The sequence below is a fragment of the Ziziphus jujuba genome, chromosome 5 (genome assembly GCF_031755915.1).
Source record: "Ziziphus jujuba cultivar Dongzao chromosome 5, ASM3175591v1".
NCBI classification, from domain to species: Eukaryota; Viridiplantae; Streptophyta; class Magnoliopsida; order Rosales; family Rhamnaceae; genus Ziziphus; species Ziziphus jujuba.
This window is the reverse complement of record NC_083383.1, coordinates 3,461,919-3,570,539: the sequence shown is the minus strand read 5'-3', so window position 1 is coordinate 3,570,539 and position 108,621 is coordinate 3,461,919. Positions and strand designations below refer to the sequence as shown.

The 108,621-nt window shown below is 35.6% G+C and overlaps 17 protein-coding genes and 1 pseudogene across 34 annotated transcripts in view; 8 read left to right on the top strand and 10 right to left on the bottom strand.

Moving 5' to 3' along the window:
• Positions 1-5,132: 5,132 nt before the first annotated feature.
• LOC107433730 (uncharacterized) lies at positions 5,133-7,776 on the bottom strand. The gene is made up of 3 exons (XM_048476113.2): positions 7,129-7,776; positions 5,787-5,848; positions 5,133-5,578 (listed from the first exon to the last, which is right to left on the bottom strand). The coding sequence occupies exons 1-3, from the start codon at positions 7,223-7,225 to the stop codon at positions 5,396-5,398; spliced, it is 342 nt and encodes a 113-aa protein (XP_048332070.2). The 5' UTR covers positions 7,226-7,776; the 3' UTR covers positions 5,133-5,395.
• A 4,560-nt stretch (positions 7,777-12,336) lies between these two features.
• LOC107420574 (protein sym1) lies at positions 12,337-17,378 on the bottom strand. Of its 3 annotated transcripts, none has more exons than XM_060817640.1 (6): positions 16,918-17,378; positions 16,173-16,398; positions 15,305-15,429; positions 14,982-15,170; positions 12,749-12,904; positions 12,337-12,622 (listed from the first exon to the last, which is right to left on the bottom strand). In XM_060817640.1, the coding sequence occupies exons 1-4, from the start codon at positions 17,293-17,295 to the stop codon at positions 15,087-15,089; spliced, it is 813 nt and encodes a 270-aa protein (XP_060673623.1). In that variant the 5' UTR covers positions 17,296-17,378; the 3' UTR covers positions 12,337-12,622; positions 12,749-12,904; positions 14,982-15,086. The 3 variants fall into 3 exon arrangements, with proteins under 3 accessions (XP_060673623.1, XP_060673622.1, XP_048331002.2); XM_060817639.1 differs by having other exon boundaries at positions 12,337-12,600; XM_048475045.2 differs by lacking the exons at positions 12,337-12,622; positions 12,749-12,904 and adding an exon at positions 14,689-14,825.
• A 761-nt stretch (positions 17,379-18,139) lies between these two features.
• LOC107433723 (transcription initiation factor TFIID subunit 4b) lies at positions 18,140-24,722 on the top strand. Of its 5 annotated transcripts, none has more exons than XM_060817638.1 (14): positions 18,140-18,590; positions 18,820-18,925; positions 19,105-19,616; positions 19,736-19,834; positions 19,915-20,928; positions 21,093-21,217; positions 21,357-21,444; positions 21,533-21,668; positions 21,805-21,860; positions 21,938-21,994; positions 22,077-22,217; positions 22,363-22,428; positions 22,519-22,783; positions 24,362-24,722. In XM_060817638.1, exons 1-14 carry the CDS (start codon positions 18,549-18,551, stop codon positions 24,523-24,525), a joined length of 2,871 nt encoding a protein of 956 aa, XP_060673621.1. In that variant the 5' UTR covers positions 18,140-18,548; the 3' UTR covers positions 24,526-24,722. The 5 variants fall into 5 exon arrangements, with proteins under 5 accessions (XP_060673621.1, XP_015885051.1, XP_015885052.1 ...); XM_016029565.4 differs by having other exon boundaries at positions 18,142-18,590; positions 19,117-19,616; positions 22,513-22,783; XM_016029566.4 differs by having other exon boundaries at positions 18,142-18,590; positions 19,071-19,616; positions 22,513-22,783.
• A 2,858-nt stretch (positions 24,723-27,580) lies between these two features.
• Positions 27,581-32,085, top strand: LOC107433733 (casein kinase II subunit alpha-2). The gene is made up of 10 exons (XM_016029582.4): positions 27,581-27,820; positions 28,336-28,465; positions 28,649-28,843; positions 29,150-29,307; positions 30,000-30,090; positions 30,209-30,274; positions 30,793-30,875; positions 31,218-31,281; positions 31,385-31,453; positions 31,814-32,085. The coding sequence occupies exons 1-10, from the start codon at positions 27,735-27,737 to the stop codon at positions 31,871-31,873; spliced, it is 1,002 nt and encodes a 333-aa protein (XP_015885068.1). The 5' UTR covers positions 27,581-27,734; the 3' UTR covers positions 31,874-32,085.
• A 416-nt stretch (positions 32,086-32,501) lies between these two features.
• On the bottom strand, positions 32,502-33,685 carry LOC107433735 (uncharacterized protein At2g23090). Of its 2 annotated transcripts, XM_016045075.4 has the most exons (4): positions 33,551-33,685; positions 33,240-33,436; positions 32,926-32,966; positions 32,502-32,788 (listed from the first exon to the last, which is right to left on the bottom strand). In XM_016045075.4, the coding sequence occupies exons 2-4, from the start codon at positions 33,310-33,312 to the stop codon at positions 32,669-32,671; spliced, it is 234 nt and encodes a 77-aa protein (XP_015900561.1). In that variant the 5' UTR covers positions 33,313-33,436; positions 33,551-33,685; the 3' UTR covers positions 32,502-32,668. The 2 variants fall into 2 exon arrangements, with proteins under 2 accessions (XP_015900561.1, XP_015900560.1); XM_016045074.4 differs by having other exon boundaries at positions 33,240-33,644.
• Positions 33,686-40,820: 7,135 nt separating this feature from the next.
• LOC107433712 (acyl-CoA-binding domain-containing protein 3) lies at positions 40,821-44,110 on the top strand. Its single transcript, XM_048466638.2, has 5 exons — positions 40,821-41,993; positions 42,935-43,040; positions 43,155-43,240; positions 43,347-43,413; positions 43,867-44,110. Exons 1-5 carry the CDS (start codon positions 41,152-41,154, stop codon positions 43,876-43,878), a joined length of 1,113 nt encoding a protein of 370 aa, XP_048322595.1. The 5' UTR covers positions 40,821-41,151; the 3' UTR covers positions 43,879-44,110.
• An 886-nt stretch (positions 44,111-44,996) lies between these two features.
• LOC107433713 (glycine-rich cell wall structural protein 1.0) lies at positions 44,997-46,062 on the bottom strand. The gene is made up of 2 exons (XM_016045046.4): positions 45,911-46,062; positions 44,997-45,766 (listed from the first exon to the last, which is right to left on the bottom strand). Exon 2 carries the CDS (start codon positions 45,740-45,742, stop codon positions 45,188-45,190), a length of 555 nt encoding a protein of 184 aa, XP_015900532.1. The 5' UTR covers positions 45,743-45,766; positions 45,911-46,062; the 3' UTR covers positions 44,997-45,187.
• Positions 46,063-50,288: 4,226 nt separating this feature from the next.
• Positions 50,289-53,181, top strand: LOC107433726 (subtilisin-like protease SBT1.7). The gene has a single exon (XM_016045067.4). It carries the CDS (start codon positions 50,633-50,635, stop codon positions 52,949-52,951), a length of 2,319 nt encoding a protein of 772 aa, XP_015900553.3. The 5' UTR covers positions 50,289-50,632; the 3' UTR covers positions 52,952-53,181.
• Positions 53,182-53,851: 670 nt separating this feature from the next.
• LOC107433653 (protein arginine N-methyltransferase 2) lies at positions 53,852-55,895 on the bottom strand. Its single transcript, XM_016029545.4, has 3 exons — positions 55,543-55,895; positions 54,731-55,126; positions 53,852-54,310 (listed from the first exon to the last, which is right to left on the bottom strand). Exons 1-3 carry the CDS (start codon positions 55,814-55,816, stop codon positions 53,997-53,999), a joined length of 984 nt encoding a protein of 327 aa, XP_015885031.3. The 5' UTR covers positions 55,817-55,895; the 3' UTR covers positions 53,852-53,996.
• A 479-nt stretch (positions 55,896-56,374) lies between these two features.
• On the top strand, positions 56,375-64,817 carry LOC125420081 (subtilisin-like protease SBT1.7; annotated as a pseudogene).
• A 1,397-nt stretch (positions 64,818-66,214) lies between these two features.
• LOC107420568 (uncharacterized) lies at positions 66,215-69,387 on the top strand. Of its 6 annotated transcripts, none has more exons than XM_048466634.2 (6): positions 66,215-66,520; positions 66,645-66,721; positions 66,834-66,948; positions 67,048-67,714; positions 67,827-68,010; positions 68,858-69,387. In XM_048466634.2, exons 3-6 carry the CDS (start codon positions 66,863-66,865, stop codon positions 68,881-68,883), a joined length of 963 nt encoding a protein of 320 aa, XP_048322591.2. In that variant the 5' UTR covers positions 66,215-66,520; positions 66,645-66,721; positions 66,834-66,862; the 3' UTR covers positions 68,884-69,387. The 6 variants fall into 6 exon arrangements, with proteins under 6 accessions (XP_048322591.2, XP_048322590.2, XP_048322593.2 ...); XM_048466636.2 differs by having other exon boundaries at positions 66,217-66,520; positions 67,085-67,714; XM_048466633.2 differs by lacking the exon at positions 66,645-66,721 and having other exon boundaries at positions 66,216-66,520.
• Positions 69,388-69,585: 198 nt separating this feature from the next.
• Positions 69,586-74,014, bottom strand: LOC107420569 (cytochrome b5). Its single transcript, XM_016029560.4, has 6 exons — positions 73,767-74,014; positions 73,603-73,647; positions 72,010-72,042; positions 71,717-71,877; positions 70,213-70,263; positions 69,586-70,103 (listed from the first exon to the last, which is right to left on the bottom strand). Exons 1-6 carry the CDS (start codon positions 73,804-73,806, stop codon positions 69,759-69,761), a joined length of 675 nt encoding a protein of 224 aa, XP_015885046.3. The 5' UTR covers positions 73,807-74,014; the 3' UTR covers positions 69,586-69,758.
• Positions 74,015-74,844: 830 nt separating this feature from the next.
• LOC107433676 (3-oxo-Delta(4,5)-steroid 5-beta-reductase) lies at positions 74,845-76,502 on the top strand. Its single transcript, XM_016029543.4, has 2 exons — positions 74,845-75,096; positions 75,188-76,502. Exons 1-2 carry the CDS (start codon positions 75,058-75,060, stop codon positions 76,319-76,321), a joined length of 1,173 nt encoding a protein of 390 aa, XP_015885029.3. The 5' UTR covers positions 74,845-75,057; the 3' UTR covers positions 76,322-76,502.
• Positions 76,503-79,184: 2,682 nt separating this feature from the next.
• Positions 79,185-81,842, bottom strand: LOC107420561 (uncharacterized). The gene is made up of 2 exons (XM_016029550.4): positions 79,716-81,842; positions 79,185-79,455 (listed from the first exon to the last, which is right to left on the bottom strand). Exons 1-2 carry the CDS (start codon positions 81,550-81,552, stop codon positions 79,313-79,315), a joined length of 1,980 nt encoding a protein of 659 aa, XP_015885036.3. The 5' UTR covers positions 81,553-81,842; the 3' UTR covers positions 79,185-79,312.
• Positions 81,843-85,025: 3,183 nt separating this feature from the next.
• Positions 85,026-88,255, bottom strand: LOC107433741 (uncharacterized). Of its 3 annotated transcripts, XM_016029536.4 has the most exons (4): positions 87,394-88,255; positions 86,102-86,449; positions 85,342-86,003; positions 85,026-85,244 (listed from the first exon to the last, which is right to left on the bottom strand). In XM_016029536.4, exons 1-3 carry the CDS (start codon positions 87,850-87,852, stop codon positions 85,383-85,385), a joined length of 1,428 nt encoding a protein of 475 aa, XP_015885022.1. In that variant the 5' UTR covers positions 87,853-88,255; the 3' UTR covers positions 85,026-85,244; positions 85,342-85,382. The 3 variants fall into 3 exon arrangements, with proteins under 3 accessions (XP_015885022.1, XP_024930761.1, XP_015885023.1); XM_025074993.3 differs by having other exon boundaries at positions 85,026-86,003; positions 87,394-88,251; XM_016029537.4 differs by having other exon boundaries at positions 85,026-86,003; positions 87,421-88,245.
• A 7,410-nt stretch (positions 88,256-95,665) lies between these two features.
• On the top strand, positions 95,666-96,560 carry LOC107433683 (peamaclein). Its single transcript, XM_016044998.4, has 2 exons — positions 95,666-95,891; positions 96,080-96,560. The coding sequence occupies exons 1-2, from the start codon at positions 95,810-95,812 to the stop codon at positions 96,262-96,264; spliced, it is 267 nt and encodes an 88-aa protein (XP_015900484.1). The 5' UTR covers positions 95,666-95,809; the 3' UTR covers positions 96,265-96,560.
• A 734-nt stretch (positions 96,561-97,294) lies between these two features.
• Positions 97,295-103,175, bottom strand: LOC107420585 (aspartic proteinase 36-like). 3 transcript variants are annotated; one of them, XM_060817255.1, is made up of 12 exons: positions 102,694-103,172; positions 102,443-102,563; positions 101,599-102,026; positions 101,346-101,502; positions 100,441-100,523; positions 100,261-100,357; positions 100,015-100,084; positions 99,608-99,814; positions 98,830-98,951; positions 98,094-98,195; positions 97,921-98,018; positions 97,295-97,665 (listed from the first exon to the last, which is right to left on the bottom strand). In XM_060817255.1, exons 1-12 carry the CDS (start codon positions 102,969-102,971, stop codon positions 97,494-97,496), a joined length of 1,935 nt encoding a protein of 644 aa, XP_060673238.1. In that variant the 5' UTR covers positions 102,972-103,172; the 3' UTR covers positions 97,295-97,493. The 3 variants fall into 3 exon arrangements, with proteins under 3 accessions (XP_060673238.1, XP_060673239.1, XP_060673241.1); XM_060817256.1 differs by lacking the exon at positions 99,608-99,814 and having other exon boundaries at positions 102,694-103,175; XM_060817258.1 differs by lacking the exon at positions 97,295-97,665 and having other exon boundaries at positions 97,988-98,091; positions 98,154-98,195; positions 102,694-103,175.
• A 1,162-nt stretch (positions 103,176-104,337) lies between these two features.
• Positions 104,338-108,621, bottom strand: part of LOC107433696 (putative pumilio homolog 8, chloroplastic) — a 4,365-nt gene continuing 81 nt past the window's right edge. Inside the window, exons 1-5 of one of the 2 annotated variants that reach the window (XM_016045017.4) lie at positions 107,411-108,621; positions 107,088-107,250; positions 105,992-106,155; positions 105,638-105,896; positions 104,338-104,906 (exon numbers count right to left, since the gene is read on the bottom strand). The exon at positions 107,411-108,621 is cut by the window's right edge and continues 81 nt beyond it. In XM_016045017.4, the coding sequence (XP_015900503.3) occupies positions 104,772-104,906; positions 105,638-105,896; positions 105,992-106,155; positions 107,088-107,250; positions 107,411-108,387 (1,698 nt within the window). In that variant the 5' untranslated portion in view covers positions 108,388-108,621 and the 3' untranslated portion in view covers positions 104,338-104,771. The remainder of the gene's footprint in view (positions 104,907-105,637; positions 105,897-105,991; positions 106,156-107,087; positions 107,251-107,410) is intronic. The other variant, XM_016045018.4, reaches the window with a different exon arrangement.

Sequence of the window (108,621 nt, the reverse complement as noted above, 5' to 3'; positions counted from 1 at the left end):
TTCAAATAATTACATTAGTTAAGAAGCACCTAAAGCAGATTAATCATAATTAATCAAGTTTCATTTTTAGTGATTGATTGAGAAAAATGAAATAAATATGTCATCATTTTTCTGGAATTTTATTATTTTCGTAGGACATAAAATTGGTACTTTCTGCTTAATGAGTAGGAATTTATAATTATCAATGTTATGATAATAATATGTTATATATAAAACAGTAGAAGAGATTAAAAAAAGAAAAAAAAGGACGACAATCGAATCGACAGTGTAATTACAAATTATACATGCAGCAGCAAAGTCATGATAGAAAAAACATGATAAAATGATTATTCTCTAAAATAATAATAATAATAATAATAAACGTATATGAGTACAGATGGTTGATAATTATTATTTGAGGTGTTCGTGATTACGGCTTAATTAATCAAAACTAAAAAAACAATACAATCCATAAAAGAAGATTTTAGTGTTTCCTTCACTCAATGTCAACATTAATTAAGTATTTATAATAGATTTTATTTTTCTTTTCTTTTATGCCAAACAAACTATCATGGCATAAATAGAGCAGAAGATAAGATCAAATACTTTGCCACTCGTTAAAGGTTAAGATTTTTTTTCAGTTGCGGGTTTCTTTCTTTCTTTATTAGTTCTTTGGTGGAGGTGAAGGAGTTGTTGCTTTAGAGTCGTAGTTGATAAAACGCATGCTTTGGATTTATTTCTTTATTTCTTACTTTTCTGAATACATTTTAGCTTATTTACAAGATGTACAAAAAGACAATATGAAGAATGAAATTCACCAAAAAAAGACAACGAATATTGAATGCAGTCACCAACAATTAACTTGGCAACAAGTCATTAACATCATCAAATTATAATTAAAATTCCTAACAAACCTTGAATCTTTTAAAAGTGAAAACGACAATTCTTCATCCCTTTGAATTTTAGTAACTCCACTCTCTCCCTCTCTCTTTCTTTCTTTATGTTAATCTTAAGTCACAACTAATTACCCTTCTCATGCACAATTTTATTAAAGCCCACCAACTCCCTCTCTCCCACCCCAACTCCTACAATCCAAATTTTATCATAAATAGGAATTATTATATACATATTTATCTATGTTGAAAAAAAGCTTTGATGCCACTTCACTTAATTAATTAACTACGTATGTGGATAATCTAAAACATGTATTTAAGATGTATATTAGGTTTCATACAGAAAGCCCAATTATATTAGCTTAAGCTGCAAAACGACACTAGCTAACTTAATGGTTACTTCCACTTTCGCTATTCCTTGCGTGTTTCTAAGTTCTACCTCTTTATTTCAACCCACTCTAAATATATATTTCACTTCCACTCTAAACCTGATAGTCTTAGAGGAGGGGTGAGATTTAATTGATTTAATTGTGACTCTACTGCTGTATATCTTTGGCTGCACAATTTTTGAGGTTAAATACATGTTATTATTATTCATCAAATCAATCATATATCACATATATTATCATCATAATTTTTTTTTTTTTGTGGCTTTTTTTGGTTTTTTGCTGCCTTCCAAAGTAAGTTGTTAACATAGATATGCATATGTGAGGAGTTATCCGAATCAAATTATTGAGGAAACCAAACACATGGTTTATATATAGGACCACTAATTCTAAAAAGTCCTGGCTTCCTTGTTTGGCACTCAATTTGTGCTTTTCAATTCCTCAAATATATATTTCAGTTATCACTTCTTTGTAAGACTGCATTATCATAACTTATTAGAGACTATTTGAACAAGTAATTAACCTGTAAACCTGTTTCAAGTTTCAGAAAGTATATTGACACTAATTAACACAGATTCATATCAACGTCAAAGCTAATTAGCATTAATGACAAATTAGTCAAGGAGATTCAATAATTATTACGATAATTTATCAAGTAAATGATGTTAAATAAACGGAATATGAAAGAATTTTAAGTATTTGGAAGCACCACGATGATGATCATGAATAACAAAAAGCTATCGAAGAACTAACGATGGCACGTAATCATTTTAATTTCCCAAGAAAAAAAAAAAGATATGTAAGGGGAAAAATAATAATTACCTGAGAAAACAAGGCTAAAGAAAAAAAAAGACCCATGTATTTATCCATGCCGTACATTCTCAATCTGAAGCACCAAACCCGATTACTGTTTTATTGCAAAAACGCACATTAAAGGTGGAAGTTAAAAGGCCCCCACTTCTCTTCGTAAAGAGGGCAACAGTACATGGTTAATGATTTACATTTTGCAAGCTAATAGGGAATATTAAGAAAAAAGAAAAAGAAAAAAAGAAAAGCATCTCTTTCTAGGATGCTCCGTCCCCAAACCGTCCGACTCTGTTCCAGCCCCTCTATCTTTCCCCTGTTTTGTATGGGTCTTGTTCTTTATGGGTCCCAGTTTTCTGCTTCACAAGCCCTGTCTAATGTTTATATTATATGACCCTATTTCTTAAAGTGGTGGGCCATCAACAGGACTTGGACGGTGATCAATCCCATATTTGGATGATTGATCAAAACCCCAGTTTGGTACATATAAATATCATCATGCATGTTCTACTACATAACTTATTATATATTTACTTTCTTTTGGCTATGCATTATTTCAAGTAATTCTTGATGCAAATTTAATTTCGTTCTTGTTGTTGTACTTTGATAGCTTAACCCAACAGAATATCGGCATATACTGCGTAATTTGGGACTGACTATGGCTCTCACTTTCAGTTCCTTGACCAATATATCACCAAGAAAAGTGCTCAAAGGTGTCAGTGACAATCCACTAGACTCGTCCCCACCCCAAGGGGCTTGACGATCCACTAAACTCGACTAATTTTGATCCATAATTTTGTAGTCAAAAGATCTTCATCCAGAATTTGGGTTTCAAAATATTCCAATTCGCGACCATAAATAAAATGCATACCATGCAAAATAATTGATACTAATAAATGATAGAAGATCTCATTTAATAAATAAATAAATGATAAACCAGTTCAAGTTAAGTAGAAGTACATAGAGTTCAACCTAACTTACTATGAACCAAATTAATCAAGGACGTATCTTCCTCGTTTTTCTCTTGAAACCAAACACCAGAAAGTCTACCAACAAGAAAATGAAAAAAATGAGAAAAAAAAAAAAGAAAAAAAAAAGTTGAATGGGACAGCATCTATGTAGAAGCTGACATTTACTGCTACTTACAAAAAAGGGAAGTTTGTTAACAACTTAAGAAAGATGGCATTTTAAGTTAAAAGCACGGCTTTTATTAACAAATCATGAAAGTTAGGAGTTCGAAAGTGTCATTTACTTTGGAAATACTTCATATTATAATTGATGTTAAAGTGATCAAGTAATATTCTCTAACTTAAGTATGGTAGTCCCACTTCGAAAGCGACTTCAATGTCATAGCTCGGTCCCAATTGCTTTAATCAGTATGATGCTTCTTTTCCACTTGCAAAAACTTGAAAAAGAGGATGTGTGACAGTAGGACTAAAAGAAAGGCTGATCACTTCTCTTTTGTAAATCCTTGTCATGATTCCCAAAGTTGTTCCAAATGGGATTGGGAAAATGATAAAAGCTCTTGATGAAATTTGGGCTAAATGAGATATAGGGTGGTGGGTTTATACAGAATTTTTACAAGAGAGTGGATATTGGTGGGAAAGAAAGAATTAGCTTGAGAAGGAAGAGACTTAATTTATTTTCTGTTTTGGGTCAAGTCAATATGGTTGGTGGTGTACTTGTTCATGATTGCACCTATTTTGGGTCTCTCTGTTTATTATGAGTTTGGTCATCAACATCTTCCTGAAATCACTAATCCTTCTTTCCACTTCATATATCTCATGGTGACAGCATGATTACTTCTTTCCCATTTCTTTTGCATGTTTTCTGCTGGTTGTTCGGTAGGTGGCAATGGCAATCGTATCCTTATAAATTTCAGCCCAACCGCAATATTCAAGTGTTCTTTGTTATACGTCCAAAAAAAATAAAGAGAAAAAAATTATTCTTTGATAGAAAGGGCACTGTGCTATTATCTGTAAGGGGCTGTAAAGGTAGATGGTCTTCTACACTCATTTAATGGACCTTTTTTTTTTTTTTTTTTTTTTTCTTTCCAAAAAATGCTGGGCTTTCCAAGCTATGAAGATTCACAAATCACAACTAGGTGGATAGGGATCTTTGTATTGAAGAAAAATATATTATACCAAGCGAAATAAATGAAAATTATATAATATGATAATAAATTTTCTGGGCCATGAGGTTTATTTATTTATTTTATTTTATTTTTTCCCCTGATATATCAATTGACAAAATACACATTCGACTAAAAGAGGAGATTTGTCATGGAGGGTGTGTTGCAAGTAAGTAGCTACTTTTGTACAAGTGCAGTAGAGAAAGTTGGGAACAAATGTTAGGCATGAGGCAGAATTTTGTGCACACCTGTTACTCGAGGGAATTGGTGTACTGGTATCGACGTGATGGGACTTGGGAGTTGGAAGTGATATATTTATATAATGAAAATCTTTTACAAACCGTTTCCCAAATTCTGGCTAATGTAAATTTATTTACCAAAAAAAAAATTTTTTTCTGGCTGATGTATCACAACTAGAAATTTTGGTTTTTCATCATCACCAAATTAATTAAACAGCTGTTGTCCCAAAAATAACACAGCTAGGTAATAATAGGACACGAAAAAAATATGAATATAGAGGAGAGAAACAAAGGTTGGGGATAAGTCCAATCACCTTTAATTGTTCAAGAAAACTTTAGTAAACATTACTCAGCAAAACCATTTTTATCACCTTCGATTCTAAACTATTTTTATCAAATTTATTTTGAAACTCAAAACTTCAAGATAATTGTTCAAAATAATTTGATAAAAATGGTTTACAATCAAAATTTTGGAAAATAGTAAACATTTAGGGAAATTTGAACCTTATAAACAATTTTTGATCATATAAAACCCTCCGACAGTTTGATTTCAAAAGTCTAATTGCTACTTGGATCTCATATATATAAAGAAACGAATTTCAGCTGTGTTTTAGCATACCACAAAATAAAGTACGGAATTCAAGTGTTTTTTGTTATTTTATATATATATGTATATAAAATTTTATTGATCATCCCCACAGAAAAATCAACTTGCACAGAATACCTCTACTATTAATTTTTAAAGGATGGGACAAGGAATCCACATGGAAGTGACATGCACAAGTACATATATCATTCATACATGGTAATTTGATTGGCTGCATCAGCATAACATAATACATTAGAGGTTAAAACAACTTCAAACAAAATAGCAACATTCTTTCATACAAATAGATATACCCAGAAGCACAGATCTTGATGACCACGCTAAAGCATGCATATATTCCATACTCTTTTATCACTTTAGGGATGTCCTGGAGGTGAAGGCTTTGGAATGAATGGGATTATAGGACTGCCATGTTCGATTGGCCCAGGTTTAATAGAAGCTTTTGAACTTGGAACTGGATCAATGGGGTGGTAATCCTCTAGAGTTACAGTGTGAGCGTCTTTCATGATCTCCAGCGTGCTCGGATTATAGTCATTCTCCTGCAATTTCAGTGAAAAAAAAAAAAAAAAAAAAAAACGCATGGCAACATCATCAAAAAGTTCTCAAGAGAGTAACCGGAATAGAGATTATTATGTGCTATGATCTTTTGTAGGCTCCGAGCAAGCATATGTGGAGTTTTGACATAACGTTCTACTTGCATGAATAGGACTTCACGCCCCCAATGCCCTTCTTTAAGAATGCATGTACCTTAAGCTTCCTGCTTATTGCTTTCGTTGTTGTACCTTCACCATGGTAGCTAAAATGCAATTCTGCAATTACATACAACAAGCACATATGTTAGAAGATACTAATATATATATATTAACTCGGAAACTGTCGAAACATGAGAGATCAACTAAGAAAATATATATTCAATCTCAAAATTAGGGCATTCTAAAGTCATTTTAGCAAGAAACACTTGGCATTTCATATTAGGTGCATACTGAACAGAACAATTTTGATATTCACCACAGTACCTAATCGGCTAAAACCACTAGCCAAAATTATCATCACTGACATGATTTAAGAGCAAACCTACCGAGGAATGTATTGAGTTTATAAATGAGGATCAGAGGCAAACGCATCAACCTAAAGGACACAGAGAAAGTTCTAACTATAAAGAACAACAGCCTAAGAAATACACGATGATAGTTGCATAGCTTGCGAACACACTTCCACTAACGATCTCCAAATGAAAGTTGGCAATGAAGAACCGAAAGGTCAAAGCATATTGATGATTTAAGGTCAAAACATAAATATACCTTACATCCTCTCTCTTTTTTATTTTTTTTATTTTTTTACTAAGAATGGGACCAAAAGCATACGCGTTTAATAGAATAGATTAGAGTAGTAATGTAGTTAAAAAGAACCAGAAGAACCTCTGTTCCGAGGATAAAATTAACTGCTAATCAATTCCTTGCTATTTTTTTTTTTTATCCCCTTTATTTGCTGGCTTCTATCATTCTCTTGTTGGGTTACGGTTTCCAATTGTGCTTTAGAGATGTTGACTTGGAACCCAAAAAAAGATGGGGGGAAAAAAAAAAAGACAAAGATCAAAATCACACAGTTAAGTGGATAATGGACACTGACAGTAAGAACTCATTCCTAAATTGTGCATGCAACTGCCAATCAATCCAATTCAAGAAGATAATTTATTAGAGTTTGTAGTAAAAAAAAATATATAAAAAAAATAAAATATAGTCAGAAACAAACACCTCTATTCCAAGAATGAAACTGCTAATCAATCCAATTAAATAAGCGAATTCCAGTTTTTGCTTTTGGATAGTGTAACTACTTAAATTAATTTAGCTGGTACTTTGACATGCATGAACTTGGCCTATATTCTTCCTGGAGACCACAATGAAACTAGGCCAACGAGCAAGAAAGTTCAAACCCATCAAGAAGACCTCCTAATATAATGACACTGAATGAATATCTCCCATGACATCATTTTTTCCAGTAAAGTGAACTTTTTTAGCAACATAGAAACAGACACCTGCTCATACCAGAAATTGAAAAAAAAAAAAAAAAAAAAAACGAAAAGCATTACCAGGAACATAGAAGCCAGTTACGCTGCCAGTGAAGCTGACAAACAATAAAGTTGTTCCAACCGCCACGAGCGAGACCCATAACCCAGAAGCTTTCATAATGTCCAGCTATTACTATTCCACACAAAATGTACAACAATCTCAAAACTAGAAAACCCAGAATGAGAATGTCCTTACGAAAGAGTATTTTGATTCCACACTCTTTCAAAAGGTATCTCAAACCCCCTTTTTCAAGCCAGCAAATCAACCCATTGACAAAGCTTTTCACAGCAATATAATAGAGAAACAGGTGTTTCGTCAGCCAAAGATTTTCGATCAGAAAATCCGCAAAGATAAGGAGGAGGAGAAGATGGAGGGGCTAAATAATGTCTAGATGGGTTTGAATAATGAAAATAATTTGAGGGTAAGTAAATAATAAAAGAGCGCATGTGGGTTTGGCTGCCATACTGTGTATCTCATAACTATGAGAGAGTAGTTATTGTCTTTGCAAATGCTTGCAGGAAACACCGGGGAACGAAAAGAGAATTTAATGCCAAGAGTCGTCGTGGAATGTGAGCAGATTGTTGCTCAGTTGGCTTCTGTACTGCTTCGAATTTTGTTGTTTTCTCACACGCTCTTCCTAATTGCCTCTCAAGTTGCCAGAAATTATGCCCCTACTTTTCGCAAAAAAAAAAAAAAAAAAAAAAAAAAAAAAAACAAGAAGAATTTTATAAAATTAAGACTCTGAAATTCAATATTTACCAAAAAAAGAATCTGAAATACACTAATGAGCCTGAAGAACATGGTAAAGCCACTGTGGACCAACTTCAAGCCAGGTTTCAAGGGTACACAAACCAATAGCATAGTTAGCAATGGAATGAGCTACAGTATTGGTTTCTCTGTAGTTAAATGAGCAGACCAAAGACACAAGTAAGGGTTAATTTTAGTGTTTCACTTTTTTTAATGATCAACAAGCATCTACAGTTGGAATGACTTTATCTAAGGTGATAATTTTGCATTTTACTTTTGTTCAAAAAATCAATATCAATCAAAATATTCAAAATTTAAAATATTAAAATTTTTATAAAAAATTAAAAAATATCGAATATTAATAAAAAATAATAAAAATTTGTTTTAAAAAATAAAATTTTTTATTAAAATTTTAGAATTAATTTATTTAATTCATAAATTATTAAATTAATTATAAAACTTGCTAAAATATTGAATGGATGTTATATTCTTCTTAGTGAATTAATTTATAATAAACATTAATAACCATAGATGAATTATTATTAATAAAAATATATAAAAAATACATATATAATAAAATTATTTATTATCTAAAATATATAAAACGATTATTACAATTATACAGTACTTCATAAATATCATCTTAGTACTACATAGAATTTTTGGATGGTTGAAAATTATCGGTTTCTTTTTTATTTTGATTTTGAGATGTAAAATATGATAAATAATTATGAAAAAATATAACTCTCTGATAATTTTTCATATAATTATTAATATGCAAACTATATGGATCTTGCATTATTGGTTGACTTTTGCATAACTACTACTCTCTGATGGTTGAGTTTGAAATGGTACCCATGAGTTGCTACTTGATGATATTCCATAAATATCCATTGAATAAGGATTATGAAAATGACTTCCAACCCTCATATATACAAAATTTATAGAAATCGAATCTTTTTATTGTTATGACATCTCCATTATAGGATTTTTTTTTTATGTATATAGTATTTTCTAATAGCACCGAATCCTTGTTCTGTATCTCTACTCCCATGATCTTCATCTTATATTGCATATGTGTAATATTGTTCACCAATAAATGATATATTATCTTCTTCTTAAAAGAAAATACAAAATAAAACATGTTATAAGAAATATATTTTGAACAATTTTCTTCTTAAAAAATGTAAAAAAAAAATAATAATAATAAAAAATTGTGAATTGTCAGGAATTTTTTTTTATTTTTCAAACAAACATTATTATTTCACATGTATATATTTTATCATATATTTACCCACATTTATAAAAGAGATATTCAATAAGGTTTGTCAGGTTCAAAAATATAATTCACAATTTTTGTATTTTTGCTTTATCGATATTCAATGAGTAGAACTTATTCATGTTATTCAATTCAATTCATTCTATTTTGCTTATATCATTAAATGTATAAAAAGTAATTAAAGGGTAAAAAAATTATCAATGAAGTTAATTTAATAATTTTTTTTTTACTAAATATCAATAATATTTATGAATTTTTTTAAAAAAATTAAAAAATTTCAGGGATATTTTCAAAATTTCAATGGAAATTATAGATCTTTTAACCAAATGGTTAGGTATTTGATATGGATATTTTACGGAAATTTCCATAGAAATTATGTTGAAATTTCAAAAATTTCAATGAATATTATGTAAGTTTTATTCATTTCTATTTCGAATCTAAATTTTATTTCGACCACTTCAAAAAATGAAAATATCAAAGAAATATAGAATATTTTGAACCCTGTTCTTGCCTACTTCGTCTGCTTATTCTTCCTGTTATCTCTTATTTTTCTTTTTTTATTTTTCATTGCTAGAATCTTTTATGGGTATTGTTAAACATTTGAGTTTTGATAATTTGACTATATATATATATATATTGAAAAGGAAAAATGCATAAAATGTATATATTTTATTTGTTTTTTATGTTCATTAGGGTGAAACGGGAATTTTGGTTCCTGTATTTTAGTTGGATAATTGGGATTAGCTGGAACAAGAGCCTTGTTTCTGAACCATATCCCTGAATCTTTTATGTTCGCTAAAATCGCCACATCTTGGTATTTAAATGGTTATGTACTTATAGAGAACGTTATCTTTCTGTTTAAACCCTTCCCTGGTTCTTAGAAAAAAAAAAAAATAAATAAAATTTTCACAATTTCAACCAAAATGTTGTGCAATGCTCTAAATGTGATAATATAAGATTAGAAATAGACAATTCTCTACCACGGTTGAATAGATGTGCTTGCAATAATCAGAATAAGCAACTGACAGTCGTGAAACTGTCCTCATGGAATCATAAATCATCAGTGTAAAATAATAATAATTAAAAAAAAGGAATTAAACATTTAAAAAATGCACAGTTTTATGGAAACAATTTTATGGCGACCCCTCCACATCTTTTAGGTGGGCGGGCATCATACACGAATAACTGACAACTGGAAACATTATGTTATGGTGTTTGGTACTTTCTCTTAACTTTCGTTTTACAGTTTATATAACTAATTATTATAAAATAACAAAGCTTATTCGCTAACAACAATAACAAACAAACAGCGAATTCACTAAACCAAAAAAAAAAAAAAAAAAAAAAAGAAAGAGGAAGAAAAGAACAACAAAACAATTGCTTTTATATTTACGCCGCCCAAGAAACATGAATAATTTTTCTAGTTTAATATTTTTAATAACTACATAGACATCATTTCAAGGCCGAAATGGTTGAAAACATCTTTATAATATATCTCAGTAACGATTGCAAACAAAGAGGCGGACTTCAAGTTCGTTATAAACGGAAGGGTAACTTTGCCCCTTTTACTTCTTTATTATTTTGGTTAACTCTTGTTTATTTATGTTCATTATTTTAGTTGTGTCGTTACGCTTTGCTTCTTAAGCGTATTGAAAGCATCTCCGTCCAACATATAAAAAAAATAATAATAAATAAAAATAAAAAATAAAAAACGAATAAGAACAGAAAATTAAAAAACAGATAAAATAGACGGACCGTAGAAAGTGTTTCCACGCCTCTGTCATTTAGTCTGCCAAACAGCTAGAAATAGTAATAGCGGGATGCTTTAAAAGGCAGAAAACATTGTTACTATAAAACAACTGTCAAAGCTCATAGAGTTAATAAAAGGAAATATATTATTACCGCATACTAAAATATATATATATATATATATATAAAAAGCCAAGTTATTCACCCAAAAAAAAGAAAAAAACGCCAAGTCGTATATCACATATAAGTTTATTCCATAGGGAAATAAAAGCATGGACATAAAAGATGGATCATACAGAACTGGCAGGCAGTGTATATCTACATGCTGCTGAACTTCATATGGAAAAGAAGATCATCTTAAATATGGAACCCTCCTTTTCTCTTTTTATTCCTTTTACCAAGCAGAATTTATTTTCCAAACATAGAAGACAGGGCCCAGAACCATAATTTCCATTAAGAGACATGACTAAAAGTTACGACAAAGTGATGGAGCACTCCTTGCCCAACCAAAGTAATTCCAAAACCAGCTGCTTTTGGTTTTCTTGGTATGCATATCTGGTTCACTTTTGTTCAGCATCTCCCACATAATACGCACATCCTCGTACTCACAGGCCCTCACATCGTGCCGCAGCTTGAGTAGCCCTGGTCAATTTCCATAACATGTTCAGTTGACTCAAGAGTCTCTAATAATATTTGCATGGTAGCAGTAAAGAGTTAAAAAGTACATAACAAAAGGATTGGATTGTTATGTATGACCAATTACACAGTTCATTACTGACGATTAGAAGCTTACAGTTTGAAACTGACCAAAAAAAACCACCTTTGAATCAGTCCAATCAACCAAATACTCAGCAAGAATCAATTTCTCAATTTGGACAAAGAGAGAACAATCGATTCACTAGAATAAAATACTTGTAAAGAAAGGCGGGATATTAATAGACAAGAGTCTCCGTTTATGCTATTTTAGACCAATTGTATAGATGAGGTGTAAACTCCTGGTTTATGAGAACCTGAATATAAAACATTCTCATCCACTATTATGAGACCCAATATCTTCTTATGTCGAAACAAGATGAAAGATTTCAAGATACGGGTGATAATATAAAGTGGAAGTAAAAGGGTATTTATGAATCCAGCATTTAACTCTGCGGTAGAAAAACAATATCTTCTTATGTAGAAACAAGATGAAAGATGAAAGGATTCAAAATATGGGTGATAATATAAGGTGGAAGTAAAAGGCTACTTACGAATCCACCAGCGTTTAACTCCGCGCAAAAAAAAAAAAAAAAAAAAAAAAAAAAAAAAAAAAATGAAGCAGAGGAGGACGGCCAAAATGACCACCCCCTGCTGCTTGAGCATAAAAAATTAGCCATTAATCCTTTAACTGCTCAAAGATTCGCTTAAAGCAAATCAAGCCAGGAGAATTAAACCGATTCCAACGAACAAAATCAAATATAGCATATGAGAAATATTATAAACTAAAAAGAAAAGTGCTACAGATTGTTCCAGTTGCACAGTTTCTACAAGAAAAGCAGACAACTTTTCGTCATAGGTCCAATAATAATTGAAAGATTACAGACAACCCGCCCCGCCCACTAACTAACTTGTTAATGCAATAGCAATGATTGTGAAATCACCGAATCAAATTAAGAAAAACGAAGAAAAACTCCATCAGCAGGAAGGAACCAGGGCAATTTCCCATTGGATTCTCTACATCCTAATCAACACCCGCATTTAGACTGTATCAGATTGGTTAGTTAAGCTTTCAGGGAGCCAGAGAGTATCAAAATGATAATCCAAATCTGAAGAAGAATAATAGATTGTTGAGTCCGATAAATTGGATTTGGATGGCCAATTTTACTTACCGTTTTTACGAATTCCAAGTCGGCATGCAACGCCCTTCCAAACTCTTTGCACGGGAAACACCACCTTACGCCACCACTCCATTTCACGATAAATCTTCCACTGCTTTGGCTCCACGGAGAGAAACTTCAGCAGAAGGAAGTAGAAGGTCAAGAATCCTGCAATCAATCCCCACGTATTATTTTTCCTGCTTTATTTATTTACCCACAAAAAGAAAAAAGTTTCCTTCTTTATTTATTATTATTGTAATAATTTTTTCCCCAAAAAAAACAAAAGTCTGAAATAGAATTTAAAATAAAAAGGACCAAATGACTTTGATATCGAATCAGAATATTTGAGAAAATCGGAATAAAATAGGAAAGAAAACAGTGAAGATTAAAGCGGCAGGGCAACTAACTGGGCAATTCTCTCCTCTCCCTGGGAGAGAAAGGAGCTTCCCAGCCTCCTCGCACGCTGCCTGTGGGAGTTTCTCGTCCCTCAATTAACCGTTGCCTCACGTCCCCAGATGACGCGACTTCCTCTACCACCGCCACGTGTCGCTCTACCCATTCCGGCCGCGTCCGGATCCAATGCTAATGTCGCGTTGATTGCGACGTACTCTTCTTCTGCCTAAACCAAATCGATTCACTGGGGCCCTTACTTCACGTGTGCTAACCCTATTGGTCCTTTACCCTCTAAATTAAATACGACCCATGTGAACATATTATTATCTGTGGACCACACCATGCTCGAGCAAAGGAATCGAAGGTCCACGTGTTTAATTACCAGGACGTAGAGCAAAAGCCGTTGCGGCGCGTGACTAACATCGCTAAGAGGAAAGCCAAATAAGATATCGCGTGGTTTGAAACATGCACCCAAGCATACGAGAAGGGGGCATTCCTCAAAACTGTGGGGACGGATTTGCTCACAGAACAACAAAGAGCGTGGCGTTTTTTACCGGTTGGTCGGAATGAAAATGTGTCACCAGCATATCAGCTGAGGATGTCCCGTTCGTTAAGAGCCCAAGGACTTCACGTCCCACTATGAGGCCCCACAAAAAATTGATGAGCTACAGGTATACCAATCACGTACATGCTCTTGTAACTACTTTCTGTATTATTTTAAGTTCCAATTCCAGGCCATGACATCATGAGCAACTAAGCATGGATGCGTAGGTCATGTATGACTCGTCGGAATGCTGTGCGATTTATAATACCCAAAAAAAAAAAAAAAGAAAAAAAGGAAAAAGAAAAAAGGTCTTAAAACTACGAAATCCCTCTCACAAGCCTACATGGGACCCAGATAATATGATAGATTTTGTGAAAAAGCACCTGCTTCTTCGCTCTTGTAATAGATAAAATTAAATGATAATGAACTATCTATATTTTTACACGATTCTTTTATAAATTTCTTTCACTATGTGCAAAAATTATAATAATAAAAAATTTAAAAAAAACATACACACACATCAATCTTTTAAAATCTTACAAATAATTTTTGCTATATGTTAAAGTATTTATGAAAAGACCTATAAAAATAAATGAAGTATTTTTTTTTTTTTTTCCCTCGCTCTGCAGAGTAACACAACTATGCTATACGTTAAACAAATTTATGAAAGGACCCTATAAAAATAAGTGACGTAAGAATTTCTTTTTTCTTTCCCCTACCTCTGCAGAGTAACACAGCCTTTTTATTTTTATTTTTAAAAAAAAAAAGGAATATACAAACTACAAAATAAATTGTAAAATGATGCAATTTACACGCCAAGTGAAGGTTTGTTTTATAGCACTTACACTTTTGAGTTGAGTTCATAATCTACTCAACCAAACCGTAACCGTTTGGCCCTGATTATTGCAGAAAATTTATGGCGGGGCTAAGGCATGGCTGTATGGAGTGATGTATTGCTTTTATTAGACCTTGTAAAAGATATAAGCACAGATGATACAGGAGATCCACGCATGCATTTGGACCTTCAATTTCGAGTCATCTCTATTTGCTTGTTATTCTGCTTTCATTTTGTTCACATTTAACGTGTTGTAAGTTGTAACTGTTTATGTACAGGGAAGGGAATCGTCCAGAATTCAAGACTATGGAGATCTCCTAATTCAGGTGACAAGAAAGACGAAAGGAAATCATTTCACAGTACAACTCGTTTCAACAATATGGAGATCCCCTAAGTTCTGAGTTTGTAGAGTGATATGCACAATATTTTGTACACCTGATTCAACAATACAAAAACTTTCAAAGAATACTTACCTGAAACAATATATAATGAGGACCAAGAGTGCCCAACATCACGCTTTTCCTCTTGATTCTTGGAAAACAGAGAACAACTCAAACATGAATACGCCTGAAGTGAGACTAATCAGTGCTCACTCTCTGTAAGCTTGCCATGTACGTCAAATAAATGGTCCATACATATGAGCATGAACTGTTCACCAATGGCTGCCAGCAACATGAACCAAATATATGAGCTCAACAATTTTCAGATAAGTTTACAAATAAAGTTGTTAATTTAGATGAAATCAGTTGTGACAGATGTTTGTAGTTCAGTTGGAACCACCGAAGAGGGAACATACCTGAAGATGAACAGGTACAAATTTGTATGTCACGAAATCACAAACGGGCCAGTACATCAGACCACCAATCAATGTTGGGAGCAGGTCTCGTTTCAATCTGGCAACAATCTCACTGCCACTCTCACCTGTGTATTGCAACAAGATGGAAAATCAACCCATGAATAAGCAGCCAAATATTAGTTCAGCACAAGAAACCCATTTTATACTGCACATGTCTTAACTACCATTTGTAGCACAGCTGTTACCTGTACTTCAAACCATCTAATGAGGGGAAGATCTAGGTTTGAACCCCTTTAGGGCCCTTGTTTATGATAGTGAAACAATGTCTTGGCGTGTGGATGACAGATCCAAAACCAAACATAGAAGCAAACACAAATATTGGTTCTTTCTTGACGTCTGTTGTGTGTGCATAAGACTAAAAGGATCGAGGCATAAACTGAAATAGACTAAATGGGCAGAACGGTAAAGGACCCTTATAGAGCATGATAACTACCAATAGCCATAGATAATGACCACAACAGCCAGAGAATTGATAGTAACAACCAAGTAAAAGCTAAATTATAAATCCAAGACACACAATTGTCGAACAAATACTGCCTAAGAGGCTCAAGAAACAAGAACTGAACCAGAAGTCTGCTCATCTGAAGGAACTCCAGGATGGGTAGAATCGGACTCAACCCCCTTAAAACGTTCAACAAATCCATCATAAAAAACCTGTAAGTATACTCCTCGATGAACTATGAGCTACCCCACAGTTCATTGAAAGAGCATAATAGGTAAGTACCCACTAATGTGAAAGGGAGACACAGAATTACAATGACAGAATGTCCTAGCATTGTAATCATCATGATCCACAAGTTTGTCCTACCTTGTAAAGCTGCATTATAGGAGAAGAAACTACTAGCAACACAAGGTCCAAATAAAGCCTGCCCCATAAAAATTTTCTTCAACGTTGTCAGCACATCCCGCTTTGGCAAGACTTTGGACACAAAATTAAACCACATATGCTGTGATGGACCCAAAATTAGTAATCCATATGAAGCCATTCGTAGAGTCCTTATTGAATCAATAGAACCAGAAGTTGATGTGATCATCTAGCAGATACATTTAATAAAATCAGTCAGTTTATTGTAAGAAAAACAAAATTATTTGGGAAAAAAAAAAAAAAAAGCTACTAAGTTGGATTACAGATTATTATCCACTCTAACCACTTTCAAAGTGACATATCATCAAAAAACCAATTAAAGATTCTGATAAATATGAAAACATAAAATGCGACTTGATATTACATAATCATTGAACATATCTGGGAGAAAAAGAAAAAGAAAAAGTAGTGAAATAAGGACAAAGGCATCGGAACTCTTGAATATACTAGCTCAAGAATGAAGATACTTAATTGATTCGAAGGTCAGAAACTAAAAGGACCTAAGAACCCAAAAGCCCACAATGAGCAATTAAATAAATCCCATTAACCCATTAGCCATCTGTATGCCGTTAATCAATTTCTCAAAGAAAAAAGAGACCAAACAGTTTTACGCCGAGATGGAAATTGGAAACATAATAAGTTTGGGAAATATAACAAGAATCCTCTGTAAGAGGATCTATGGTGGTACCTGGGAAGTAATATCAGCGGCCGCGTAAATGAGCGAGGACGAGATACTTTTAGTTATAATCGGGCGTGATTGGAGCTTTCCCAAATACCATCCCACGAATCCAGTATTTGAATTAGAAGTCGAAGAAGGTGAAGATGTCGGCGAGGAAAACGAACGCTTAGGGAAATGAAATGTTGTACGAAGAGGATGAGAGAATTCGTAAGCCCTGCCTCCGTTCATTACGCGAGGAAATTGAGCGTAGGCTCTCCATTGTTGCAGCTGGTTCGAAAGCGACGGTGATTTGGCGAAGACACCGACACCGGCTATGCGTAATCGCCTCTCCGACAACAGAAGAACGCAGCGTTTTGTGGTATCTCTCATGGCGTTGCCGCTGCCCATTTCTTTCGGTTTTGCCGTCCTTGGGACCCCGTAGACCCTTCTTTTAGAATGGTTTATATGTAGAATCACCCTGAAGCACTGTTGCCCACGTCGCAGAGATTTTTTTTTTTTTTTTTTTTTGGTAAATTTTTTTTAAATAGTTCTTATTCTATTTTGCTTAAAATATGGTTTTTATTTAAAAAGAAATGTAAATTAAATATAATATATTTTTCTAAATACTATTTTCTTAATTAAAAATCTATAAAATTACTGATACTATTTATGATTTCGCATCCCTACTTTTGTAATAACATGAAATTAATCCGCTTTGTCCTTAGAGTTTATACCGGTATTAATATATTTATTAAATAATATATATAAAGATATTATTAATTAATATATTTATGTAATTTTAATAAAATAAAATTTTTAATTCAATAAATAAATAAATTAAAAAAATAAATCAATTAAATAGTATTTCATTATTTGATAAATAAATTAAATAAATATTTTGATAAATTTAATATTATTATACATTTTAATATAATTTGGACATCAAATGCTTAAAAAAAAAGTTATATCTTAATATATAATAATTATAGCAGTTTCAAAACCATTCCTATTTATAAAATTTAAATACATTTGTATATTATTCATCAAAAACTACAAAGCAAATGATGGAATGTTTACTCCTTCAAAATTTAAAAAAAAAATTTGATGAATATTTACATTGGATATTGATTTTCTTAAATTTTTGTGGGCTAACAAGCTATTTGAGGAAGGCTTAAATAATCCGTTACTTTCCCCTTTTTTTTTAATTATTATTATTATTTGTTTAGGGAAAAAAGAAAGTGAAAAATGGAATCGAGTCGAGTGCTTATATAAACGCCATAGGCTGAACTTAAAGACCTTCGTTCTTCAAGTTTATTTTTCCTACATTTTTGTTTTTCGCTGGCTTTATAAAAGCCAAGCTCGTTCTCGCTAGGGTTCCCGCTCCTCCTTTTCCACTCTCTCTACAATAATTCATGTATTCGTAATTTTAATTTTTTTTTAAAAAAAAAAATTACCGTTGAACTCGTCGAGATTGTTGTCAATATTGATTTGTACGTATAGACTCTGTTTCGCCGGAGAAGCAAGAACATCTCTTAGTTGATTCGCAACCGAGCAGTCACTGCAGCGAAGTGATAAATTACTTTCCGTTTCCGATCATCGCACTGTGAAAGAAAGACGCCGTGAAGCCACGACGCATTTATAAAACCTAGATTTGTGTAATTATGGATCCTTCGATCATGAAGAAGCTCCTCGAAGACGACGAGGTTTTTCCCAATTCTCTCTCCCCCTCTTTCTAATCTTTAGGGTTCAAGATTTTCCTTTGCTTTTTCTTTTCATGGGACTGAAATAAAGAAAGAATCCTAAGAGTTCAGGAATACGAGAGCTTGAGAGTTTGAATTCGAGCACACCAGAACCTACAAGAGTTTGAATTTGAAATATTGGACATTTTGTTAAATTAATTAATTAATTAATTTTATGTTTTTTCCTCTGAAGGACGAAAGCATGCATTCGGGGGCGGACGTGGAAGCCTTCCAAGCGGCCTTAAATAGAGATATCGGAGGAGATGCATCGGCTTCTCAGCCATCTGATTCAGACTCCGGTATCTTTCTTAACCGAAATTGGCTTTTGTTCTCCTTTTTTTTTTTTTTTTTTAATTTGTTTGACCGAAACTGCTTTCCAATTCAGTTGAATATCTGATCAAATTTCATTGGTGTGCTTAAATTGATAATGGTGAACTCGTTTAGTTGTACATGACGTGTATGGCTGATCACGCTGCAGTAATGTCTCTAGGGAGCAATAATGCTTCTAGCCATTCATTACCACCGCCGTTGCAAATGGCTAGCAGAGATGCAAATACCGACTCTCCAATTCAAAAAGACCAGAAAAGTACACAGCAGCAAGATAATTTCTCTGACAAGGACCTAAAGCAACAACATGGATCTATTACTGATAATCTTCAGCAACACAATAGTGCCCCCCAGGAGTCCAATCACTTTCCCTTTCCGCCGAAACAATCCCAAGGCGATCGTCAACAAGGGCAAATAGAACGAAATCCTATCCAGATTCCTCAAACAGCAGGTACGCAGATTACTGGAAAAACTCCAGACAGTGAATCGCAGTACTTGAAACTTCAGAAGATGAGTAATCAACAGGCAACTGTCTCTGAGCAGCCAAGCAACCCCACTAATCGCGGTAAACAGGTACCATTTGGGATGTTACTACCTGTCTTATTGCCCCAGCTTGATAAAGACAAAGGAATGCAACTTCAAATTCTATTTGGTAAACTGAAGGTGGGTTCAAGAAAGGATTTCTTTATTGACTGTTATTTGTTTTATCGGTATTGATTATTTCTGAATTGTTTTTACTGTGTTAATGAAATCTCATTTCTGAATTGTTTTTACTGTGTTAGAGTAATGAAATCTCCAAAGATGCTTTCGTTCGGCTCATTAGAGGTGTTGTGGGGGACCAGGTTCTCAAATTGGCGGTATTGAAAGTGCAATCACAGCAGGTCTGTATATATATATATATAATGCATTTGATATGGTTGTTAGGGATTTAAAGTCATAGTAATATGTTGAGCATGTATAGAAATTGCAGGCGAGTTCAAAACAGTACTCATCAGCATCTCAAACATCAGTGCGGCAACAGTCTCCAGGTATGCCAGCCGTTAGTGGAGGAGCCACACAATTCAGTGATCCTCGTTCATTTGCACACCTTCATCAGAAGGGTGCCAATTCTCCAGCAGAGGTCTCACAGAATCCCTCTGCAGCAGTTCAAGTGCAGACTGATTCAAGTCATCAAGTCCTAGAAAACAATGTTCAGATATCACGAGAGGCAGATCGCCAGTCTGATTCCCATGGAATACAAGTAAATCAAATGCCTTCTTCCAGTATGGTAGCTGCCAATCAGGAGAGGGAACGCTCTTCGGCTCCTATGCAGGGCCTTAACAAACAACAGCAACAACATTTGCACTATCCACAGACTTCCTTTTCCATGTATGGAGGTACTGCTGGCAGTTACCATCCTTTTTCTGGGACAAATGTCAATACTTCCACATTATCTATCAAACCACAACCACCGCATGATTCACAAATAAGACAAATCCCACAACATCAAAACATGAGTTCAGCTCAGGTGGGTGGAGAAGCACAGGGTGTCAACATCATGAGTGTGCCCAAATTGGAGAGGCAAAATTCTTTAAGTGATCCGAGTAGAATGCACAGTGGATCACTTTCTCACTTTGCAAGCAATCCAACTTTGCAACAGAATCCTGCTTCTTGGCAATCCTCATCAAACAAAGAGCAGACTGCTGGTTCTTTGTCATCAATGGCTTATGTAAAACATGAACCAATTGATCAGGCTACCGACCAGCAGCAAAAGCCCCTGTTGGCCAATCCACAGGGATTGCTTTCTGTTTCTGCCACTCAGGTTGAACAGGGAAATGCATCACCGGGAACTTCAAAGGATGAATCTTTAGAAAAGCAGCCTTCAAGGATGGGCTTTTCCACTTCTACAAATGTGGTTACTTCATCTTCTGGTGGCATGGTTCCCCCAAATTCAGTTTCTTCTTCCATGACCATGCAATTGGATTCTAATGTGCCAGTAATTTTACCTCCATCATGTTTCTCTACTTTAAGCTGCAAATTATTATTTATTTTCAAGATTCATTCATGTGACTTGTTTGCTAATTCTTTATATATATTGAGCGCATTCTTTTTTTTTTTTTTTTCCCCCTCCCCCCGGCCCCCCGCTCTCTATATTGTCAGGTAGGACCTCGGGTACCATCTGGAACCAATCCTGCTGGGATAAATAACAGAACACCTCCAAAGAAGCCTTCTGTCGGCCAAAAGAAACCGCTCGAAGCACTTGGTTCTTCACCACCACCGCCAAGGTGAAATCAACTTATTCACTTGTGTAATTGTATTTCTGTCTGCGGCTGATTTTAGTTTCTTCCCTATTGACAACATTCTGCTTACTTCCTTTACATTCTTTTGTTCCCTTCTCACATTTGGTTTCTGGGAGTCCTACAGTAAGAAGCAAAAAGTCTCTGGAACATTATTGGATCAAAGCATTGAACAACTTAATGATGTCACTGCTGTTAGTGGAGTTAATCTTAGGGTATGGTTTATTGCGATTTTCCTTAATTAGCTAAGTGAGTGAAGAATATGCAGCCTCAGAATCCTTTTGATATTCTGCAACCAAACAGGAAGAGGAAGAACAGCTATTTTCTGGGCCTAAGGAGGACAGTCGAGTTTCTGAAGCATCTCGGAAAGTTGTGCAAGAAGAAGAAGAAAGGTTGATTTTGCAAAGGACTCCCCTGCAGAAAAAATTGGCAGAGATCAGTTAAGTATCTATATGCCTTCTGTTTTATTTATAGCTCTACTTCCATATGTATATGCTTGTTGTTCCCGACTTCATGTCAGCAAAGGAAAAACCATCAACTGAACTTGTTGGCATTTGTACATTTGTGTGTGGCAGTGGCCAAATGCGGTTTGAAAAGCATAAGCAACGATGTAGAGCGGTGTTTGTCACTGGTGAGAAGTTAGCTGTATGAGTCTTCTTGATTTGATAAGCTTAAAATTGTTAACATTTATACTAACTGAATTATTAGTGTGTGGAGGAAAGGATGCGTGGATTAATAAACAATCTAATCAGATTGTCAAAGCAGGTTAGTGTTTTTATTTATTTTTCTTCCTGTGGAATTCAAATTTCTTTTTTATATATTCCTTTATTTGAGAGAATCTCTTTAGCGTGTTGATGTTGAGAAAACAAGACACCGGACTATTACCACCTCTGATACACGATTACAAATTACGACAATGAACCGGAAAGCTAGGGAAGAATGGGAGAAAAAACAGGCTGAGGCAGAAAAGCTCAGAAAACTAAATGAAGTGAGTGAGTCCTGTGCATATTAAGTATCTATTGCATGATGCTCATGTGGTGTAGCTTGCTCTTACAAACATAAATATTCATATATGATTCTGTTTATGTGAATGCCATTTTCGAGTTTTTAAGGTTCTATATTGCTACATGCAGCCTGAAGGTAATAATGCAGTTGATGGCGAAAAGGAGAAAGATGATGGTCGTTCTAAATCATTTAAGGTACACAGGAGATATTTTTCTATGGGCATCATATATATCTGTTTGTTAGACCAATAGTGAATGTATTTTCTCTCTTTTTCAAAGGGGCAGGCAAACAAAGAGGAAGATGACAAAATGAGGACCACCGCTGCAAATGTTGCTGCTCGAGCTGCTGTTGGAGGAGATGACATGCTGTCAAAATGGCAACTTATGGCTGAGCAAGCCCGGCAAAAACGTGAAGGAGGGACAGACGCAGCATCTGGATCCCAGCCAAATAAAGATGTGAACCGCAAGCCTATATCAACGTCCGGAAAAACTACGAAAGATAATCAAGAAACTGAAAAAAGCAGCAGCACAGCTCCTTTTTCTGCTCCTGGTATGTGCCATTAATCTTTGATGCTGATATTTTGTACTTTTGCCATATTTACTTTTGTACTACACATTCACATGAGCTATTCCATGCCCTTGTATTTGGTTTCCTTGCTTTATCACGGGAAATATGTAAATGGTTACAAAATGATTCTACAAATCATTATTTTATTGAGGATATGTTGGACGGGGTTAATTGCAAGTACCATGTAGTTGAGGATTCCATAAACCTGTACATGTTATGTGTGTCAAATGGTTCTACTTGTCATCTTTTGATGTCTAAAATAGAATTCTGTGGTAGAGAAATCTGCCGTAAAATTTTTATGGGAGAATTGTATTTTCTGGTGACTGGTTTCATTTCTGCAGTTGGTCAGTTCTTGCTGATTATAGCAGATATACCCTTTAACAAAACACTCCTTCGTGGAGTATTACCTTCCTCACTTTTCCTTTTATCCATATTGTTTGTTGGATTGTTTAGTTCTAATTGTTTTTAAATGCAAGTGGTTTGAGTTCTGTTTGTCATTTTGGCTTTTAGCATAAAAAATCTTAAATTAGTGGCTGTGATAATGGTGCAAGTAGTATTTTAATTTAATAGTTGTGTTTTTATTTTAGTTGATATAGGGATTTTATGTTTCATGAGCTTTATTATTATTATTATCATTGAGTTATCTTCAATTTGAATTAGGTTGTGTTTTATTGAGGATGCAAACAGTATACCGATTTGTTTTGTTTGACCTCTGATTTATAATTTGATTTATTCGGCATAAAATTAGTGATAAATTAGTGATAAATGTGTATGGAAAACGCTATTTGAGCTTTCATAAAGGATTCTATGGACTTTGAGTTTATTTTCCATTAGAATTAGATCATGCTAGTCTATTTCTTCAAAAAACAATTTTAAAAAAAATAATTCTTCAAAAAGGAACGTGTATGCAAAACGCTCTAGTTTTCTATTTCTTCAAAAAAATTTAAAAAAATAATAATAATTCTCTGGTCTTCTATTTGAATTAGGACTTCCTGCTTATAAATACGGTTGTTCGCTTTCTATTATTATCATCTGATAAGGTTCTGTATTTTCAATTAGAATTATATTATGATAAGTTTTCCTACTTAATTAGGACTTTTAGTCCTAGATTATGTTTGAGTTTCCTGGATTTAGGATATTTTGATAGTAAATATGGATTTTTCATTCAGAGTTAGATTACGCCTTCGTTTAAGGTTAGACTTCTCATCTTTTATTGATTTTGTTTATTGTTTATTTATTTATCTATTTCTTTTACTTCTTACTTTATCCTGATGGCGTTTGATTTAATTTTTGGTTCTCGTTTGCTTTATTTTATGATTGTTGCTTATTTTATATTATTTTATTCGCAACAAAATTAATCTGCAGAGGTGTTTTTTCAATTTTCAATTAAAGAGTTAGGTTTCGCTTTCTTGTTCATAAAACCAGACTGTTGGGTTATGTTTAATTTTACATTATTTTATTTTTACTTTTACGCTATCATGATGATTACAGTCTGATTTATTTTATGATTGTTGTTTTGATTTAGTTTTGTTTATCGCAAAAAATATTTAACTTGCGCAGGGGCAGTTAGAAAATTTGGAAGGAACCAAGTGATCGTGCCCCATACAAGGGTGGCACGAAGCATATCCATTAAGGATGTGATTGCAGTCCTGGAAAGGGAACCGCAGATGTCCAAGTCTACCCTTGTATATCGTTTGTATGAGAAAATTGCTACGGGTGAATGAAAATACTCCACCCAGAATGGGTCAAATTTCAATTTTACTAATTTGGCCGTTGTTTTCTTTTCTATTCCTTTCTTCTTTTTTTTCCTTCTTTTTTGTTTATTATTGTATAGGCAACTTTTGTTGATATATGTTGAGATTGTGATAGTTTTATGTGAATGACGCTCATGATCAATGCTTAGTTCTTTTTCTTTTCATCATGAACTATTGTTAATTTCCATGATCATCAATTCTTTTCATCATGAACTATTGTTAATTTATTGACAGAGTATAATTATATCAAAATTATATAGGACTTATATTATTATATGGGAACGGATGAAAAATCATTCTAAATTTTATTGATTACTTGGATTTTATTTAGTTTTGAATCAAAATTGGGTGGCAGTGAAGGGAAATTAAAAATAGAAATTATTTGCTTTTAAGAACCACGTTTTGTCTTGCTTGTCGTCCTTCACATCCAACCTGAAACATTGTAATAGAGGAATTTGGCAGAGAGAGATGATGGTGAAATCGGTGCTTTGGTGGAAGATCGTGGTGATGCCGGCTAGAGTTGCAAAGAGGAAGTCTTCTCTCACAATTTCGCTCCCTGCCAATTTCTCTCTTTCAATGTTCCAGACCCGTGAAGGAAACATCTTGATACAATTAGAGTTAAATATCTTCATTTTTAATTTTCCAGCCTTGAAACTCATTTTAAATCAAGCATTTCGATGGAGCCCAAAAAGCATATAATCGTCTTATATATTAGTTAATATTTATAGGCTTAAGATTTACATCCTCATCATTTTTTTTTTCCCTTTATATATATATATATAAATAGACTAGTTTTTTTTGTTAATCAATTGATTATTATTTTTTTCCAATTTGTAAATGTTAGTCAATTTGAAAATTAGGATAATTTGAAATAAATTGTAAATTGAAAATATGATGTGGTACATTTTAAATTCAGGAGTACAATCTATATCCATAATATCGTATACTAAATTGTAATTAATCCTTAATTTTTTGAGTTCATTTTAAATTATAATTAGATTATGTATAACTAAGGCTGTAAATAGTGTACTAATTTGTTTTGTTTGAGCTCTGATTCTTAATTTGATTTATTCAGTATGAAATTTTTAATTAATCACTTAGAGATAATAACTAGTTTGTGAAATGATATGTTTTTGGTTGAAATTTTAATATACCCTAAATATAATGAATAACTATAATTAAATATAAGCTAATAATATAATGAGATTTATCACTTAATTAATATATCTAGCATTATTCTTTTAATTTAATAGCTCATTTGAGTTTAAAATTTAAACCAGAAAGAATTCCATGGACTTTGAGGTTATATTCTATTAGAATTAGATTATGCTTTAGTTTTCTATTTTGATTAGGACTTCTTGCTTTAAACATAGGTTTGATGTAAAAAATGCAAAGAAAATTTTTAAATCACATAAATATTTGAAGTTCAATTTTTTTTTTAAAACAAAATATTTGAAATTTTAATTGCTTTGCATTTTCCAGTGAATATTATATATATATATATATATGCTCATAATTAATAATATAAATATGAATATTAGAATTTTCTAAATTGCTAGATTTCTATATGTAAGGCAGTATATTCATAGTATGTGGCACAATAATAAAAGTATAAATATTAAATTAATATTTACTTTAAAGGCAAAATAGATGTTTACAATTCAAATAGATTAAAATGGGAAATTTTTTTGTAGATGTTAACACTTAGATTAAAAGGTGAATGATGTTTAACCAAATCTGAACGGGGTGTGTGAAATTTTTCCTACAAATAATTGCCAACCAATTAATTGAGGCGTTGAGGGTTAAACTAATATGGTATGATTATAATGCTTGAGTTAATTAGCTAATTAAGAATGTGTATTTAATATGCTTGAAACAATTGTCGTTAATTATATTATGAATAATGATTGTTAATGATAGTTTGCGCTCAAATGGGTGGAATTAAAACATAGAAAAGTTCAAACATGAAAAATTAAATTCTATCTATTGTTAACTAATATTACTAAATAATTAAATCAAGCAAATTATATAAATTTACAACAAAAAATAAAAATAAAAAACAAAAACTGAATACGCTAATAAATGACATCTAAATAAATGTATTTAATTTGGTTCTCGTTATTCTCATATTCATTTTGAAACGTGTAGAGAGAAAAAAAAAAAAAAAGAGGGAGAGATAGAAAAGATGAATTTCACATGTATGATGCCGAATGAAGATTAATCTGCAATTGAATAAAGACTAATCTTTATGGAATTATATGATGTTTGAGCGGATTTCATGCCCTCCTAAAGATTTCAAGACCCTCTTCTCACCTTTTCTCTCCCTGTATGTTATATATTTGTGATGAAGAGTTTAAGTTTGATACACATTTTAGTGTAAATGCTTGTTATAGGCTTTGTTTCAATTTTTCTACATTCAAACCAATTTTAAATTGAAGCTTTCAATTAAATTTACAAAATCCACTTTGAAATTGGAGAGAAAATAGTTTTTTTTTTTTTATCAACATTAAAAAATCATTAGAATAGGGGTAAATTTCAAATAGATTAAGATGATTTGAACTATAAACTAGACAATTGGGCTCAGCCTACGAATGGACAGAAAATGAATGACTTAAATAGTATAAAAATGGATCTGGATATGTCTGTTTTGTTTTTACTTTATTTTATTTGACGTGGCATATGCCTATCTTGTTATTAGCAGTAACTTTTATGGAAAAAAAAAAAGAAAAAAAAAAAGAAGCTAATTAATTTTTTCTTAAATTTCTTTTTTGGAAGAATCTTAAATGTCTTTATGTTATTATATAACCAATAATTTATTGGGGCTTTTCTTTTAGATAAACAATAATTTATTGTGCCTCGCTGCCAGTGATTGTTGAATTTATTATTAATAAATCTCACAATTTTGAAATTGAGAAACTTTTGTACCAATTCGGGAGAAAAAAAACATGAAAAGTATCGGAAAAACCATAAGGGGAATAAACTAATAAAAAAAAAAAACACCAAATAATAAAATAAGAATACTAAAAAAAAAAAAAAAAAAAAAGGGGTTTAAAAATCCCTGTTACAGTGCCTGGCTTGTGTACTGTGGTAGGGCAGGCTGGGTCTCATTGATCATCGTCACCATCGTCAACGCAAATACTAGACAGAGAGGTCAAATTTCGTCTGAGAATCCGTTGGCCATGTCCAGGGCTCGAGTTTACGCGGACATCAACGTTCACCGCCCCAGAGATTACTGGGATTACGAATCTCTCGCCGTTCAGTGGGGGTATTCAATACTTTCTAAAACCTTATCCTTATGGGTTTGTATTATTCGATTCACTTTTTATATCTATCTTTGATTATATTATTCAAAAATGTCTACTTCACCTTGTAAAATGGCGATCTAGGGTTCCAACTCTGGATTTGTTGATTTGAATTTAATTAGTTTTGCAGCTTCTCCTACTCATGTTGAAGAAATTTGAAATTGCGGCAAATCTCATATTAAAAAGAGAGAGGAAACCTAGAAATCTAGCAGTTAATATTTCTCTAGCTTATGAATTTTACTAGGTTTTGTAATGTGTCTGAACTGCAGATTATCCATGTCAATAATTTTTAAAGTACTAGTGAGTTACAAATGGTTTTAGATTCTAATCTGCTAAAGAAGTTATGATACCAGTCTTTTTAGTATAATTAAGTGGGATTTCAATAAGTAACTTTGAAGATTGTTGAGTTTCTGGATTGAGACCTTTTTCTTTATCTTCCTTTCAACTCTTTTACTTATTTATTTATTTTTTTGCTTAGTGATCAAGATGATTATGAGGTTGTTCGAAAAGTTGGAAGGGGAAAATACAGCGAGGTCTTTGAAGGTATAAATATCACCAACAATGAAAAATGTGTCATCAAGATCCTTAAACCTGTCAAGAAAAAGAAAGTGAGTGTTTCATCATGTTTTCCCTTCTTGTTAGTATTTATAGATTATCTATTCTTTTAATATGTTTACTTGTATAAAACACATACACACACTCTCATACAAAGTACACAAATATAGGGTGTGTACTCTTTAGGGAAAGGGTTCCTGCTGTTTGTTGATGGTAATTTGTTGGTATTTATGCAGATAAAGAGAGAGATTAAAATATTGCAGAATCTTTGTGGAGGCCCAAATATCGTGAAGTTGCTTGATATTGTCAGAGATCAGCATTCAAAAACTCCCAGTTTGATATTTGAATACGTAAACAGTACAGATTTCAAAATTCTGTACCCCACACTATCGGATTATGACATACGCTATTATATATATGAGCTCCTCAAGGTTCTTTCATCTTATCTGCTTGCAAGTAAATGGCATTTGAATTATATCTTTAATATTTTTTCACATTACTTTAACTTTGGGAATACGGCTTTACTTTTAAGTTTGCTGAGTAGACTACCTATTTTTCGATTTTAAAAATTCAACAAAAAAATACAGGAATTGGATTTTAACTTTAACTTTGAGTTTCAGTGTTATTGCCTCTGAACAGCAACACTCTATTGGTTCTTGTCTGAAGAATGGCATGGCCCTGAGTTTTACTTGTTAACTTTTGAATTCTTAGCAGATTTAACTGACACTGAATTACAGGCATTGGATTACTGCCATTCTCAAGGCATAATGCATAGGGACGTCAAGCCTCACAATGTTATGATTGACCATGAGCTGCGGAAGCTTCGCTTGATTGATTGGGGTCTTGCTGAATTTTACCATCCTGGCAAAGAATACAATGTACGAGTAGCGTCAAGGTAAAGCATGGATGCTTTAACTTTTTAGTCAATATATGCAATTCTTCCCCTTTTATTTCTGTCTCTTACTGAGTGGTTGTACCCTTAGAAAGGAATCATGCTACTGTGCAGATAAAGAGGAACCCTTGTTTGATAGTGAATGCGACTGTAAAATTGCAGATAAAAACAAGCTTTTGGATTCAGGTCCCTTGCAAAGGAATGAAATAAAATAAAGATTCTTTTCTTAGTCTCTAAATCAATTACTTTAATTGATTGTTGGAAGATCCTTCATGAAATTTTGAAGATAGGAGATTTTTGTAGTTAGACTTCTATGATTAGGACAGCTACACTTCTTGATGGTTTGGCTTGCAGCTAAAGTTTTTTAAAAGTAATTAAAGCAGCTATTTCAGAGAAGTTAAAATAGAAGGAAAGGAATTGTACACATTGAGTACTGGAGAAACTGATGAAAATTTCGTAGAATCACAGTATAAAAATCGATAAACCAAGAAGACAGCTGTTAATTCTTTTTGGGATTAAATATCTCAGGGTTCCTAAAAATTTGATACACCAGACCAGCATTGTGTTCATATTAATGCATGTATATAAACCATGTTTAAGTATTGTTAAATTTGTGGTTGTAACTTAAGCTTAGTGTTCATTTGTTTTCTATATTCTTCTAATGGTCAGTTAACCTCTGTAACCATGTGTTAAAGGTATTTTAAGGGGCCTGAACTCCTTGTCGATTTGCAAGACTACGATTATTCATTAGACATGTGGAGCCTTGGATGTATGTTTGCAGGAATGGTGAGAGTTATTTTGGAATATGCCCCTCTCTTATTGTATATCTAAATTACTGAATCTGCTGTAGCATTTAATTACCATAATATTGATGACTATAACTATGTGTTTCTGTACATTGCAGATATTCCGCAAGGAGCCATTCTTCTATGGCCATGACAATCATGACCAGTTAGTCAAAATTGCAAAGGTAATTGTTTGGTACTTGACTCTATGATTTTTCTGTTATAATCAATCTTTTTTCTTTTGAACTGTAAGTAATTTCCTTTCACCTATCAAGTTATTGTTTCTCATTCCATACCTCAAAAGTTATCCAAATTTTTTTTTTTTTTTTTTTGGGTCTAGAACCTGTTGTCTTTTTAGCAATGTGGCTGTGCACATGAATCATGATCTTTGGTATTCTGGCACTGTGCTCTTGGTGCTGCTTAGGCTTGATTTCTTACTCATGGCACATATTGCTGCTATGCTGTAGTGTAATCTTTCATCCACCAGCTAGTAAGGGAAACAGCATGCATGTGATGCCTGCTTTAAACACCATAACTTGGTTATTGAAAAGCTACTACACGTTGATTTGAATGCTAATTATTTTGTTTATTCTGTTCTTAGGTTTGACAATATGTCATAGTATTGCAGCAATTAGTTTTTAGCATACCATTGTAAATGCCTGATATGATCTATATAATTACACGTAGATGACTTCTTCTTCAGGTTCTTGGAACAGATGAATTAAATGCATATTTGAACAAGTATCATCTCGTGCTTGATCCTCAGCTTGATGCTCTTGTTGGGAGGTATATCTCAGTTTAAAATTTTTACTTCCCAGTCATGTAGCTGTCTAGATGATTTGTAATTATTATTCAAGTATTAACTGTGACAAAATACCTATAAAATTGAAAGCTTTTTGGGCCCTTTTCTATTAGTTACAATACAAGTTATAGCCTTGCCGAGACATCCCCCTCCTTCCCCTTCTTTGCCCCTAAAAATATAAATAGAGAGAGAGAGAGAGAGAGAGAGAGAGAGAGAGATGTCCACTTCCTAGATTTTAACAAATGAATGCTATAAATAGAAAATAGCTGGTTGTGGCATGATTCTTACATTTGGTGTCTTCACTTTTTTTTTTATCTGTACATCAGGCACAGCAGGAAGCCTTGGTCTAAATTTATTAATGCAGACAACCAGCATCTTGTTTCACCAGAGGTTATTTTCTTAGTACCATATAGGACTTGAATTCGGATGTGTATTCAATCTGTTTTCCTTGTCACTATTGATTCTTTTGATTTTATATGTGTTGGAGATGCAGGCCATCGATTTCCTGGATAAGCTTCTTCGTTATGATCATCAGGATAGGCTTACGGCAAGAGAAGCAATGGTATAATTTCTGATGATGCAGGACTTAGTTCTACATCCTTTCCTTTCTCCCTCATTGCTGATTGCGCTACTGTTATAACAATCATTTTTTTTTTCCCTCTCCTGTTCTTCGTTTTGTTTTGTGTGCGTGGACTGACCTCATCTATTACTCTGGCTTCTTCACACGCATATATATATATATATACATATATATATATATATATATATAGTGTTTAATTTAACGACTTCATTTATTTTTTGTTTCAGGCTCATCCGTTTACTCTGGCTTCTTCACACACACACACACACCCACACACACACACACACATATATATATATATATAGTGTTTACTTTAACGACTTCATTTATTTTTTGTTTCAGGCTCATCCATACTTCTTTCAGGTGAGAAGTGCTGAAAATAGCAGGATCCGGACACAGTAGTAAGGCACATGTGGGTCCTTTTTAGTGAACTTGTACTAGTCAAGCTTTATTGATTGGGGTGAATTTATCACCAAATGAAATACTAGTTGCCTAAATTAGGTTCTGGGTGGCAGCTAAATTTTTTGTATGCTGGTGTTTATAAAGTTTAGATAAGTTTGTGATTGTAACTCTTATCTATTATATATATATATATATATATATGGAATTCCTTTTGGATTTTGGTTATTGCTGCAAGGGCAGTAAATGCTGGATGTTTTTAACAAAAAAAAGGAAAGCATATGCTGGACGTCACGGCAACTTCACTACTTAGGTAGGTTGGGCAATTGCATTTACGGTAACAGGTATACTCTTGTGGATATCCATGATGCCACGTAGGAATGTCAATGGTAGTGGTGGGGCACCTTTAACCCAGCTCTACCCACTCTCCAACTCCTCAAGCTTTAAAAAAGAATGTCGGTTCTGATAGAAAACAAGATAAAGAAGGAAAGTATTTCAAGTTTTTGCTTAACGCTAGTATCTTTTGAGATTGTAAATTGTTTGACATCAGTAGCAGTGGGTTGGTATATGTTGTCTCAGTTGATTATGGTTTCCTTTTTTTCAGTGAATTGCAAACAGAAAAGATACAAGGTGACTACAGGAAACAGTAATTTATATAATATAATCCACAAAGAGTTCGAATAAGTATACATTTGCGAATCGCCATTCCCAACCTAACAAGTTGCTCATGAAAATGAAATACAAAGAGTTGAAGCTTTGACCATATTCTTCTCGAAATCCTTTAGACGGCTTCGTTTTTTACTTCTTAAGATGAGGGAAACATGCATAAACATCAGATTTGGGATGTTTTGCTTCAGCATGTTCCCTGCATTTTACCTCCGTTGTAGTGCAAATGAATGTCTGCATGCACACCTTGCACTGGAAAAGCATTGCACATGAGCATCAGAAGAGTTAGTCAAATAAAAAACTTGCAAAAATTTATGTTTCCCAAGTAGTTTCCTCTACAAAACAGCAGTAAATATGCTCTTTAGAGAGCAAGACTGTATTTTTTTTACCTGGATCGTCATGGCTTTCTTGTTTGATTCAAGCTGACTTCCTGCGCCTCAAAAGAAGAGACCAATTACCGACGCTAAATCATTTAACTGTAATTCTACTCATATTATGAAACCCACAAAAAAAAAAAAAGAAGACAGTGAAACCTACAAGCTATTCTAGCTGTTGGGTATTGGATCAAATTGGAAACAAAAGAGAATACAGGAGTTAAAAAGTTCTAAAACAGATTAGAAAGATTCTATTTTTCTTTCTTCCAACTATTTCCCTTTTCCTCCCAGGAGCTACAAGGCAAAAGAGTATGGAAAGGGAAGGGCACCTCTGTTTTGTTTTTGCTTCTCCAAGTTCCTTTCACGAGCCATCTTCGACTTTTGACCGTTGCCTCCTCCCATTTCTTCTTCTTTTCTTCTTCTTCGTCTTCTTCTTCTTCTTAATATTCTATCGGAACAGCTTGATCGGGTACTTGAAGAAAGGAGACTTTTCAAGATTGGCCAAGAAATTGAGGTGAGACTACTTCTACATATATAGAGATCTCCATTAGGTACGGTGGAAGTCAGAAAAGTATGCGAACAGAAATGGACCATAAGTAATAATGTAAAAAAGAAAATCAAAAAAGAAAAAAGGTATTACTAATTTAAAACTTTAGAACCGATGTCAGAGCAAAGCTGTGTGCGAAGAAACTTCCTCAGAGGGAATTTTGTATGGGTTTTTTCGAAAACTAGCCAACCAAAAAATGCAAACTTTTTCAATAGCAAAAATTTTTTTTTTTATAAAATCTAACCAACTGTGGACTAAAATACCCTTAGATAAACGAAAAATTACAAAATTGCTTTTCTCTTACCTTTTTTCTTTTTCCTCCTTTGTCAAAACACCCGTGCACCCCCCAAAACAAAATTTCTTGCATCTCATCTTCTCTTACTCCTTTTTCTTGTATTTTCTGGAATCTTACAACCCAATAGAGTCCAAATAGTCAGAGTTGAGAAGACTTCAATATGACAGCAGCTTACTTGCACTAGCCTATGGATTGAAGGTCTCTCACAAAATTTTGATTTGCCCAAAAATTTATTGGGACTGGATATTTTGTACACTAAACTTAGGTAAAAAGTTTCTTATTTTTGTTATTAGATGAAATATTGGTGCTAAATGATGTAAAATAGTGTGAAAATGGAAGAAAAATGATGTAAAAATGAAAAATCGTGAAAACCAGTAAAATGGAGGAAAATTGGCGAAAAAGATGAACTTCCGCCATTTTCCGCCAATTTGTCAGTTTTCCGTTAATTTTCCTCCAGTTTTTCACTAATTTTCCTCTAGTTTTCCACTAATTTTCCGCTAGTAGGAAAATGTTATATTTGGCGGAAATAAAAACAAAAGCGATTTTTTAGGACAGATAATATGTTTATTAAGTATTATTCATATTTTTATATATTTATTAATTTATTTTAATGTTATTAATTTAATTTTGTAGTAAAATGGTAAACGATGATATTATAATTGCCATTTTATACAATTGAACATTAGTACAAAGTGATGGTGGCCATTGGGGATATCAAAATGGTAAAACTATAATGGTTTCTGTAGGCAAAAGATGCACAAAATTAGAGTTAGAGAATGAGATTTTCAATTTTATTAAGATAGACCGAAATAAATATTTGCTAAATCTAAAATGGATATATGGACGATGTGCAGAAAAGTTGGATTCTCTAGAAATATGCAAGGATAGGGTTGTGAAATGCTTTTTTCAATAAGTGAGGAATGGAGGGATGACAATGATGCGATCTCCATTGTATGTTGAGGTAATTTTAAAAGTTGAACATGTATCTAGAAATATTCATCAAACAGCCTTTGCTTCAGATAATGGGAGTAATCAGCATTCTTTTACTAGTCCTTCAATTGTTGTTCTTCTACCATAAGTTCCCGATCCTGAACCCATTGAGACTACATTTCATGACATTTGTAGCTCATGAAACTCAGGTTAGAGATCACGATGAAGTTAATGTCCGTAGATCTTGGACATCATTTAACATCCATGAAGAAGTTGATGTTAGAGGTGACTGTGCAAAACGGTTTCCTGACCAAGAGGAGTATGAGAAGTTGAATAATATTAATCAATATGAGAATTACAATGCAGCAAGGGATGATGTTAGCATTCAGTCAGATGATGTTGATCATAATGATGTAGATTTCGAACATGAGTTACCCGACAATAATAATTATATGCATCCTGAAATGAACAATGAATGAGTTGATGATATTAGGGTTCATCGTGCTACAAGTGACCACTTATCATCGAGCAACAAAAGTGGTTCTATGGCCATATGTTCATCAAAGTTCACTAACTATGAGAGCATTGTAGTTGGACAGATATTTCGCAGCAAATGTGACTTATAGAATAAACTGTCTAAATGAGTTTGAAAAGAAAAACAAATATATATCATTTTTTTTTCTTTTAATTGGTTACTAATTTAAAAAAGCAATACATTTTTTGTTAAATTCATCTTCATCTTATATAATATTTGTCTCCACTCTCAAATTTTTTACCCCAATATTAATTTAAATAATCTATTAAAAACAAATATTTGTCTCCGTCGTGACAACGGCAAGATGGGTTTTCCGGCAATCCGGCCACTACCCGACCAAATTGATACTCCTTTCCACTAATTTTAGAGCTCCTGAGCTTAATTTTGAGATCCATTCAGCTTGATTCCCTATCGTTTGAGAGATATAAGGAGTTGAACTTTGGCCAAAAACTTCCCGTCCATTCTGCCAGTCACCGCCGGTCAAGTTGAGTCCAAAAAAAGTTGGTAACATATTTCTCGTCTCCTTAGCTTTCTATGGATACCTCATTTGTGAATTATGGTGTAGTATTCTGAAAGATGCCATTTTTACATAAAATATTATTATTTTATTGCGGTAGTTTGAAAAATGTATATGTTTGTTATTTTAATAATTATTTATATTGAAAATGTCGAATTCATGTTGATTGGAATAAGCATGGCTTTAAAATAATCATGGATATTATATTCTCTACTCGACGGTGGAAGATTTATTAGCAATTTTTTTTTTAAATTTAATCCCAAATGAAAAGAGGCTTTCTGGAGTTGATTTTAAATCTTTAGTTTACATCTTATTTTATGAAATATCCAAATGATTTTGAAAAGAAAAAGAAATATATGTCATTTTTTCTTTTCTTTAAAATGGTTATTGATTTTAAACATCAATACATTTTTTGTTAAATCCATCTTCATCTTATATAATATTTGTCTCCACTCTCAATTTTTTTTATCCCACTATTAACTTAAGTAATCTATTAGAAATTGATTTACCAAGTGGAATAAGTATTATTCAACAATTTTCGCTTGGAGGAAAAATTTTCCAACAGGAGGAAAATGATTTCTGCTTGGAGGAAAAATTTTCCGCCTGGTGGAAAATTATCCAGAAGCTTCAATTGGTTCCATATGGGATTTCCAACTAGAGAAAAAATTTTCCTCCAGGAGGAAAATTTTTCCGCCTGGAGGAAAATTTTTCCAATAAGTGGAAAATTTCTCAGAATCTGTAATTGAGCTCGTAATATGTTTGTACATAATGGAATTCTAATAACTAAATATGGCACATTTTCTTTAAGGTCAATTAGTTATCCTTACATCAATAACACATCGTTATTTTCGTTAAATGAACATTATAAGCCACCATTATCTTTACAATTAAAAATCTAATATAATAAAGAATATGCATCTATAAACATGACAAAAGTATATAAAAAAAAAAAAAAAACAAGCATCACCACCCAGCTCATATGCTTAATTTTTTGTTTTAAGTTTTACTCTTTTTCTTCAGTAGGATATCCACATTCAACAATAGGAAATTTCCTTTTTTAGTTTGAAATAAGTTTCTAAAGTAGGAACCAAATTTATCATGAGGAATCAAATTTATCAATAGCATGATTATGAGTCAACTATCTAGTTTACAGAACTCACTTTCCAGATCACTCATGGAATAAGAAAAAAAAGTACATACAAAAAAACCTAAAGGGAAAAAAGAAATCAATTGGAACAATGAAGAAGAAGAATCTAAATGTATACTTTTATATATCTTTTTCCCTTTTAAATGAAAGTTTTTCGCATAATAGATTTATTCCACTTCGCTTTATTATTTAGCCACACAAAGCCTCCATTGAAGTAAAACAACATGAGGATTTTTAGATTTGCAAAGAGTACCTGGGAGCAAATAAGCATTGACAATAATAGCTTCTAAAACACTACTCAAAGACAAGAAATTTTTTTCATAAATGGAGTCAATCATAACAGTGTTTGGAAGCTTTGCTCTTCTATATTTCTTCCTCAACTGGTTGATACATTCAGGCCTCTGCTTAGTAGTCCCATCTCTATGTTGCTCACTCCATGCCTACAACATTCCACACATCCTCAATTCCCCGTTAGTAGAAATAAAACTTGGCCAATCTAAAATCTTTACCTTTACCCATTTCCATAACCAAAAACCCAAAACAAAGGTTCAAACTTTGGATTTTTTTTTTCTTTTCCCTCAATTTTCTCATTAACCAAACACCAGAGAATATATTGAAAAAATATGAAATTAAGTGTAAAAAAAAAAAAAGAAAAAAAAAAGCTCTGTACCTCCTGAGTGATATCAAAGAGAAGAATTGCTAGGATAGCATCACTAGAATAAGCAGTACAAGTCTTGAAGATTCGAGAAGCAATCCAATTTCAACTGGGTTGTTTGGTCTCTTTTCCATTTCCAATTTTGGGATCTATATCTTGGTCTTCTTCTTTTTTTTCTTCAAGGGATATTATGGATCTGGCATATTCAATGAATCTAAGAAATGGATCCTCCTTTTCTACTTCCAAATCTTCAATGGCCATGTATAAATCCTTTTTTTTTTTTTTTTTTATCACCGAGTTTTATATATAAAATTTTCTTGGATTAATTACCCTGCTAAAGCAAAATTCCAATATTACAACAGTTCATAAATAATCAGCCACTAGCCAAAAAAAAAAAAAAAAAAAGTAGAGAAAGAAGGAATAGGTGGTTGCGGCGGCATCGACACATACGCAACCTGCGGCTGTGGCGACAACTAGCTTTTGGTGGTGATAGCAATGGTGCAGATGCGGCGATGGCAATGGTGTTGGTGCTGCGACAACTGGCTCTTGGTGGCAACGATAATGGTGCAGCTGCAGTGATGACTAGTTCTTGATGGCTATGGCAATGATGTGGCGGCGATGATGACTGGCTCTTGGTGGTGACTGCAATGGTGTTTTTTGAAAGAGAAATTAGAAAGAGAAAGCCCTAGCTAAGTTTGGAAAGGGAAAGGGAAAGGGAAACCAAGAAAAAAAGTTAAAAAAAATATAATAAAGGATATTTTGGTCTAAATGTGTTAAAAATTGGTTATTTTTAAAAAAAAAAATTTTTTTTTGCTATTTTTCAATTTTGAATCAGACAAGTGGCTACTTTTCAAAAAAATCCATTTTGTATGATGGCCTATCCCTATTCACATTCAAATTATATAAATGTGGGTTACTTGGGTAGGCCAATACGGTGCTTAAATTAGATAGACCGCTACAAATGTTTGCCACTGGTAGTGCTAATGCTAAGCATTCACTAGTGAAAACCTTACAGCTGGAGCTCACCTCTCACACTACGATTTGTGGTGATTGTGTAATTCTGGATAACTTGGGACACAAAGTGGTGGGGCCCATTCACTTCCCCAACCAAACCCAAACAATAGAACATTTAATGGGGGCAAACTAATCACAATATCCTTTGTCGCCGTGCTTTTTCAATGAAGTCGCTGTTGGATGGTAGTTTGGAAATTATGATCTTTAATGACACAGATTTACTGATTAATATTATATAAAAAAAAAATGCAACAACTTGTTAGTTTTCTGTAATCATGAACAGAAAAAATAAGATAAATAAAACAACCAATATTTTTGGGGTTAAGGTAACCTGGTAAAGCCTCATAACTGGGGGTCGAATATATGTTTCTGTTATGACGGTGGGCCTTATTCAATGTTTTCGTAAGGCTCAAACCAGTAAAATCTTTCTATGAGAATGGGCCTGATAATCAGAACCAAGCCCCACAGCCTGATCTCGCAAACATAGTTGCGATTCTCTTGGTTTGCTCGAATTGAGACAGAGATAGGTGTTAAAAAAGCATTCATACATGTTTAATTTCCATCTGGCTCCAGCAATAATTTCCTCTTCATAATAATTTTGCTGCTTCTTGAGGTCTTAACTTTAACTTTGAGTTTGACCCTGGCATTGCGTAAAATGTATAGAGTAACTAAAATCAATGCGACAATGTCCATGAGCAATTTTCCAACTTTCTGTGTTGAGCTTGAGGATGATCCAGCTAATTCACTCTCATGCAATTTACACCTTCATTAATTAATTTCAGGTTTTAAAAGTTTTAGTATGAACAGTCAATTTTTTTTTTTTTTTAATAATATATAGGTCAACTTTTCTTTTTAAATCGTCCATTAAGGACCTTCATTTGAAATTTTGTAGTTTCATAATTCATTTAAGCAATGTAGTAAAATTGAAAACGGAGGCTGATGGAGATGGATCTACTTCACATAAAATTCAGGTTCATTTTGTGGTGTTTCCTTCTTCATAGATGTTGTTTGAACTTTGAAATATGTAGAGAGAGGGGACTGCAGAGAGAGACAATGGTGAGAAGTGCGAAAGAAAGAGACAGACAATCAACTGTCTACTCATAAACCTCAAACACACTATAACCCAGCTTCCATTTAATCCTTGTGAGAAACGAGCCATTATGCATGTGAAAAATTCACCTTTTTCACTTTCTGTAGTCCCCTCTCTCTCTAATATTTTAATAGAAGAAGGAAAGTAGTGTGAGATGTCGGAGTTTCTAGAGTAAAATACGTCCCTAAGCGACCATTTTCAATATTGTTATTACATCAAAATCAAATTTTAACCTTGGAAATCTCTGTTGAAAATTTATGAAGACCCACTTTGAGATTGGAACTAAATTAGTAAAATAAAGAGACCAAAACTATGCCGAAATGTTCTTTTGGGCTTTTTTCAAATAACTCAACCGTCATGGAAGCTTAAACTACGCGCAAGCACAAGTTTCCAAACCCAAGTAAAAGTAGAATATAATAAATTGCTACTGATTCTTTGAGTGGGTGCCCTCCCTAACATGACGGACTTATTTATTTTGATCCCAATTTATCATTATAAGCTAAAGTACATCGTAGATGCTATATTTATAATCCCCCATAGAATAAGGGATTGCTTGGTCCGTAAAAAAAAGTAGCCAATCTCAGATGCGAAGAAGAGCAAATGACGCAACGAACGAAACAATGAAGGAGGCCGGTTGGGGGGCAGCTGAGAGCATTATTAATTTGTAAAAGATAAAAAGGCCACGTCATCAAGATGCACATGATAAACATTTTCAGCCCACCCACCGCGAATTAAAAGCTTGATGAATTTATCTATCAGTCACCGCCGTCAACGGGTCGCAATCAGACGGGACAGGATAAGCACGAAAAATCTGTCCCACAGTTTTTTTTTTTTTTTGGGTGTAATTTTTTAATTTTCCTCTTTTTCCCCTTATTTTTCACACGAAAAGCCTGATTGACTAAATTAAACAGGGGTCTCCAATTCCTGACCACTGGGATATCGACAAGTGTTAAAAGATGAAATTGCAGGAGACTCGCCTCAGAAGGCTCGTGCTGCAGTCAAATAATAATAGCGATGAATGATAATGCAGTTAGCCACCCCAACCGGATAAGCATAAAACCGTCTTTGCATTTTGCATTCCCAGTGAGTCAGTCCCTCGTTGGAGGCTCGCGCGATTTGGATTTTGGTGCACGTCCGTGACTATAATAACCACTGGGTGCTATAGTGGTGGGCCCTTTTGCCAGCCATTCTATAGGTGTGGGGTCCACATCTTCCAGAAATTAAGAAAAAGTAACTCCCTCCCATAAGCCTAGGTGGATGCCAAAAGCCCAAAGGCAGGCGGAATATGCTTTGCTCTGCTCTGCAAATATCCCATTCCCCTCTCTCTGCCTTGTTTAAACCAAATTACTGCTCTATAACCTTTTTGTGACATTTTATTATCTGTATCTATATTGTTGGTAGCTAAGCTAATAAGCCAAAGCTAAAAGCTCATCATCACCATCGCTAAAGCTTTTAACCCTTTCTTCTTGGATTCTTCCCACTCCCTTTGCCTTTCTTTCTAATCAAAAACCATGGAGCTTGTCCACGAGCTCTTCTTGACGGCCTCTCTGGCTCTTCTTCTCTCTTTCCTTGTCGCCAAACTCGTAGCCTTTGCTCTGGCTGGCGATTCTAGGCACCCTGACTCTGAATTGAAATCGAGTTCTGTTTCTGATGAAGGTGTTGTTGAGGCGGAGAAAACTTGCGAAGATAGTTTGACGGTTCGGGGTTCCGAAAGCGAGAGCAGGGTAGTTGAATTTGTTAGAGAAGCTGTGGAAGAAGAGGTTGATCGGTTCCCAGGAAAACCAGATCATCATCATCATCATCATCAGGTTGAGGAGATTTCCGAACAAGTGCAGCATCGTCGAGAGGAATTGCTGGAGGAAGGTTCAGGACAACAATCTGAGGCTGTTGTGTTGCCGGAGAAGCTATCGGACGGCGAGGAAACTGCGTCGGCTGAGAAAGTTTGTGACGTTGATCCTCGAGGAGTCAATGAGGGTCATATCGATGACTCTGTGGAAGAAACTTTGGGGAACAGAGGAATAGACGTGATTGGGGGAGAGTCGGCGGCTGATGAAGAAGAGGTCAGTGGTGTGGTCGACGAATCGAAGGGAAAAGATGAAGTGCACGAGGTGGGGATGCATAATGACAGCGAGGATGACGATTGGGAAGGGATTGAGAGAAGTGAGTGGGAGAATGATTTCGCTGCGGCGGTGAAATTTGTGGAGTCTCAGACTGGGGCTAAGGGCGATGATCGTTTGGTGGATGCTGGGAGTGACGTGCAGATGGAATTGTATGGACTTCACAAGGTTGCCACTGAAGGGCCTTGCTACGAGTCTCAGCCTATGGCTCTCAAGCTATCTGCTCGTGCTAAGTGGTACTAAACTTTCCGTTGCCTCTTTCGTTGTTATTATATTATTTTTTACTTTTGTGTTTTATCTGTGTAAGATGATTTAGGATGGGATTGCATATCCATTTTTCATCATCTTTTTATGTTTGTTTGAATGCCTCAACCCTTAGAATATAAACTGGCAAAATGTCAATCCGGACAATGATAAGTTAACCTCATAAGATTGAAAAATGCAAAACGAAGAATATATATATATATATATATTATTAAAAAAAGAAAAAAAGAAAAAAAAGAATGTAGCCAGAATAAATTGTTTTACGAGATGAACTGTAATGAAGGTTTGAAAAGCATATTTATAGAAGTTTTAGAGAAAGGGACTCAAGACAATTGAAGAGTTAGATTACAAAAAGAACTCAAATGATCCATATCGAGTATAATAATCTAAGAATCAAGTGTTCTTCCTTCTAAATATGTTAGTCCATTATTCCATTCCTACTCCTAGTGTCTTGTTTACTGTGAAGTAAACTGTAGTATCTAAATCCCTGATATCAATGGGCTAGTTGAAGTTAACGCTCTTGACCTTCCACCATTTTTGGGATCCCGACATTTACACATTCCTTTTATTGCTCAATACTTCTTACCATTCGGTTTGGAATATGTCCTGAGTCAAGACAACCGAACAAACAGACCAACTCAATGCAAATGTGCTGATGTTGTAGAATTTTCCTTAAACAAGTGATCCCAAACGTACTCTGCATACAAACTCCCAAGCTTTCCACATCCATAGCTTCAAAATTTCCTAATACCACAATTGATTCTTCGCTAAAAATTTGTCAAATTTAGAAGAACCTGAACTTGTGAAACACCCAAGGGGCCTATACCAAATTACACGGTATAGCTTGATTGCTAGTTATAATAACAGGGTAGAGAGCTGCTATATGTGAGTGATGGAGGGCACTTTGTGCAAGGAATGCTTGGCAGAGGTTGGGGAACATGAGTCCAGAGATGGCAATGGAGCAGTATATCACCATTCTTTCAGATAACATTCCAGGGTGGAGGGAAGACCATTTGGCGGTATGTATTTTGTTTTGAGGCAGAGTGCACTATTGATTCTTGATGAATTATGCCTTGAAGAATTTTGAATCATGTTATTTTGATAGTCATGTGTATTTCGTTCTTGGTTTTAAGGGGGAAGATAAACCAGAATCCTCGAAGGAAAAAATAACTATTCAGCCTGGTTCAAGCACATGTTTCCACAATCAACCAAATGAAAGGTATCCTTCCAGTCCGTCTATAATTTATCAAGTTGTAGATATGAAAAAGTGAATTTTTTTGTTTTATTCTTAAATAAATCTTGCAACTGCTTGATTCCCATTGTAGGGAACTAGAACTGAAGTCCAGTGTTGATGGAGGTGGTTTAACCAGTGGCTCACACCTGGAGAGCAAGGTATGATTATATTTTTGTTAATATTGATCTTTTTTCTTCTTTTACCTTCGACATCTTAATGATTACCATAATCATGAGGGTTCTGGAGAATTTGGATGATTTATATTAGTTTGCTTTCACACAATGCAACTGAATATGTCAAATCGTCGAGCTTGCTAGCTGAAGGGGAGAGGGGGAGGGGAAGTGGGGTTGTCCAGGAGCTTCTTGACAAAACACAAACACAAAGTACATGAAAGATACGAAACTGACTCTGCATGGAACATTTAGTACATCATACTTGTAGTTTTAAGATTTAGAGGCAGCTGCTCCTAAATCTCACACAATTAAGTGCATTACTGTTAAAATTTTTCATTGATATCCATGTTTCTATTATTCTTGGTACATGCTAATTATACTTTTGCAATTCAAATCCCATGAAGGACAATAACAAGGTTTGATCTGAAATATTTTCAGGCTTTAGGATGACATGGTCGCTTTTCTTCTTAGTCTCCCGGGCATAGGTGCTACTCTGGGTTTGCCTGACTAGAAACAGGTTAATACTTGTGGCAAGTATAAATTATGTGCTTCGAGTATCTGTGGGTCCTGGGTTGATTGATTATACTATTATTTATTTGTTCTACATTTATTGTAACTTTGTGTGGTTATCAAAACTGTTGACATATGCGTTGTATATATATAACTTACCGTGTTTGTCGCTTGTTTCCGTGTGGCTGACGTAACGATACATGCTTTCCGTGAAGCTTTCTGCAATGATTTCCTCATAATACTAAAACTGCTGCTTCTTGTAGTTTTTGTCTTTGACCCTATTATTGCGTGAAACAGAGAGCAACCGAAATCACGTATAAGAATGTCCATATGCATTCCAACATTTTTTAAGTTGTATAATCGGTGACCTAATTCGTTCTCATGGAATTCACAACTGCATGTCAGGTTTGTCCAAGTGGTAGTTTGTTTATTTATTTGTTCTTGGAGGTTGATTATGTTTTGGACTCTCTGGTCTACCCTCAATCTAAAAATGGCCATTTGCCTTATATTTGAAATTTGTTTTGAAAGTCGAAAAAAAAAAACATTAAAATAAATGCTGATGGATGTTCACTTTCATAAATCATGTGCATCTTACATTTGTTTTTAAAATGACATATCTTTTGAAATATTTGGAAAGAAAGAGAAAACGGTGAGAACTGAGAAGAGAGTTTGGGAGTTCTGAGTTTCCAACCATTGGTAACATTAAATACCCCACAACATAGCTTTACTAGTATCCTCCCAGAAATCTACTACAAGAAAAGAGTCGTCAGATAAAGTTGGCGTTGCATTCCTCGTGAGATAGCATGTTGGGCTCACCCTTTCTCTTTTTGCTTTTCTGCCCCTCTAAATATTTTGGAATCTTAATGTAAAAAAACAGGACATGAAAAGAGATACATGGTATGATTTTTGAAGTGGACATCTGTATCTCATAGTTTCCGTTTTCAATTTTATTACATTGCAATAAAAATATTAAATCAAGGAGCTAAATTGAAACTAATAATAATAATAATAATAAAATAAATACTAGGAAGTCCACTTTTGAGATTTGAAGTAAAGTAGAGGCCAAAAGTCTACGCTTCTTTTCATAACTGCAACGCTGAGACTTATTACATAACATAGCTATGGCCTGTATAACTATAGCATCACGGATGGCAAACTAAACATAAGAAGAAACTAAGAGATTTTATTTTGTTTGGTCCTGAAACTCTCTACGCTACACTTGGATAAATCATTGTAAGTCCCTCCAGGCCTAAACCATGGAGCCATCATGATTGTATCCCCCTCCACCGGAACCACCATGGTTTCCATAGCCTGGTCCAGAACCCCAACCCGAGCCAGAGCCAAATCCACTTCCACCACCATTATGTCCCCAGTCAGTTCCAGCTCCAGCTCCAGTTCCAGTCCCGGATCCAGAGCCAATTCCCATTCCAAATCCTCCACCGGACCCACCGCCAAGTCCTCCTCCACCAGAACCATAGCCACCACCTCCTCCAAAGCCTCCGCCGCTACCTCCCCCATAGCCTCCAGCAGCAGCAGCAGCACCACCACCATAACCAGAACCAACGCCTGACCCAATGCCAGTGCCTGTGCTTCCCGATCCTCCCCCGTAACCACCTGCTGTAAGCCCTTGGTATCCATGTTTTTCAATGTTATACCGATTTCGAATCTCATTTTTGTTTAAATCGTTTTTCTCATGCCTCAATGGCATCCCTTCTTTATTGGCAGCTTCGATAACTATTACATTACCAATGGCCTCCATACCCAAGACAATGAGCGCCCAATAAACCCCATTAATTCCCCACATGTTTCCTTCTGTCTTGTATTGCAACTAAACCATCACCAACCAAAAAAAAAAAAAAAAAAAATACACACAAAATTTAGGCCAAATTTACAAAAAATAGAAAATCCTACTTAAGTATTAACCAAGACGCAAAAATGTGCATGAAAATATTACGAGACAGAATTAATTTACCGATGTTTTTCAGCCTTCCTTGTACAATGTACACGTGGAGAAGTTTACACAGAGATTAAAACTAATGTCAATATTTGTTAAGTTGTGGTGATGGTTCATCTTGATCCTCTAGATTTATAGTGTTTCTTTTTTCTTTCTGAGGGGAAGCTAAGTACAAGGCGAGGCAAGCATGGTAGCACAGGAAATATGCGTGATTATATGTTAAGCGTACGAGCTTCATGAATCATGATTCTGGTGATAAGGGCCATTTGCATGACTCCATGGGCGCGAATTCATCTTCCTCTGGGTCATGGCTTGGTCAGGTTTTACACTGATTTCAAGTTCAGGAAACTTGAGGCTGGAGCCATCAATATAACTCGGTCGAGTTGACTCAGTAACACAGACTTCTTGGTTTTGTTGCTGGACTACAGGCTTGATTGAGAGGTTGCTCGATTAAAGCCCAAATATGTCTAGACAGTTGAAGGAGAGATCTAAGCTTTAAAAAGCCCATAAAGAATATTATGGGATGGGCTAAATATTACATATTGATCCGTTTACCTCCTCCTACTTAAACCCAAAATTGACTAATTAATGCAGTTCAATAAACCAATCAGGAAATATCTGCCCTTGCTACTTCGCATCTTCAACCAATAAATCATCGCTGGCTTAGCTGTCAGTTGAAATAAATAATTAAACTAAGAAAAATAAATCTTGAAAAATACAAAAAAATGAAAAAATTAAATCGGTTTAACTAATTTAGTGGCGTTTAGCAAACCTATAAATGTGTCATATAACTATCAAGTGCAAAGGAGCTAGCTTCAATTCTTTGAACTGCAGCCCATCTCCTACCCCATTAGCTAAAGCAAAACGACTTTGTTGTGCATCATTCATGTCAATATTATGCATAATATTGGCAAAGTGCCTTTATGTATGTATAATGCACCAGATTTAAATTAGGATATGATCCTTTAAATCTTTTCAAGCTTGAAATAAGTTATATTTAATCATTAAAAATTTAAAACTTTGCCACCTAACAGGTAAATCGCACTACTTAGGAACAGAAAAGAAAAAAAAGTAGATCGTACTCTTTTTTGCCTTTTAAATTATTTCTTTTATTAATTTCTTTTTTCTGTAAAGTAATTATTTCTTTTATGCTTTGATAAGATGTATCATTATTCTTGATAGTTACATGCTGAAAACAGTAGAGATTCCTTTGAGACAATACTATATACCCAGAGACGTTAATTATATATAAATTATTTCAGTTATTCGAGCTTTACCCAAAAAGAGAAGTTTGGTCATGCAAATCCATCATTGAACAGTTTTTTTTTTTTTTTTGAGTTTGCAATCGAAATTATATATTAGAAAGATTTAAGAATACTGTCAATGAACAAAAGTAATGAGAGGATCAGCCTAATTAGCTAGTGATAATTGAGCTTCGAATTATTTAATATCTTATCCAAAGCTTGGAATATTTTTATAGATTATGTTTTGTTTTATTTTTTTTGGTAAATCAGTTTTTCTTTTAATTTGTTTTTGTTGTGGCCACATCACTTGATGGTGATCATTAACCATATGACATAAATGTGATAGTATAGCCAAGGCTTTCAAGGGGCACCTTATGACACTCTTGCACCGGCTGGTTTTGTGAAAACACAGGCACATGCATCAAATAATTGAGGGACAGTTTTAACTTATTTCTAACAAAACTTTTTTTTATACTAATCAAAGCAAATTCAAATCCAATACCGAAAAGACCATTGAACTTCTCGAATTAGAATTGACTTGTTTGGACCATGCTCTATTTATTTTTTGGCAACGTTGGGTGGTAGAAAATGACATCGTAGCAACCATTAGTGATCATGCAACATTTGTTTAAAGCCTATCCTTTCTTAGCCATAGAAAACTGTCATTACAAACCAAATTTGTAATTAAAAATTACTAAAAGAAGACCACCACAAACAATTTGTATGCGGGTTTCCTGCAACTACCCAGCTATATATTGCCCTATTACCAGTGATATTTTTGTTGATATCTTATATATATATATATATATGTGTGTGTGTGTGTGTGTGTGTGTGTGTGTGTGTGTGTGTGTGTGTGTAATCAAGATTAGTTGTTTAAATACTTTGCAAGAGCTGGACTGCATGGACCTTAATTTTGTTTTTCAATTTTTTTTTTTTTTTTGGTGTCAATTTTAAAGGGAAATGATGTACAAGGCAGAAAAAAAAACATTTTTTTCAAAACTATATGTCAAAAAGAAGGATTCTAATCCAAATGAATAAACCGTGCATACAAGGCGGTCCATATATTTAAGGTTTTCTTAATTGAGCTATGTTATGCTTACTAGGACGTTAATGTTGTAAGATGCGCATTTTTTTATTTATTTTATTTTTCATTTTTACGTCTTCTTCTTCCATTAATGTTAGTTGCTTGAGTTTGAATTTAAGATGCACAAGTGATGACTTTTTGTTTTTTTGTGTAAATGTACGATAGATGACTTGGGAGAGCTTAAAGCAAATTTTATTATCGAGTGGTTAGTTAGGGGCCCACCAATTAGGATTATATTCCAAGACCAAATTGGAGAATCATCAACCAAAACCAGTCTTTTATTGTCATTTAGTTTTTCTTTTATTTGTATGCTAGCTTTAAATAATGATACCTGAAATTGATAAAATCAAAACATCATGAAAGTTGCTTTCAAAATTATCAAATATTTTTGCACAAGATTTTGACTCCAACAAAACTAACACAATCGAGTCAATATCCAATGACCCAAAAACAACAACAACAATTAAAAAGAACTGTTCACGAAATCCAAGTAGCAGCCCTCACGTTTGGGGTTGGAAACTCAGTATCCAAACTTTTCTTGCCTTCCAATGTGAAGTTGTTTCTTCGAATCTCAATAAGATTCAGTGATATTTAAGTCATATCCAATTCACAGCCCCATATAATTTACAAATTCCATAGGCAACCTCTTGCAAAAAGCAAATACTAAACAGAAAAAAGACAAGGTTTCTAGTCGGCATTAACAATGGTGGTGGCCCTTCCAGCTAATAACACCAAGCAGATTTGGGAACAGAACACTAGCATGTATATAAATCACATTATAAAATAAAGTAGTTTAATGAATAATATCCTCTATCTCTCTTTCTCTTTCCATTAAAAATTAATTTTGAAATTTTTTTATATAGTTTTATAAAAATTATAGCAGCACATGAGGACATTCACAAAGTGACTTTTTCCAATAGACTGATAACCCACCCCTCCAGAACTCCTAGTCTAGTAGTTAGATTTGAGAATCGTTTGATGACATTTTAAGAATTACAGGAAAGCTTTAGTGAATCATGATGGAGTGTGATTAATCCTTCATTATCTTTCTCGGCACCTTAATTAGGCCACAACTAGTGGAGCGCCCACCAAAACCTGTGGATGCGTGATTATTATTATTATTATTACCATGGACAATGTGAATATGTGAGTGGGTTATTTGGACGTAACCGAAAAATTTAACCAATCATACTAACAAGAAAAGGAGATAACGCGTGCTATTAATCACCGAAAATTACAATACACATATAGACAAAGGAATTGGTTGATTTTGTTTTCTTCTCTATACTTCGAATGTTTCCTAGTGGAACACAAGGTAGACTCTCATATTCGCAGTTTTTCACATTTTCCTTCACTATATTCAAGAAAAAAAGACCCTTCTTTCCAATTATCAACACGCAAAGTGCGCATCAGCAAGCCGTCTTTTAAACGCTGATTAACATTGATTGGGCAATTTGATGCTCAAATTAAACACGACTCTGAAAAGTGGGAAGCAACATATAATATATATATATATATATATATACAAGGACATTAGGAAGCGTGGGCAATGACCGGCCAAAAGTAACATCATGGATATGTGACAGATTTGGCCATTTTTTGCCCACCCATCACATTGAGTTTCAATTGTGATACCTCTAGCTCTTGATGGGATTCTACAAAAATGATCACCAGTTTCTGCGGTGAACCACTCGTATTTGATATACTATTGTAAAGGATAATATAGTGGTGGCATATGAATTGCAGATAATATTACTGATACAGAAAGCTTGTTGTCAAATGAAAACATAATAATTAAAACTGTATGTTTGGTATTTTTAACCCGTATGATTTGTCTAAAGATGAAATAGAATGATAACTAACCCACATGAACTATTCTTTTGTTTAGACAATGATCACCATAGTTCATCATTCAGCGACAAGAACGTAGAAAAAAGAGCAGAAAAGCGTAATGATTTTTAGTACGTGTTTATAACAGTAAATGACCTACTTAACATGGTATACATACACTTTTTCTTTATAAAAGAAGGTGGGGTTTGTTTGAGGCAAATGAACCCACTCATTCATATCAATAATGTAGGCCCAAATCCCATTCCCACCTCAAAAAAAGTGGGATTTATTAGAATCAAATCTGCGCTCAAATAATTGCTTTTAGGAAATTTTTAAAAGGAATATAAAATTTCACACAGTTGCCCCACTGCGGCTCATGACCTATCTTATCAGCACTCAAGTGGAGGAGTGGACACTAATTATCTAGCAGAAAGGCGACGCTATTTATCTAGCAGAAAGGCATTAGAATTCCAACAATCTGATTTACATTCGCACTGCCCTCTGAACAAAATCCATTGCTGAGAGAAAAAGAGCAGTAAAACACAAACCCCAATCGCCTGAAAATCTTCCTTTCAGGCTTGCATGCGGATGGAGGGTGACAAGATGAAGATACTCATTTCCGTTATTGTGTTTCTGACCACCTTTTGTTTCCATGTAATAGCAAAAGAGAGCCAAAAGCAACCGAAGAACACTTACATAATTCACATGGACAAGTCCAGCATGCCAGCAAGTTTCGAAGACCATTTCCAGTGGTATGATTCATCTTTGCAGTCTGTATCAGACTCAGCGGACATGATTTACACCTACCACAATGTAATTCACGGTTTCTCCACAAGACTAACAACTGAAGAAGCTCAGCTGCTCGAAAAGCAACCAGGTGTTCTCTCTGTTTTACCTGAAATCAGATACGAGCTACACACAACTCGGACACCGGCTTTCCTTGGATTGGGAAAGAGTGACGCTCTATTTCCGGCATCTGATAAATTAAGTGAGGTGATTGTTGGAGTGTTCGACACTGGTGCATGGCCTGAGAGTAGAAGCTATGATGACACAGGCCTTGGACCTGTGCCGAAGGGCTGGAAAGGCCAGTGCGAGGTGGGTAATAATTTCAATTTATCCAACTGTAACAGGAAACTAATTGGTGCCAGGTATTTCTCAAAAGGATATGAAGCAGCATTTGGAGATATTGACATTAAAGAAGAATCAAAATCACCAAGAGATGATGATGGCCATGGAACTCACACCTCAACCACCGCAGCAGGATCAGCTATTGTAGATGCTACCCTCTTTGGTTATGCCAATGGGACAGCACGAGGGATGGCTTCCAAAGCCCGAATAGCCACATATAAAGTGTGCTGGCTCGGCGGATGTTTTGGCACTGATATTGTCGCAGGAATAGAAAAGGCTGTTGAAGATGGTGTTGATGTTATGTCCATGTCTATTGGAGGAGGGTCACCTGATTACTACAGAGACCCTGTTGCCATTGGAACTTTTGGAGCTATGGCACATGGAATCCTCATATCATGTTCGGCTGGAAATGGTGGACCGAGCCCAGGGAGCTTGTCCAATGTTGCGCCTTGGATTACCACCGTGGGTGCAGGAACGTTAGACCGTGATTTCCCAGCTTATATTGGTCTAGGAAATGGGAATAAATACAAAGGAGTTTCGCTCTATAGCGGATATCCTTTGTCTGGTGGGTTGTTTCCACTTGTTTATGCTGGTAGTGTGAGTAATTCCACAGGTACTGGTAATTTATGCTTGCCTGACAGTTTGATTCCAGGAAAGGTCGCAGGGAAAGTTGTGATATGTGATCGAGGATCAAATCCAAGAGTTCAAAAGGGTCAGGTGGTAAAAGATGCTGGTGGTGTTGGGATGATTTTGACCAACACAGATTCTTATGGGGAGGAACTAGTGGCTGATGCACATCTCTTGCCCACAGCAGCTGTCGGCCAGAAAATTGGCGATGCAATAAAGAGTTATCTCAAGTCTGATACTAATCCAACGGCCACAATCTCAGCTGGAAGCACACAGTTGGGAATCAAACCATCACCAGTCATAGCAGCTTTCAGTTCCAGAGGGCCAAATCCACTCACCCCAGAAATACTCAAACCAGACCTTGTAGCACCAGGAGTGAATATCATAGCTGGGTGGACAGGTAAAGTAGGGCCAACAGGACTAGACAGTGATAAAAGGCATGTAAGCTTCAATATCATTTCAGGCACATCAATGTCTTGCCCTCACGTTAGTGGACTTGCCGCCCTACTCAAGGCTGAGCACCCAGAATGGAGCCCTGCAGCTATTAGATCCGCACTCATGACGACAGCATATGCAACATATGAAAATGGTGTAATCATACAAGATGTTGCTACTGGACGTCCGGCAACACCATTTGATTATGGAGCCGGGCATGTGAACCCAGTGGCAGCCCTTGACCCTGGACTCGTCTATGATGCCGGTGTACAGGACTATTTCAGCTTCCTCTGTGCCTTGAATTATACTGCAGCACAAATAAAGGCAACCACCAACTTGAAGTTCCACTGCAACTCAAGGAAACGATACAGCCTGACAGATTTTAACTACCCCTCTTTTGCTGTTCCTCTACAAACAGCATCAGGCAAAAGAGGCGGTGCTGGTGTATCAAGTACTGTGAAATACTCCAGAACTCTGACAAATGTTGGTGCCCCCTCAACATATAAAGTCTCAGTATCTTCAACGCTTTCATCGGTGAAGATCTCAGTGGAACCAGAATTACTGAGCTTCAGTCAAGCATATGAGAAGAAGACTTACACTGTTACATTTACTGCTGCTTCTATGCCATCAGGTACAACGAGCTTTGCTCGTTTGGAATGGTCAGATGGTAAACATATTGTTGGTAGCCCTATTGCTTTTAGCTGGACATGATAATCAGAATCCATATAGTGGTTCAAAATTGCTGAATAGAATACAACATATATCGCTTTGTACGTCGAGTGAACTTGTCTTGTTAATCCCATAAGCTGGCAATTAAGCAAATCAAGCCAGTTGATGTTTCTCTTTTAATGCAAACTAATAGAAGTCGGAGGAAAAGAAAAAGGGCCAAAAGTTGTACAGGAATATGATTAATGAATCGATTATTGGTCTTTTAGAGCGTCTCTAAGTTGTATTGTATCTATCTGCACTCTATCATTGATATCATGCCACAAATCATACAAGCACAAAAAGAGGCTAACCATTTTATTAATCCATTTTTGTTCTCACAAATGAATCTCAACTGAGAGTTAGACTAAAAAATAACAAACACACACAAATTCTAATGCCCAGATTCAAAAACTGCTTGTACCTTTTGGAGAATAAGAACACTTCAAATTCTATTGCAATAAAAATATATATGAAAAAATGGAGGGTTTAAAAAAAAAAAAAAAAATTCAGAAGAAGCAGCTAATTGCTCCCCAGAATATGATAAAAAAATATGAAAGAGATGAATAATTTGGTGAAGAGTTCATGGAAGTCTGTTAGTTTCACTAGTTAATAATATCATATATTTTATCCAAAACACAGAAAGGGCCAAAAAAATATATATATATATATATATTTTTTTTTTAAAGAATAGCTAAGCTTCTCAACTAGTTAACAAAAAACACATGTTAAAAATAATATTAATTCAAGGTTAACAAATGAGCTATTAGCTACCACATTTTTTCAATATTTAAGGCAGCAATTTGCTCTTGAACAATATTTGAAACGATGACGTTAAGTTTCCAATAAGCACAATATGATACAAGTCTCATGAGTTTCACTATTATCACTATGCTTAATTTAATATGGAAGAAGGAAAAAGAATTTTCATAGAATAGCATTCAAAAATTGGTACACCAATGAATGGGCATATATAAGGTACCAATTGATTAAAAGTACTTTAAAGACACAAAAAGAAAGGTGATAAAACAAAAATACTGCAATTCAAATATCACTCTGAATGCTGTATAGACTGACAGACAGGGAGATAATATGTATCTAGCTGCCAATATTTGTGTTTCACACCTTCCCAGACCTCTTCACCCAAACAGTCCTTAACGGGCAAGGGAATTAACTGTGTTGAGTATCCTATATTCTCAAGTTCCAGAGAAACTAAGTTACAGTACACAACATGGAAAAATGCATTACCACCACAAAGTCCATTGAAGAATGAGTAGATTCCCGCAGGCTTCAACAGTAAAGGAAGATGTTGATGGAACTCTCTCAGGTCTTCATAATACTCTCCATATGTGTCAAAGAAAATTCCTGAAAAGGTGACCCCATGTCAAGGCATGATTATATTAGCATAGTCACTAATATGGTATTAACAAATTATAATAAGTAACTTCTATTTTCCTTCCAAACGTCAAGAACTCTGATCACATTTGGAAATATTCTGGTCTTAGTACTATCTCCTTTACTAGAAAATTTTTATTGCATCATAGGAATAAACAAAGATTCAGCCACATAGGAAAGAGATTGCATATATAAATAGGGAAATAGGGAAATAGACTAAAACTAAAATATTTTCTTTAAGAATTTCAATTTGGTTATAGAGAAATATAAAATATGATGATTTTATCATGATGTTATAAGACAATAGTATACTTAAATGCTACATGCATAAATCATCACAAACAATTCAAAGATAAATGTGGCCTACTACCAATCTATGGCTTGACATACCGTCATAAGAACCAAGCTGCGGTAGAATATCTTGCCAACGGCCAAATATTATCTTTACATTATCTTTCTCACCCCAACCAGTAGAAAGCATACGTTCATAAACCTCTGGGTGAGCCTCAACAATGGTGTGCGTAACAGGTGCATATTGCTGAATGGCCGTATCCACAAGACCCATTCCAAATCCAATGTTCAATATATGACCACCACCTGAGCAAACAGCTTTAGCATGAGCCTCCATCAATGGTTTTTCCCATGCCATCATGATTGCCTTGCTGTTGGAGTCCATCAGCTTATCCTCACTGAAACTAACCCTATCATCCAAATAATCCCCATTACAATCTCCAATTTTATTTTCTTTCCTCGCAATGTTTCCAAGTACCAACTCAGTTTGAATCCCTGTTTTGAGTACACAAATTTATCACCCAAAAAAAAAAAAAAAAAGTTGATAGGCAATAAACCCTATAAGAATCCAATCCACTATCCAGGAAAGCACCAGTCAAATAAATTATGCTTGGTAGAAATTAAAGATTATGCTCATCTTGTAATTAGTAATTAATGGAGCTTAATATGATAAATGTGGAAGCTATAACCTCCAACAGGCAACTTGATCAATCTCATCCCATGGCATGAAAATAAGGTACAGAATGGCATGCTTCGGTTTCACCAATATGAGCTTCTTGATAATGAGAATCCAAATTGAAGTAATCTTTATGCTACAAGAGAACCCAGTATATAACCAATAAAATTTGAAAAAATAAAATAAATAAAGGCACACAGAACATGATTAAAGGTAGAGAGAGAAAATAAGGTACCGGCATTAAGGAGGATATCGAAAGCCTCCTGGTAACCAGCGTCCATAGCAAAATCTCCGGCAGAGAGGTTGGAAGGAGAGAGGGCGTTCCAGGGGGCTCCAGCTTCGAGCAGGGTCTTGACGACAAGGGCATGGCCGTGCTTGGAAGCGTGCATGAGCGGAGTGAGTCCCTCGGCGTCGAAGTATGAAACGTCAGCTCCGGAGTGTATTAGAGTCTTGACCTTGTTGATGTCACCGCTCTTCGCCGCCTCGCACAGTTGGTGGTCTTCCTCCATGTCTGTGTGTGTCTGCGCTGGCCTTGATACGGAGATGAGAGAACCCCTGCCAAACGTGCGACTGTAAGTCAGATTTAAGGTCAAATTACATTTATACCCACTGAAGTTTCCATTAATCCAAGACACCTCCATCTTTCTCCTTTTTTTTATCTTTTTTTTTTTAATTATTTTATTTTTTTATTTTGAAAGTATGTTTACACTCACCAGCAATCTTCCTATTTTATGAGTTTTATTTGTACATACAAATGTATAAACCTTCTTTTATGCGTTTTCTATTTTCGTTTTTTAAAAAAATAAAAAAACAATTTTACCTTCTTTTGATACAGCGTCTTGAAATTTTAATTAGTAAAATATTCATTTATTGCATACAATACAAATCAATTATATTATAATTTTATATTTTTCATATTTTCAATTTACATGTGAATTTTTTTTTTTAAAAAAAATGCTATAAATGAAAAAGGTCAATTGTGATTAAAAAAAACGAAATTTAAATTGATGATTATATAATTTCTATAAAACAAAGACATATCTTCAAAACTCACAAATGAAAATAGTATTAAGTGTATATTTTCCCTTTTGTAAAATTATTCCATTTTTTAAATAGGTAAATGACTTTATTCTACCCAAAAAAAACTAACAATCTAAGTGTTTAACAAAAATTTGGCCAACCTTTGGACGTAAAATATTATAAGTACAAATTTATAACATACTCAACGACTGGCCAAATATGCTCCATTTGCGCTTTTCATTTTTCTTTGGAGAAGGTGCGAAATAGAGTAGTTAGCTCTTTTAGGGAAAGCAGAGATTAATTCCTTTCCCGCCACTAAAAGTGGTATTTATTATAATCACAACTGGTTTAATAAATGAGCGTAATGGCTTAACTGAAAATTATAAAAAGAAGATAAAAACTGCACACATTCTTTCCACTAGGACTCACAGAACAGTCATACTTAATCGGCACAAGTTGATGAGTGGAGACTATTTAGTATTTAGCAAGCTAAAATATATTGCCAAGAGCCTAAGACAAAGGAAAACCAAAAAACCCAATCGACTGAAACTCTCTCGGCCAGACTGAGGCTTGCGTGAAGACAGAGTCTGACATGATGAAGATACACAATTTCGTGCTTGTGTTTTTGACAACATTTAATATTCTCCACCCAATGGCAGAAGATGGACGGCAGCAACCCAAAAACACTTACATGATTCACATGGACAAGTCTAACATGCCATCGAGTTTCAGAAATCATCTCCAATGGTATAACTCATCTTTGGAATAGGTATCAGTCTCAACAGACATGCTTTACACCTATGACAAAGTAATTCACGGCTTCTCCACCAAACTAACAGCTGAAGAGGCCCTCTTACTTGAAAAGCAGCCAGGTGTTCTTTCTGTTCTGCCTGAAATGATATACGAGCTTCATACAACTAGGACACCAGATTTCCTTGGATTGGGAAATAAAGAGTGAAGCTCTATTTCCAGCTATTGATAAATTAAGCGAGGTGGTCATTGGAGTGATAGACACCGGCGTATGGCCTGAGAGTGAAAGCTACGATGATACAGGTCTTGGACCAATACCGAGTGGCTGGAAAGGCAAATGTGAATTGAGTAATAACTTCAATTCATCCAACTGTAACAGGAAACTAATTTGTGCCAGGTTTTTCTCCAGAGGGTATATGTGAAGTCCAGCCGCACCAACCCACAACCTCACCAACCACACCAACCGCACCAACCACAGCCACCATTGTTGACAGCCACCATTGTTGACATGCTGCACCGATCAACAATTGTGGGCTAAGTTGTTGAAGATTATGGCCATGCTTGCCTATAAATAGGCTCCTTCCCGTTCCATGAAAATCAAGCCAAGAGAGCAAGAGAAAACTCCAAGAGAGAGAGTTGTTTAAGTTCCAGAGAGAACTTGAGAGAAGAGTGAGCAATTCCTGAGAGAATTGGAGAGTGCAGAGAGAGGTTCCAAGAGAGAATCCTCCATGAGAGAAGTTTTTATTTTTGTATTCTATTTTTAAGAGATTAATAGAATTCTTTTATTTTCTTCTCATATTTCTTCTCTAAAGTGGTCAGAGAACCACAACAAGTGGTATCAGAGCTCCTGGTTGAGAGCTTGGGTCCAAAATTTGAAGAAACAAAGCTACTGTTCTTCAAGTTGGTGTTTCGGAAAGTTGCTCAAATAATTAATTTGACAATCCCAGGTGAAAGTACCCGACGAGAGGAGAACAACGAAGTTCGCCGGAGAGAAAACGGACTTCTCACGCGCCCGCACGCGCCGACTGAAATTTTTCTGCAACTGTTCACGCGCCCACGCGCCGCACGCGCCGTCTGGAGGTTGAAGACGACCACGTCAGCAGCCACGTCAGCACACCTGCCACGTCATCTGCCACGCCAGCCGACACGTCATCTGCCACGTGTCGCCACGTCATCTGACACGTCATCTGCCACGTGGTGCCACGTCAGCACCATCTGCCACGTCAGCAATATTTTCTGAAATTACGGAACAGCCCCTGAAGTTTCGGAAATTACGGAACAGCCCCTGAATTATTGGAAATTACAGAGTGACCCCTGTAGTTTTCTGAAATTACGGTGAAGCCCCTGAACTATTGGAAATTACAGATTGACCCCTGAAGTTTCTGTATTTGCAGGTTGACCCAGAAATTTTGTGAAATTACAGTTTTGCCCCAAAATTTCTGGTAATTATATTTTGACCCCGGAAGAGTCAAGTCCACCATTTTCGGCCGTTCCGGACGCAACGGTTAACTCCGTTTTGCCAAATTCAGCTCCAATTTTGGTCAAGCCATAATGTCAATGGAAGAATCATCTTCGGGAGCTATGGTTAAGCTCACTGCCACAAATTATACACTTTGGAGACCTCGGATGGAAGATCTCCTCAATTGTAAGGATCTGTTTGATCCTATAGAAGCTAAAGGCGAAAACCCCGATCCCAGCAAAGTAGCAGAATGGAAGAAATTAAACAAGAAAACGATCGGTCAGATCAGGCAATGGATCGACCACAGTGTCTTCCATCATGTAGCGAAGGAAACGGATGCATATGCCCTCTGGACAAAATTGGAGGACATGTACCAGGCCAAGACTGCTCGGAACAAAGCCCTGTTGCTTAAGCGATTGGTACATCTAACATTACAGAGTGGAACTTCTGTAGCCGAGCATACCAGTGAGTTCCAGAGCTTGGTAAATCAACTATCTGCTGTGGATTACCAACTAGGGGATGAGGATCAGGCCCTCCTACTTCTAAGCTCTCTTCCAGACAGTTGGGAGACATTGGTAGTCTCTCTCAGCAATTCGGCCCCGAATGGCAAACTTACTCTGTCTATGGTTAAGGATGCCCTATTTAATGAAGAGGCCAGGAGAAAGGACATTGGCATGGATTAGTCACATGCCCTCGTCACAGAGAGAGGAAGACAGCAAAGAGGTGGTCGAGATAGGGGGAGAGGCAGGAGCAAGAGCAGAGGCAGATCTACAGACGGCAGAAAATCATCGTATAAGTGCTATCATTGTGGCCTGGAGGGTCACATGAAGAAGAACTGCAGAAAGTTGTTGAGAGAGCAGAGACTCCAAGGTAATCAGCCGAAGAAGGATGGAGAGACACTAGTCACTTATACAGGAGAAGTGGCGCTCTGCTCCACCGAAGAAGAGACATGCCTTCATATATCAACCCAAGATGTTGAGTGGGTAGTCGATACTGCAGCATCCTACCATGTCACTCCACACAGAGATTTCTTTAAAACGTACAAAGCAGGAGACTTTGGTACGGTAAAGATGGGAAATTCCAGTTTCGCAAAGATTATGGGAACTGGTGATATTCAGATAAAAACGAATATTGGTTGTACAATCACTTTGAAGGATGTCCGTCATGTTCCAGACCTTCGGCTTAATCTACTTTCGGGAGCAGCCTTAGACAAGCAAGGCTATGACAACTACTTCAGCAAAGGCACATGGAAAATGACGAAAGGTGCCATAGTTGTCGCCCGAGGACATATTTGTGGAACGTTGTACAAGACTCATGTGAAGATATGTGCAGACAGCCTCAATATTGCAGAAGGAGAGGCGTCTCAAAATCTGTGGCACCAGAGACTCGGTCACATGAGTGAAAAAGGATTGTCCACTTTGGCAAGGAAGAAGCTTATCACTGTTTGCAAGGATGCTGTGCTAGATCCTTGTAATCACTGCTTGTTTGGTAAGCAACATAGAGTCTCCTTCAGTTCCTCTGCATTGAGAAGATCAGAGTTGCTTAGTCTGGTGCACTCTGATGTTTGTGGTCCCATGGAGGTGGAATCATTAGGTGGCAACAAGTATTTCCTGACCTTCATTGATGATGCTTCTCGGAAGGTGTGGGTATATTTCTTGAAGACAAAGGACCAGGTATTGGATTACTTCAAACTGTTTCATACCATGGTAGAGCGTGAAACAGGAAAGAAGCTGAAATGTCTCCGTTCAGATAATGGAGGCGAGTATACTTCCAAGGAGTTCGATGCCTACTGCAGAAGACACGGCATTCGACATGAGAAGACGGTCCCTCGCACCCCACAACATAATGGAATAGCCGAAAGAATGAACCGAACCATTATGGAAAAGGTCAGAAGTATGCTCAGTATGGCTAAGCTGCCAAAGCCATTCTGGGGAGAAGCTGTTCGTGCCGCCTGCTATTTAATCAACAGATCACCGTCAGTACCGTTGAATTTTGAAATTCCGGAGAAAATGTGGTCGGGTAAGATTCCCTCCTACTCTCATTTAAGAGTGTTTGGTTGTATAGCTTATGTACATGTATCCAAGGAGCTCAGACAGAAGCTCGATGCAAGATCTACTCCATGCATCTTTATAGGATATGGAGACGAAGAATTCGGATACAGGTTTTGGGACCCGAAAACCAAGAAGGTTATTAGAAGCAGGGATGTAGTATTCCAAGAAAACCAGAAAATGGAAGACATTGAAAAGCCCAGAATGTCTCCTAATTATAGTTCTAGTGCCGAGAATTTTTGTCCTAATCCAGCACCAGCACAAATAGCCACAGAGGATAATGAGGTGCATGAAGATATACCAGAAGCAGACCAGGAGGAAGAAGGGGATAATGAGCAGGGGGAGACTCAATCCTCTCAAGTAGCTGCAGGGCCATCACAGCGGTCAGATGATGGTACACCTCCTGAAACCAGTGGTTTACAAGTTCGGAGATCTGAGCGAGGCCGAATTCCATCAAAGAGATTTTCAGAATCTGAGTATATTCTGCTTACTGAAGAAGGGGAGCCAGAGAGTTTCCAGGAAGCTGTTTCTCATCAAGAGAAGGAAAAGTGGCTGCAAGCAATGCAAGATGAGATGGAATCCTTGCAGAAAAATCATACTTATGAGTTGGTTGAGCTTCCAATAGGAAAGAAGGCACTAAAGAATAAATGGGTGTTCAAGCTCAAGAAAGATGGCAGCGGAAGGGTGGTGAAACACAAAGCCCGATTGGTGGTCAAAGGATTTCTTCAGAAGAAAGGAATTGACTTTGATGAGATTTTTTCACCAGTGGTAAAAATGACTTCAATTCGAGTCATTTTTGGTTTAGTAGCAAGTCTAAACCTAGAGCTTGAGCAGATGGATGTGAAGACAGCATTTCTTCACGGTGATTTACATGAAGAAATCTACATGGAGCAGCCAGAAGGATTTGAGGTTTCAGGGAAAGAAAACCTCGTATGCAAACTAAAGAAGAGCTTGTATGGCCTCAAGCAAGCACCAAGACAATGGTACAAGAAGTTTGACTCGTTTATGGTGAGTCAAGGCTATAAAAGGACTGCAGCAGACCAGTGTGTTTATATTAAAAAATTTTCAGGTGGGAACTTCATTGCACTTTTGCTATATGTGGACGACATGTTGATCGTTGGACAAGATGCAATGAAGATTAGTCAGCTGAAGAAAGAATTGTCTAAGTCTTTTGATATGAAAGACTTAGGATCAGCTCAACAAATTTTGGGAATGCAAATAATCCGAGACAGGAAGAATAGAAGGTTATGGCTATCTCAAGAGAAGTATGTTGAACGGGTGATAAAGAGATTCAACATGGATAAAGCCAAACCGGTCAGCATTCCACTTGCAAATCATTTTAAGTTGAGTAAGAGAATGTGCCCCTCATCCAAAGAAGAGATAGAGGAGATGGTTTCAGTACCATATTCTTCAGCGGTAGGAAGTCTGATGTATGCAATGGTGTGTACCAGACCAGACATTGCTCATGCAGTAGGTGTTGTGAGCAGATTTCTTTCAAATCCTGGAAAGAAACACTGGGAAGCAGTCAAATGGATTCTCAGGTATCTTAAAGGTACATCGAAGCTGTGCTTGTGCTACGGGGGAGGTGATCCAATCTTAGAAGGCTATACAGATGCAGATATGGCCGGAGACCCTGATAATAGAAAGTCTACATCAGGTTATCTCTACACTTTTGCAGGGGGAGCTGTGTCATGGCAGTCAAGATTGCAGAAGTGTGTTGCTTTATCCACTACTGAAGCAGAGTACATTGCCGCAGCGGAAGCGGGTAAGGAAATGTTGTGGTTAAAGCGTTTTCTCACAGAATTGGGCATCAAGCAAGAAGACTACAAGATACATTGTGATAACCAAAGTGCCATGGATTTGAGCAAAAACTCAATGTATCATTCCCGTACAAAGCACATTGACATCCGCTATCATTGGATACGCGAAGTAATAGATCAACAGTTGCTGAAACTGATGAAGATCCACACAAAAGAGAATCCAGCAGATATGCTAACAAAAGTTGTTGCTCAAGAGAAGCTGAAGCTATGCAGAGACATAGCTGGAATAGATGGCAGATGACCATCAGTTTTAAATGCGGCTGGAGGGGGAGAATTGTGAAGTCCAGCCGCACCAACCCACAACCTCACCAACCACACCAACCGCACCAACCACAGCCACCATTGTTGACAGCCACCATTGTTGACATGCTGCACCGATCAACAATTGTGGGCTAAGTTGTTGAAGATTATGGCCATGCTTGCCTATAAATAGGCTCCTTCCCGTTCCATGAAAATCAAGCCAAGAGAGCAAGAGAAAACTCCAAGAGAGAGAGTTGTTTAAGTTCCAGAGAGAACTTGAGAGAAGAGTGAGCAATTCCTGAGAGAATTGGAGAGTGCAGAGAGAGGTTCCAAGAGAGAATCCTCCATGAGAGAAGTTTTTATTTTTGTATTCTATTTTTAAGAGATTAATAGAATTCTTTTATTTTCTTCTCATATTTCTTCTCTAAAGTGGTCAGAGAACCACAACAGTATACTGCAGCTTTCGGACATATTGACAATATGGTTGAGTCGGAATCACCAAGAGACAATGATTGCCATGGAACTCACACTTCAACCACCGCAGCTAGGTCAGCTGTTGCAGAAGTTAGCCTCTTTGGTTATGCTTCTGGGACAGCACGTGGGACGCCTCCCCAAGCCCGAATAGCCACATATAAAGTGTGCTGGCTCCGCGGATGTTTAAGTTCTGATGTTTTGGCAGCAATAGATGAAGCTATTGAAGATGGAGTTGATATTCTTTCCATGTCCATTGGAGGAGGGCTCTCTACTTACTACAGAGACCCCATCGCCAGTGGAGCTTTTAGCGCTATGCCACATGGAATTCCAGTGTCGTGTTCAGCTGGAAATCCAGGGAGCTTGTCCAATGTTGCACCTTGGATTACCACGGTGGGTGCTGGAACATTAGATCGTAATTTCACTGCTTATATTAGCCTGGGAAATGGGAACAAATACAAAGGCATTTCACTCTATACTGGAAAATCTGAGCTCGATTTGTTGTTTCCCCTTGTCTATGGTGATAGCGCAAGCAACTCCACTAGTGGTAATTTATGCTTGCCTTACAGTTTGATTCCAGAAAAGGTAGCAGGAAAAATTGTGATATGCGATCGGGGGGCAAATCCTAGAATCCTAAAGGGTCAGGTGGTAAAAAATGCTGGTGGAGCCAGGATGATTTTGACTCACACAGATTCTCATGGCGAGGTACTAGTGGCTGATGTACATCTCTTGCCAACAGCAGCTGTTGGAAAGAAAATTGGTGATGCCATAAAGAGCTATCTCAAGTCTGATACTAATCCAACAGCCAAAATTTCATTTGGAGGAACACGGTTTGGAATCAAACCGTCAGCAGTCGTAGCATCTTTCAGTTCCAGAGAGCCAAATCCACTCGCTCCTGAAATTCTCAAACCAGACCTAATAGCACCTGGAATGAATATCCTAGCAGGGTGGACCAACAAAGCAGGACCAACCGGATTAGGCAGTGTCAAAAGGTGTGTAAGCTTCAATATCATTTCAGGCACATCAATGTCTTGCCCTCATGTAAGTGGACTTGCTGCCCTACTGAAGGCTGAGCACCCAGAATGGAGCCCTGCAGCTATTAGATCCACACTCATGAAGACGGCCTACATAACATACAAAAATGGTGAAATCATACAAGATTTTGCTACTGGAAATCCCGCAACGCCATTTGATTATGGAGCTGGGCATGTGGATCCAGTGGCAGCCCTTGATCGTGGACTTGTCTATGATGCTGGTGTCCAGGACTATCTCAGCTTCCCCTGTGCCTTGAATTATGATAGATATGAGATAATACTTGCAACTAATGTGAACTTCAAACGCAACTCGAGAAAGAAATACAGCCTGAGAGATTTCAACTATCCATCTTTTGCTGTTCCTCTACAAACAGCTTTGGGCAAAGGGGGCGCAGGTGTTGGTGTATCAACTAGTGTGAAATACACCAGAACTCTGACTAATGTTGGTGCCCCAGCAAAATATAAAGTCTCAGTATCTTCTAAGCTTTCATCGGTGAAGATCTTGGTTGAACCACAATTAGTGAGCTTCAGTCAGACATATGAAAAGAAGACTCACTGTGACATTTACTGCCACTTCTATGCCATCAGGTGCAGCTAGCTTTGCCCGTTTGGAATGGTCAAATGGGAAACATTTTGTTAGTGGTCCTGTTGCTTTCATGTGGACATAACCATCAGAACATCTTAGAGCTAATGTAATTGAAATCCATATAATTCCAGATTACAACATATCGTATATCCCTTTTGTATGTTAAAGTTAAATTGTCTAATCAAGCCTGTTGACAAACTTGTTATGAGTCTTTTGGATCTCTAATTAGTTGTATCCCATCTATCTACAGCCAGATGCTTTCATCATTATTTATAAGCAAGGAAACACGAAATTAACTTTAAATCTGAAGAATGAATCTCAAATGAGAATCAGATTAAAACAGAATGAGCAAAAAAAATCTAGTGCCAAAAGTCTGGCAGCTGGCTGCAATTGATTTAACTGCAATTGCTTGTTGCATGCTCCACCTTTTAGAGATGATGATGATAATAATAATAATAATAATTAAGGCTTCAAATACTATTGCAATCAAAAAGTTGCAAAAGGGGATTTTTTTTTCCTTTTAAATGCTTTCTTTTAGGTGAAAGCATCCAATCAGCTGTCCTCTGAACATGGAAAATTGATAATTTGGTGAAGGCCATGGACATCTCTGCTAGTCAATAATTTAAAATACCCTTGGGGCGGCAAGCACAGTGACAGTTTCTTTTAAAGAAACATTGTATATAAATTTGTTCCCTGGATTTAAATGTTCAATTGCATTATCAATTATGCCGTGCATGGTCATTCATACAGTAAAAACTTATCAGCAACTGCATTTACACTATCATTAAAGGTAACCTTATGCAAGGCTAGAACCAAGAATCTGAGGTTTCTCATAAGCACAAGAGTCTATAGGTCTTGATATTACAGCCTCTTCCTTATTTTAAATGGGGCAAAAAGGAATTTAAAATTGAATATTATATCTAAAAACTCATTTGCTAATGATGTAAATACGAACTCACTAACTAATCAAAATTTAAAACTAGATCCAATAAACAATATATATATATATATATTACACATGTTATAAAAAAATGATATTAAACTGGTGATAAAAAATCATGGCTCAAATTTGAAAAAATGATATTATTTTAATTAATTGGATAGTGATCTAGGGTCAAACAAAAAGGAGTGGTCGTTCTGGAGAGGTCAAAACACGTAGGAGGCATATCTATATCTGTCACAAGATTCACGAGTCCAAGGCGTGGAGGCGTGCGTTATTATTTTTTGACCCGCACTCCAAGTGGGACTAGCCGAACGACACCGTTGATAGCCGCTAGGATCAGATACTTACAAAAAATAAAAATTTTACTTTTTGGCGGATGTTTCCCATGATTCGTTGACGAGACCACGTGGCGCTGTCGTTAGCTTCTTCCTCCAACCTTCTCGTGCATCATCGACAAAATCAAAAGTTTCATCCTCCAAAAATCAAGTTCATCCTTCTGTTCCACACGGCCCCCGCGCACGCCGCCCCCCCCCCCCCCCCCCCAAAAAAAAAAAAAAAAAAAATCATCCGTGTTCACCTCTCTCTCTTTTCTTTTTCTCTTGCCTTTCACACGCATACAGATTTTTTTGGTTAACGAAATTGGGATTTTCATTTGCTGCTTAGATTGGAATTATTTTATTCGGACCGTTATTTTCCTTTTTCCTGGAAAATTAACAAATAATTTGTTCATAAATTTGTCTATCTGAAGCCTGTGGAGATTTCGTTATGGCGTCGAGTTTTGATCGCTGGGAGAAGGATCCATTCTTCTCTGCGGCTGAGGAAGTTCAAGAATCCGCTGACAGGTATCATTTTGTTTATTTATTTATTTTTCCCTCTAGGGCTCCATTTCTGTTGGATTTTTCTCTTCCTTAATGTTTCATACATAATTTCTCCTTAACTTTTTCTATGATTTGTTTGCCTGCCAAGAATTCGAGGAACGGTGGGCCGATGTTAGTGTGATGGGCCCCAAATTTTGAATAATTCACGATTCAGAATTTCCTATTGTATTGCTTCCTCATATTTTCTCAATAATCTAATAAAGGAATTAGGGTTTGATTCAGGTGCCTTTTGTTAGTCATTGATTTGATTTTTTTTTTTTTCCTGATTTCATTGAAGGATGGAATCTACGTATAGGACATGGATTCATGCCACGAAAGACGCTTCCAGTATGTGGAATGCTGATGAACTTCGTAGGGATCTCCGAACTGCCCTTGGCACTACCAAATGGCAGGTCATCTTTCTCTTTCTCTTTCTCTCTCGTTCTTTGTATATGTGCCTGCGTTAATGGAACCAAAATTTATTGAATGGCATTGTGGTCGTATTAATGCAGTGGTGATATGTTACTAAATTTTCTGTGGGCAATGCAGTTAGAGGAGTTTGAACGGGCTGTCAACTCGAGTTATGTTAGAAATTCAATTGATGACGCAAAAGACAGGCATCGTGAATTTATTTCCGCTATTGAGGACCAGATTTCGAAAATTGAAAACTCATTACAGGAATCTTCTCTTTCAGAGGGAAAGGCTTCACATCCTTGGGTTCGTTTGGATGAAGGTGAATCCAATGAACTTGCACTGTTTCTTTCCGGACCTTCTACATCCGAAGACAAAAATCCTTCTAAAACCCATGCCAGAGACAATGAAAACCTACAAGTATCAGAGAAAGAAGCGGCGCCCGATTGTTCAAAGACCTCAAATCATTCTGCTGAGTGGGGTTCCCAAGAGACTAGGGAGGAGAAGTCGCGTGGCCATAGGAGGACAGCTAGTGCTAGTGCAGACATAGGTGCCTGGAAGATATCAGTTTTCGATGATGGTTTTCTACCTGGCTCTTCTAATCGGCAGCCCAACCAGCCTGTTCGGAAGATACCTAGTTTTTCAGGCTTCCTTAATTCCATGGAAACTGTGTCCAAGTTAAAATGGCCCAAGAACGCTTGCAGGAAATGTAAGGCAATGGATTGTAGTCAAGAAGCTGACAGTGCATTACTACGAACTGCTAATAGGGTTTGTATTCACTTAGTTTCCATAATGTTTAAACTTATTGATTTATGTTCTTCTATAGAGATTTACACATAAATTTCATAACTAATAGTTTCAATTATCATTTTTCATGAAGGGCATAAATTCATGCTACGAAAAAAGTAAGAGTTGCTTGGATAGTTGTGATGACTGTTATGATAAACAACTGTATGGCTGGTATGGTGCTATTCAGAGACAGCTTCAAAGGTCTCAGTATCAAATGCAATACAGTCGGCCTTTACAAATGACATTTTGGATAGTTCTCCTCCTATGCTTAATTGGTGAGCTTCCTTGAACTCCATCAGGTTATGTTCATATATGTACATGTCTCTCTGATAAGATGTAATATTTATTAAGTCAATCTTGCTTATTTAACAATAAGGTAGTTATGTCTTAGTCACTTAGCTTTGTTGTTCATCCTGCTGTCTACGTTTTCAGGTATTTTAAAATTTTATATTGCACGGCACACATATTGTTAATCAAATTTTCCACCAGCAGGATTGCTTTCTTTAAATGCTCAAATTGGATTCGAACTCGAGCTTAGAAGTTATAAGATTTATAACATGGAGAAAGTTGTTAATTTATCTGAATATGATTTATATTTCTATCATGTTCCCCTTTTTCAATGGATACCTTGTCAATGAACAAAGCCACATTTCCTTTCAAAGGAGGCCAAAAATAAATGCATTCACCTACTCCAATGGTCTTTTATGGAATTATGCCAATGGCTTGATCACTCCCTCATGTTTATTATAACAATTATTCTCTAGAAACTCAGTTCAGTTAACCAGTCCCTGTATGATTGAAAAATGTAGCGGATAGAGAGTAGCCTTAGGGACTTGAGATTCTGGCTGATGCTCTTGAATCTAAGGAAATAATTCTTGATAGTTATACACATCCATGGATTTCATTTTATTTATTCATTTTAGAATCCCACTGCAAAACAGACACCTGGATTCATTCGTAAACGGAGATTTAGTATGATTATGTACAATTGGTGGCTCAAGATTTGTATTCTTCTATATTCACTTTGTTTAGTTTTGCTTCAGTTTCTGTCTGTTTATGGAATTTTTTTTTTTTAAAAAAAATTATTATTATTTTTTCTTATCTTATTGGTTTTCTCTGCAGCTTTAATCACATTGCGTGCAGTCTGACCTGTGGCTTAAAGCTTTGTTTTGGTCCAAGAGGCTGCAGATTTTTGAGAATTCAGAAGCCTCTTTACATTACCGGGTAGAAAAATAGTTAGTTCTTATCTTACACTTACATGCAAGATTATGTTTCAAAAATACTTATAGTGAATAGGTGCTGAATGCATCCTAGCACTTTTGAAGAGTCCCTACTCATTCTTTCATTTTTGCCTTTTTCCATGTTTCATCTCTCCAATTTTTATTTCTTTGATGAAATAGGAAGCCCTGTTGTATTATTGTTAGAAAGAAGGTAACAGAGAAACTCGGGCAACAGTTTGTAAGCCAAATATGTAAACTTTGAGTTTCTGGAGTTGTAGTATACGCACTGGTATAAATTTATCTGGTATGTAAAATTTGATGTCTCCCCCAGTGACTCTCTCCCTTATAACTAAGTACTTGTATTGGCACTATAGAAGAATGTAAATTTAAACATGACGGTGCAAAAGTGCGCTGGCTGCCCTGTTTTCAGTCTCTCTCGTCCCATACTCTTTATTATGTTCCCTCTATGACAACCTACAAGTGCATATGACAGTGTATCTACTATGATATGATGTTATATTTGATCTCGCTTTTATTCTTTTCATAACCAATGAATTTAAGGAGAATACAGTTCCCGAAGTGGCGGCGTGTATCTCTGGCCAACATGTATTCCCCGTGTAAGGATTTCGGTGAGATGCAAAATGGATTCTTTATTGAACATTATTAAAGTTTTGCATTGTAAACATGACATTAAACAATGTACTTAAAAGATTCTGGTCCGTAACAATACTGAAATGAAGCATGAAAAACAGGACACATTGTAGAAACTGGTGCACAATCAGAAAGTGGAAACTGTTAAAAATCTAATAAACATTGGTTAGGCATCTGTAACCGAAGTAGGAGCCGGCCACGAGGAGAGGGACAAAGAACTCGAGAAAAGCAGCGAACTTTGGGGAGGCATCATCTTTGATAACAAAAGCGCTCATTTCTTTGTTTTTGGTTTCCTTGAAAGAAGCATCATCCTTGTCATCAACATCCTGGATCTTGTAACCTTGGAGAACTCCGACTTGGTACTTGAGAAGCAAGTGTTTTGCAGCTTTACTGTGGCCAATATCCTCGAAGTCTTTTGTGGCGTCTTTCCCTGCTGACTCCAACAAAACCTCTTCTCCTCCTGGGTGTTCCTCCAAGAATTTGGTCACATCCAATACCTGTTCAAAATTTAGTGAATTTATCAGAAACACATACGCGAGTGGCACATGTGCATCGTGTGTGTGTGTGAGAGAGAGAGAGAGAGAGAAATAGAGAAAGGATTTTTACTCTTCCGTTGATGACAAACCAGCAATCCTTCTTGGATTTGTGTTGAGCCACCTGTGAGAGAGTGAAAACTCTTTGGTCGGCCATGGTTGGCTTGGTCTCTGAGGAATTACGTATCCGGAGGAGGAAAATTGTGCTGAGGGAGCGTGTGCAAGCTAAAATTTGTAGAGGCAAAAGGGAGGGTGGTCTGCAACCACATGCGATGTACCTAACCCTCGTGGAGCGGACCCCAAGGCACGTTTATACCGGAAATTAAACTAGTTTCTGCACACTCCATTGACTGGGCGTTGTGAGTTGTGTGAGTAGAGTAGCAGAATTATTAGGTCTTGGGGTAGGTGAAATCCCCGTGAGACAAACACTTTTGTTTACTTCTTTGATGATTGACTTTATTTGTTGGATTGTCACCATTACAGCACTTTAAAAAACAAAGCAAGCTGTCAGCATCTAAATATTTTGGAATTGTTTATTGTTCATGTATTCATTTTTGAACCATTGCTTTCTGGTTTCTGAATCCTGATAAATGTTCAAGGAAATGTCGTGTCAGTAGAACCATGGGTGGCGGACCTTTGCCAAAAAAATGGCAAATTGCCTATTTTGTTGCTTCCGTGGGAGGTGTTTCTCAACGGCATTTTGGGTACCAAATTCACCGTTAAAAATGCAATTGGCAAAATTTGAATCGTACAATAATAATAATAAAAAAATGGTGGGATTTATATATTTAATGAATTAAATTTATTTTTTAAATTAATTAAAATAATATTTAGTCATGGATTTCATATTTCTTACCTTTTGCTTATACAGTGGCTTTTATAATTTGGTTGAAATAAATTTTAAAATTTGATAATGTTATATTTTGACATTTGTCATTGTAGTAGTAATATCTAGATTTGACATTGACATTTGCATTTATCTTGAAAAGCTTATGCCAATGCAAATTTTAGAAACAGCAACGGTAAAATACAATTCACCATTGAAAATTCTCTAAATTAGTATGTAAAACTTTTAAAAGATCATTCATAAAAAATAAATAAATGCTCTAAATTAGTAAGTAAAACTTTTAAAAGATCATTCATAAAAAATAAATAAATAAAAACACTTTTGAAGTATTACTTTTTATCTGTGAAAACTAATCAAATCGGAAACCAATATTAGTAACAACAACAACAACAATAATAATGAAAGGTGGCTGGTGGCAATGCTTTTTTTTTTTTTTTTTTTTGGTGAATGAAAAAAAAAAAAAAAAAAAATCTTCTATAGGCATAAAACTGAAACCTTAGGCCATGCAACATGGTGGTAAGCAACTTTTTGAGACAATATGTTCCTTATGAGACAATATCGGAGCTTGACATAACTCAGAATCACAAAGTTTGAATTTGCAGGTGCAACATTTGACTGAGCACAGTTACTTTTGACCCTAATAGTGCCGTCAGCTAGGCTGAGCCTTTGTATTCATTCACCGCATCATAGAAAGAGAAACATAAATGGAAAACTATTGTGATGCACGAACTTCCTGTGTATTCTTTTGCAGACCCCTCATCTTTCCACCATCATCATGCTCTTTCCTGCCAAACTCTACACCTTGGAATGTGACCCTAGATGAGCGATACTGACTCCCAAATGCAGTGCCGAAGCCCCACCCAAGGCCGAGTCCAACCCCACAGCCTCCCCCTAAAAAAATTAATTAATTAATTAATTAAAAAAAAATGCTTATGCTAATGGCTGAAACAAAAGAAAGTGAAAGATTTGTTTCTTGCATAGATTGAGCAGAAGCATCAGAAAACATGAGAAAGAGTTGTATACCAACACCAAGACCCAAGATGCTCAAAGGTGTACCTGCGACAGACAAACATCATAAGTTGACAATTAGCTGGTTGAGAACCAAAATTACAAAGGAAGTTCGCAAGCATTAGTTATTTCAGACCACAAAGAATAACATATAAAAACAAGATAAATAAATTTCATAAGTGATCCAGAATAAAATTACAAATGTCTCATAGCCAATTTGATGCTTAACAGGATCTCATTTGTTCAGAAAAAGCCAGTTAAATAGTTCTCAAAAGAAGGGGTGGAAAAGAGTTCAAATAGTGTGAATATGATGTAAAAATAATGTAAATTCAAAAATGACGCGGAAATGCAATAGAAGTAAAGAATAGCTCATACTTTGTGCAACTAAATAGGGAAAAGGAAAACAAAAACCATGGGGTATTAATTTTGTGGGCGGAGAATCAAAATTAACCCATTTTAATTCTAAAAACTGCAAAAAAATACGCCCAAGCTAGACACCAAATGGCTGCTTATAAAAAAATGCTTAAAAATGAAGTTCCAACCAGTAACTGGCATACAAAGATACACGATCAATGTTGCTCAATGAGCTATCAGCAATCATATTCACCAATTACCATGCAGCTAAATTTTCATATATTACCCTGCTTTTGACTTCTCAACAACCCAACTTAGACGATTTAAGTTTCCTTTAACTGAGAGATTCACACTGTCACAATGCCAATTCTGAATCATGAAGAAGAACCATCCTTAGTTTTCAATTAAGTCATGGCACAAGCACCCTGTCTCCAATCACAAATGGATTTTATTTAGGTTTCACATGCACCTTTCTCCAATATATTCTGTTTGTAAGACAGAACATGCAACAGAAAATTTGTTCCATCCTCATAAACTGATATAGAACAAATTCCATTCATTCAGGACTTGAACTAAGATGCATCACCATGTACACATCCATGACCACAGGAAGACTAGGATACTTTATTCAAACAGACCAATGGAGTAAAGAAAATATAAATAATTCCTTCACTGATAGTAATGAAGCTAATGACTAATGAAGGACAGAGTGATCTACAGGTAGTAACCAATTTTGCACTTATAACGGGTGAATTAATCAAAAATAGATGTACAATACTTCTTCTATCCAAATGCATGCAAAATGAATTTGCAACCTCCAAACAAATGCTTTTGATCTCAGGCATCATGTGAAATTACTTACAAACTGCTGGAAAAAAATAAAAAAAAGTAACATTGAAACAGTGTCTTTGTGCCTTTTTATATTTCTCACATATCACAGCGATAAGCCAAGCCGCCAGTAATCACTTCCACTTTCCTTTCCTGATTACCACTACGGCTGCACTAATTCATTGCTGGATTTTACGTAATAAACTCAGCGAGCTCACAATTTTGGAGAAATCCCGGGTTAATCCACCAATTATGAGATACAGAGATGTTATTGATGGAAGCTTGGAACTAAATTTTAAACAAAATTTTAACTTAAAATGTATAATTAAGTATGCATTGAACGTCAAAAGCAATAAAAAAGAGCTCAGAACTGAATGTGTTTTCACATTGTTTTCCAAATTGAAAATTAAGAGTAACAGTACAAACCTCCGAAGCCCCAACCGACGCCAAAGCCGCAGCCAACACCGAAACCTTCCCCCCAACAAAAAAAGCAAAAACAAAAAAAAAAAAAAAAAACCTTTTTTTAGCAAAATCACAATATACTAATAGCTTCAAAGTGGGAAATAAGAATGATAAACATATATCCGTACCAAATCCGACACCCGCTCCATCGAAGAATGTAAGCACCATTTTGCCCCGAGTTTATATATAAATCAATAAATCCTGGCACATAAACTTACAATGAACAGAGTGGAAAATCCTATTCAGAATCAAAATATTCAACTTGTTACCGCTATTATCTGATCTCTCCTAACACAAAAATCAAAGTCTACTAACTGGAATTTCTTCACGAAAACAGCCACTGGCTACTGCGTTTTATCTCATGCTATCTTCTTGCCGGGTGTTTTGTTTGATCAGAGCTCTGCTTGGCTTTGTTTATTAAAGCCCATTAAGAGTTGATGGGCCTCAGTCAAGGAGCCTTGTGTTGTAGGAAGCCCGGCCCCAAGGTGAACCGAACCCATTCTTGTAAGTCCATCTTTTATGTCTACAACACGGTGTATACCACTAGTTGGTGACTCCCAACTCCAGCCTGACGTTCCAAATTAATTAAAAAAATTAAATAAATCCAAAATTGCCAGCTCAGATTAGATGCATTGGTTTGTCCATTATGAGCAATGATTTGATTTTCGGTATATAGTTGTCTCAGAAATTTAATATTAGAAAGAATTGTTTACGGATATAAGTAGATTGGGACGTGTTTTTCATTAAACATATAAAATGAAATGGGCTGAGTTGGAATCGCATATGTGTCTACTGATTAAAATTTGGTCGAGTCCTTGGACATATTGGCTACCCATGATCATCTCATGGTGACAGTGAATTTTTGGCTTAGTAAAATGTGCCGGGTTATTTATCTCTTTTTCTTTTTATCTTACTAATAATTTTCAAAAGGTAGACCAATTTTATAAGTATTACCGCTGGAGTTATAGCACTTCAGCTGTCCTTTGGCGCAAAATTTGAAAGCAATTCACTCAATAACATGTTACTGCATCAGTATTCCAATTTCCGAGTCCTTATTTAATTCATCAATAAAAAGAATCTTTAAATTATTTCAAAACTTCATCCAAATATACCATTTTCTTCTATAAGGTCAGAAATCTTTTTTTTTTTTTTTTTTTGGGGGGGAAATAGATTTACCTCTTATTTTGTATCTGAATAAATATTTCTGTTGATCTTTAATAATAAATCAAATAAATAATTATAATACAATTAAAAACGCACGTAATTCAGGAGAAGCTCAAATAGCTACAATCCGGACATATCTTCATGGGTTATTTAAGCCAATCTTAAGAAAAATAGCTATTTTAAATCAAAAGCTAAAAGCGCTACTCAGGAAGTTTTCTCAATTTTCCGTCTACTTTCTTTGTTTTTCGACTGAAAATGAGCTGGTGGTGGTCCGGAGCAATTGGCGCTGCTAAGGCAAGAATGAATTCCAATATGTCTCTCAATCACCGTTTTCTATTTTTGATATTGATTAACATCTTAATCTGTTATTTTATTTTAATGGCAGAAAAAGTTTGACGAAATTGAAACACCCATAAGCTACCAGAGCGTGGGGTTGGTGATCGGCGTAACGGGCATCGTCGGGAACAGCCTAGCCGAAATCCTCCCTCTCTCCGACACACCTGGCGGTCCCTGGAAAGTTTACGGCGTGGCAAGACGTCCCCGTCCCGACTGGAACGCCGACCACCCCGTCGAATACATTCAGTGTGATATCGCCGATGCGGACGACATCAATAAGAAGCTCTCCGACCTGACAGACGTCACGCACCTCTTCTACGTCACGTGGGCTAACCGATCCACCGAAGAAGAGAACTGCGAGGTCAACGGCACTATGTTCCGCAACGTCCTACGCGCGGTGATTCCGAACGCTCCGAAGCTCCGCCATATCTGCCTCCAGACGGGGACCAAACATTACACTGGACCGTTCGAAAGCCGCGGCAAGCAGGAGCACCACGATCCGCCTCTCACGGAGGATTTGCCCCGATTGAGCGGCCCGAATTTCTATTACACTCTGGAAGACGTGCTATACGAAGAGACAGAGGACAAACCGAATTTGACTTGGTCCGTTCATAGGCCCAACACGATATTCGGATTTTCCCCTTTTAGCTTGATGAACATAATCGGCACGCTGTGTGTGTATGCCGCTGTTTGCAAGCACGAGGGTGTTCCATTGAAATTCCCAGGGAAAAAGGCCGCTTGGGATTCTTACTCTGTGGCTTCGGATGCGGATCTGGTGGCGGAGCAGCAAATTTGGGCGGCGGTTGACCCGTATGCGAGGAACGAAGCTTTTAACTGCAACAATGGGGATGTTTTCAAGTGGAAGCATCTGTGGAAGGTATTGGCTGAGCAGTTTGGGATTGAGAATTATGGGATTGAGGAGGGTGACAGTTTGAGTTTGGTGGATTGGGCCAAGGGAAAAGAGAATGTATGGGAAGAGATTGTGAGGGAGAACCAGCTTCAGCCTACGAAGCTAGAGGAACTGGGGGTTTGGTGGTTTGCGGACTTGATATTGGGCGAGGAAGCCCTGTTGGATAGCATGAACAAGAGCAAGGAACATGGTTTCATGGGGTTTAGAAACTCCAGGAATTCTTTCATATCTTGGGTTGACAAGTTTAAAGCTTACAAGATTGTGCCTAACTAAAGCACATTGTACGTGTTTGATTTCTTGATAATAATGATGATGTTGGTAATGGAAAAATGTTTGGGGAGGTGGGTTTTGTTGTTTTTAGGCTATTGTAGAAAATAAAAAGAGTGAAGACACACGCATTTGCATCACTTTTTCTTTTATTTTTGCTATGACAAGTTGCAGAGTTTTTCTTCTATGATAATGAAGTGTCAACAATAATCTATTTTTCACCTATTCAATTAGGGGTGGGCATGGATTGGATTGGTTCGGTTTTGGACTGAAATACAACACAATCCATATATATCGGTTTTTCTAATTTACAATCCAAACCAAACCATTAAAGCATTAAATCCAAACCAAACCAAACCATTTATGATCGGTTTGGTTTGGATTGGTTAATCGGTTTGAAACTTACTAATTTATAAATATATAATACAAATAAAAAAAATTTCAAATATAAAATATAAATAATAAATTATAATTATCCAAACATAAAATACAATTAGAATAATACAACATAGTCTACAATGGAAAATAAAGAAGAAAATATAGCAAATGATACATATCATGCACTTATTAAATAGCAAACATTAATGCCATCATCTCACTCCTATAAAATCAAATTAAAATTGTTAGAACAAATAATGTAAAATAATACATTCGTCAAAATTCATTCACTCAAGAATCAATGCATAATTCCTTTTTTTTTTTTTAACCTTAAAACTTTGGTAAATCATAAGTCAATCAACGTTAACAGGTTCACTAATTTTAGTTGATTCTGTAAGCTCTACAAAGATCAAAATATAAATTATATTTAAATATTTATATATATATATATATAAGTAACAATTGGATACAATATATGTAGATATATATATATATATATATGATGGGGATGTAAAAAATATATATATATTATGGTGATGGTGATGGACTGGTGGTGAGCGGCAACAAAGGTAAATATTTAGTTTAGGGTTACAACTTACAATTTGATTTGAGATTTGGGATATGAAAATGTAAAAAAAAAAAAAAAAAAAATTATCTATATATATTAAAAATCAATATATAAAATTGGAAAAAAAAATTTAAAAATTAATATATAAAAATGAAAAAAATATTCTAAAATTAATGTATAAAAATGAAAAAAATAAAAAAAAAACATAATTTTTTAGTTATATAATATTTTATTTGGTTTGGATTGGATTGGATTGGATTTATATTTCCAATCCATAACCAATCCAATCCATACAATTTATAATATTTTGAACCCAATCCAATCCAATTGATGTAAAAATCCAATCCAAACCGTTAAAAATGGATTGAATTGGCCGAATTGAACGGGTTGGATTGAATTTTACCCACTCCTATATTCAATACAAAACCATTTTGTTTATAAGCCATCATTTACCCAAAGAGCCAAAAAAAAAAAAAAAAAAAAAAAGTGTTGTTTATAAGCTATACAAAGTTGAAGTGGATAAAAGTTTTACAGATCTTACTCCTTGTAAACAGATAGAAGAATCCTATTTGATTGAAAAGTCAAAAATGTATAGCTAGGGCCTACCTTAAAAATGAAACTATAGGACGTTGGAAAATTTTGTCTGGTTTATATGCGGACGAAGATACACCTATTGTTTAAAATTTAAGTGAGTGGCGGTTTACCTTAAAAGTCTACTCGGATCTTAGCCTAAGGGCCTATCTTAAAAAGAAACAATAGGATGTCGGAAAATTTTGTCTCTGGTTTACATGCGGATGAAGACTAACACCGCAAAGCCCCCATTACCGCAATTTGTTTAAAATTTAGGAGACTGGAAGCTTTAAAAAGTTAGTTGGATCTTATTTTTCATGGAGGGTATTCTAACAGTAAAGTACTAAAGTGTGCATAATCAAATGAATAAATTAGAGCACTTAATTTAAACTATTGACTCCGTCCATGAATATATATATATATATATATTTTTTATCAGCCTAGTGGCAACTCTATATATGATGTTCTATGTTAAGTCATCCAATGAATACAGTTATTGCCAAGACTTAATTGTGAAAAGTATATTGCATGATCATATGCATTACTTTTAAAGTCGTGGACATAATTTAAGTGTCTTATTGGTTAGGATAGGATATCAGGACCTATACCTATTTGTGTAAATGAAAGAAACATGTACATAAATATATATATATATATATATATAAACGACATCCAGAGCATCATGTTTGAGATTTTTTTAAAATTATTTCTTCCATACAAATTGTTAAATTCATATTTTTAAACTGAATTAGACTAATATCGCATCCTCTCTCCTCCAAATTATTAGAAAATTTATATGTGGCTATCGATGATCATGTATGAAAAATCATAACCAATATTTAGATGATAATGGCATTAGTTCAATAACCCATGTTCTTTTCTTGTAGAAGATTTTCTAGTCGATCAATAATTACCTTTGGTTTTAATTTGTTCAGCTTAAGAACGTTGAGAGACTTTAGAACAGATCAGGATTCACAAAACTTATTCATACATGATGACAATCACCAAATTTATGCATCTAGAACTTCATTGCAAAATAATAAAAAGGACTTTTCAATAGAAGATTGAAAATCAAAAAGGCAAATGGAGTTGAAAAATAATCATCTTTTTCTATATCTTTTCTTTTTATCTCCTTTTATAAAATTTATTATAGGGCAGTTTCATTAACTCTACAGTATACTGTATAGACATGCATAGATTAATTATAAGTTTAAAGTTGGTTATGTATATATGCTAATGTGGTCCAGTCCACCTTTCCTTGTTTGCATATTCACTTCTATATAAATATGTGTAATAAAATACCTATCGATCTCATCCTGCAGAAAAATAAAAAATGATTTCCCTGACAGTGAACCTTAGTAGATTAAGGAAATAAAGCATGTAATGATTTATAGTTTTTAACTCATAAAATAGTTCATAATAAACATCTAATGATCAGCATTTGCTATCATATAATATTCAGACCCCCCCCACAAGGTATATCAGCCTTTAACATGTGGTAACCCTATTAGACTTATTGACGGAGCAGCCATGACACCTCTCTTTGATATCCTTCTTCCTTTTTCCAGCTTTCTCCTACTTCCTTCTTTTCCAATCAAACCTTCTTCTTTGATGGTAGACAGTCCTGAAAAGTGATTTACACTTTCACTAGATTACCCTTCAAAAAGTCAGATAAACTTTTTCTTCTTTTTTTCTTGAAATAAAAAAGTTACATAAACTCAGGCACGCCATGTCGAAGAAAAAAAAAAAAAAAAAAAAGGGGGCTAAAAAAAATTATATCAAATCAAATTGAATTAACAAATTTGAATTTCAAAAATAATTCGGTGATAGATTTTTTCCTGTGGCATTATGATTAGTGAAGTACTTGCGTTGAAATTAATTTACCTTTGTTGTCCATCATATATCTCATCATTCCGTCATTGCCAGTACTCATCTCATACTGATCCTCACGGCCGTATGATTCATCTTGCAGTATTTCTTTCACTTGACAGCTTCTTGTCATCTTTGACCGGGCAGCCGAGAAAAGCCACGTGGCATCGATCTGTTTGCTGATCATACGCGCTGCGTAATATGGAATCTTCATACGCTTCGCCTCCGACTTAATACAACCATTGATGAACATTATGCAATCCATCAAACTCTCTTTGGCCAACCCTTTCATGTCATAAGCCTGTGATCTTCTCCAGAGGCTTCTCAAATGGGAATTTGCTGGATCCGAAAGGCAAAGAGCTCGTGTTGAATCGCTAATGGCTGAATCTGGATCTTTAAGCAGCAATTGACATTGAGCTCTATTACTGTAAAGCACCATTCTCTCTTTTCTTAACCTCAATGGGCACAAATTTAATGCTTCAGAGTATTTCCTCATAGCTTCTTCGATTTCTCCTAACCAGAACTTTTGGTTTGCTTGTTGCTTTATCGAACAAATCAAAACCCTTTTCTCTTCAAGTATTTCTTCAGATAATACCCTCTCTTTTTTCCTTCTCTCTACCTTCAAATCCCATATATCTTTCAACACTTTTCCGAGTTTGCTACTTTTATTATGCTTCAATTTATTTTGCTTATAATATAAAAGTAGTTCTTTGGTGATTGTTTCACCTAAGTTTGGTCTATCTCCGAGGTCTCTAAGTTCGACTAAATCAACAAGAAAGAAGACAGCAATTTCAATAACTTTGTACCTCGTATCTGGGTCTTTGAGAAGTAGTAGCAGACAATCGATGCCCATGTACTGCCAATCGTCTGAAGATCTCGAGAGATTACAAAGGTTGTCTATAACCTCTTTTGATTCAGCAACGTTTTTTCTGCCATATTTACTGTAGCACAAGATTCTTAAAAGTCCAATACCAGCAGGTGAAGTGTCGTTGACTAGTCCACCCCACATCCCACACAAGTCTTTCAAAAATTCCTTCCTGCAAATCAGATTCAAAGACCTCTCTTTGTAGGCAAAACAGTTTAGGAAATAGAGAGACCAGCACTGTAGTTGGCTAGTCCATTCTTCAGCCTTGCAGTTCTCCATTTCTAATCCTCCAACACCTCTGGTAAGCAAATTGCTTTGGTATTTCGGTCTCTTATTCCTATCCTTTATCCCTATAAAATTACCATAAACCACATCAAGACATGTAGAAGCTAGTTTCATAGCTAATCTCACCAGCTCTTGTTCGTGTTCAGCTAAGGCTTCAAAGGTTCTTTCATAGCTAGCTAAGTGACCGAGAGCTCGTACCGCTACCCTTTGTTCCACCCAACAAAGCTTTCCTCTAAGAAGCTCCATCAACGGTGGAATAACTCCTGCTTTTACGGCTTTTTCGGCGAACTCAACCTTGTTCATGGTGTAAGAACCGATCACATGAGCAGCGTAATAAGGGATGTATATGTTTTGGTCCCTTTGAAGCCAATCTCTGTTATTGATGCCTTTGTTGATTAAGCTTGCCATGCACTCAAAAACGCCTAGAGATGGGAACTCCGGGTCATCGGGGTGAGTCATGGCAATGTGCCATAGACCACTGAGCACAAGAACGTGTTGATGGTCTTCTCTGAGTGGTATTTGCTTAAAGCAGTTTACTATACCAGCTCGCCTTTGAAGAGAATCAGGCTCTTTCATTGTACAGAAGAAACAAAATGAAGCCATACAAGTATCAGAAATATTATGCATTGTATTAGCAGTACTGGGGATGCTACAAGTTGCTGTGGGGGTCTTTTCCTTCTTCTTTTTCTTCATGGAATCCATTGATGAGCCAAAGAAAAGGTTGCGGTTAGGGTTCTGGTTCTGGTTCTGGATTTGGTTAGGTTAAGGTCACAGCATACGGAAAATTTTTAGTGGGGGAAAAGGGGAGTGGGAAAAGCAAGTGGAGTAGCAGAGTCTTGTAGTGACACCTAGCTAGCAGCCGGCGCATATGTAATATTTAAAATCATTTTAGCTTTTCAAATTATTTTGAATTGGTCCTCCACGTACGGTTTGTCCTCATCTCTCAGTACTTAAAAATGGATTTTACTTAATTTGTTGCATAATTAATTTCACTACTTTTGCCCCTCCAAAAATTATAATTGAATAATATAACAAATTAGTTTTTTTTTTTTTTTTTTTTTGATAATAATCATTGTTTGTTCAAATAATTTTTGAAATTTAAAATTTTTATTCATAATATCAAAATAATAATAATTATAACAATAACATATACACTAAAAAAAGATGTTAATTTTCTTGTTTGTGATTAATTTATTTTCTGATGCTTCTTAGAAGTGGAAAGAAAGTGGTCCTTGCTGAAAATTGATCTGTTTTGGACTAACTTTGAGCATTTTGTAAATAAAGCATGGCCTTTTTACCCCCTTTCTTTCTTTCAGACTTTCAGTTTTTTTCTATTATTTACATTTTCTTTTGCCTACCTCTCGCCCAAAAGCAATATACGACGAAGGATCACGTAAGCAAAACAACAAAACGTTAAAATATGGTAACCGTAAAACTATACGCAAAAATGAAACCATGTGAAGACAAAATTTTCCTGGTTTCCTAGATATTGTTGTGATGATGTTGTCTAGAGCATAGATTTTCGTTAACTTAATTAATTATTTTGTCAACAGCCCTAAACGCTACTCTTAACACCTCTCTAAATCCAAAAGCTTCTTTAAAAGCTCATATTTAGCTCTGATTCTTCTCCACTTTTGTAAAATTTGATTAATCTTTATCTAATATAAATAAAGATTGGAATGCAAAAGGGAAGGTGAGGACTGAGGAGGGACCACAACTTCAAAATGGATTAGTACCAATTCTCTGTTCAAAACAGAAGCAGGGTTTGTGGTGGTCCTTCACATTCCTCAACTTGCATTTTCAAATAAATAAACCCCATAACTAGCTAAAGCAGAATCAGGAGCCAGATACAGATCAGAGAAGCAGTACTTCAAACATTGGTGGATGTCTCAAGAATATGCGGTTTCTATATAATTTAAGCATAACTATATATACGGATGGAAAAACTTAAAATTGCTTAAAGAAACATATACCCTAAATTGCTCAGAAACTCTTATATATATATATATATATATAGAGTCTGTTACCTGTGGATGGCATATTTTTAGTTATAGATACAGTTAAGAGAAGTACTGTATATAGAGTTCCTAATACATATGTATATATATATATACACATGTATGATCGGTTTTGGGATGTGTAACTTAGTTTATTGGTTATTCGTACAATCGGCGTGGAACTGGAAGTATTTTTTTTGTTTTCTAAGTTCATGATGTTGGTAAAGACTCGATAAAACAATCCAAAACACACCAAACAATGCGGGATTGAGAGAATGAAGAAAGAGTACTGTTTAGTTTCTGAATATATATATATATATATTTTTTTTTTCAGTTTCGAAAGTTGAAATGAATCCCTTGTGTTGTTTTAGCTATTTTAAAATCTTCGCGCACCTCAAGCTCAAGCCTGTTGCAGGCATTTCAACTCAAGCTTCAATCATTCTGGCATTTATATATAAACAATCAGCAATAAATCTTGCATATGTAAAAGCTGGGCTTCACCTTGTTGGACCAACTTTCAAACCCATATTTTAAGGGCTTATGGACCGCTCTTCATTACAAGTTTGATTGGATCGGGCTACAAGAAACTTCTTTAACAAAATTTATCTTATTAGACCATCAATAAGATGGTGATAACCCAAAAAAAAAAAAGAAAAAGAAAGTTCAAAGTTAAAATGGTTCCAAATTAAATGTAATTTTTATTTTGAAACGAAGATAAATTTTATATGTTTGGTCAAAGAAGGATTTAAATTCTAGTACTAATAACCTCAAAGGTTAATCCATGTTTCTTTTGATATGACATGTCACCCGAAACTACTTCCATTATACTCACGCGGGTTAAAAAAATTCTTTACTTTCTTAAATATCTGTGCTTTGCTTCCAAACTGTAAAAACATAACTAATTGTTATTTGATAAAACATTTAGTGGGGAAAAAAATGAAGGAATATAAATATAGGGAATGAAAAATCAATGATTCAAAACGGATCCACTGGACCAAAGTGTTGGTGTTGGGCAAAGAAAGTAAGAGACGTCGCAATTTCTTTTTTTCCCTGAATGCTGGTCAGTTTCCAAATTTGTCGGCCTTTATTGCTCAACACTCATCTCAGCACTTGTCACCATCGGACATCTCCAATAAACTACTTATTTGTTCAATTTTCTTTATTTTAGGGATACTTAATCTATAAAAAACTAATAATAATAAATAATTTAAAAAATCAATCTACTATTTCCCTGAATGCTCTTGAAATATAGTAAGGCAAATCTACTTTATATTTAACTCATAAACAAACGCAACTTTCACTTTCATTTAACAAATGCAACTTTCGTTCACCAAAAAACGCTTTTAAAAAATGTCCCACAGTTTTCAATGTCTACCTTTTTATTTAACTTTATAAATAAGTCTAAATTATTCAGAGAAAATAAAAAAGTCTAAATTATTCAGAGAAAATAAAAAAGTCTAAAATTATTCAGAGAAAATAACAGAATATAAAATAAAGTTATTGAATGGCATTGAACTTGTCTGATAAATTTCATTCTTTAATATTAAAAATGCTTTCTATTTCAAGAAATGTGTTTATTATTTTAAAGAGCTCCATTTGAATATCACATTGGCAAGCTCAAAGCACAAAATCAATTTATAGTCCTCGCAACAACTCAGCATTTAGGTCGAGCCAATGAACGAGGAAGTATACCAAACTCTTGACTTTCTTATGAATGCATCTTATAGATGGTCAAAGGTAGGAAAATTATCGGCTAAGATTACGGTCTTACGAATAGCCATTAATTGATAGCAAGGAAAAGGGTTTCATAAAACATCTATGACTATTTTCATTACACAAAATTAAGCAGCCAAGAAACACGGTAACAAAATTCACCAAGATTTAAAAAAAAAAAAGAAAAAGAAAAAAGAAACATGGTAACAATGGCTTCCAAAAAATTTAAAAAATAAAACAATAAAGAGAAGAAACTAACAATGATAGATACACATCAGAATTTAGAATAAATACTTTACTAAACTGCTTTATCCAATTACACCACCATTGCCATAACTAGTAATTAAGCTTGCAGCATATGGCATTCAGGCACTTTGTCAAATGACTTGCTTACGTCATAAAACAGTATTTTACAGAGTCATAAGCTGATCACGAGGACTCCGCATACATAAATATACAAGAAGCTTGAGAGGCAAATGCTCCTAGAATTCCTCATTTCACATGAATGGGTTGTAAATAGGCTGATTAATCTCGGTTAGTTCAATGTTCCACCAAAAAAAGACCCAAGCCCCGACTCCATATCATAATTCTCCACTGAGAATAAATTTTCATTCAGGGACCCGAGAAAATATGAAAGACTGATCTATATACATATTTGAAAAGGCATTGATCAATGCAGAAATTCTGCATTCAAAAAGGAAAAAGAAAAAAGTAAAAACCCAAGTCCTACATTATCAATCTGCTTTCGACTTTGTCAGTTCATAAAACTAGACAACTATACCTGTGCCATATGCAAAATCAACTAGGAACCCCTCCTCTTCACTAAACATCCATCTTCCACATGATATTATTAACATTCCTGTCATTAGATTTCTCGAGTGCAGCAACTTTAGCTCGATATGCAGCTGTTGGCATGGTCTTTACAGTCGGACCCTGAGGGAGCTCACAGGCTTCACTCATGGATGCAAATCTTAATTCAGCAGGAGGAATGAAGCAGTCCATTGAAAGGCCAGGCACATTGAACGCCACTTCCTCAATTGTCCAAGCTTCTTCCATCCTGGTCTTCGTGTGACTCATTGCAGTTTCTCCAAACCTGAAAAGTGTTACCACTGAACGTCCTGAGTGAGCGATCATAATTCCCTCCACGGGTCGGTAATCATCAAGGAAAGAATTAATTGTGGTCTCCCAGTATACAGCATCGCCTCCATTGTTTTGAATGCGAGTCAGATGGGAATCTTCCAAGTGAACAAGAAGTCCTGTTTTTTGGCTGAAGTAGCCAAACAAAACATGCCTAATTATTTCTGCTGGCCCTTCACTCCGAGCTTTCAATGTCAGAGGATCAGCACAAAGTTTGAGGATGAAACAGTCCTCCCCATTGATCTTCTTCTCGCCAATGCACCTTGCACTTGTAAACATGCTAGCAGTTGTTCTTGGGTCAAGCCCCTGCAAACACAATAAAGTTATGATTTTAGTGATCAAGCATCTCCAGAAAGTACAGTATCATATACCAAACAAATGCTGATGGCGGGGTGTAGTTTCACCTGAAGGGCACGGCGCAAAGGTCTAACAGGCCCTTTCGCAGCATGTGCACCAAGCCAGGGAGTGTGCCTCCACACAAGCTTCCCATTGCAACCAGCATGAACCTTGCTACCACCAAGTGCAAGCTCCACATACCACATGTCTGGATGCATCTGCCAAAGGACAAAGCCACCAGACTCTGCTGCTTTGGAGGAATTCTTGCTCCTTACAACCCTATTAGCCGTCTCAAACTCAGAAGCTATCATTCTCACCTTTCCCATTGCATAAGCATTGTGGGTGGAATTCTGAAGCTTTTGCCCTCCTGATGCTGCAGTGTACTGCTGAAGTATGTACTGAGCAGATGATGTTTCCTGCAAGGTACCCACAAAAAGTTGTTTTAGAGGCCGCTCCTGTTAACTGAAATGGAAACAAGACTTCATAAAACCAACCAAACTTCTCTATCGATATGTCTCTCTCAAGAATGATATGGAAGTGGAAGCAAGAATGATATGGAAGTGGAAGCTCTTTACTGATAGATTCTAAATTACTCAACTATACCCACACTCCTCAACAACTTCCCCTAGTGCAAATACTATAGGCATTAAATATTCATAATCAATTCTGCAGCCGCTTTACATACCATATGTTTCATATGCAACTCTAGCAGCAATATGTGTGTCCAAAGTATAAATTAACACACCCATTCTTGATATTGAACTTGGTGAAGAATTGATGAGGTAGAAACACAGAGTCAACGGACGAGTGCTAGTGAAGGTGGAAGACTTTAAGGAACTTTCACTTTCACTTTCACTTTTTCTTTTTCTTTATTTTTTTCTTTTTGTTTTTTTACACCTTAATTGTTAATAGCATGCGTCAAGTGAAAGTAACTTATAAGTCTTTCCGATTTAAGATTTTAAGAAATAATTTCTTACGATTTTTTCATCTTCTAAAAAAAATAAATAAATAAATATCATCCTACAAAAGAAATACACTAGATGCCTTTCAATCTTTTGTTTTTGTTCCCTGAGCTAATGACGAATTAAAAAAATAATGTCACTGACCAACCAACAAAAACTAATGACAGCAATCGTTTTTCATAATCCAAACTACCGAAAAGAGCATTCAGCGAAAAAAATAATATTAAGCAAAAAAATAAAAATAAATCCCCAGAGCTATTAAATTCATAGCCCAATTGGCACATTAATTTCTTAAGATTCCGAAAGTTAAAGAAAGTGAAGTTAATTAGTATAATATAAGAAGTTTAAATGATCAAGTATGAACACAGAGAAGTACGCAAACAGACACAAAGATGTACCATGGTGAGAGAGAAAGAGGAACTAACAATTGGGGTATCTTTGATGCTAAGGTGAGGCAAAGGTTCCGTGGTGCTAACGTGCACCGGGGCGAGCGGAGCACCCAGAACCCCCAACAACAACCTCAGATCGGACCTCTTGTAAGCGGAACACGAGACGGAAGGTGCTCTGCAGAGCTGGCCCTTCATCCAGTTTCCCCACCTCCCTTCCATCTTCAAATCTCCACCGTCCGTCCCATCGGGACCCTCCTTGAGCGGCGACAATGCCTCCGGCGGCCTCAAGCTCCCGGATCTCGATATCAACGGCTCCGGTTGAGCCACGTGATGGTTCTTCCTCCGTCTAAGTAAGCTCGACATCGGAGACGCACTCCTCGCCGGGCTCTTTGCTCTCGACCTTCCCGGCGACAACCCTCTCACCACCTCCTCTTTTAAAGCCGTGAAGAAGCCCTGTTTTCTTTCCATTCACAACTTGACCTCTCAACTACTACTTCTCCACAGGAAAAATTAAATTTCAAAAAAAAAAAAAAAAGAAGGAAAATGGGAGCAAATGGTAAGAGTCTGTGAGCTTCTTTGGTTGGGATAAATGTACTAAACGACTAGCAGCATTCGGAGAAAAGCCTTTTTTGTGTGTCTCAGACCAATAAGCTTAAAGGAGCCGAGACTGAGAGAATGCTTACCGAAAAGCAACTCTGAGAGAGAGAGAGAGAGAGAGAGAGAGTAAGAAAACCGTTTAGAAGAAGGAAAATGGGCTTTGCAAATGGTGCAATGATTAAACAAATGGGATATATTGCCGCGAGACAAACAACACTGTAGCGCAGTAATATCCTGCTCCACTCTTTTTTTCAAAAAAAAAAAAAAAAAAAATGATTTTTAAAAATTTAGAGAATAGAATTTGTCAAGTAGTGGTGGTGCGGGTATTACCCTTTTTTTTCCTGCGTTTGGAATTGGGCGGGGGTGTTTGGCCACCCAGGAAGAAGAGCGCCAGAGCGGGTACGCTTGTTGGTTGGTTGGTTTGGGTCTACAGGACTGCTAGAATACGACCACACCCCGACAAACTCTTTTCTTTTTATTATTATTATTATTTTTATTTTCTTTTCGGGTGACGGAAAGTGGAACGGCAAAATCTTTCACGTGTAGTGGCAGAGGCTCTGGGTCTTGCGCCGTTAGCAACGGTCAAGTTACTTGAGGTTCAGTCAAACGACAATTAATTAAACCTAATCTTTGTTTTTGCAAGGAATTCTTTAGAGTTTTATATAGTATTTTAGTGGTGGCATGATGAAAAAAAACAGTCCATTATGGGGACCAATGATGGTCTAGTATTCAATTATCACCATGCTAAGCACGCATCAAGGAGTGCTTAATTTCCTACAATAATTTAATACAAAAATAAAAGAGAAAAGAGAAATAAAATTATAATATATCTCATATCAACAGCAACATTGCATGTAAATGATAAAAAAAGAAAAAAAGAAAAAAAAAAACATTGCATGAGAAATTAAAAAAAAAAAATGAAAATCAAGTGAGGCTAAATTTATGCCTCCGTGATATTACCAAAAGCAGGCTTTCTGAGATTACTCCTAGATATATATATATATATATATATCTTCAATTTTTAACCCTTTTTAATTTTATATATACACATACAGACTTTGAAAAAAAAAAAAACACGTGATTGATTATAACGCAATAAAAAATAAGTAATTTTATTGGATAGTTAAACTATGGAATTAATGTCGCACCAATATAATTAGAAGAAAAAATGTGGCACCAATGTACGTATAATTGACCTAATATTTAATTAAGGATTCAAACGATTAGTTTACTTGGTTATTTGGGAAAAAAAAAAGAAAAAAAAAAAAGGAAAATACAGTCAAAATCTTGCTAAACGATTAATATGTCAAGACATAAGTTAACAACATGTCATTGAAGTTGACATTAACATAAAATAAAATAAATGAATAAACAAATCCAATTCCTTCTCTTCCAAATTTGGTCCGTCACGAGACACCCAAATTCAATTAAAGGTCCCCTTTTTCAAAATAAACCCAAAAACTTAAAGCCAGCAGACATGACAATTATCCAAATTCTAAATTTCCAACTCCACTTCGTCTGCGTTGAAGAATTACCACCTACCATGACTTGTATTCTGCCATTGGAGCGTTTATCAAATGTCTCTTCAATAGTTCCTGTGAACCTAATCTCTGTTGCACAATTTGTTGGGCCACTTCAATAGATATTTATGCCATGTGGACATTATTATTGGCCTAATTGGCCTTTAAAAGTTTGTCGTTCAGGAAATTTCCGTCAGTACTCTCTCTACGATTATATCGTAGGATAGGATCTACATTTGTAGGTACAGTTATATATATTTTTTTTGGGGGGTCTATTTTTATTTAAAAAGATCGATATACATAGCTTTAACATGTGATGTGTTTCGTAAAATAAAATAAAAACACCGGGGTAAGATAAGACTACAAATTGTACAGATCTGACTGAGAAGATGTTAGACTCCTTTGTCTTATTTTTAATTGTGGAATGAAGCGGACAGTACGTAGATTCTAAAAAAGAAAGCAAAAAGGAAGTCACCCATTTATGACCAACATTGCTTCGAGAGCACTACTTCTCAATCACGTCGTTAATCACGGAATTATTTATTTAGTTTCATATTTTTCCAAATTAGAATGAGGACCTTTATATTCTGTCCTGGCCATTTGGAAATTTCCTTCAAATAAACGGTGAATGGGAAACCATGGATGTCTCAGAATAATAATAAGAGACATTGACCCATGGAAACGGACAACATTATTTTTCTTAACTTTGTCATAATCTTTTATACCCAATTACTTCCACCCACATAGCAATTCCATGATTACTAGTTGGCTTGGTAATTAGCCACCACAGCGTTTGAGGCACAAACCAATGCACTACAATAAACATATAGTCATTCAATCATCGATTTTAAGCTTCTTCCTTCCCCCCCCCCCCCCCCCCCCCCCCCCCTATTATATTCTTTTCGTTTCCATATATTTTACATGACATTTATTTTAATATAGTTTATCAAGTAATTAATTGTCGTAATGAATTGGATAACTTTTCTCTCTATTTTGATAGCTCATCGTCTTAATTTCTGTGTCATCATAGACATGAGAATTGCATGAAGGGGAAGAGTGTAACAAGGACACGGAAGTTATTGCTTTGATAAAGAACTTTCCGAAAGAAATTCTTAACAACCAAAGAATCAAAATTTAAGTCCGCAATAATTGAAAGATTTCTTTGTCCAAAGCAGCGCAAGTCTCGCCAAGTTAGTTAAGGAGGGGCTATATTCCTACTTCCTTAGGCCTAGCAACTTAGAAAAGTATCAAACGGGACAACATCTAAATACGGTCCAAGTCAAACCCTCAAGCCAAAAAAATAATAATAATAATAATAATAAATTAATTAAATTAAAAGCGATTCCTTTAAAACGGAATCAACCCACCTGTATGCTCCAATACACATCAAACAACTTTATTTTTATTTATTTGTTTTTATAAATTACAGGGACTTTTTTTTTTTTTTTTTTTTTTAAATTCTAACAACATTTTATAGGGACATGATATTGCAGATCTCGGTATCAATATCTCATTCACGGGTCATAACACCAAATCTTTCAGTTCCCGATTCTGCCAGCGTGCCAATCCATTTGAGATTCGATACACATACGTATACAAGCTTCAAAAAAGTATTAAGCAGATAAACATTTTAGTAGTTTCCCGACAATGATCCTAGCCGTGAAAATCTTATGGATGATTCTTATACAGTATACACGGCGATGATCTCTACTAACTAAAAGAGTGAAAACTGGCAAATGGATAAGGACAAACAATGCTTTGGGGGTTTTCTTCTTCTTCTTCACCTTTTTATCATTGATATGCGGTCCACTCTCTCATTACCTTTTTAAACATTGGACACTGGGACGTGTATTTCTACTGGGAGATTTGATTCACTTTCCTGCTAGAGAATTTTCAAACATCACATACCATGTACAACTAATGCTATGAACAAAGAGTGTCTTGCAAACCCGTGTGTGTTGGAATTAATTGGATTTGGATCCTCAATAGCATCATGAATGGTTTTGCTAAGAAAACAATAAAGAGTTATTGGCATGTCTGCTTTCTCTCCGTTTAATGTATACCATCAACCTATTGAACTTATTCACAAAAAAAAAAAAAAAAAAAACAAAAAAAACAAAAAAAACAAAAAAACAAAAACATAAACCTATTGTACTGTGGTCCATGTCCTGGTGGGATCTCTTGATTATAAAACTGATAGCGTCAGCCTTTGGGCCATTTCTATTCAGAAAGCCCATTACTTATGGTTGCCTGGGCTTACTTCCCACTAAGTTAACAAGCCCACAACTGCACTCTTATTATAGGCTGTCCACTGTGCACGAGGAGATTGCCACATTGCCTGTCTTATAAATGGTCTTTTGAAAATCGAAGTTAAAGATGATGAAGAGAAATCATGTCCACACTGTGCCTTTTTTTGACCAGATATTTTGTGATGGGGATATGGATTTGGATTAAATGTCTTTATTCCGTATCATAGAACAGATTTGAGGCTATGAAGGCCGAATACAACTGTAATTCGAAACGGAAAAGATTGTGTTTAACAGAATCGCGGTCTAGTACGCTACTCCGGTGGACTGCTTTGAAGCCAGGAAAGTAAAATAGCCTTTATAAAAAAAACAGGAAAATAAAAAATAAAAATGAAGGGAGGCATTTATCAGTTTGCTGTCCAGAATAATCATAATCCACAACACTTTATTGAACGCTAACCCACTCTATGCTCAATGTTATCTTAAATTATTGCATTTACTATAACTTTGTTTGATAAACACCGTTTTTTTAGAAAATACTTGGTAATGGAAAAGATATTTCTGCTTAGCTGGTTAGCCCCACAAGTCAACTTATATAACCAGAGCCATTGAGCCTGTGTTTATGAATATTGATCGTACTTCATACTATAATAATGATATTCTTTCAACCATAAGATTCCACCTGAAGCGATAAAAGAGTGGGATTAGAAGTGATGCCCCGACTAAAATAAATAAAAAGTGAACTTGGCATTTGTTATAGGAATTTTCCTGGAACAACCAAAACTAGAGAGAAAAGTAAATGAGTGAAGGAGAGACTTCTATGAATGTTTTACGGCTAAATAGATTTGTATTAATTTATATATTTACTTGCAATTTGACTGCTATTTGGTCTTATAAATTTCCAATTCTCAAACTGATACGACATCCGCCAACAGTCATGTGGATCCTTAAATTTATTTATTTATTTATTTATTATTTGCTGAAATTGGATCCTTAAATCTTAATAGCGATTAAGGCAAGCCCTTAAATCATTCACATCGACATTAATCAATCATATGATAGAAGCTTTGTGGAGTGAAAAAAAACATGCGTTGGAAGGTAAATGATATTTTGTGATGGAAGCTCGTTTTAAAAATCGACAACGGCATTGGAGGGGCCACACAAGATATTCATTTCTTCTCCTTGGTCAGTAAGCAGATCCTCCTTATTGCATGGAAATGGTAAAATTGACACCTGTCGCCTTCGTACGCTTATTTCTGAGCTGTGTTTTGGTCGAAAAGCTGATCTTTATTGAACTGTCACCCCTTTTTCTTTTTTTTTCTTTTTTTTGTTTTCCTTGAAAACAAGAACAAACTAAATCTCTGCCACTTGAATTAATTCTCTTCAACCAAAATCAGTAGGAAAACAAAAACAGGAATATCAAATTAAAAAATGTAACCAATATGGTATTGGCAGTAGTACCTAGAGATTTCATTTTCCCGCCAGCTGAAGCAAGTTGGGAATAGGAATGTGAAACTTGCTCAAAGCGATGGCTTTTAGCAAATGAAAGGCTTGAATTTGAAGGATTATGACCTGGCTAATAAACGGGGCCTTTAATTATAGGATGTTGGGCCCATTTTTTTGTCAGACTTAGGGGTAAAAAGAACTTGTTATATTGGACCTGGGCCAGCCCCACTACACGCCGAGGATCTGCAACAAACTCTGATAATGATCTCTTGTCCCACGTGTACGGATCACATATCCCACACGGTCCCTTAACCGTGTGGGGATTTAAAAGATTTACATTATATTGTGAGGAAGGGCGCAAATGGTTTTGTTTGGAAAGTTGGACACTAAGCTCAACGCTTTAAATTTATAAATTAGTAGACATGAAAAACTAAAATTTATCTAGACTCAAAGAATGCAATTTTTGCAACCTATTGAAGCCAAAAAATCAACCTACATAAAAAATGAAAGCCATGTTTAATTTCTTTTATGCATGTTAAATAAGTGGATATAAAAGAGATTCAAAGAGAAGTGAAAACTTGCTACAAGAAATGATATTTTGGTTAGATATATGTCATGTATTTGGCACTCTTCCACTTGCATAAAAACAATGTGTAGTCGGTAATGGCTAGTCAATCTCAGGCCAGCTATGGGTTGAGAGGATGTGGAAAGTTTTAGAAAAACAAGTTGGCACTTGCAAATTTATGCAGAAGAAACAAAGGATTCAAGATTTTTAGTTTGGCATAGCCAGAAACATGACTTTAGCAACATTCGTTCTTTTTAACATTTTGTCCAGTTGAAGCTGGACCGCAGGGATATACGAATATATTACCAATTTTATGGTCTCATGAGATGGGAACAAAGTCGCTCATACTTGGTTTCTACCATATACAGAAGCTTGCAACCCTACCGGAAGTTACTCAAGGCTATTATTTAACTATATATTTCCTAAAAAAAACCCAAGAGTGGTGTGGTATTAAAATATTCTTAAATACAACCTATTACTAATTCTTTTTCTTTCTTTAAGCTTTTGGATTGGTTGCATGCAAGTGGAATGCACCTTTTTTCTAAAATGATGCGGAGGCTGAAATCAAAATGCTGAGGAAAATAAATTAAAATGTCATTTTTTGGGGGGCCACTTCTCATTCTTACACAATAAGAACAGGAATATTGTAGCAGGCAATGCTTCTTAGCTGGCTTGGCATGATTTCTTTTTTCTGGTTTTCTAGCAGCTTCTTTTCAAGTTGCATTAATTTTAACTATGAAGTAAGATGGTTTAGCCTTGAAAATTTGTGTTTGGCTTTTGCCTTTTGTTCTAACCAATAAATAAAAGAAAAAGCAGAAAAGATTCCCAGTTTGTACAATTTTTACATTGTAATTAATCTAAAAGTAAAATATCAAATAGGAAAACCACAGGACAAGAGCAGCAAGGGAAAGGCAATGTTGGAGAAGCTAGGCTTAATATATATTTTGTTCCAAAGGTAAATTTCAGAGCCGACAAGTCACGTGACAAGGCACACTCCAAAAGTTGTAGAAAGACGGTGGGGCAACCGCCCCACCTGTGGTGCCACCATAGTAGCCTAAGTTATTACTCACCACTTTCACTTCTTTCTCTTTGTTCCAGAGACTTCTGCAAAAAAGGTCCATCGTAATAGTATATCAGTACAGGTACCCAACACAATCAACACTCCATTGGTATTGGCATTCTGAATGAGTATATGGAACCCACAAATCCATTACGTACATTCACATATCTTTCCATCATAACCCATCGATCACATACATTTTTCCAAGTGCTATTACAGATCATCGGTTTCTTTTTTTGGTTTTTCCGTGTGGAGCCCACTCTATTTACTATGCGTTGCATACTTTCCAATTGTTTAAGCCAATAGTTTGGAGTATTCTAGGGCTCCTCTTAAAAGTGCTAATAATGTTGTTGATTATGCTTAGTTTACATCCAATTGATTTCCTTCTAATACAAGGAGTAGTGGAGTTTAATCTTTTAAATCTAGATTCAAAAAAGGAACAAAAGATTTAGAAGCATCATGTAACGTTAATGCTTAGGAATAAGACAAACATGGGTTTCACGTCACGCTTTCTGTATTAAGCGCTCGGGACACATATATATTACATATTAACGAAGAAGGCCGAATTGGTGAATGCCACATAACAAAAAAAGCACAATGAAGAACTACTGTTCGTGGTATAAAAAATAAACGTGAAATGTGATTGGTCATTCATGAGATGAAAGTATCACTGACTGAAAAGCCAGAACCACCGCCAGGCTTTCCTCACTAAAACCCCCACTTACAGTCTGTAATCCGGTAGATGACATTTATTTTGAGCTTTCTAAGTAATGACACAGAGAGAGGATCACTTCCTATCTTTATCACCTACTCAAAGGCTATCTCTCTCCCCTATAAATACCCTTCCATTCCCACTCTCCGAATCCACACCAATCCATCCAACTCTTTTGCCTTCCGATATCCACACACAACAACCTCCATATATATCCACACGCATATTGTTAGCCTCCGCCATATTTACATCAGCTATACATTAATTTTCCCCTAAAAAATGAAGCCTGTTTTCGCCACTCTCCTGCTTATCTGCCTTGTCCTTATCTCTTCTTTCTTTGATGCTACAGTGGCTGGTTCAGGTATAACATAATTACACATTCTCAAACTTTGCTTCTTTTTTATTTTTTATTTTTTCACGTTTTTGTCATGGTTCACCATTTTATTCTTTTCAGTTTTCTTTTGAAATAGTTTGTATAGGACGTGTAATGAATGAAAGGATGATGAGTGAGAATTGATCCGGTTAATTAAACGTGTGCTGTTTTGACAGATTTCTGCGATTCCAAATGCTCGGAGAGATGTAAGTTAGCAGGAGTAAAGGACAGGTGCGTGAAGTACTGCGGAATTTGCTGCGAGAAATGTCAGTGCGTTCCATCTGGGACTTATGGAAACAAGCACGAGTGCCCTTGTTACAGAGATCTCAAGAACTCCAAGGGCAAGCCCAAATGCCCTTGAGACCTACATTTCTTTAATATTTTCATTTCCAGACCTCCTTGCTTTTCTAGCGCTAGCTGCCTCTTCATTTTCTTATATGGTCTGAGAGTCTTGGATTGAAAAAGAAAAATATATATATATATATATTAACAAAAGTTGATATTGTATGCTATAAATGTTTGTTCTTTATATTATATGCGTAGAATTTATCCCATATAAGACGGAATATGTTATATTATATGTGTAGAATTTATCCCATATAAGAAGGAATATGAATGGAATAAAATGGGGGTCCTCAGCTTGTCTTCCTTATAAAACCGCATGTCCTATGGTTTTGTCCGTGCTTTAATTCTTAACTCTTGCGTTTTCACAACCATATATGAAGCTCTAACAGAAGAAGGAAATTTTAAAAAAATAAATAAATAAAATTCTATTGCTTCGTTAACCAAAATTTTCAGATGCAGTGGCATTTCTTTGATGTTTGGCCAGACTTTCTAATCGGAGCCATTAATGGACAATAAAATGAAATGGTTACTAGTGAGGTTGACTGAATTTATGAGGGGCTGATTCAAATCAAGTGTACGATGTAACAGGTACTTTATTTTGCACCTTGTGGCCCCCATAATTTATAACTTCCATTTGATGCGTGCCACGTGGCTGAAAATATCCTAACCAGTTTGAAAAGCCATTGACCTACTTCTCACCCACTCTCTAACAACTTTTTACTTTTCTTACCACCAAATAGAAAAACTTTTTTTCTTCCTTTTGTTTTTTTTTTGGCCTCTAGTTTACCTTCCAACCAGATTAATCGAAAAAATATATAAAACTTCAACATCTTTACGCGTTAACTATCACAATAATATTGCCCCAAAAAAAAAAAAACGAAAAACAAAAGATCTATATCAATTATTATTAATGTAAAAACATTGTTGAGACTAGGAGTTAAAAGCATGAAAAATATGTGTATATAAATATATATATATTTTTATGGGAACCTCCGATTGATTTATTTCCGCAATTAAATTTATAGAGACGAAATAAGTTGAGGTACTTTGATTTCCCTTTCAAATGCAATGCTCTATAAGCCATATATCTTAACCCAAATAAGGTACATAACTCGATTGCGCAAATTAGAGACAGATACCTATAAAAATTACAATACATCTACTATGGAAGTTTACACGAAAAGAACTTTCTCTTCATATATCGAGTATCGACCCAATAAAAAATCCCACTATACAAATCAGCTTTTAGAGTGGCTGAAGCTCTTGCTCGGGAACAACCGCACCAACAGGCTCGTAGGCACCGATCTCTTGCCGTCTATTGTTCCACAATAACCACATCCCCAACGTCAATACTACAAAAATCAAAGCAACCATAGCTCCAGCACTCACAGCCCAAATGTGTTGCTCCCACCATAACCTGCAATCCTCGAAATGAACTCCAATGTGATAAAAAGGAAACATGGCAAAATAAAAATCGCCGAGTTCAAAGCACTGCCAAAATGGTCGCAAGTAAATCTAATCCAACTAACTAAGCATTTGGTTTTCTAAATGCATTTAAAGCTTGGCATAATTCTTCAACCCAGAAACAAGATTCTAGATAATAGAAAGCAGTTTGGAAAGAGAAATAGAAAGAGTTTCAGAGGTTGAAAACAAGAAAAAGAAAAGAACATACCGCTTCATTTGAGGTTCGACTTTCAATTCAACCAGCTGATAACCTCCAAATTTCTCAGGAAGTTGCATCCGATGTTCCCTTAAGCGCAGAATTATGCTCTGCACATTAAACCAAGAATCAGGTTTAACTTTGTAGTTAATAGATCAGAGTCTCCAGTTGTAAGCCAATAATACCATTGCTGTTGTATTGGAAAAATAATCGGCAGATTCAGCAGGGAATATGGCCCATCTAATGAGGGAATTGTTTCCTTCGTTGGTGAAGTTCATCAAGTGAACCTGAAAAGATAATGCTGGTGTTATAGATGAACCAAGCTAAGCTAAGAAAAGGCCTATAACTGGAAAGTAATATGTACACAGACTGGCACAAAGGACAGAGATAGAAGCTCAACTAGGGTGGCAAAAGGTCTGGGTTAGAACAGGTTAAGCACCTAGAACATTAACTATAAGCCCAGCCCCAAGCCACCTGTTAATGACAAGATAAAGCTTCAAATATCAGAATTCAGAATAGATGAAGGCTGCCTTGACATCCAAACCCAATATTCTAAATCACTTAAAATCCAGCATTTAGGGTTTGGGCATACATACTCTATAGAGTCTACATTTAGGGTTTATATCTTGTCTAGTTGATGATATAGTTTAAGCAAAGGAGATGAAAACAACTGAACTACTCTAGAGAAGTTTCTAGTTGAGGCAGACCTTGCCCCCAACCATAAGACACATTTCTGGAACAGCAAGCAGTGATTTAAATGGGAAGAATTACTGTACTAACAGATAGATGTGAAATGAATTGGCCAGGTAGGTTTATAAATTGTAATTCTTAACACTACCAGTGTTTGTAACACATTTTGGATACAATAAGCTATTCATTACAGCTTCCAAGACCACTAAGACAAAAAATGTTCAACCATACCTGTGAAACTTTAACTTCCAGCTCATGGGCAATAAATTCTGTGAGCTCTGTAAAATTGGGTTTCATAGAGTTGTTGAAGCCAAGGATCATATCAAAAGTTATTAATCCTATTTGAATTCGACCTACACATTAAGAGAGAGATGTAATTAGAAACCAAAAAAGGAAAAAGGCAGTCCAAAAGTCTAAGTCACAACTAGAAAAAGCTCTATCCAACACTAGCAACCTAAAAAATGACATTGGCTGTATTTAACAGAAACAATCAGGCAAACGGTGAAAAAATGGATAAAAAACTGGTAAAACCAGCAGTTATAAACAAATAAAACGTTAATCAATGTCTTTCATAATTACAAATTATACTATGACTTCAGCTTACTTAGTCAGAACAGGTATGCATGTGAACTACTATATCTCTATGATGGACATAGGTCTTTGTACAAGTATAATACTCCAGTTCTTCAAATTTCAGCTTTGTTTTCATACTCATCATCCATTACAATATATGATCATACATATCCAACTACAAGTTCACACATCTAGATTTACAGAAATGACCATAGCTAAACACATCATCTCACTAGCTTACATCCTAAAATAATACTAGTTTTTCTGCTTGTGTGAAAAACAGACTTTTGTCTATCTATAGGCTTAATGTTCAACAGGTGAATCATTGATCAACTCCACATATGGATAGATGCCTAGCATAATTGTGAATTTGTGAAAACTGTAATTTCAATTTGTGAGGCTATGTAAAGGCCGTTAGATGCTTGAAATACTCTACCTGGAAAAACATTCTGAGACAAGTCAACTGGAACTACAGGAGGCAGAATTTCTGTACTTCTATTCTGGCTATCAGAAGGTAACCGAGATGGGGAAGGAGCACTAACATAATTCAATCTCTTTCCAAGTTCAGAACAATTAGTTTTCCAAAAGCCAATCTTATCATTCTCTCGATCATAAGTTACAAGGGTATTACGGACAAGAATTCCTGTAAAAGTTGAATAAAGAAATAGTGAGATGCCCATTTGTAAATCTAAATGCACAGCACATGTAAGAAGAAAAGGGATCTATTGTCATGTGTATAAATGACAGTCCTACACAAGATGGCTTGAGCAATGAAGAACCATATCTCAGAGTAACCTTTAAAATACAGAGAGAGAGAGAGAGAGAGAGAGAGGGTTGGCATACCTCCCAAAAGCGTAGTTGAATCCGCATTTTTAAAAATTCCCAAGCAATATGCACCACTAACCTTTGTATGCTTTTAGTGGCCAGAGGAATAAAGAGGTAGAAAACAAAGGAAAGAAAAAGTTCAGTGACTGTATACTTGCAATTAAACTTTGAATAGAAAGAAGCAATATCTTCAAAATGAGTGTAGATAAGCCTCCATCAAAGAGTTCATTTTGATTTCAAAATATGGGTAGCTGATCAAATTACCCGAAACAAGTAGTTTTCAGGAGACAACGACCATTTTTGCCCATTGTTGAAAACCATATCAACTTCTGGAAATATTTTTGATAGTTGAGTGACATCCCTAATAACAAATTTCAAAATCATTAGATTTATAACCACACAAGTTAGCAAAACCAAGTGTTAAAGTTCAAGTTGTATGAATACCTTCCAGCACCAGAAAAACAAATATCGTTATAATTTGGGTCAGGACCATGAACTCGTTTGAGGAAATGAATTTTCTTTATTAACTGCATATTACACAACAGAATTATGATAAGTTCATTGTTTAACATAATAGTTATAAAATGTAGACAGATGGAAAACTAAGAAACACTTAATCTTAGAGGTATTATATCTAAAAGAAACTTAACAGAACATCATAGAAAAAAAAATTTAAAAAAAAAAAGAAAAGAAAAGAAAAATCAGCAAATTGATTTGGAATATTGATAGCGATTCAAGAATCTACAGGCTATGATGCATCTCCTGCAACTTTCAACTCTAGCTTATTATCTTTTATTTAAAACCAAAAATAAATAAATAAATAAATAAAAATAAAAGAATGATTGAAGATAAAGCTAGTATATTACAAACATCAATATTCAAAAACTATTGAAAATATCTTCTGATTTGTTCATAAACAAACAGCTACTGCATCAAAGCTCCAATAGCCACCTTATTCACTGATTACAATATTGGAGCCATGCTCATGCTGCTGATTGCAATAGCTTCAGGAGGAAAAAGGATGGTATATCTTTACACCACCTAAAAGCAAAGCTTCCCTATCCAACTAAAAATTAAACCTGTCTATAATAAGGTTATATACAGCTTAAGTAACTAAGAGATGGTGAAGCTTACTAGCTATTGATTATTAATCTTTTAAGTTTCTGCTAAGCAAACATATCTGAATCACGATCTAGACTTTTTGATAAAACTTCACAAGAAATGAGACAAAATACCTCCTTGAAAAATATTAAACCACCTTTCTATTTTATTTCACTCATATTAACAATGAATTTGATCTTAAATGTAATAAAATAAAGAAAGGATGGAACTAAAGCATGAAAGCTTACAGCATCCTTAAATGCGAGAAAAGCTTCCTCAGGAAGATAAGCATATGTAGTTCCACTATCCAAGACAGTTCCATGTCTTTGATCAAAAACTTTTGGGCTTAATTTTAATGGCTTCCCCGCCACATGTATTTCCTTCAGCTCAATGTTGTAATACGGACTGTTGTAATCCCAAAACTAAAGTATATGTGTGAGATGCACAAAATATATTTTTCAAATACCAAATATAAAGTTCACATAATGTAAAAGTACATACCTGCGAAATGGGTCTGAATGGGTAAATACCATACCAGGGGGAGAAGGGATAGCACCAAGAACCATAGCACCCCCACCGACGCCCATCCCACCATAACATAATGAAAATGAATCATCAATAACCCTCTTGTCAACAAGCTGATCCATCACACTAAGCCTACCACGCCCCAAACCCATTATTCCATCGGCACGTTGGCTATATAGATCACCAGTTTCCAAAGTTTCACAACCGAAAACTGCACGCTGGGGTACAAGTTCACTTTCATTGCCAAAAGAAACGATGTCCTCACCAAGGACGCCACTACTGGAGCTCATCTCAGCATAGCGGCGCTCATAAGTGCATTGAACCCCTTCATTGTCACAGTTACAATTGATACTGCACTTTATAGGTTGATACGTGCTAGATGAATTCGGTTGGAACCTTGGATCCTGCATGGAAAAAAGAGTTACTCTTACGGAACAAGCTGATGCAGAGAGAACCAATACTTACAGCGAATCTTCATCACTATGTAACTATTCCTCCACTTTAAAACAGTATTTTGATAAGCCATCTTGATCTTAGGCACAAATAAACTAAGCTGTGGTTTCCAGCAACTTCAGACAATGAAAAATCTAAATTTTAAAATTTTGATTTAAAAATTATGTAGTTACATATTGTCGTATTGGATCGCGTGATTAATAACAGGAAAAAATAAAAGATGTGTCAAGAATTTCAACAACATTAATGGCATTTCTTATACGAGAACTAATAAGACCAACAAAATAATTAATAACAAAGCTAAAAACAAAATAATTAATAGCAAAGCTCATTAACTTCAACAGCGGCCAAAAAGAAGAAACCAAACCTGATGTTTTCCGCACTGTTTGCAGTCAGAGCAAGGCACGTAAGTCACGGTACTTCCCGTATCAACAATCAGAGCGAATTCCTGTGGTGGCGTCCCAATATACAGCCGAGTCGTGTAGTACCTGCAAAAGTTTTTCAACTTCCAGCACCATCAATTTCCCTTTTTTTTTTTTTTAAGGAGTCTCCAAATAATTAAAGCACAAAAAATAATTTGGGAGAAAATTAGCAGGAAAAAGGAAAAGAAAACACAACCCGTTGGCAAGGAGGTCGTCGTGGAGCCTCATGCGAGCGTTTGGCAAGTGAGGAGGATCTGATTTCTGGAGGCGACGCCCATCGAAAGGCCGTCGGTGGTGGTGGTGGGAAGAAGATGCAGGCGGTGAGAGATAGAGAGGAAGAATCATTGGTCGGCGGCGAGAATCGGAACTTTGGAAAGCCTCTGAGGCCGATAGGAACGGGTCGCCGAGACTGATTACGATTAAACCGAAAATTAAAACTTTGCAACTCAGCTGAGATAGGGTCCGACGAGCCATGGTGCTTTCTGAGCTAGAGGACGGCAGAAGACGGCGGTTTAAGAAGACGCAGAGGACCAAACAAAAGTCCTCTGTGCTTCCACCTTCAACGATCGGACAGAGAATGGAATTTGCAAATGATTTTTATTGTTTTTAGCTTTGTATTATCTTGATTCGGAAATTATATGCAAACGATTTAACGGCGCGAGAATTAAACTAATTGGATAGATAGAGCCACTTCAAAGTCAACGAATATGTCAGTTTGTTCTTTTTAATAAAAAAACCATAAAACAATTTATTTTATGAAAAAATTAAAAAAATAAAAAAATAAAAAACTATGTTTCTGTAAGCGTAATAATATTTTTTGTGGGGATTTTTATTTATTTATTTTATTGCTAATTATGTTGGGGTCAAACCAAGATCTCATATTTTTCCAAAAAGGTGATCTAACTTGTTCGATTTTAAATAAGGGTTTACTCGTCCAAGGTATAAAATTGCCTTCTATCAAGGAAAATAATGAATGGCCTGCCACATTTATTCACTTTCTCTTTCCTAGCAAAAACAATTTAACTGGTAATTTTATCCTATAATCAAAATAAGAAACCATTTCTGAACGTGATTAGATTATTTGCTTAAATTTTTCACAAAAGACGATAAAATCTCTCACAGCCCCACTTTTTATCTTTTAATTTTAAAAAACAGAAAGATGAAAGTTAAAATCAGTTTTCTAAATCCCTACGAAATTTTGATATGGGGATATAGTGATCCTTATATCCAACGAAAAATTATTATTAATAAAATATTATTCTGTTTTTCGGAGACTTAAAAAACAGCTGACTAGTCCTTCAAATAGATGTTTAGAAAAGTAGTCACATGTAATATCAAATAACCTTGACAACTTCCAGTAATAAGAACAATTATGGAACAGAAAACTAATTGCAAATTTTTTTTATGATCTAGAGTGAGGGGAAAATGAAAGTTATAGAATGCATTATAAAATGCGCAACTGAATATTCCAGCTTAACTTCACCAATAAAATTTAATTAAGTTTAGGGCTTAAAAATCCTTACCACCCATCATTGAGATTGGACAACTGCATCCAATTAATCTTATTGTTTTGCAAACATATATTTTATGTGACCCTCAAACCATAAAATAGAAACTTCAGCAAATGAATAAATAAATCGGTTACGATGTTACTTGGTGAAAACGAAATGGGCTTATGATCAGGATTCTCCTTCGTACGGGGCAAGGCAACTCAACCACAGCAAATAAATAAATAAATAAAATAAAAATGATAAGAAATGAAGTAAATAAACAAAGCTCGGGATCTATTTTAATTGGTCGCCGGCGTCTAGAAAGCAAAAATATAATACTAAAAAAAGGGTAAAACGAGTAAACGGAGCTCTTAAAATTTATGAAACTAAATCAGAAGTACACTCACAATTAACCCCTATTTCTGTAAGTCATTCATGGAAAAATGACAAGAATCAAAAGGACTCCCACAATATACAATTCTAGGCAAACGCTTCAGAGGGATTGTACATGAAAATTAAAAAAGTTATTTCGGTCCTATACAGCTTCTCTACATTCCAATGCTAACCCACTTTCCGTATTTTAAGTAACAAGTCCTTCCCCACCCCCTCAAGCCAAAAAGAGTCAATAAAACACAATAGTATTGGTCACATACAAGTTGACATCACCGCAGCTATACCTGTTGTAATAACGCTATTCCAATAGACAGACAAAATGATTGATGCTTTGCCACCTTAGACTTAGAGGCGCAAAATTTGTATAAGCTACAACAATAATACCTCATCTTTACATATGTTTATACATGTTGCAGCCTTTCCTCTTGTCAAACCATGCCAATACCTTTTTCCCATATAGATTGCTGCGCATCATTGGAGAGTTCATCTGAACCAGGTTCTCTAGAGCCTTATGGATGATACCCTGCTATTTTGCAGCATGAAAAACATATGCATATGTCAAAACAAATAAACAATTCAACTTTCATCAAAAATTGGGCTAATGAAACATCTTCTCGTATCAGCAGATGAATTTTAAATATTAATAACATAGACTCCTCCGTTATATGGTTCTTTTGCACAATAAAAATGGAGTAAACATTATTGACTAAGATCATAAAAAGATGCTCCTGCTTATGAATGTGCTGATTCAACTTCATACTGGTTCAGTCAATACTCACTTTCAGGGGATAATAATTTCACTTTCCGCTCGAAATTTGGACACTGAATTCCGTAGTATGTCAGCTAATTAAGTCTGAATTATCTCAAATAAGTTCATATTTTTCAACCACAGCTGAAGTGTTTTGACAAACATGTGTACATATAAATTGTATATTTAGTTATATGTGTGTGTAGTTAAATATATGCATATGTATGCACACATGCGTGCACGTAGAACAAAAATGTGTATGATTTAAAAGCTTAATTTGAATATTTTTCAAATATTATTTGAAGTAAATAAACGTTGATTGACCCACTGATCACATTGTTTAGGTTTTCTTTCTTTCTTTTTTTTTTTTTTTCTTTTATGCAAATTAAATTGTTTAGTTGAACTTGAGATCCAAAAACAGTCCCATTAAATCCGGGCATCATGATAATTTATAGGTTTTGTAACCAAAAAGTAGACTAATACACTACCAAGTGTTTAGCTTATCTAACCTTTGAAACCGATAATGCAGACTGGATAACATAGTTTCCGTAAGGATCCAGAAGAAGCATTGAAGGATTCGGACTGGTGATCAGCTCCATAATAATTAGTGCAGATTGATCTGGTCCAGTGACTAGCAAGCACTTCTCCACAACATTACTGCCATACTTATTGCAGGAAAGAGATGAAAAACTCCCTTTAAGTTGTCTCAGAATACTTGCAGTGACTTGAGGTATTCTCAAATCCAGCAGATATTGCACCACATAGTTCCTAGCGTAAGAAGGAAAGTGATAAAGAAGAATGTTAAGCAGAACTATTATTTTATCTTGGAAGTAAAGCAAGGACGAAATTCTGTTAAAACAAACCCGTAACGATCTTCTGCTAGGAGCATTGCATTTGTTACTATCTCGGCCACCAGAAGCTCTCTGAGTTCTCCCTGAGAGTATTTAATGCATTGTTGCAGCACACAACAACCGCTTTTGTCCGTTGCAATTCCATAACAGTTATCAACCACCTCATTCAGAAGATACTGCCAATTAAATTCCAGTCAGAAAAATAGAAAACCAAAATCATAAACTTACTTGGAGAAAAAGGACTGCAAAGCTAGTTATAAGACTAATTCTTGAAATACCAAAATTATAATTAAAAATTATTCCAAAAAAAAATAAAATAAAATAAAAATGAAGCATTCAATCTGCATTGTATTGTTCCTCTCTGGATACAAATTCCATGTTTTCTCAGCAATTACATATGTGCATAGAAGTGAAAACCACAGATAGAGGCTGACAGAAGTCCTCCCTGTAACTAAAAATAAAATAATCTGTGAAATTTGTGTCAATACCCTTCAAGGGAAAGGAATCTAACAAATAATTTCCAATTCAAACCAGGATATAAATGATACAAAGACATATTAGCATGACTGACATCTTGCAAGCGAATAGATAATAGTCTACATCTTGCAAGCCAATAGATAATAGCCTTCTTTCGAAAAGTTGGTGGACTAGAATTCAAGTTTCAACGCAAGTGAATAAATAATAGTCTTCGTTTGAAAATGGTCTTCGAGGAAAGAAGTACACAGAGAATGTCTAATTCCAACATAAGTAACTCCCTTGAAATACTACAGGTAGTAATTTAGAAATTTCCCCCTCCCACCCTTCCCATCTTCTCCTTAAAAATACAACAATACAGCCTAAACAATACTTGGAGAATTCTAATCCAATTTTGACATTCAGCTTGTAGAATTTACGATGAGGCATGTTTGTAGTCCCACCTTCCCATAGTAGGCAACTCTCAAACTGTTAAATCTAAAATAGACCCTAGTCTCGTTGAAATTGTCTAGCAATCGACTTCAATTGGCAGTGAAAAGGACAAAGAAAATTTAACGTGGTATTTACTCCGATTACAGGACAAAATACGACAAGTGATTGCAATTTGGGTAAACAGGACAGAATTAATATTTACCTCATTGTCTTTCTCAGAGAAATTTTTTAAGCAGTACTGAATGACGTGATGACCATTAGTGCTCTTAGTCAATGCAACAGCACCAGGGCCCAGAGCCTTCATAACTATGGAGATCTGATGGCCTTTAGTAAGACTCTCCAACAATTTTTGAACAGCCCGAGTACTGCCCACAAGGAAAAAGAACCATTTCATCAAAATCCAGAATCAAAACCCTCCATTGCCTCTCAACCCGTATAAAAAATTGAAAAAAAAAAAAAAAAAAAAAAAGGAAAATTATCATTCAATATTTTATTAAAGAAGTAGATTAGAAATTTATATCATACCCATGCATGTTAAGGCAAATAGTAACGAGTCGAAAGTCAATCCTGGTGAGCACTAAAAGTATATGCGTCCTCTGTTCTTCATTGCAGAGTTCCACGAGCTTCTGAACAACATAATTGCCATATGGGTCAATCATCAAATCACCCACATGTTCTATCACCTCCAAGAATATAATATTAATTTCTTCATTCGTTGAACTTTCCATTGTCCGCTGTAAAATCCGACAACCATACTGGTCCTTGGCCATGGATACTATCCTCCCACGCAAATATTCCACAGACAAACAATCGAGAGGCTCCTGCAACCAATGTGGCCGTCTATTATCCACATCATGCCTCGAAATATTCGAGTTTTTGTACACCAAACCACCAATTTCCCCATAGTAATCCCCCAGGAAATCACAGGACAACTCATTGGCATTCGAAGAGGGAGAAATCGGGATCTCTCCATTAAACCCTTCTCCGTGAAGCCGAAACCTTCTAGAATCAATCAAGAACCCATTGTTAAGGTTAAGAGATTGTTCGGTGATATTATGTGAATATGGATTTGACAGAAAGCACTCCAAGCCATTCATATCAGACCCCACACAGTAATCCTGCAGACCGCCCATATGCCCATGGCCAAAATTACCACTGACATCGTTTGGCAAGCTCAGCCGCTGAAACTCTCTGTTCCTTTGAGGAAAGGAACATGAGAACAGAGGCTCCCCACCAATCCCATTAGGGACACCGCCTTCAAGACCCGAATAAAGATGCGGGTCAGTAGAGGTCCAGTCGATATTGAGGCGAGAAAAGGCTCCTTCTAGGGTTTGATCAGAATGGGTCTCTTCGTAAGGGTTTGGCAGGGAAGTCCCCGGTGAATTTTCACGGCGGAGAAAGCGATGGCATTGACGGCGATTAAGGGTGGCTTCCGGCAATGGAGATTGCGGACTCTCAAACGGCGTCGTATCGGAGGAAGATCGACTACCGAGATTACTCATCCTTACGGCGGAGTAAAGAGGGAAGCAAAAACAGAAGGGTTTTGGGGGGCAGGCAGGGCGGGTTTTTATGAGGGTTTGTAGAGATATATATGATTTGGGAAGATAATTGGTTTAGTGATTTTATAAGATATATACATATATGTGAATATAATTTTTGTTAGTAATTTTGGGAAATTTGATAATTTGGAAGACTTTGAACGTGAAAGGAAAAGGCTTGACTGAGAGAGTCTTAGA

What these genes read in the sequence shown, in the direction of transcription:
- LOC107433741 (XM_016029536.4), bottom strand. Translation starts at nt 87,852, where the DNA reads ATGGAAAGAAAACAGGGCTTCTTCACGGCTTTAAAAGAGGAGGTGGTG. An exon ending in CCTCTTTCTCTCTCACCATG is followed by an intron (nt 86,450 to 87,393) that starts GTACATCTTTGT and finishes GGTACCTTGCAG; the next exon opens with GAAACATCATCTGCTCAGTA. An exon ending in CTTTGCGCCGTGCCCTTCAG is followed by an intron (nt 86,004 to 86,101) that starts GTGAAACTACAC and finishes TTGTGTTTGCAG; the next exon opens with GGGCTTGACCCAAGAACAAC.
- LOC107420561 (XM_016029550.4), bottom strand. Translation starts at nt 81,552, where the DNA reads ATGGATTCCATGAAGAAAAAGAAGAAGGAAAAGACCCCCACAGCAACT. An exon ending in ATATATGATGGACAACAAAG is followed by an intron (nt 79,456 to 79,715) that starts GTAAATTAATTT and finishes ATCACTTTTCAG; the next exon opens with GACTGTCTACCATCAAAGAA.
- LOC107433676 (XM_016029543.4), top strand. Translation starts at nt 75,058, where the DNA reads ATGAGCTGGTGGTGGTCCGGAGCAATTGGCGCTGCTAAG. An exon ending in GAGCAATTGGCGCTGCTAAG is followed by an intron (nt 75,097 to 75,187) that starts GCAAGAATGAAT and finishes TTTTAATGGCAG; the next exon opens with AAAAAGTTTGACGAAATTGA.
- LOC107433733 (XM_016029582.4), top strand. Translation starts at nt 27,735, where the DNA reads ATGTCCAGGGCTCGAGTTTACGCGGACATCAACGTTCACCGCCCCAGA. An exon ending in TCTCTCGCCGTTCAGTGGGG is followed by an intron (nt 27,821 to 28,335) that starts GTATTCAATACT and finishes TTTTTTGCTTAG; the next exon opens with TGATCAAGATGATTATGAGG. An exon ending in AACCTGTCAAGAAAAAGAAA is followed by an intron (nt 28,466 to 28,648) that starts GTGAGTGTTTCA and finishes GTATTTATGCAG; the next exon opens with ATAAAGAGAGAGATTAAAAT.
- LOC107433735 (XM_016045074.4), bottom strand. Translation starts at nt 33,504, where the DNA reads ATGGTCCATTTCTGTTCGCATACTTTTCTGACTTCCACCGTACCTAAT. An exon ending in GAAGCAAAAACAAAACAGAG is followed by an intron (nt 32,967 to 33,239) that starts GTGCCCTTCCCT and finishes TTTGAGGCGCAG; the next exon opens with GAAGTCAGCTTGAATCAAAC. An exon ending in AGAAAGCCATGACGATCCAG is followed by an intron (nt 32,789 to 32,925) that starts GTAAAAAAAATA and finishes ATGCTTTTCCAG; the next exon opens with TGCAAGGTGTGCATGCAGAC.
- LOC107420585 (XM_060817255.1), bottom strand. Translation starts at nt 102,971, where the DNA reads ATGGCTCGTCGGACCCTATCTCAGCTGAGTTGCAAAGTTTTAATTTTC. An exon ending in TTTCCAATACAACAGCAATG is followed by an intron (nt 98,019 to 98,093) that starts GTATTATTGGCT and finishes TTTAATGTGCAG; the next exon opens with AGCATAATTCTGCGCTTAAG. An exon ending in GTCGAACCTCAAATGAAGCG is followed by an intron (nt 97,666 to 97,920) that starts GTATGTTCTTTT and finishes CGAGGATTGCAG; the next exon opens with GTTATGGTGGGAGCAACACA.
- LOC107420569 (XM_016029560.4), bottom strand. Translation starts at nt 73,806, where the DNA reads ATGGTGCTTACATTCTTCGATGGAGCGGGTGTCGGATTTG. An exon ending in CATCTTGGGTCTTGGTGTTG is followed by an intron (nt 71,878 to 72,009) that starts GTATACAACTCT and finishes TAATTTTTTTAG; the next exon opens with GGGGAGGCTGTGGGGTTGGA. An exon ending in TGCAAAAGAATACACAGGAA is followed by an intron (nt 70,264 to 71,716) that starts GTTCGTGCATCA and finishes ACTCTCTCACAG; the next exon opens with GTGGCTCAACACAAATCCAA.
- LOC107433653 (XM_016029545.4), bottom strand. Translation starts at nt 55,816, where the DNA reads ATGGAGGAAGACCACCAACTGTGCGAGGCGGCGAAGAGCGGTGACATC. An exon ending in CGATATCCTCCTTAATGCCG is followed by an intron (nt 55,127 to 55,542) that starts GTACCTTATTTT and finishes TACTCAAAACAG; the next exon opens with GGATTCAAACTGAGTTGGTA. An exon ending in GCAGCTTGGTTCTTATGACG is followed by an intron (nt 54,311 to 54,730) that starts GTATGTCAAGCC and finishes TCACCTTTTCAG; the next exon opens with GAATTTTCTTTGACACATAT.
- LOC107433730 (XM_048476113.2), bottom strand. Translation starts at nt 7,225, where the DNA reads ATGAAAGCTTCTGGGTTATGGGTCTCGCTCGTGGCGGTTGGAACAACT. An exon ending in AACTGGCTTCTATGTTCCTG is followed by an intron (nt 5,849 to 7,128) that starts GTAATGCTTTTC and finishes ATGTAATTGCAG; the next exon opens with AATTGCATTTTAGCTACCAT. An exon ending in CAATAAGCAGGAAGCTTAAG is followed by an intron (nt 5,579 to 5,786) that starts GTACATGCATTC and finishes CTGAAATTGCAG; the next exon opens with GAGAATGACTATAATCCGAG.
- LOC107433683 (XM_016044998.4), top strand. Translation starts at nt 95,810, where the DNA reads ATGAAGCCTGTTTTCGCCACTCTCCTGCTTATCTGCCTTGTCCTTATC. An exon ending in TGCTACAGTGGCTGGTTCAG is followed by an intron (nt 95,892 to 96,079) that starts GTATAACATAAT and finishes CTGTTTTGACAG; the next exon opens with ATTTCTGCGATTCCAAATGC.
- LOC107433723 (XM_016029563.4), top strand. Translation starts at nt 18,549, where the DNA reads ATGGATCCTTCGATCATGAAGAAGCTCCTCGAAGACGACGAG. An exon ending in TGAAAGTGCAATCACAGCAG is followed by an intron (nt 19,835 to 19,914) that starts GTCTGTATATAT and finishes GAGCATGTATAG; the next exon opens with AAATTGCAGGCGAGTTCAAA. An exon ending in GTCGTTCTAAATCATTTAAG is followed by an intron (nt 22,429 to 22,512) that starts GTACACAGGAGA and finishes TCTTTTTCAAAG; the next exon opens with GGGCAGGCAAACAAAGAGGA.
- LOC107420568 (XM_016045057.4), top strand. Translation starts at nt 66,444, where the DNA reads ATGGCGTCGAGTTTTGATCGCTGGGAGAAGGATCCATTCTTCTCTGCG. An exon ending in GTTCAAGAATCCGCTGACAG is followed by an intron (nt 66,521 to 66,833) that starts GTATCATTTTGT and finishes ATTTCATTGAAG; the next exon opens with GATGGAATCTACGTATAGGA. An exon ending in TTGGCACTACCAAATGGCAG is followed by an intron (nt 66,949 to 67,084) that starts GTCATCTTTCTC and finishes TGGGCAATGCAG; the next exon opens with TTAGAGGAGTTTGAACGGGC.
- LOC107433726 (XM_016045067.4), top strand. Translation starts at nt 50,633, where the DNA reads ATGCGGATGGAGGGTGACAAGATGAAGATACTCATTTCCGTTATTGTG.
- LOC107420574 (XM_060817640.1), bottom strand. Translation starts at nt 17,295, where the DNA reads ATGGGCAGCGGCAACGCCATGAGAGATACCACAAAACGCTGCGTTCTT. An exon ending in CCGCTGATATTACTTCCCAG is followed by an intron (nt 16,399 to 16,917) that starts GTACCACCATAG and finishes TGTATCTGCTAG; the next exon opens with ATGATCACATCAACTTCTGG. An exon ending in TTGTACCTGTTCATCTTCAG is followed by an intron (nt 15,171 to 15,304) that starts GTATGTTCCCTC and finishes TGTTGCTGGCAG; the next exon opens with CCATTGGTGAACAGTTCATG.
- LOC107433713 (XM_016045046.4), bottom strand. Translation starts at nt 45,742, where the DNA reads ATGTGGGGAATTAATGGGGTTTATTGGGCGCTCATTGTCTTGGGTATG.
- LOC107433712 (XM_048466638.2), top strand. Translation starts at nt 41,152, where the DNA reads ATGGAGCTTGTCCACGAGCTCTTCTTGACGGCCTCTCTGGCTCTTCTT. An exon ending in GGAGGGAAGACCATTTGGCG is followed by an intron (nt 43,041 to 43,154) that starts GTATGTATTTTG and finishes CTTGGTTTTAAG; the next exon opens with GGGGAAGATAAACCAGAATC. An exon ending in CACAATCAACCAAATGAAAG is followed by an intron (nt 43,241 to 43,346) that starts GTATCCTTCCAG and finishes TTCCCATTGTAG; the next exon opens with GGAACTAGAACTGAAGTCCA.